The sequence below is a fragment of the Suncus etruscus genome, chromosome 8, assembly GCF_024139225.1.
Source record: "Suncus etruscus isolate mSunEtr1 chromosome 8, mSunEtr1.pri.cur, whole genome shotgun sequence".
NCBI classification, from domain to species: Eukaryota; Metazoa; Chordata; class Mammalia; order Eulipotyphla; family Soricidae; genus Suncus; species Suncus etruscus.
Genome location: NC_064855.1, coordinates 47,342,604 through 47,486,782, shown reverse-complemented (window position 1 = coordinate 47,486,782; position 144,179 = coordinate 47,342,604). Strand labels below are relative to the sequence as shown.

The window sequence follows — 144,179 nt, the reverse complement described above, 5'->3', positions numbered from 1 at the left end:
CACCTTACTCTGTACTATCTCTCTGGCCCTACTTCTCAATTTTATATGAAAGTTATTTGACTAAATTGTTATAGGAAGACAGGGTTTGGGTGCTTTATAATGCTATAAGACTACTTTTGGATGTCTCAAATTAATGGTTTTCTTTACACTATTTTCTTTCTTTGTTCATTTTCCCAATTCTGTGTACAGCCTCTTTATGACTAGAGGGTTTCAACAACAGGTATTTATCTCTCCGGAGTCTGAGAATTCAAGATAAAATGGCTGCCTTATATAATCCTGGCAAGTTTTCTTCTTGAAGGCAGATAGATGGTCACTTTCTCATTTCTTCAAATAGATTTTCTACTTTGTGTGTCAGACTGCGAAGAAGGATCATGATCTCTCTTTTTATTAGTTCTAAGGCCACTCATTATATCGCAAGGGCCACAGGCTTGTAATCTAAATTTTACTTACTCCCCAAAGCCCAATATTCATATCTATCATTTTGGAACTTAGAGCTTTAACACTTGAGTTTAGGAAGTAAATAAATATTCATTCTATCACCTGGGTTTTATATAGACTTATGTGACTATCAAGTCATTAAAATAATTATTTAAGGTGTTCTATGAATGAGTTCATTTCCAAAGTCTTTAGTCCTCAATAAAATCCCAAAGAGATCAATGGCTTCAAAGTTTTAAGCTATTTCCAAATACTGAGTACCTTGACAAAAGACATTCTGTCCCGTGTGAAATATGCAAATAAATGAAGTCATGTTTTCCTTTTCATAAGCTCTCAGGACAAAAGGGTCCTTTATATGTTTTAAATGGAAACAATGTAATCTTCTTTTCTACTGTGATTTTATTTGCTTTTGATGGGAGTTTGAGTTTGTGAAAGCATCTGAATGTATTTGCCCTGGAAATATAAGATTAGCTATATCTAATAGTCTCTATAGAGACTATGAGAATTGGTGAAGGAGGAAAGGGCCAGCAATAATAAAAGTATGTACTTAGGCAAATGAAAATAGTTTAGAGAAGTTAACTGTACATTTTCTGCCTATACTTTTGCCTCTAAAGAATATTGCTACTTAATGTTCAGAGTTATAGTATAGCTGGTAGGACACTTTCCTTGCAAACAGCCAACTTTGGTTTGCTCTTGGGACCCCTTTAGGGTTCTCCAGTCTTGCCAGAAGTGATCTAGGAAAAAGCTCTGAATGCAAACGGGGGTGGCTCAAAAACAAAACAATACAAAAGAATATTGTAACATTATCTTGAAATACGTAATGTGGCAATTATGTGACAAGTTATTTTTTATTTTTTAAAATAAATTTTGCCACCAGAGGATAAAATGAAATTAGAGGTGTTTCAACATTAACATAAATGCAATAACAATAATGTGGTCCCAAAACAGGCTTGGAATAAGGGCAAAATATTTCCTAATATGTCTAAGAGATGTGATTCAGATCTGCATAGTTATACAGATAGCTTAGTTAGCTATAAGGACAGATTCAGTTTACATTCCAGCTAGCTCATTGTTTTTTCATTTATAGAGTAAAAAAACAAGTGACTGTGAAATAACCATTTGATTTAATGTTATAAATGCAAATGCAGGAATTTAAGCTTTAGGTAAGTTCTAGAGATCTTGTGTTTGCACCCACAATCCTTCTCATGATTCAGAATTAGGATTTGTTAAATTAAAAGAATGACAGAATTTTTTAAATATAATTTCTATTGAGACAAATGTGAATTACAAGTCTTTCACAGTTGTATTTTAGGTGCATAGTGACAGTGAATTAGAGCCATTCCCACCACCAGTGTTGACCTCCCTCCGCCATAGTTCCCAACAGGCCTCCCATACCTCCACCCTTGGCCCACTGTACTGTTAATGTAACAGGTCCCTTTTGTGTACATCTTGTAGTTTGAGACTCTTAATTCTATTGTCATTGACTTTGGTTTGGATATTTAATATTAACCATTTTTCATTTCCACTCAATGCTCCTGAGACCACTTAGCCCCTCGGCCCCATCCACTTTTTTTTTTCTCAGCTTGTAGGAAGACATAGAAATATGAGGCTGACCAAGATGATTCATGTTCTACGGTTCTGTAAAAGAAAAAGAACCAAGGTGGGAGCCCCTATCTAGAAGCTATAATAAAAATAAAATTAAAAGAAGAAAATAAGAAAAAGAAAGAAGGAAATAATAATAAAAATACATTACAAATAAAAATATTAAAAGATATATAAAAACGGGGGGCAGATGTAGTAAGTTTCTTTTTTGTTTTGGAATAGGGGCAGTAAATATTGGGGAAATTGAAAGGAAATTCCCTTGCCTAAGAGATACAGGTGTCTCCACCATTGAAGCATATTGTCATGAGATTGACTCCAGACACCAGACATGTTAGTTGTCAAATCCCAATGTCTTTCTTCATGGTGCCAAGAAACATTCTGCTCAGTTGCTATGGTTAAAGTCAGTCCTCTGTAATAAGATATCTTGGTTTTTGCACAGATCCTAGGACAAAGTCTAGAATAGAGTCTTTCGTTATGGTCCCAGGAAAAGTTCTGCTCAGTAGTGGTTGTTCTAGCCAGTCTTCTGTAATTAGTTATCTTGGTTTTTGCAAAAATCCTAGGATGCAGTGTCTTCAATTTCATCTCACTGTTGGGTGATGAAGTAGGACAACCTGCCCTTAGATCAAGATTGTTGATGTTTCCTCATCGTCAGGGTGTTATATGAACCTACCCTGGCTCAAGTTGGTGCCACAGCAGTATTAGGGCCTCTCCAGGTGAGGGTGAAGGGAGTTTGATTCCTGGTGCTGGTGCAGGGAACTGTGGCAGTTCTAAAGTTGGAACTGGAATGATGGTACAGTGGGTAGAGTGCTTGCCTTTTATGTAGCAGACCAAGCTTCAATTCCTGTCATCCTATATGGTCCCTGAACCCTACCAAGAATGATCCCTGAGCTCAGAATCAGGAATAAAATATTTTTTATTTTTACTTTTATTTATTTTGTTTTTTGGGCAACACCCAGTGACTCTCAGGGGTTACTCCTGACTCTGTGCTCAGAAATCACTCCTGGCTTGGATAACCATATGGGATGCTGGGGGATCAAACAGTGGTCCTTCCTAGGTCAGCCACATGCAAGGCAAACACCCTACTGCTGCGCCACCACTCTGGCCCAATATTGTTTATTTTTTAAAGTTGTTCAAATTTCTTGAGCCTTAAAGACACAAAAAATATTTATTTATCATAAATTTTGTTGCTTTATTATTTTTTATCATTTTTCTGTTTTGGTTTACTCTATATAATATTAAATATTAAGTCAGGCTGTTTATCTAGAAAAAATTAATTAAGGGACTAGATCAATAGTATGTGGATAATTTAGGTTCAATCCTCTGTACACATACTCTGAGCACAACTAGGAGTAATCCTTGTTGTGAACCAAGAGAAAACTTTGAGCACAGCTGGGTTAAACTCCCCTCAAAATAAGAAAAAAATTGAGTATTATACAATTAGGGGAATAAAAAATAAAATGCATGAATAATATATCTGCTGTCTTCTATTTTAAGAAATATCAACATATAAGAAATGTAGAAGCAGGAGGAGGTTTGGCAGGCCCACGCCATGCTGGAGGCCTGCTTGGCCAGGCCTAGGGGGGGTGCGGGATTTGGGTAACCCCAGCACCCCTCTGCCGCCTTGCTCCAGATCTCCAGGGCTTCCCCGGGCCACACCCCTGGGCAAGCCGGTGAGTTGGGTCCCTTGGTGGAGCTTGAAGGACCCTAGGCCTTCCCCCACTATCCATGTGGCTCCTTAGGGAGGGTCTGGGTGGGGCTCTGAACTTCTGTTCTCCCAGCTTCTTGAAGGATCTCTCCTTCCTGGGAGCCGGGAGTCAAGCAGGAGGAGGTTTGGCAGGCCCAAGCCATGCCGGAGGCCTGCTTGGCCAGGCCTAGGGGGGGTGCGGGATTTGGGTAACCCCAGCACCCCTCTGCCGCCTTGCTCCAGATCTCCAGGGCTTCCCCGGGCCACACCCCTGGGCAAGCCGGTGAGTTGGGTCCCTTGGTGGAGCTTGAAGGACCGTAGGCCTTCCCCCACTATCCATGCGGCTCCTTAGGGAGGGTCTGGGTGGGGCTCTGAACTTCTGTTCTCCCAGCTTCTTGAAGGATCTCTCCTTCCTGGGAGCTGGGAGTCAAGCAGGAGGAGGTTTGGCAGGCCCACGCCATGCCGGAGGCCTGCTTGGCCAGGCCTAGGGGGGGTGCGGGATTTGGGTAACCCCAGCACCCCTCTGCCGCCTTGCTCCAGATCTCCAGGGCTTCCCTGGGCCACACCCCTGGGCAAGCCGGTGAGTTGGGTCCCTTGGTGGAGCTTGAAGGACCGTAGGCCTTCCCCCACTATCCATGCGGCTCCTTAGGGAGGGTCTGGGTGGGGCTCTGAACTTCTGTTCTCCCAGCTTCTTGAAGGATCTCTCCTTCCTGGGAGCCGGGAGTCAAGCAGGAGGAGGTTTGGCAGGCCCACGCCATGCCGGAGGCCTGCTTGGCCAGGCCTAGGTGGGGTGCGGGATTTGGATAACCCCAGCACCCCTCTGCCGCCTTGCTCCAGATCTCCAGGGCTTCCCCGGGCCACACCCCTGGGCAAGCCGGTGAGTTGGGTCCCTTGGTGGAGCTTGAAGGACCCTAGGCCTTCCCCCACTATCCATGCGGCTCCTTAGGGAGGGTCTGGGTGGGGCTCTGAACTTCTGTTCTCCCAGCTTCTTGAAGGATCTCTCCTTCCTGGGAGTCGGGAGTCTAGCAGGAGGAGGTTTGGCTGGCACTGGTAATCTCTGTCCAGTCTACATTTTCAGAATCGCACAAGAAACATTAATAGTACTCTCACAAGAAACATTAATAGTACTCACTATCATTGAATTATGTTTTTATGTATGCAGAATGTCCATTTTGTACTCTGCCCTTTTGCATACCCCTTCATAAGTTCATATTTCTCTTTAACTTCTTTAACTCCTATCATCATTACTCCTTTTTTACCCTTTCTAACTTAAGTACTCTTGAGTCCTAATTCACAGACCAAAGTGGTGCCCTAGAGTTAACACCCACACAACTATTTTAAAAGGCATAAAAAGGACACATATCTTTTCAACATTTTATGGGTGTTTTCTTTGACGGCTATAACTTTTGCTAAATACTTTCTTATACAGTGATGATCCCCCCCCATTTTTTTTATCTTCTCTTTGTGAACTGCTCAATATGGAATTTGGTGTGAAAGAATCCCTCAGTTTAAATCTTATGTTTGAACCAAGCCATGGGTCTTGTTGGAAATGTTCTTATGCCCCCATATATCTGATAGCACCACGTGGCTTTATATCTTGTTTGCGTAGGCACACTGACATGGGAAAATACTATACATACCAATAAGTTCTTATCTAATAGAAATGGGAACACACAAATCTTGTAGTACAATGAGACCTTACACCCTGAACATTGACATAAAGACCTGGCACAGGCCTCAGAAGAATGGGCATTCTCCATTTACCCCTTCATCTACAGAAGACATTTACAAAACATCCAAGGTTGTATATAACATCACCCGGAGGCATTCCTGTACCAGGGACGACCCTACAGCTGCTCTGACATCGATCTACTCAAAAGAGACATCCCTTAACACTGAGAAGACAACAAGAACAATGACCTGTTTACTGGACAGGGCTTGCTGTATTGCCCCTTTATGGTGAGGTTTGTCTATAACATCACCTGGAAGCAATCCTCTACCACGGAAGACCCTACCACTGCTCAGACATCGTCCTGCTCAAAAGAGACTTCCCTTAACACTGAGAAGACTTAACAACAAGAACAACCTGCTTATAGGACAGGGCTTCCTGCATTCCCCTTTCATGGTGAGGTGAAACGAGAAGGCACTCCTCATCACGACTTCAATGTAGGACATGCAGATTCCAGAATCTTTAATACAGAAACATGAGACCAACAACAGAGACTGTGTGATAAGTGTGTTGGCGCTACGGACAATGTCTTGGAGCGAACGATAACTTTCCTGAGGCCTAGAGCTGGTCTTATGCCAGGAAACTTCAGGGGTAGGATCTCTTTGTATTTAGGCCAAGGCTATTCCTTTCCATGCCTCTCATATTTTGGTGGGCCTATGCAAACAACAATTGCCACTCTAACACCGTTTTTACTGTGCTCCTTTGACTCTAATCCTTAAAACACACCCACTTAAAATTTGAGGTTAACTTAAGCTAATATGCATGTACATGGAAATGTAAAAAACACTATGCCTCTAATGTTTAAGGAGTTACGTAAGTTTGATGGCTTTAGATTGCCTTGTGTGCTGTTAAGAAATATTATAATGTGCTACAATCTGGGGACTTGAGGGAAAAAGTAATTGCACATGAATTCTGTTTTATTTATCTTAACTTTCTTTGGTGAAAATTCAAAGTTAAGATATCAGCAAGGGGACTTCTTCTGATAATTATGTTATGGGTGATTGTCCTTCCACTGTAACTTTACCTTATCCTCTTTCTTTGCATCTTTTGTTCTCATAATTCATAATAAAAAATTATAAAAAAAAAGAAATGTATAATTTTTGCTTAGTTTTTAACTAATATAGCCAATTGTTACATATTACTAAAATATTCTTAGCTAAGTAAATACTTGACTGAACCACAGAAACAATGTTTCTTAATTATTTAGTTCATTCTCTAACTTACTTAAATTGCAGTTTTAGTTTTGCACAATCAAATCATAGAGACAGGACTAAAAATATAGTTTTTATTTTGACAAGTATGTCTTTGAATTATCTAGAAAATGAGATGTGCTGCCTGTAGGATGAATAATGTCCCTAAAAATGCACCTAAAATACTTTCAAAAATGGATTTTAATCATATTTTAGGAAGAATGATAGTTTCTCTAATAGCTATAGAATATAGAATATAGCTATATTAGAAACAATATATTTAATTTAAAATTAATTTAACATAAAATCTATATGTATGCTATAATTTGGATTTAAGTAATTTGATTAATAAACAGATAAATAGAAAATTAAATTTCTCTGGTTCAGTTTTTATTTAAATATTAATTAAATATGCAATCTGTTTCTTTAATGGTACACTGGTGCACTGATATGATTACATTTTTTCTTGAAAATGTTTCACAATTGTAAGATAAATACATTGGAAAAAGATTGCTAAACTTTTACAAGATATTTACCTGGTAAAAATGGAATATTGAGCTCCCAGCCACCATCACGAAAGACCCGCACCCAATCAGGAAAGAAAGGTCTGTGAGAACAGACCCAACACCTCCCCTGCCTGCCCACTCCATCTTTGAGGACTCTAGCTTAGCAGGGGTGGGGCACAGGGACACCCCCCCCCCCGGTCATTCCATAAACTCAGTAAATGCAAAACAGCTCCTCCCCTCCCCTTCTGCCTCTGGACCTCCCAGCCACCATCACAAAAGCCCCGTACCCACACAGAATCGGGTGCAGATTATGATTGGAAACCAGACTTCCACTGCAGTGCTCACTCTCAGTATGTTTTGGTGCCTTAATTTTATTATGTATAAAATAACTCTTCAAATTCTTTGTCCACAGAGGTTCTTGGAAAAATAGACTGTACACTCTAATTCCACGATTAAGTTCTTTATCATAGACTCTAAATACAGTGCTCATTATGACAATGTCTGACAAAATACTCCAATTTATTTCCTTTTTATTAGGTCTGCTACTAAGATCCAAAGCTTATGACCATAGAGACCATTGAAATAGGCAAGGCAGGCACACCATAGACTTTTGTTACAGGCCCCACTCATTGAGTATGTTTTAGAAATTACTATTATTCGTATTTTTAGTTTAGTTTAGTTTAGTTTTTTTTTTTTTGGGGGGGAGGGTCATACCCGGCAGCGCTCAGGGGTTACTTCTGGCTCTATGCTCAGAAATCGCTCTTGGCAGGCTCGGGGGACCATATGGGATGCTGGGATTCGAGCCACCATCCTTCTGCATGTAAAGCAAACGCTTTACCTTCATGCTATCTCTCCGGCCCCTATTATCCGTTTTTTAATCTTTTTTTCTTTTTCAATTCAGGTTCTGTTACTATTTTATCATAATGCCCATACTGTCAGTTCCCTTTCAGGAAAGGAACCTCAATGCACAAGACACGGTGGATGATACTACATAGGGTAGACTCCTCTTATAGTGTTCACTACCATATTGCTCTAGGCATTAAAATTATGTTTATCTTAAAATGCTCCATGAACAATCTAACCTCAGTAGCTTCATTTAGCAAAGTTTACCTCTGCTACTGATGAAGTGCCTAGAAATTGGAAAGTGTTTCCCCTCCGATGTGCTGGTCACATTTCTTTATTTTTATTTTTAATTAAAAATTATTTTTATTTATTTATTTTGGGCCACACCTGGTGACGCTCAGGGGTTACTCCAGGCTATGCTCTCAGTAATCGCTCCTGGCTTGGAGGACCATATGGGACACAGGGGGATTCAAACTGTTATTCATCCTAGGCTAGCGCCAGCAAGGCAGACACCTTACTATTCAGCAACACCGCTCTAGCCCATTTATTTATTTATTTATTTATTTATTTATTTATTTATTTATTTATATTTAAGATCTCTGAGCCATCCCATAAGGGTCAGGCCTCTAATTCCAGCCTATGAATAGATCTCTAATGTCTGTCTATAAGTGAGTGTTAGTGTGTATACAGTGGACTCCTTTATGCTTCCCTAATCTGTATTGTAAATATTTATGCCTATATTTTATTTAATTAATCTTTTTTGTTTTTAGACCACAAGTGGCAGCGTTCGGGTTGATCATGACTGTGCTCTAGAAGTCACTCCTGGCAGGTTCGGGAGACCATATGGGACGCCATGGAATCAAACCTGTGTTCATCCTGATTCGGCAGCATGCAAGGCAAATGCCCTACAACCATGTTGTCATCCAGCGCCCAATGACTATGTTGCATATAGCCCCTGTAATCTATTATCCCCTCCACTTCACCACCTTACAAACTCCTTCTGTCCTCTCAACCCCTCAATCTTGATCCATTATATCTCCCTATTTAACCCTCTTTACCCTCAGTTCTTAACTCCTCAGGAAACGAGACCATTGCCCTGCCCCAGTAAACTGTGACAGCTTCCAAAGCAAAAGGACACTCTCAGTCCCCATCTTTCACACCACAAAGAAGCTGCAGCCACCACTCCTGTGGACTCATTCTATGTGGCCCTTTTTCTTCCACCTCCCCTCAATGTGGACTGTTGCTTTCCACCAGATTCAACTCCAGAGGGATCCCCATCTTGGAGACACTACCTGATCCCTTACTGCTGAAAACCACCGTTTCTTTTTTTTAATATAATTTTTGTTTTAATCATAATGGCTTACATATCATTAACAGTAATATTTTAGCTACATATTAACATAAAATCAGGGGGATTCCCATCACCGAATTGTCCTCCCTCCACCTCCGTTCCCGTCCTACTTCCCATATCCTTCTCCCTCACCCCCGGGGCTTTTAGATTAAGTGGTCCCCTCTGTGCCTAGCTTACTACTTAGTGGTCTTACACCTGTTTGGTCTTGGTACCTTTCTTATCCCTTCGCTAATTGGGAGGCGGGACTAGATAGTTCAAGTCATGCGGTTTTGTTTGAAAAAGAGAAAAGTAGGGGATGGGATGTCGCCGTCTCGATCTCGCGCGCGCGTTCTCGAGAGATTTGGACTTGTGGCACTTTGGGCCCTGGCTCCCTCCGGGAACTTCGAAGTGAAGAGCTGCCAAGCCTTGTTCCTCTCACCACCATCCCCTGCCATCCTGGAAGTCCCTGCCTTCCTTGGAATCGCTCTGTGTGGCGTCTTGGCCTTCGAAGCCGGAGACTAAGAGACCCCTTTTGAGGATCAATCTCCAAGACTGCATATAAGTCTCTAATTAGAGTCAATGTCTGTAGTTTGTGCTATGAAGGTGGTTGCAGACAAGTTCTCCAGAGAAGCTACATTATTTAGAATTGGTTGACTGTGCTGAGTCAACAATAGTAGTAAAGAGAGCATAAAAACCGGCTAACCTTTGCAAAAGCTGGCTCCCTGTGTGTGACACCAGGCGGGGAAAATCCGCGAAAGTACACCGGCCCAGTGGGGCTCAGCTGTGAAAGACTGTGAGTGTGACCTGTCTATGTCTGTCTACTGTCCTCTTGCGTGAAACTCTTGCGAGTGGGGCAAAAAGAGGCTCAGAGGAGCACGGCCGCTCCGCTTCGCTACGCGGCCGTGCACTCTTTCTAAGGAAAGAACTCCATTGCAACAAGAAGGAAAAATCACACTAAGAACGGCGCTATATCACAGAAGCAAACATTCCTCTCTGGACTGTCTTCTCTGTTGCATGCTCGGGCCTAAGATTTGACCCAGTGTGAGGCTTCATCCACGGAGGACTCCCCTCCCATAGAGGCAAGTCAGCCCATCCAGAAAGGGAGGAGCCAGAGGAGTGTGCTGCCTACATCATATAGACAATGAATACCACCACAACACGTAGAAAAACCCACAATACAAGTGTGACAATGGGGAAACAACGCAGGCCAGCATCAGACATAGAGAATGAAGATGACAATTCTGAGGACCAGATAATGACTGAACAACTAATCAACCTCTCAGATAAGGACTTTAGACTAGCAATATGGAAGGTGCTCAACAGACTCCAAGAAACCATGGATCGAGTTGAACAGAACACTAATAAGAACCAAGAAAATATGAAGGCAGAAATGACAAAACTCCAAACTGAAATAACATGTCAACTAACAGGACTGAAAAAGTCAGTAAACGAAGTGAATGACAAAATGGATAAGCTCTGGGACAGGGTATCAGAAGCTGAGAATAGACTTGGTGCTGTGGAAGATGAGATACATAACAATTCCATACAGCAGGAGAGATTGGACAAAAAACTTAAAGCAAATGAGCAGACAATGGAAAAATTAGTCAAAGAATGGGAACAGACGAAAATAGAAGTCTATGATAAGATCAACAGAAACAACTTAAGAATCATTGGAGTCCCAGAGACCCAGGAAGAAAATTTCCAGGAAGAATCAATGGTCAAGAACATCATTAAAGAGAAACTTCCAGAGCTAAAGAATATATGTGATCAAATCCTGCATGCCCGAAGAGTACCAACCAAAAGAGACCCCAGAAAAACCACCCCAAGACACATCCTAGTTACAATGACAAATCCCACAGATAGAGACAGAATTCTGAAAACAGCAAGATCAAAAGGGGAAATCATGTTCAAGCAAGCTTCCCTGAGATTTACAGCAGACCTGTCACCAGAAACGCTCAATGCCAGAAAGCAGTGGTGGGATATTGTGACAAGACTGAATGAAATGAATGCTTCACCCAGAATACTATACCCAGCAAAACTCACTTTCCGGTTTGATGGAAGAATACATGGTTTCACAGACAAAAAACAGCTCAGAAACTTCACAGACACAAAACCAGTCTTAAGAGAAAAACTGAAAGACCTAATCTAAGACAAGACTACCCAAAAGACACACCAAATTTTGAAATAAAGATGGCGTTAAATCCCAGGACAATTCTTTCTCTCAACGTCAATGGACTAAATGCACCAGTTAAGAGACACAGAGTGGCTAAATGGATCAAAAAACTCAATCCAACCTTCTGCTGCCTACAAGAAACGCACCTGAATAGTCAGAACAAACATAGACTCAAAATAAAAGGCTGGAGAAAAGTTATCCAAGCAAACAACACCCATAAAAAAGCTGGAGTGGCCATACTAATATCAGATAATGCAAACTTTATACTCAGGAAGGTTGTAAGGGACAAAGACGGACATTTTATATTAATCAAGGGGTACGTAGAGCAGGAAGAATTCACTCTCCTAAACATATATGCACCGAATGAGGGGCCAGCAAAATATTTAATACAACTGTTGACAAATCTGAAAAATAATATCAACAACAACACAATAATTGTGGGGGACCTTAACACGGCTTTGTCAACACTGGACAGGTCAACCAGACTGAAACCCAACAAGAATATACTAGACCTGAGGAGAGAAATGGAAGAAAGAGGCCTAGTGGATATATATAGGACACTCCATCCCCAGAAACCTGGATACACATTCTTCTCCAATGTACATGGGACATTCTCCAGGATAGACTACATGCTGGCACATAAAACATACCTCCATAAGATCAAGAGGATAGAAATTTTGCAGACTACCTTCGCTGACCACAAGGCTCTGAAATTATTTGTGAACTCCAAAGGGACTCAGAAGAAACACTTTAACACCTGGAAGTTAAACAGCCTCATGCTCAATAACCAGTGGGTCCGAGATGAAATCAAGGAGGAAATAAAAAGGTTCCTGGAAACAAATGACAATAAAGACACAAACTCTCAGAACTTATGGGACACAGCAAAAGCAGTACTGAGAGGAAAATTTATAGCTTTGCAAGCACACATCAGGAAGGAAGAAGGAGCTTACCTGAGTAGCTTAATGACACAGCTAATAGAACTAGAAAATGCTCAACAAAAGGACCCAAGAATAGGAAGACAGAAGGAAATAACAAAGCTGAGAGCAGAAATCAACGAAGTGGAAACTCAAAAAACAATCCGAAAGATCAACGAAAGCAGAAGTTGGTTCTTTGAAAAAATAAACAAGATTGATAGACCACTGGCAAACCTAACAAAGAAAGAGAGAGAGAGAAACTTGATAACTCGTATCAGGAATGAAAAAGGAGAGATCACTACTGATATGACAGAGATTCAAAGGGTAATCAGAAACTACTTTGAAAAACTCTACGCCACTAAAAATGAGAACCTGGAAGAAATGGATAAATTCTTGGACTCTTATAATCTTCCACGGTTGAAGGAAGAGGATGTAGCATATCTAAACACCCCCATCACCATTGATGAAATTAAAACAGTAATCAAATGTCTGCCGAAAAACAAAAGCCCAGGTCCAGATGGATTCACTAATGAATTCTATCAAACTTTCCAAGAGGAACTACTGCCAATCTTGGCAAGACTCTTTCATGAAATTGAACAAACAGAAACACTTCCAAATAGCTTTTATGAAGCCAACATCACCTTGATACCTAAACCAGACAGAGACGCTACCAAAAAAGAAAATTACAGACCAATATCACTGATGAATGCAGATGCAAAGATCCTCAACAAAATCCTGGCAAATAGGATTCAATGCCTCGTTAAGAAGATCATCCACTAGGATCAAGTAGGTTTCATCCCAGGAATGCAAGGCTGGTTTAACATCCGTAAATCTATCAACATAATACACAACATCAATAACAAGAAAAATAAAAACCACATGATCATATCAATAGATGCAGAGAAAGCATTTGATAAGGTCCAACACCCATTCTTGATCAAAACTCTCAGCAAGATGGGAATGGAGGGAACCTTTCTCAATATAGTGAAGGCCATCTACCACAAGCCAGTGGCAAATATTATCCTCAATGGAGAAAAACTGAAAGCCTTCCCTCTAAATTCTGGCACAAGACAAGGCTGTCCTCTCTCACCACTCCTATTCAACATAGCACTGGAAGTACTTGCTATAGCGATTAGGCAAGAAAAGGATATCAAGGGAATCCAGATAGGAAAGGAAGAAGTCAAGCTCTCACTGTTTGCAGATGACATGATACTCTACTTAGAAAACCCTAAAGACTCTATCAAAAAGCTTCTAGAAACAATAGACTCATATAGCAAGGTGGCAGGCTACAAAATTAACACACAAAAATCAATGGCCTTTCTATATACCAATAGTAATAAGGATGAAATGGACATTAAGAAAACAACCCCATTCACAATAGTACCACACAAACTCAAATATCTTGGAATCAACTTGACTAAATATGTGAAGGACCTATACAAAGAAAACTATAAAACTATGCTCCAAGAAATAAGAGAGGACACACGGAAATGGAAACACATACCCTGCTCATGGATTGGCAGGATTAACATCATCAAAATGTCAATACTCCCCAAGGCATTATACAGATTTAATGCCATCCCTCTAAAGATACCCATGACATTCTTCAAAGAAGTGGATCAGACACTTTTGAAATTCATTTGGAACAATAAACACCCTCGAATAGCTAAATCAATCATTGGGAAAAAGAATATGGGAGGAATTACTTTTCCCAACTTTAAACTGTACTACAAAGCAACAATTATCAAAACAGCATGGTATTGGAATAAGGATAGATCCTCAGATCAGTGGAATAGGCTTGAATACTCAGAAAATGTTCCCCAGAGATACAACCATCTAATTTTTGATAAAGGAGCAGGAAATCCTAAATGGAGCAGGGAAAGCCTCTTCAACAAGTGGTGTTGGCACAATTGGATAGCCACTTGCAAAAAATTAAACTTAGACCCCCAGCTAACATCATGTACAAAGGTAAAATCCAAATGGATTAAAGACCTCGATATCAGCCCCAAAACCATAAGATATATAGAACAGCACATAGGCAAAACACTACAGGACATTACAGGCATCTTCAAGGAGGAAACTGCACTCTCCAAGCAAGTGAAAGCAGAGATTAACAGATGGGAATATATTAAGCTGAGAAGCTTCTGCACCTCAAAGGAAATAGTGCCCAGGATACAAGAGCCACCCACTGAGTGGGAGAAACTATTCACCCAATACCCATCAGATAAGGGGCTAATCTCCAAAATATACAAGGCACTGACAGAACTTTACAAGGAAAAAACATCTAACCCCATCAAAAAATGGGGAGAAGAAATGAACAGACACTTTGACAAAGAAGAAATACGCATGGCCAAAAGACACATGAAAAAATGTTCCACATCACTAATCATCAGGGAGATGCAAATCAAAACAACGATGAGATACCACCTCACACCCCAGAGAATGGCACACATCACAAAGAATGAGAATAAACAGTGTTGGCGGGGATGTGGAGAGAAAGGAACTCTTATCCACTGCTGGTGGGAATGCTGTCTAGTTCAACCTTTATGGAAAGCGATATGGAGATTCCTCCAAAAACTGGAAATCGAGCTCCCATACGATCCAGCTATACCACTCCTAGGAATATATCCTAGGAACACAAAAATACAATACAAAAACCCCTTCCTTACACCTATATTCATTGCAGCTCTATTTACCATAGCAAGACTCTGGAAACAACCAAGATGCCCTTCAACAGACGAATGGCTAAAGAAACTGTGGTACATATACACAATGGAATATTATGCAGCTGTCAGGAGAGATGAAGTCATGAAATTTTCCTATACATGGATGTACATGGAATCTATTATGCTGAGTGAAATAAGTCAGAGAGAGAGAGAGAAAAACGCAGAATGGTCTCACTCATCTATGGGTTTTAAGAAAAATGAAAGACACCCTTGTAATAATAATTTTCAGACACAAAAGAGAAAAGAGCTGGAAGTTCCAGCTCACCTCAGGAAGCTCACCACAAAGAGTGATGAGTTTAGTTAGAGAAATAACTACATTTTGAACTGTCCTAATATTGAGAATGTATGAGGGAAATGTAGAGCCTGTTTAGGGTACAGGCGGGGGTTGGGGGGGGAGGAGGGAGATTTGGGACTCGGGTGATGGGAATGTTGCACTGGTGATGGGTGGTGTTCCTTTTATGACTGAAACCCAAACACAATCATGTATGTAATCAAGGTGTTTAAATAAAAAAAAAAACAATAGTAGTAAAGTCTATTTGTATTCTAAAATGACAAAATAGAAGTAAAATAGCCTCTATGGTTAAAATCTATTATCTAAAGAAAATAATTATCTAAGGAATATTTTCTAAAGAAAATAATAAGAGAGGAGAAAGCTGAGAGAAAAAGTATTAGGAAAGGGGTCAGCAAAATATGACTAGGGCTCAGTCTGGCATATTACTTTATAAAAGTTTTTTTTAAATTTAGTTACTGTGAAATGACAAAGATATTTATGATTGGGTATCACTTTTTTGTTTTTAACTTTTTTGGGCCACAGACGAGTAATCTTTTAAGTATTGTGTTTGACTTCTCATGTTAGAAGAAATGATAAATTGCAACAAAACTATAAATTTTTTTTAGATTTGAGGACAACAAAGCTTCAAATATCTATTATGCAATCCCAAACTTGCTAATCCTTTCTCTAAGTAAGTGAATTGTTTTTTCCTATCATGCAATAATAAATGTATATGAATTAAACAAATACTACATATTATTGAATAAATTAACCAGTATGAATGACAATAATTGGGAAGCTAGTACAGCAGGTTGGTAGGGAGTTCGCCTTGCATGTGGCTAACCCTTGACATTCATATGATTCACTAAACATCACCAGGAGTGATCCCTGAGTACAGAGCCAGGAGTAAACACAGAGCTTTGCCAACTCAGGAACCCAAAAAAACACAAACAATAAGAATGTCTACAATCTCTAATCTCTACATTTCTGCCTTAAAGCAAGCCTGAGGATTAGGGACATTCTGCAAGACTAACATAATTAAAATATATTATTTTTATTACTATTATTTTTACAAAAATATGTAGTATTTAGAGAGTCTGCAAACATGAATATTTGTGATACTTGGCCTGCTGGCCCAGGCAGTTCAAAACTAGAGTCTAAGGATATGGAGTTGCTCTAGCCTTGTGGTATTAGTTTACCAATGCCACCCTAAAAATACTTGGGAGCCTATAGAAGGACAATGTGGTGCCCTGGTTCAAACAGAGGACCCAGTGCAGAAAAATGTCTCTGACTATGTCCTCAGGTCCCAGAAGTGAAATTTATCTAGGGTTGCTAAATTAATTGAGGGACACATATAGAGACACTTAAGGCTTACTTCTGGCTCTGTGTTCAGGAATCATTCCTGGCAGTGTTCAGGAGACATATGTGCTGCTGGGGGATTCAAACTGAGGTTGACCTAATGCTAGGCAAGTGCCTTAATAACCCCTGTACTATATCTATGACTGCATAATTTATTTTGTACTATTGCATCAAATACTTGGTCATGGGATAAGACATTAAATGACCTATAATATAATTTCATAGCTATTTAAATGATCTGTAATAAATTCAATGTTTTTGTTGCTGTAAAAAAAAAAAAAAAGAAAAAGAGAAAAGTAATAACCTGGAGGGAAAAAAAGGATGGAAACGGGCGGAGTCCTTCTAGAGGCTTTCATCCTTGTTTGAGAGATGAAGGGGAAAAAGAAGGTGACACACCACAATAGTACATAAAGAACTGTCAAATAAAATATCCAGTGAGCATTCCACAAAAAAGGGGGGTATGCACCATATAAAGGCCATGGTATTGAGATAAAAAAATGTGGCAGAGCACATAAGAAAAGAAAAGAAGAAAATAAATAACTAAATATAAATGGAGACATCCACTTCAATAGCCAAATCACAACAATGAAATCAACAAAAATAGATAAGTAAATAATAATAATAAAAATTGTTTTGTGCTTTTTATTTCTCCTCCTGCAGGTGCACAGTAAATATTGGGAAACCACCATTTCTAAGACTCCATAAGACATGGTACAGGACAAAAATGTGCCCTGGATCTTATCCCCCCAGACTATCTCAAAAGACTTAATGGGGATATCAATATTTTTGTATGTCTATTTTCTTAATAATTATAATTCTTAGTGTGCTTATTTCCATTTGTAGAGGTAGCCTCCTCTGTCATCCTCCTCCTCCTCCTCCTCTTCTTCTTCTTCTTCTTCTTCTTCTTCTCTTCTTCTTCTTCTTCTTCTTCTTCTTCTCTTCTTCTTCTTCTTCTTCTTCTTCTTCTTCTTCTTCTTCTTCTTCTTCTTCTTCTTTTTCTTCCTCTTCTTCTTCCTCCTCCTCCTCTTTCTTCTTTTTCCTCCTCCTTCTCTTCCCCCTCCTCTTCCTCTTCTTTCTCCTCTTTCTCCTCGTCCTCCTTCTTCCTCCTCCTTCTCTTCCTCCTCCTCTTCCTCCTCCTCCTCCTTCTTCTTGCTTGTTTTGATTCTGTTTTGTAAGAAATTCTAGTAGAAAAGTCTTTCATGGGATAAGAGCAGGGGTCTGAAACTCAATTTACCTGGGGGCTGCAGGAGGCAAAGTCGGGGTGAGGCAGGTCTGCATAAGGGATTTTGCTTACCGAATATTCGCAATAAAAATCGCATTAGTAAGAAAATAAATATCAAAAAATCGCATTAAACATTTGCATACCCGGAATGGAACTTCTCAGGGTATGCGAATGTTTAATGCAATTTTTTCTTACTAATGCGATATTTATTGTGATTATTCAGTAAGTGAATAATAATGAATACTGTGATATTTGAAGGCTGGCTGCAGGCCACAAAATGTTGTATGGAGGGCCACAAACGGCCTGCAGGCCGTGAGTTTGAGACCCCTGAATAAGAGGTTATGTCAAACCAGGGCACAGAGATTGTGTAGCTTGTTATTTTTACCCCCAAATTCACCAATAATATAATATGTCATAGTTCCTTTGTGCAGAGGCACACTAAAATGGGGGAATATTAGGTATAGACACAAGTTTTTATCTAATAGGAATAAGAACCCATAAATTTTATAATAAAGATCGCCTTCCACCTTGAACAGTTGTCATGGAAACTCGACTTAGACCTCATGTGATTGTACATTGACTGTCCAACCAAGGCTCCAACCTTAGAACTGCCACAGTTCCCTGTACCAGCACCAGGAATCAAACTCCCTTCCACCTCGAGAGGTTCTAATTTTGCTATGGCACCAACTTGAGCCAGTAGATTTATATGACACCCTGATGATGAGGAAACATCAACTATCTTGATCTAAGGGCAGGTTGTCCTACTTCATCACCTAACGGTGAGATGAAATTTGAAGACACTCCAGCCTAGGATCTTTGCAAAAATCAAGATAAATAATTACAGAAGACTGGCTAGAACAACCGCTACTGAGCAGAACTTTTCCTGAGACCATAAGGAAAGACTCTATCCTAGACTTCATTTTAGGATCTGTGCAAAAACCAAGATCTCAGAGGACTGACTTTGACAACCGTAACTGAGCAGAATATTTTCTGGCACCAAGAAGAAAGACCTTGGTGTTGGACAACTAACATGTCTGGAGCCTGTGATCAGTCTCATGACAGTATGCTTCAAGGGTGGAGACACCTGTATCTCTTAGGCAAGGGAATTTCCTTTCTAATTTCCCCCAATATTTACTGTGCCTATGTAAAATCAAAACAAACATTTATTTATTGCAATGATAGTTATTAATTTGTGATTTTTTTGATTTGGGGGCAGTATCTGGCAGTTCTTAGTGTTTACTCCTAGTTCTGTACACAGGGGTCACTTTTGGAGAGCTCAGGACACCCATACAATGTGGTGATTAAGCCTGGAAGCTCTACTATGTCTCCTGTCTCCATATTATTAATTTTTTGTAACCTGATATCTAGAAATTAAAATGTACTCTAATCTTCCAAATACTCAAGTTGTCTTTTTTTCTAAGTCTGCCAAATTTGTATAGTATTAGAGATAATATGATTACAATAATGTTAATGTTTGTTATATACAAAGTTGTTGTACCAGCACCACCGTGAGTGATAAAAGATAACCCTTCCCAACTATTTTCATGTCACTAATGTCTTTAGGTCTATCTCCCTCTTTTTCACTTCACTCACTATTGGTTGGAAACCTCAGTTTAGTAGTCATAGATTCCAAGGGGCTGTTAACACTGAGTACTTACTACTTATTCCCTTATTGTATTTCCTCATCTAACATTTGCAAGAAATCATTTGGTATTTGTCTCTCCCTGACTTATTTTACTTGATATAGCCCTCACCAACTCACGTCAAGCTGCATCCAAAGGAACAACATTATTTCCCATATACTTATTATGTTTATCTATTGAACCAAATGTTGTTGAATATTTGGGTTGTTTCCAGATCTTGGTTATTAATAGCATCTAAATGAACATATATTTTCATATTAATTACTTGGAATATATGCCATAGGGTGGAATTTTAGGACCATATGATAGTTCTATTTTTAATTTTTGAGAATATTAGAACAATACTTACCCAGAAAAATTTAACCAGACCATACTTTCTCCAATAGTGAACAAAGGTTCCTTTTCCACCACATTTCTACCAACAACTTTGGTTTCCTTTCTACTTATGTGTGCTTTCCTTACTGGTGTGAGGTAAAATCTCATTGTCATTATTATTTGCATTTTACTAATAACTAGTAATAAATAACACTTTCTAAATGTTTATTGATTAGCCATCTGTATATCTTCTTCAGGTTCTGTTTACTCATTTTAATGTGTATGTGTATAGTGCAAATGTGGTGCATGTATGCGTATGTATTTTACTGTAGTGACAACTCAATGAACAAGTTGTTCAGGAATGAGTTTTTATTTTTATAACAAAACTGGAAAATTAATAAAATTGACTTAGAAGGAAACAGAAGAATAAGCTTCTAAACAAGGTCTTGGCAATGACTTAAAAAAATTTATGGAGTGATATCACAGTGGCAGGGCATTTACCTTGTACATGGCTGACCCAGGCAGACCAGGGTTTGATTGCTGGCATCCATGGTCCTCTGAGCCTGCCAGGAGTGATTTCCAAGCAAAGGAGTAAAAGCAACAATATTGAAAATAAAAAAGTAAGGATATAAAAAGCTCTATAGAAAAATATAGGGAAATTGAATACATCACCTTCATAATAGAAAAAATATCCGCAATAGGTTATCTGATTTAGAGTTTATATTTAGTTGGTCAATAGTTGCATTAAAAATGCCTATTACTCAGGAACAGAAAGACTGTATAGTGAAAGGATGCTGACTTGCTTGTGGCTGACTTAGATCCTAAGTCTCACACCCCATATGGTCCCAAAACCCTCCAGGACTAATCCCAGAGTGCAAAGCCAGGATTAAGCCCTGAGTGCCATGGGATGTGGCCCAAAACAAAAATAAATCTTAGAGTGCTTATTTCTCAATAATAGTTTAAGAAGAAACTTAAGACAGATCACCATAAAGACAAGAGATAACAAGAGTTTTCAAGATTGGAGAAATAAGCACCTCTGTGTACTATTAGTAGAAATATATATTTGTGCAATTCTTTAAAACAATTTGATAGCTCCCAAAAAATTAGAAATAAAACTTCCATATTATCTAGAAATATTCCTCTTCTTAGTATATTTTAAAGGAAATAAAAAGTACAATATTAAAGATATATTTGTTCTCCCAGCTTATTAGTCAGGGTGTATGGAGACAACCTAAGCTGTTAAGAATGAGTTGGATGCTTATATAATGTATTGTGTAATAAATAGATCTAGATGATGCATAAGGCATAAGTGGAATATCATTCAGAAATTAACAAAAGGTCTTTCAACTTGCACCAACATAATAGACTTGAAAGCATTATGTTAAATGAAATAATTGAGGCAAAGAGAATGAAATGTTGCTTCCTATCTCTTATCGAGATATTTGGGAAAATAAAAAAAGCACAAAATAAGGTAAGCCTAGAAATAGAGTAAAATGGCGGGCAACAGAGTGAAAGAAATAGAGATGTTGATGAAGGCTATGCATAGAAGAAATTATTCAGACTTAAACACTTATATATTAATTATTTTCATAACTTTCTACATTATATTAATGTGAAAATATTTATTAAAATAATTTTATGTGTTATATTTAAGTAGAAGACAGGTACAAAATTTATCTGGAACGTATGGAAGTTGTGGCTCAAAGTCTTCATGCTTTCATTTTCCACTTAATGAATGAACTACAGTCACTTTCAGTTATTTTAGAGAGTTATGATTTGTAGGGGAATATGAATATAATGATTTTACACTTGTCAATAAATAAGAACAACATAAAAGGGATTGCTTTAGTAGCTTTTGATATTTTAACCCTCTGATATGATACAGAGCTCTGAATTTATAGATGCTAACAAACAAGAGTGAGGGAGATGGGCTGTTAGTATTTGTTGAATTCAGTGGTACTTTCTTGCTGCCAGTTACTGCTTCTCTAGATGCCCTTCTTTAGTTGAACTATTTCCTCTCTGGATTTTCTTTGTTCACTTTCCACTTTTCTGCCTTTTATCTAAATGGAAGTTGTGTTTCATGAGGGAGACAGAGACCTCTCTCTCTCTCTCTCTCTGTTTTGTTGTTGTTTTTGTGTTTTTTGTTTGTTTGTTTTGTTTTGTTTTTGCCACATTCAGCTGCACTCACGCTCTGCTCTCTGGAACCACTTCTTTGGGTGCTCCAGGATCATATGAGATGCTTGGGATCAAACCCAGGTCTGCAGCATGCAAGACAAGGACTCTACCTGCTGTACTATCTCTCTTGAACATCATTGCTGATTGGCTTCCTAGGCAATCTTGGCAATAGTAGTCTGCTCATGTGTACTCAGTAAGTGCAGAAATAAATCTGTTCCATAAACTGAGGTCTTTACTTTTGTGGATTTTTTTATAAAGAAGTTAAAATGCTGAGTGCTTTTGGAGACATTACTTATCTTTTGGGTAATAGTTCTATAATTCATAATCATTCTCTCATGGAGATAACTACTCCTGTAATTTTCTTCATTTGGCATATTTATCTCTCAGAATTGCCAAATATGAGAAGATCATCATTGACAGACACAGAAATACTCTCTGTTCTAAAGCCAAAAAGACTGCTAGACAAGTGGGAGTTAAGAGAATCAAAAAAGCTTTTGGCAAGATGGTATCAATGTTCCCAGAACTTTGAAGGAAGGAAACAAGCAGATAGAGAAAGCTTCAACATCAAAAGATTAGAGCTGCTTGGAATCTGCTTAGTTTGGAATGAAGGTGTTGATAAACCACTTATCCCTATTTTCCCAGAATTCCAGTATCTGGGTTTCTTAGCTGACAAATCTGAAATCTCCACTATTAGAATTACTAATGATAAACATGGCTCCCATAACTGTTTGTCTTTAGGGGATTATTATTATTGTGCCTCTAGTCCATAATTTCTGGAAGTAGCCCAGCCTTGCCTAGTATATTTTTGGATAAGTAGTTGGCCCTTAAAATGTGAGGTCATGACAAGCCCATCAGAAGATATGGTATATGGGGCCTTGGATTAGTGGATGAAGATACTCAAGCAACTATCACAAGTGAAAGATGAGTTTGGAAGATCAAGCGATGGAAAAGAGAAAAGGTATTTTCAAGTAGGTCCTAAGGGAGTAAGAATTCAGATAAAAAAATAAAAATAAATAAAAAAAAGAAAAGAGGAATTTAGAGGTGAATGATGGAAGTTAAAGCTATAGTCAGGAAGTGGCCAATGATGAAAGTTCTTGTACACTTAGAGTGAGAACTCGAGACAGGAGAGATAGAACAGGGGTTAAGGAGATTGCCTTGCATATGGCCGATGCTGGCTCAATCCCACCACATCTGGTGCAACACCATCATCTGCCATCACTCCTGAGCACAGAGCCTAGAATAGCCTCTGAGCACTTCTGGATGTGAGACCAAAACAAAACAAATGAGCTGGAAAATTCTGCAAGATGCCCAAGGACTTAAAGTGGAAAGTGATAATGGCATTGACAAGTCCTGAAAATCAGAGATGGAACGATAGAGGGTGCACTGGAAAGGAGCAATAGAGACCCTTCAAAGACTGGGTTACATTTTATTAAAAATCCAGAATTGGAGGAAGGAGGGAGATGGCAGATCCCAGTGACTTTAAGAAGGGACATAGAAGAAAGGACTTAAAGACTGAATCAGTTTAATGGTGCAGGGCAGAAGGAGGCTCAACTATCACCCAAGTGTTGGAGTGTTTTGAAATATGCTTTTGAACACAAACATCGTATCCATTACCTTGCAGCATCTAGCAAAATCAGCGATTGCTGCACAAGGAATAGTCAATAAATAAAATGATACTTACTTCAGCCTCAGTTTAAGAGAGGACATGAAAAGGTAATTGAAACACTATAACAATACAAAAATAAATGTCAAATTAAATATCCAGTGAGCCCTACAGCAAGAAGCACCACACAATAGTCTCGGTTCTGAATTCAAATCATGCCGGAGTGCAAAAAGAAAGAGAAAAATAAGATAAAATAATATAAAATAAAAAAGGAGACATCAACTTCAATATCTATACCAAAATAAAGACATCAAAAAACAATCAATCAATCAATCAATCAATAAATATATATGTGGAAAAATAATTATTTTGTGCTTCCCCCCCTTTTTTTTCTTTTCCCCCCTGCATAGGCACAGTAATTATTGGGGATATTATAGAGGAAATTCCCTTGGCCTAGGAAATACAGGGTTTCTCCATCCCTGAAGTATACTGTCATGGGATTAACTATAGACTCCTTGCATGATCATTTACTCTCCCCTCGGTGATTTTGTGGTGTACGGAAGACTTCTGCTTCATCATGGATGGTAAAATCAGTCCTCTGTATCTAGAGATCTTGGTGACTGTGCAGCTCAAGGAATGGAGCTTATGATGAAGGCTTTCTTTGTGGTTCTAGCAGTTCTGCTTCTTCAGTGTCGTTTTAATTCATCTTCCGTAGTTGGTGTTCTTGGTCATTATGTTGCTCTTAGGATGGAGCCTGGGACAGAGTCTTTCATTATGTTTCTGGAAGATCTGTTCACTTGCGGTTGTCTCAGTCAGGCCTCTGGAATTGGAGATCTTGTTTGTTGAACAGATTGTAGACCAAAAGCTAGGTTAGAGCTTTTTGTTGTTGTTGTTGTTGTTGGTCCTGGGATGCATACTGTCTAGTCCTGGTTGTAACAACCAGTCATTTGTATATAGCAAACTTGGTTTTGCACAGATCAAAGAGTGAATGTCTTCTGATTTTGTCTTATTGTTGGCTGGTGAGGAAGGATAACTTGCTCTTAGATCTAGTTGTTCCCATTTCCTCACTGTCAGGTTATCAATTTAGAACTGGCATATGTTGGCATCAGAGCAGTATTATTAATGCCCTGGAGGGGACTTGGTTCCTGGAGCTGTTGTGGAGAACTCTGTCGTTTCTATGTCTGGAATCCAGGAGTCAAGGCTGGACGGTCAGTGCCTATTTCCCTGGAGTCTAGGTTGGTTCCCCATGACATACATTCAAGGTGGGAGATGTCCTTGTGTTGTAAAAAAGTATAAGTTCTTATCCCTAGTAGATAAGAGCTTGTTTTTACGGGTAAAATTTCCCCTATTTTTAATATGCCTTTGCAGGAAGAAGTGGTGCTACATTATATTGCTGGTGGATTTGGGGGTGAAGAGAGAAGTAAACAGACCCATGACAAAAACTAAAAATATATATGCTCAGACATATCTAAAGTAAAAAGAGTTTCTTAAAAGAAAAAAGGATTAAATAAAAGACATAATTAAAGGAATAAATTGGGGCTGGGAGGGATAGCATGGAGGCAAGGCGTCTGACGGTGGCTCACATCCCAGCATCCCACATGGTTCCCCATGCCCACCAGGGCAACTTCCGAGCACAGAGCCAGGGGCACCCTCCGAGCACTGCCAGCTGTGACCCAAAAGAAGCACAAAACAAATCAAATCAAAAAACAGAAAGTAGAACAAAACAAAACAAAAAGGAAAAAAATGAACAAGGGGGAAAAAAAGAAAAAAAAAACAAAGAAAAAGGGAGAAAGTGCTACAGGAGATTACATTTGGGGAGAAACAGTATAAGAGGTAGTGTTATATAGGTCTATACATATGATGATAGTATAGGCTTCCCCATTGTCTTTTGAGATTTCCTCATGAGTTGTGGGCTCCACGCAGGGAGGTCTTGGGTAGAGTTCTTGCAATGGGAGTCCTTTTGGAGCTAATCTGGTATTAAGCCAGAGTCCACAATAGGAAGAGGTGATTAGGAGGGCCACACTGTATGAGTCAGTCGAGGTATTGGTTGTATTTTCTTGCCAGGAATGAGGTGTGAGTTTGAGTGGGTGTCTCTTCACTTGGGAACTGGGTACTGCTTCGTTGGTGTAGGAGGTTGGTCTTGACGCCTAATGGGTTAGGAACTGAGGGTGAAGAGTTATAACATGGTGGGGATATCAGGGATTGGATTAAGGGGTAAAAGGATAGTCAGGTTTCTGAGGGGGGAGAAAGGATAGTACATGGGAGGGGTTATATAGGGTATAGGTATGAATTGTTTATGGTTTAGGTTTGTCTCTTAAGGAGGATTCTTATCTCTGTGTGCTCCTGCCCCCATATAAACATATATAGAAGTTAACTTAGGTATATATTAATGTAGAGAGGTGGGGAGGGCAAGAAATACGCTGAGTACAGAAAGATAGGTAAGTATAGTACTTGTAAGGAAAGGAAACTAATAGATCAACTTTTGGATGTGTATAGCTTTTGTGTCTTGAGTACTAACCATTGTGTTAGGGAGGTCTATCTATATAGGTGTTTACCCTTTGCAGTATTGTTCACAGCACCCTTTATATCAGCTTTCTTTTCTTTCCTATAGAGAAAGTAACCATGTGGTTTTTATTTGACCTGGATTGAATTGATGGTAATGAGGAGAAGAAGGTGGAAGAAGAAGGAGACAAGAAGGGAGAAAAGGAAAAACAAAACAGAACAAAACAAACCAATAATTAAACAACAACAACAAAAATATGAAGTAATGAGAAGAGAGGGTAAAAGAGCAAGGGCATGTTAGTTTGCTTGAACGTGTTGGATGCTTAGGCCCTGTAGTAAAAATCTGTAGGTCACGGTTGTGGCTGGTCATGCACTTCAGGTCCTAAAAGAAGGCATAATCTAGAGATAAAGGGTATGTTAAAGAGTTATATCTGGACATTTTCATGATGTAAGCTGAGTATGGTGCCTCGTGTGACTCAGCACTGGGGTACCACCATAGGATGTTCACTGTTTGTATCCAGGAACCCCTATGGGCAGAAAAACTGAGAGGTTAGTTTACATATGGTAAGGTTAAGGCATTCAATCATAATGTTTTGAACTGTTTCCATTGGAGTCAATAATTTCCCATCATAATATTTACCTGTATTCCTGTATAAGATCACTAGTAAATTATTATGGGCCTTTGTAGTAAAACGATAATTAGATACCTGTTCTCTCTATACTGCTGTTTCTGCTGTTGCTGGTTTCTTTATGATGTAATGTGTAGTCGGGCTTCGTATTGTTTCTCTTCCTTTTGTTTTGGGCTCTACTTTCCAGTACATGGTGATTATTACAGTGTTTGAGGTTTCTATCCTGTTACACCCTGTTATTTAATCGTGGGGTTTTGATTATATATCTGGTGCCTATTCTAGGTACTTCAGAATAGTGCTATCATTCTGTGCTAATCTTTCATCTTCTGGCTTCCTTCGTTTGACATAATATGTTCTAGGTCCATCTACGTTGCTGCAAAGTCTATGATCGTATCATTTCTGGCTGCCACGTAGTATTCCATTGTGTATAGATACCACATCTTAATGATCCACTCATCTGTTGTTGGACATCAAGGTTGGTTCCAAGACTTGGCTATTATACTGAGTGCTGCAATAAATAGTGGGGTGCACACATACTTTGGGATGAATCTCCTTCTGACTTGGGGGTAGATACCTAGGAGAGCAATTGCTGGCTCAAATGACCGCTCAATTCTGAGTTGCTTTAGCACTTTCCAGATTGTTCTTCATAGGTGTTGGACTAGGGAGCATTCCCACTAGCAGTGGATGATAGTGTCTTTTATACCACAACCCCGCCAACAGAGATTGTTCACATTTTTTTTTTGATGTGAGCCATCCTCACTGGTGTAAGGTGATAACATATTGTTGTCTTTATTTGGATTTCCCTAATGATGAGTGAAGGTGAGCATGTTATCATGAGTTTGTTGTCTATTCTTCGATCTTCCTCAGAGAAGTTTCTATTCATTTCATATCCCCATTTTTATGGTTTTATTTGGTTTTGGGGGGCTCAGCTTTCTGAGTCTTTGTATATTCTGAATATCAGCCCTTTATCTGACATGTTGAGTGCAAAGATTTTTCCCATTCAGTTAACTGTCTTCTTGTGTTAAGTAGGGTTTCTTTTGCCACACAGAATCTTTTTGGTTTGATGTAGTCCCATTTGTTTATGTTTGATGCTAGAGTTTGCCATTGGTGCTCCATCCTCAAAGACCTTTTTGATATATTGGTCTTCGAGTGTTCTGCCTATTTTATTCTTAATAAATTTTCAGAATTCTGTCTCTATCTGTGGGATTTGTCATTGTGACTAGGATGTGTCTTGGGGTGGTTTTTCTGGGGTCTCTTTTGGTTGGTACTCTTCGGGCATGCAGGATTTGATCACATATATTCTTTAGCTCTGGAAGTTTCTCTTTAATGATGTTCTTGACCGTTGATTCTTCCTGTAAATTTTCTTCCTGGGTCTCTGGGACTCCAATGATTCTTAAGTTGTTTCTGTTGATCTTATCATAGACTTCTATTTTCATCTGTTCCCATTCTTTGACTAATTTTTCCATTGTCTGCTCATTTGCTTTAAGTTTTTTGTCCAATCTCTCCTGCTGTATGGAATTGTTATGTATCTCATCTTCCGCAGCACCATGTCTATTCTCAGCTTCTGATACCCTGTCCCAGAGCTTATCCATTTTGTCATTCACTTTGTTTACTGACTTTTTCAGTCCTGTTAGTTGACATGTTATTTCAGTTTGGAGTTTTGTGATTTCTGTCTTCATATTTTCTTGGTTCTTATTAGTGTTCTGTTAAACTCGGTCCATGGTTTCTTGGAGTCCGTTGAGCATCTTCCATATTGCTAGTCTAAAGTCCTTATCTGAGAGGTTGATTAGTTGGTTGGTCATTATCTGGTCCTCAGAATTGTCATCTTCATTCTCTATGTCTGATGCTCGCTTGCGTTGTTTCCCCATTGTCACACTTGTATTGTGGGTTTTTCTACGTGTTGTGGTGGTATTCATTGTCTATATGATGCAGGCAGCACACTCCTCTGGCTCCTCCCTTTCTGGATGGGCTGACTTGCCTCTATGGGAGGGGAGTCCTCCGTGGATGAAGCCTCACACTGGGTCAAATCTTAGGCCCGAGCATGCAACAGAGAAGACAGTCCGGAGAGAAATGTTTGCTTCTGTGGTATAGCGCCGTTCTTAGTGTGATTTTTCCTTCTTGTTGCAATGGAGTTCTTTCCTTAGAAAGAGTGCACGGCGCCGTGCTCCGCTGGAGCCTCTTTTTGCCCCACTTGCAAGAGTTTCACGCAAGAGGACAGTAGACAGACATAGACAGGTCACACTCACAGTTTTTCAAGTTGGGCCCCACTGGGCCGGTGTACTTTCGCCAAATGATTAACTCTTAAATATAATGTTAAACATCTACTGATTCAAAAATCACATAGAATTAATAGAAATAAATAATAAATCAATATAAATAAATTTATTAAATAAATAATAATTTAATAAAAATAAAATTTCTTTTGGAATTCATATTAACTTACCACTATACACACATATACACTTTATAAACTTTATACAGTTATTACTTGTCAGTGTTCTCTAAAATCCAAAATATTGGCCAGTAACCCATTCTAGAAATGCAGGAATTTGATGGAGAGACTACCTTCTGCATTTCTCTTTGCTGATGACTTAATAACATTTTAGCATTTTTACTACATATGAAATTCTTATATTTTTATTAGTGTTCTAACTTCTTCATTGTAGTTCAATTCAACTATAGTTTTTGTATTTGAGCTTTAGAACCTTATTCTCAATCTCTGGATTGATGTGTCCTATTTTCTGATGAAATTTTCTCTTCTCGCAAATAAAAGTCAAAGGTTTCCTTCACTTTCTATTACCTCTGCTTTCTGCTGGGGCCTCATTCACCCTCAGTTTCCATAAGAAAAAGTTGTTGGGTAATATGTGGTTTTATTTTCACTGAAGGTGTCATGAAATGTGCCTTTTAAATAGGTTGTAAAGTTATGGGAAACTCTTACAATTAATCTTACTGTATTTCCAAAGGTTGGGTTGTACATTCGGACACTTTTTTTTAACATAATTTTTATTTTGATCATAGTGGCTTACATATTGTTGACAATAATATTTTAGGTACATATTTACATAAAATCAGGGGGGATTCCCATCACCGGTTTGTCCTCCCTACTCCTCTGTTTTTGTCCTACCACCTATATCCTCTTCCCTCACCCCCAGGGCTGCTAGAATATGTGGTCCCCTCTGTAACTATCCTATTACTTCGTAGTCTTGCACCTGTTTGGTCCTGATACCTCCCTTATTTCCCCCTCTAATTGGGAGGCAGGACTAGGTAGTTCAAGTTATGTGGTTTTGTTTGAAGAGGAGAAAAGTAATAAACTGGGGTAAAAGTCTAATACGCCGAAAATAAGCGGAATTCTTCTAGAGGCTCTCGTCATTGGTTTGAGAGATGAAGGAGAACAGACACTTCTTTCTTTAGAAAAATATTTTATTTAAAAACAGTGGTTACAAGCTTGTTCATAATTCAATTGGCTTCCCCTCCCACAGATACAAAGTTGCTTATGTTAAGTTTTAGTCATACAACGTATAACACCCTTCACAGGTGCACATTTCCTGCCACCAAATTCTCCATTTTCCCTCCTCTCTTCACTCCTGCCTGCCCCTGGGGCTGTAATATATTTCTTCTCTCTCTTTATCTCTCTCTCCCTTTCTTTTTTACTTCCCTTTTAGAAACTGTGGATTGCAATATTATTGCTGTGGGGGTTCAGGCCTATCAATTTATCTCCTTTCAGCACTCAATTCTTAACCAGAATGATCATTTCCAACTATCATTGTCATAGTGGTCCCTCCTCTGCCCTAATTGCACTCCCCTGCTATTTGTGGCAAGCTTCCTACCATAGACTGGAAGGCCTCAAGAGCTGCTGAGGACAGAATCAATCAGCTGAAAGATAAGCTGCATAACACCTCCATACAACAGAAGAAGATGGAAAAGAGCTTGGAAAAATCCTCAAAACGAGTGAAAAAAAAACTATAGACTTTGGTATAAATTCAACAGGAACACCATAAGAATAATTGGTATATCAGAGAGGCAAGAAGAAAACTACTTTGAAGAAGCAACTGTCAAAGACATCATTGCTGAGAAGTTCCCAGAACTGAAGAATGCATGTACCCACATCCCTGACACCAAAGAGTACCAGTTAAAAGAGACCCAAATTGGGGCCAGAGAGATAGCATGGAGGCAGGGAGTTTACCTTGCATGAAGGACAGTAGTCCAAATCCCCACATACCTTATGATCCCCCGTGCCTGCCAGGAGCGATTTCTGAGTGTAGAGCCAGGAAAAACCCCTGAGAACTGCCGGGTGTGACCACACCCCCCCAAAAAAAAAGATAAACCCAAATAGAAGCATCCCAAGGCACATCCTAGTGACAATGATGAAAGCCACAGATAAAGATAGAATACTGAAATAGCAAGATCAAAAGTAAATTACATACAAAGAACCATACTTAAGATTGACAGCAGATTTACCACAAGCAAACCTTCAGGTCCAAAGGCAGTGGTGGGATATAGTGAAAAAACTCAATGAAATGAATGTCTCTTTAAGAATACTTCACCCAGCTAAACTTTCATTCATATTTGAAGGAAAAATACACATCTTCACAGTTAAACAACAGCTCAGGAACTTTATAGACTCAAAACCAGTACATGATAGGAATCTTGCCACAAAGAGCAGGGATTGCGGTTAGGGTAGTGAATGGTCCACTATGACAATAATAGTTAGAACTTGTCAATCTGGACAAGAACTCTTTGCTGAAGAGGATAAAATGATATGCATGGTAGCTCTTCATTAACAATAGTGGAAACTACAGCATTAAAAAGGTAAGACAAGGCAGAGAGATAGAGATAAAGATAGATTGATATATAAATAGATATATGGATAAAGAGATGGATAGAGAGATATATAGTGAGAAGTAAAATGTGTGTCCAAGATGCAGGAAGGGTGTGGAGTAGAAGGGAAACTGGGGTTATCCCCAGGATATGTGCTCTGGTGAAGGATGGTGATGAGTGAATGGGTGTTGGAAAATTGTATGAATGAAACTTAGTCATGAACAATTTTGTAACCACAGTGCTTAAATAATTATCAAGGAAAGAAAAAAAATGCGTCACTAAGATGCTTCACCCCGCTAGAATCAAAGAAGAAATTAACAGGATTTGGAGGTAGGATGCTGTCAGTCAGAATGGAAAAAATGTACATGAGAGAGACAGAGAGTTTTAAAGAGAAAAGCCCCTCATGATGGGAATAACATAGATTTTACTATAGAAGTTACAGAATAAGCATGTAGTAGCAATAAAATGAATCCTAGAAACTATGAAGAACTCTAAACACTATGATGTGATGGTTTGTAAAATTGAGGTGTTCTTGGTCGTGGGATGACACTAAAACTTTGATAATGTGAGTTATAACAATTATAGAAAAGGAGAGGTGTCAAACTGAACCCTGAATTCCATAATATTGTAAACAATGATATGTCGATGAAAAGATAAGAAAAAACTCAAATCTTATTAAGAGTACTTACTGAACTATAGTCTTTATCATCCTGTGGCAGTTTCTACTTGTGGGTCTTGTGTGTGGTTTTATAATGCTGTAACAGTTACTGTGTCACCAAAATGGGGGCAGCTGTTGGCCTTGAGTCCTTTCTTTTATGGATTCTGAAGAATTATTTTGTCTTGATATTCTACTTTGTGGTAGGCTGGGATGACAAGTTCTAAGCTCCTAACATATGGAAATAGAAACCAAGGCCTTATTTATAACTTAAAACTCTTCTCTAATGAATGTTTAAATTTGACTATAGACCAGGCATGGCATACACATGACTCTCGAGCTGCATGTGGCTCCCGGCCAAAATGAATGCGGCTCTTTGCCTCTTCTCATTATTTTGTATACTGTGGCTCTTTGCCAAATTTGGATTTTGTTCTGCCGCTTCTGAGGAAGGACCTCTGAGGAGAGATCTCCGAGAAAGCGTGTAGTCCCGCCCTGGGTCCCATCCCTCGGAAACAACTGCATGGGCCAGCGACCGAGGGACCCATGTGTCACATGTTGGGTCACATCTTGCCGTTAGTTCTTAGTGTGGAGGACGCAGCACACCCTCACCATCACTGCAGGATTTTGACCCTCACTCAAAATGGCAAAATGCAATATGTGTTTCATAGATTATTGTTAAAATTAGACGCTTTTGTGTGAGTTTTTGTCTGTTTTGGCAGGTCACTGCATAGTGTGGCTCTCTGACTTTCACAGTTTAAAATTTTGGCTCTTGGTGTCAAACTTGTTCTCCACCCCTGCTATAGACAAACAAAGCAATCTTTATTTCTAGCATTAACCATGTGTTTTGACATTGTTTCCATGTTATTGCTCTTAAAAAAAATTTTTTTTTTTTTTGCTTTTGGGCCATACCCGATAATGCTCAGGAATTTCTCCTGGCTATGCGCTCAGAAATTGCTCCTGGCTTGGGAGACCTTATGGGACACTGGGGATCAAACCAGTGTCCATCCTGGATCAGCAAGGCAAAACTCCCTACCACTAAGCTATCCATGTTATTTCTTAATTTTTTCCTACTTATTCCATATAGTTTAGTTTTATATTTCTATAGTAGGTTTTATAAACAACCTGAAATTAATTTTGATGTATCACATGAAAAAATAATTTTAGGGTGCCGGAGCAGTAGTACAAGTGGCAGGGTTTCTGCCTTACACTTGCTAATCTAGGATGGACCACGGTTCAATCCCCTGGTGTCCCATACGATCCTCACAGCGAGGAGCGATTTCTGAGTACATAGCCAGGAGTAACCTCTGAGCATCACTGGGTCTGGCCCCAAAACAAAAAATATATATAATAATTTTAGGTCCAGAGATACAGTACAATAAGTAGGGTGCTTGCCTTGGGCTTTCATGTGGCAGTCGCAGGTTTGATTATCAGTACCACATATGTGTAGTTTCTGTGAGCCTACAGGGATAATCCCTGACCAAATACTGAGAACTGTCATTTGTGGGTACAAAACAAAAATAAAACATAATTTTATTCGACCTTTTTAATAGATAGGTTATCAATTGATTCAGAGCTGTGTATTAATTAGTTACCCTGTTCTCCCAAATTCTAATATAAAAAAATAAAACAAAAATTAAAACAATTTTCAGTAAAGTCTTTATTTATACCACCCTAGACTTGTTATTGATATTTTGGTATACCAGCTAATCCTTACCTATTACTCCATTGTCTTATTTGCTCACCAAGTCATCTTTCTAAAACTTTTCCATTTTTATTGATCTATTATTTTATAACATTATAGAATTTAAGAGGTAGAGTTTACACATCTATAAATATACACAAGTCACTTCATTCACCATCAAATTTCCAGTGACATACCATCAACAAAAAAAGCTTCGGGGCAGGTGGTGGGAGAGACAGTATAGCAGGTATGGTGTTTCCAAATTCAAGAAGCACCAGAGTTTATATTTCTCATGTCTACTGTTCCATGGTATCAATATGTACATTCACAAATAGTTCTCAGATGCTAAGATACAGGACCAGGCTTCATGCTTTTCATGAACAGAGGTAATACATTTGTGTTAAAAGTGGAACATACTGAGTTCAAAGTCTGTTGATTTATGTCCTGATATTTTCAAATGTTTTGGAGAGAAAAAATTATTATCAAAGACTGATAAAGAATATTTAAATATTACTAAATATAAGAGGAAAAGGATAGCCTGGACAATGGATAGAAATATGGCTTACAGAATGTGAATGGATAGATTCTTTTGTATAAGAAATATATTTGATTAAAATGAAGGAACTGATACTTTCTGTCAATACTAATTAGTAACAGAAAAATTATCACAACGTGTAAATTACTCTAACTCTGACATAAATTACAAAGTTCTTTTTCTGAGATGAAACTAGATAAAAAAGGTATCTCATTTAATATGCAGTGGTAATTACCTAATATCAATTGGTCTCTTAGATTATGTCTCATCAAAGAAATGAAGCATAACATGAACAGCAAAGAAATTGCATTATTATCTCATGCTTTAGTGAAGGGGAAAAAGAAAGGGATTTATACTCAACTGTCTAAGGTCATGCATGCAAGATGTCTGGATTTGATCTTTGTTCCTGCATGGTCCTGTGAATATTTCCAAGAGTAACTCCCTTAGCACAGAACCAGGAGTAGCCCTTTATATATTGCTAGTTGTGGTCCCTAACTACTGTCCCCCTGAAATAAAATCAGAAGAAATGTCTTGATAACTCAGGTAGGTGCTCTATCTTCTACCTATTGGCCAAGAAATGCTACTGTGTTTTTGTTGTCTGTATTAATATATGGGCAAATGCAAAATACAATTTTATCTGATTTATTTTCACATAGAAACTTTCGGTATAAAATCTACCTAGGACTTCATAAACTTTTCCCTTTAAAAAGTGAATCAAAACTTTTTCGCTTTAATGTTCAAAAACTTGGAAATTAAGTTGAGTAATCAAATTGGTTCTGAATCAAAACATATGTCCTAAACCCTCTTTATTTGGGGGGGTTGTTTTTCTTGGGGGCCACACCCGGCAGTGCTCAGGGGTTACTCTTAACTCTGTTCAGAAATCATGCCTGTCAGGCTCGGAGGAAACATATGGGATGCTGTGGATTGAACCTGGGTCGGTTGGATGCAAGACAAATGCCCTACTACTCTGCTATTGCTCTGGCCCCGAAAGCCCTCTTTAACACCTCTTGTCAGCATATTTTATGACGGCAGAACTTTCCAACAATAAAGATGTTATAAAAAAAGCAATAATTTAAAAACACATTGAAATGTAAATTTTGCCTATTAAGATGCTCAAATATATATTTCTTGCTTGTGGTGTTTGAAGATCTCAGCTGTTTTAAACTAAAACCAGAAAGATGAGTGGTGCTAAGCTTTCTCAGACTGTGTCTTTAGTCATGTGCTAGACATGAAGCCCTGTAAAAGCATCATGTCTACTATTCTCCCAGTTGCTGCAGGGTAGGATGACATCTCAGAAACTCTTTATTATCAATTTAATATGACAAACCTGGTTTCATTTGACATTGAAAAGGCAAGGGAAGGGGCTGGAGCCATAGCACAAAGGCTAAGTAAGATATTTGCCTTGAATACAGCCAACTCAGGTTCAATTCCTGGCATCCTATATGGTCCTTGAGCACTGGCCAGGAGTGATTCCTGAGTTCAAACCAGGAGTAACCCAGGAGCATGCCAGGAATGGCTCCCAAACAAAAATGTTAACAATAAGAAAGGCATGGAAAAGGATTCAAGGCAAGGAAAAAGATCTATTATTATGGCCATGCTGGGATTAGCTGTTGTAATTGCTTTTATTTTATTTAATGTAACCCAATTTAAAGAAGAGCAGTATTTAATTAACTAGAGATCTACCACATATCAGCTACACTAAGTGATACACTGGTACTTTTAGGGCATACAAAGGTGAGAACCTGTAGGTACAGTTCTTAGCATGGTTGACAAACAGTACAGCTGCCTCTAGAATGCAGTGCCAGAAGTCATCTCCCGTGATTTCCAGATAGAACGACTTGCTGGTGTTCAAGATGAAAAGCATTGCAGATGCCATCTTCCAGGTGTAGCCTTGAAACAATATAGGTAATCCAATGAAAGTTCAGTGATCCAAAACAATTACTAGGAAATTGATTTTACTATATTATTCCCAAGGGTTATTCTGTGCAAAACTCCAAGTTTAAGTGAGGAGTCATCTGACCACACAATGGATGCAGAAAATCTTTTCTTTTTAGTTTTGAAGATAGACTTCCTCCAATGTTTGCGCAGTAATGGTTTCAACTTGTCCTTGAAAAAGCTTGTTGTGAGTGTGTAAAGAATTGGATTCAAGGCACTATTTACAGGAAGGAAGAAAACAACTACCCAGGAAGTGATTGTACCTGGAAATGAAAAATAAGCAAAAAAAAAAATAGAGACTGGTACTTTAAAAACATAAAAAAATACATATAACATACTATACTTAATATTATTTTTGAGGGGAATACCTAACTCACAAAATTTTTACCTTATTGAAGCTCTTTTCTTATCTATTAAAGGCCTGGTGGGAACTTATTGACAATATTCTGAGGATAGGTTTAGAGTTGGCTCTGCACAAGTTTCTTCAGTGCTAATCCCTCATTTTCCATTCCCATCACACTTCGATATTCCTGTATGTTCACAATTTCAAAGAACTCTAGGTTCAGGTGAAGTGTAACAAGTATTATGTTCACACTCTCCTTTGTTATCCTCTTATCTTCACACCCTCAGCACCATTCCATCCATCCATCCATCCTTCCTTCCTTCCTTCCTTCCTTCCTTCCTTCCTTCCTTCCTTCCTTCCTTCCTTCCTTCCTTCCTTCCTTCCTTCCTTCCTTCCTTCCTTATTGCCTTTATGACTGTTTCTCATATTTCCTCTTTCATTAATATCTTTCCTGTTGCAAATTTTACCCTACTTTTTCTCCTTCCCACTTTTTCTTGCTTGTTATTTTAAAAAATCTGAAAGAAATATGGAAGAAATTACTATATTTAGTACATTTAGACATTAATTTCTATTACTATTAATGTTATTAATTTAAAGAATGTTGTATAATATAAATATTTCATGATTAAGCAAAATAAAGTACATTGCTTTCTGTCTCTTGCATCTTTAGAGGAATGAGGCTTTTCAATGCATAAGGTAAAGTTAACAGGTGAAGTTTGAGATTGAGGGCTGAAGTCGTTTTATCTTCTAAGATGGCCTCAGGCACTGTTAGTGATATACCACAATGTGACTGATTTCATATAAAGTGGCAACATGATGGACTTATTGTCCAGGGATATTTCCTAAGACATCATGAGAAGCAAGGCAAGACGCTTACTAAGAAGGAACTTAGTCAAGTAATATAAATATTTCTCTTCTAGATACATTGAGGTGTGTAAGACAAACCTCAAAGTACAGAATAGCTTGACATATACAAAAAAACTGATAGATGCTCTGATGTTGTCTTCACAAAGTTATTACCTCTATAGCAATTCCCTAGATTCTATGATTTGAGACACATCAGATTCTCTAAGATAATTATTTTTCTATTATAAGATCGCCTCAAAGACATTTTACTGATTCTTTTTGGTTTTGTTTTGTTTTGGGGTCACACCCGGCAGCACTCATGGGTTACTCTTAGCTCTATGCTCAGAAATTACTCTTGGTAGACTCAGGGGACCATATGGGGTACCGGGATTTGAACCACTGACCTTCTTCATGTAAGGCAAACGCCTTACCTCCATGCTATCTCTCCGGCCCCCATTTTACTGATTCTAATCAGAGTGTACTATGGGATGAATTATGGCATTTTACTCTTCAAATAAATATATTGAAGTCAAAGTTCTTACCTACACCTCAGGATATTTGGAGACAGGATCTTTAGAGATGTGACCAAGTTATATGGGTCATTAGGGTGAACCCCATTCAAACTAATTAGTTGCTTTATGATAAAAGGAAATTTTGACCTAAGGTCACAAAAATTGTGCAAACAAAGGGAAATCCATTCAAGAACACACAAACACAAAAAAGGCAACCAACTATAAGTCAAGGAGTAGCTGTCATTCTGGCTGATACCTTGACATTGACCTTCCAGCCTCTAGAATGGTGAGAGAAAAAGAAATGTTTGTTGTCCAAACTACCCAGTGCTATTTAAGGCAGCCCTATTAAACTCTTATAGAGAATACGCCTTTAGCAAATAAACAAAATCACAGGATATTAAAATTAGAAGAAATTAAAAAAACTGTCTAAGAATAATCTAGGTAAATTAAGGTGACCTTTTCGTGCCTCCTCAACTGGTTAGTGACAATGTCAGGACAGGAGCCCAAAATTCCTGCCTGCCCCCTGTGGTCTCACAAAATCAACTGCACAAGGTATCTTCTCCCAAACTGAAGAGAAACAAGAGCATAGATGGGAAATGACATTAAAAATGTGAAAATAAAAGTCTTCCAAGTTAATGACACAAAATCTCCCTCTTTCATTCTTCCTGTAACAGCCAAACATCTTTGATTAAGATCTATGTTAATATATTAATGTGAAAAATTGACAGATAAATTAAATATGATCACTATCCTCCTTTAATCCTAAGAATGTAATACAATGAATATATTGAAAAATAGCACTGATATTAAGTGGTTAAAATAGATCAATAGGGGCGATACAAACTATGTAATAGACATTTAGGCACCTGGGTTGTGTGTAAGGGATTTGGGGAAGAATTGAGAATGGTACCATGGAAAGGGAAGTATTTATGTTAAATCTTGTTAAATGAGAGAGGGTATATAATATTATGAATTTTACAGATTAAAAATAAAATTCTGGTGCAGGGAACAGCGTCAGCAAGAGCAAGACATCAAAAATTAAAAAAAAAACACCCTCTAATGCGCCTATATTTTAGAATATGTGAGACTGGGGTGAAAGTTAAGAATGTTTTAACATTACTTCCAGAACATGGACTTTATTCCATGATCAATGGAGGCCAAAGAATATTTATTATTTAGAATTTGAAATGTTAGGATATAAACATAAAGATATTTAGGAAGCTATAATAGGCTTGAGAGAACTAGTTATCTTGTATAGCTGACTTATCCCAAGGGATCTCGCACAAACTCTTTTAGCTTAGTTCTCACAACACAACAAAGACATCCCAGTAGTCAGCCCAGATCTGCCTCTGGTCTTTACTTCCATTTACTAGGTGACCCAAGAGTGTTTAAATCCATTGTGAGTTGTAGACAAGATATTAGATTTCAGGAGCAGTGTACTTGCAGTGTTTTTTCAATGATGCATTGAACAAGATTTTCCTGTCTTTGTGGACCTCAGATCAAAAGACATTTTGCAGTTGGATCACTCCTTCTTGTTGGATTTCAGTGTGTCCTTACCATGATCCTTAGTATCAGATGAATATGTCATGATCCTGACCCTGAATGAACTCCCCAGGTAGATTCACAATAGACAGAAAAAATGAGCTGAAGATTATCTTTCTTTCATTTAGTGAAAGTTGAACTGTTGTTCTGGCTTAACCTTTAGTTTGTCTATAATTTTTGGTCACAGAAAGGGCTTCAGGTAAAAGTAAAATTAATGTGATTTTATTTTTCTGAATAAAGTAGAAGTGTGGTAGTCAACCTGGTCTTTAGTTAAAAAAACCTTACACAACAGAATGCCTAGCATTTTATAGCTCCTGGTTTAGGATGGAAAAAGACAATGGTGATTATCTAAAGGTATAAATTTTAAAATAATGGGAAATTTTCCAAAAGACCATGTATAGATTTTTAGTTTCTAATGACTAAATTCAGAATTCTTATGAAATAAATAGGACATGTATGCTTTATTTTTTAAGTGTACTTTTGCTTAATAATCACTATATAACTCAGGTAGAAGCAAGACAAGACACAAAGACTTAATTTTTCTCTAGCTCTTATTTTTATCTTGTCTGGGTTGCAATTGTGCTCAGTTCTGTCTGAGAGAACTGATGATAAATACAGCAAAAACAATAGACCTTTGTATTTAAGTTGCACATTCTCATGGAACACTGTATTATATGTAAAACACTGTGTTATATTTCTGTTTTTATCTGGCACAGTGTGTACAAGGCACAACATACTTGTGAATAATAGAAGAGACTTACTTGGTATTTCCACCCGGAAGAGGGAAAGAATTTTAATTACAAATACAGGAATCCAGCAGAGGGCATCAGAGAACACTATAAAAAAGAAGCGATTTGCAACAGCCACTTCTCTTCCAATATGATTCTTTACTTCAGAAGTTTGCAAGGCAGTTTTTTGAATGGAACAGAACATAGTAATATAGGCAAACACAATGATGAGGAAAGCCAGCAAGTTCACACCTGTTGGGAAAAGCATATATCTTCAGATTTCAGGTGTGGATATCAATAGTAAATACTGCTTCACTAACATGCCTCTTGGCACTGTCCTTCCAAGCAACATTCTTTTTTTTTTTTTCTTCTTTTTTTTAAACTCAGTTGTAATTAGCCATGCCTACAGCTATTAGAATAAACTAAAGAAATTAGCTTTACCAGATAGAAATTCAGATGTCCCTAATTTTCCATGAGATAAATTTTACCTTCTTTTAAAATAAAAAGTTTTTAAGCTGGGGAAACCCATTTTCTTTTATGGCTCTCTGCAAAATTAAAACTTTAAGAGATCACTGAAATCATTAATGGATCAATAGTGCTGCAGATAGGGCATTTGCCTATTATGTGGCTGACATGTATTTGATCCCCAGCATTCCATATGGTCTCAAACTACACCAGAAATGATCTCTGAGGGCAGAGCCAGGAGTATCCCCTGAACACCACAGAGTGTAGCCTTCAAACTAAAAGAAATTTAAAAAATGACTGCATAACTCTATTTTATGAATATGTATTAGATAATCTTGAAATATTAAGAAAATATCTTCAAAAATTAATTTTTATGTTTTTAATTTTAAATGAATGTTTTACACAACCCCAATACTATATATATATATATATATATATGTATATATATATTTCTATATTGCAGTACTTTATTTTTTTATTTTTTTATTTTTTTTGGTTTTTGGGCCACACCCGGTAACGCTCAGGGGTTACTCCTGGCTATGTGCTCAGAAGTTGCTCCTGGCTTGGGGGACCATATGGGACACCGGGGCATCGAACCTCGGTCCGTCCAAGGCTAGCGCAGGCAAGGCAGGCACCTTACCTTTAGCGCCACCGCCCGGCCCCTATATTGCAGTACTTTAAATGATTGTAATTCAGAACACTTTAAACTCATATTAAAAAAAAAGAATTCATTTTAAAAATGTAACTATCTGATTCACATTTTTGGATCAAATATGCTTTATGTATTCTTACCTACTATCATTATCTTAGAAAGATACCAAATTCTTAATTGCTGTTAGAATGAAATCCCTGAAGTGATTTATTTGCGGGCTAGAGCAGTATCACAGTGGGTAGCGTGCTTGCCTTTTATTTGGTTAATCCTAATTCATTCCCTGGCATCTCAAGCCTACCAGTGATTCCCGAGTGTAGAGCCAGGAGTAATTCTCATGAACTATTGAGTATATATCCCCCCCCCAAAAAAAAAACCCTTTTTCCTCATAGCATAGTACACACATTAATTCAATGTTATTTAAGCACATGTTTATATGAACCTAGATGACATATAATACTGCCCAAAATGAAGATAAAATACTATCAATTCAAGATATTTAATTGTTCTTATCCATTTTTGTTGTTGTTGGGGGTTACACCTGGAAATGTTCAGGATTTACTCCTGGCTCTGCCCTCAGAATTCACTCCTGGTAGTGTTATGAAGACCATGGGGCACCAAGGAATTTAACCCTGGCCAGCTGCTTGCAAGCAAACACCTTACCTGTTGTACTATCTTTTAGGCCCCCTCATCTGAAACATTTTATATCTATGAAATATCATAAAGTTAAAACGTGAAAATTATATAAAGTTATTTAATTTTGTTCCTTTGGTCAGAACTTAAAAAAAAAAAAAAACCTATTTATATGGTGCCGGAGTGATAGCACAGCAGTAAGGCATTTGTCTTGCACATAGCTAAACCAGAACGGACCTTGCTTCAATCTCCGGTGTCCCATATGGTCCCTCAAGCCAGGAGCGATTTCTGAGCACAAAGCCAGGAGTAACCCATGAGTGTCACTGGGAGTGGCCCCAAAACAAAACAAAACAAAACAAAAAGACCTGTTCATAGGGCTGGAGAGATAGTACAATGGATGGGGTGCTTGCCTTGCTTGCTGTCAACCACACTTTGATCCTAGTGACATACATGGTCTCCTAAGTCCTGTTGGAAACTGTAATATTGTTGAAAACTTTTTCTAGTTCTATTAAATACAAAAAGAATTTTAAAATACTGCACTTGTAGATATAGTATACAGAAGAAAGGAGTTCTAGGATTTCTCTTAGGATGCATCTCTAAGAGAAATCCTAGAACTCCTTTCTTCTGTATACTATATCTACAAGTGCAGTATTTTAAAATCCTTTATATATATGATGTGTATAGATACCACAGCACTCAACCCCCTTTAAGCAAAAGCACACACTACTTCTGTCTACAGTTACTAGGAATCATAAGATCCAACCACACCCATCTCCTCTAAGCCAGTTTCCTAACTTTGTGCCAAGAAATTCATTATGTCCCCCCCCCCCCCAACACAACCTCTGACTTCACTTGGCTAAAGCTTCTTCATTTGTTCCTTGATTTGGATCCATTCTTATTGGGCAGCCTCCCTGTGTCTTCAACTCTAGAACATTCTGCACTCCTTCCCAGTATTTGTCAGCAGCATGTGACCTTAGAAAGTGTTAACATTGAGAGCACACGACTACCATCTGTGGGGTGATGACTGAACACCTATAAATCAGAATCTCTACCTGGTGGACCTAAATTGCAGGGAGGGCCAAGAGAGCCTCTTTGGTCTCTTATGTACAATCTAGACAAGATCTGTCCCACTTTGGCTAAGTGAGGGCACAGAGTCATCTGCCTTTGGCCATTAGAGAACTCTGAAATGTGTCTAGCTCATAGCCAATAACTTAGCTCACTTTTGTGGGGGGACTGGTGCTAAACTACTTAAAAACAATTGGCTCTGGGTCAGAGTTTCTTACAAAGCAGAGCAGCACCTAGTTGTTATCTATTGGAAGTCAATCTTTGACACAAAGATTTGTAAAGCAATTTTAAAAATAAAAAGAAGGGGGGAAAAAGACACCAAAATGTGTTTCTCAACTTCATCCTCCTTTACAGCTGCAGGTCTATCTGACACCTGATGTGCTGTATCTAAACAGTCATTGACCTATAGTAGTAGCTTTCAACCTATACAGGATGCTTAATAAATCCAAGAATCAACAAATGAACTATTGTAGGTGTGTGCTTAGCTAATGAATATAAGTAAATATGCATATTAAAGTATATTAGCACACATATATTTCTATATATGTATATTTCTATATATAGGTATATTTTTATACATATATTTGTGTGTATGATGGTGCAATTAAGTGTAACTATTCTAGAAACATTATAATAATTTAGGAGTGATATACCCATAATAAAAGTAGGTGGTGGTGGGTGTTATAAAATATGTAAATGAAGGTTTTTCTTTCTCCCAAAGGAAGAAAATCAAAACTAGAAAAGAGAAGATCAGGAACAATTGACAAGCCACTCCCATCCCCTTTTTTGGTGTTTGGGCAATGCCCAGCAAGGCACAAGGATTAATCCACTCTGAACCTAGGGAATCACAACATCAGGGGCTCAATCGATCAGTATGAGGTACTAGGGATCTAATCTGAGTTGGCTGTGTGCAAAGAATTGCCATATCTGCTGTAATGTCACTCTGGCCATCCCAGGATCACTTTTTTGAAAAGTGATTTATTTAAATTTGACCTTTACTAAGTAAGCAAAAATCTAAGGGCTATTGTGATAATTCAGAGTTGAAAGAATAAGTTTTTGTCCCAAAGTGATGGGAATAGGTAAATCTGGAAAAAATGGAAGACAAAAATTTTTGACAAAAATTATTTGATTTAAAAGCAAGGATGACAGAAATTTGTATCCTCCTTAAAGGAGTAGAGACAATGAGATTTGGGAATTGAAGTGATAATAATAATTTAGCTAAAGAGAGGACATGAGAACTGCCTTAAGTTTAAGCAAGAGACGCCTAATAGAGAGTTAAAAAGTGAGTAGGAATACTTTCTTAACTTATTCAGCCAAATTTTTATTAAAAAATTAGGACATAGACTCTTTCATTTTAAAAATGTAAGGGATTAAGTAAAGTAAAAATCAAAGTTTTATTATACATGTGACTTTAGAGCTGCATTTTCCCAAAGTTGATAAACCTTTCTATTCAGTTAATTTTATACTAGAGTTTCCAGAATTTAATTATTATTATTTAACTAAAATCTAGAATGTGGAAAAAATTTAAATAACTTGGCAGGTCACAAGAAAAGCCAGTAAACTAAATCATAGTCTGTGAATAAGAACATGAAAATGAGGGGTATTGTATATTATAGAAAACTTATTCAGAGGTCATGGTCTATTTATTACATTAAATTTCTGTAAAAATTTAATAACTTCTGCACATGCAGAGTAAGAACTTTTCTTTAAAAAGGACTGTATTACTCCATGGCACCCAAGCTTTGACATAGGATCTGTGCAAAACCCAAGATATCTAATTACAGAAGCCTGACTGCAACAACCATAATAGAGGAAAACTTTTCCTGGGTCTATGAAGAAAGACCTTGGGGTTAGACAATTAGAACGACCGAAGTCTATAATTGGTCTTATGTTAGGATGCTTCATGAGTAGGGACACCCTGTTTTTTAGGCCAATGTTTTTTTATTTCTAATTTCCCCATTTGCTGTGTCTATACAAAATAAAAACAAAAACTGCCACACCCCCTTTTCAAATTTTATTTTTATATTCTAGAAAAATTTTTTCATAAAATCTTGGGTCAAGAATGACTTGCTTTACCTCATATTTCTGCATTTTTCTATAAAATCGAGAAAAATAAAAACAATAGGGACCAGGAGCCAAGTGGTCTAAGGTGCATTGGTGGAGATAAAGAAGGAACAGAACCAAATACCCAATCCAAAGTCAACAACAATAGAGTCAAGAGACCCAAACTATAAAAAAATAACCATGTTTGTATTCATGATTCTTGAATAAAGATATTAATAAAAATAAACTTAAAATGGGCCTGGTACTCTGCCAGGCCAGGAACCTAAGGGTGGAGGTATGGAATGCACACTGGGAACTTTGGTGGTGGGAGGCCTTAATTCACTGTCACAGTATGTCTGAAGTCCAAAAATGAAGGACTTTGTAAATCACAATGGTTTCAATAAAATAAAAGAAACAGTCTTGATTTTCTTTTAAAAAAATCCCAAATTTGCCATTAGTAAAGTGAATGGGATATAACTAAAATTCAAACATGTTCAGGAAATAAAATATATATAATTTACCTAGGAAGATTCCAAGAGAGTACCCTTTGCTTCCAATATCTTCTGTTTGGTCATAATAAAGAGGGAAGCAGACTCCATTTTTTCCATAGAAGTTTCCAAAATAATCTTCATTCCAAAATGGAATCGTAGCTATCAAAAACCCCACAATCCAGATACCAATGAGGATAGCCAAAGTCTGCCGTTTTCCCGGACGAATGTTACTAAAGGGAAAGACAATGACCAGAAACTTCTCCAACGTCAAGTATGTTAGCAACAGGATAGAAACTTCTGAAGACAGCATGGCCAGGGACCCCATGATGCGGCATGGCAGGCTCTCCATCCACAGCAATGCATACTTCTGATACTGCCCGCGGTATTTCATATCGAAAACGCCAATGAAGAACAAATAAACACCCATTAGGCCATCAGCACCTATTGAAGTATAGGAAGTAAAAGTACATTGCATATTGGTAGTTATCAGCATCTCTATGAAATTTTTCTAATGAGATTGGGCATTTTCTTTTTCTGAGCAAAGTCACTTCTCTCAGTTTGACATTAAATTAATTTAGTCACCTACAAATACACAGAAACCAATGAGTTCCAAAAGGCACATTACTGTTATAGTGCTTTATCTTTGATGTTCAAACAATAGGTTGTAGGGGAAAGGGAGAATGTTCAGTCTCCATAACTATTCGGCTCCCTCCTTTCAGTATTATGGAACCCAGGCAGCATTATGGCATCTCTAGAACTCAGGATTGAACTATAGGAAGTGGTCCCTTGAGCACGCTTTGGGAGACCCATGACCACACACACACACACACACACACACACACACACACACACACACACACACACACACACACACACACACACACACACACACACTTTCCAACCTCTGTAATTCTAATGTAATCTGCAACAACAGTCAAAACAAATATAAACTTTAATTTAGAAAAAAGAAGCACTACATCTATCATTCAAGTCAAATGCTCTTTGTTGAAGTTCAATACTACTACTGCACAGTTCATAGAAGATACCCCAAATCTCTTTAGATAATAAATATACTTACAACAGAGAATTTTGATTGAGAGAGCGTGAGTAGTATTTTCAGATTTAATGAAAGATCTCATGCCAATGACAAAAAGATTTCCAAAGAAGGTTATAAATGCTATAACCCAAACAAATATTCTGAGTATACTGTTAGCCAAGAGGTCCTCAAATGAAGAGATGCCGTCAGTCAAGGGCATACATACTCGAACATGAGGAGCATAAGAGCAGTATCGAAAGTTTTTGAAATAACTAAAGTCAAAGGGAAAAAGAAAAGTCACTTTTACAGCAATGACTGAGAAACTATAGCAACCATCCTGTGAGGGCTGCAGCTCTGTTAGGTAAACAACTTCACTATGACTGTTTATTTTTGTTTAGTATTGATTGTGTAATTAAATGTTCATTATTTAATAATGTATTACTCGAAGCAATGTTCTTTAAAGATGTAGAATGAAAAGAAGGTAGAAATGTCACTGGAAATATGAAGTTCTCAGAAACTTATTATCTTATCTATTATATTTGATTTTGGATTATTCTCAGAGGTATCATAAAAAGTAGATTGTCATCACAAAATCAATTATTCACAAAATTGGGGTACTTTCCTCTGGAATATAAGGAACTTAAAGTAGCTCACTAAAACTCTATGTCTTATTCATAGTTTTAAGCATTTTTACTTGAACTAAATTCTTAGGATCAGTGGGGGTCTCTGAACTAACAAAAATTCATCTCAATAGTGTTAGGAGAGGGAAATGTTTTAAATACAAACTGCAAATCAATAAAAATATAAATTAATACAGACTGCTTGCGAGAGTCTGGCAAAATGATTTCTAGAGGAGTAAGAATAAAAGTTTGTTTGCACTCAATGTAGTTACAATTTAGGTATTTGGAACATTGAAGTAGGGTTGGGGGCTAATCTGGTTTATGGTCATTCCCTAAACTTGTGTATTTAGGATTTTCATTCTATAAAACTTATTTATGTATCATTTATCAACTTTTATATGAATATCTATGACCATTTCTGTGTAATCCTTTTCCATTTTAATATTTGGCATCTCTGCATTGTTTCTAGACAATTAAGTTTAATAAAATTTTATTTGGCTATGGTATCAAGGCTCTTTCTGATTGGACCCTTGACTGCCTGGATCCAACTTGCTTCCTTCATTGTTCATTCCACTTAGAGTTATCTCTCTCTACTCCTCCAGTGATGAGCCAGGCTTATTTCCTTCCCCATATAGTGTTTTTACGATTACTTCTGCCCAAAAGATTCTTCCTCCAGAGGTGTTGAGATGTTCCTTCTACTTATTCTTGGCTGCTGGTAAGCTATATTTCTTTGAGTTATAAGTAACCATCTACATACTCCTTCTGTTTCTTTTTAAATGGGCTTTATTTTTCTTCACTGAATTTTTCATTAATTTAGTTGTTTGTTTACTTTCTGGTTCCCACAGCCTTTTAGAAGCTCCATGAAGCCAATTCTGTTCTGTCTCTGTCTCTGTTTCTCTCTCTCTCTCTCTCTCTCTCTCTCTCTCGCTCTCTCTCTCTCTCTCTCTCGCTCTCTCTCTCTCTGTCTCTCTCTGTCTCTCTCTATGTCTCTCTCTTTCTCTCTCTTTCTTCCTGTTCCTGTGTTCTTGGTTGTGAAAGGTACTCAACACATAAGTACTAAACAAATTCTTCAATGGCAAACTTCTTAGTGGTAAATTTATTATTTTCTTTGTTTTGGGTATGTTAGGTAGGCATACATATAGGAGGCTGTTTTGGAATTAGAGTAGCTTATAATTTAGCTTTCTGATGGTATAGCTCCAATTAATGGAATTAATGTACAATGAATGTTTAATGTTTAATGTGTGTAATTCTTTTGTTCGTTTTTCTTTTTCTATAGAGTCCCTAACACATTTGATTTGAAATCTTGCTTCTTTCAGGATTCCATTATGCATAATATATTCAAAGATAGCCAGTGAAGATCTTGAGTATTTTAACTTCCCCTCACACTTGTTTCCATGACTATGATTGACAGGTGGAAGGGTAGAGTTTTTGAGATACAAATGTTACAATAAGCAATGAACAAAGGAGATGAAAGAAGAATAACTAGGTCACTTAGTAGGCAAGTAGCTAACACATTCTTTGTCCATTGTTAGGTCCTTGGCCTCAATCTGAGGTTCATATTTAAAGAAGTAGTTTCTCCATCAAGTTCCCAAAAGGTAGAATTTATCTATTCTAAGAAGATCTTATAGTCTGCCTGCAACAGGAAATAATAGCCTTATTAAAAAGTTATTTATGTACTCATGCAACAGAAAGAAAAATTACCCCAATCCACCCCTATGTGAATATGCATCAAATACTTGCACAAATATAAACAAAACTACCTCTCCAGAGAATCCCTCCAGCATTTAATTTATTTGCTAAACCCAACTTGTAAACTTACCTTGAATCCTCTCTATTGTTATAGGTAACAAGGGTTACATTAGAAAATCATGAACACATAGGTTAAACATTTGATTAAAAATTATGTAATAAAACATTAATACAACTTACACAGTGCACTTTATCCAAATATCTTATAGTGACTTATCAAAAACTACTATAAAAATTAGTTACCTCCATTTTTGTAGTGCACTTAGTAACAGTAACAACACCTGGAATTTATATAGCAACTTTCTCAAATCTTAGAGCAGCCGACTGCTCACTCATATGAAGTGAATTAATGATTCCAGGTCTTGAGTACCATTTAGCCAGTGACTTCATCTTGTGTAATATGTGGCATTCTGGTACCCTGATCAAGAGATTGGGCCTCAATTGGGTAAACATCGTGTTTCCAGAGAGAAGTGACATCATGTCGGCGCATCATAATATTGAACTCTATTTGACAGGGACCAAAGGTGACAAAATTAAAAAGTTCTCAACATAAAGACTTTTCTTTCATAAAAACACATTGTAGTGATACATAGACAGTTTACATGACAGCATCTGACAAATTTCACTCTGTTCTCTTCATTCTTTTATAGATATTCATACATACATGTAAGAAAGATTCCTCATGGGTAGAAACATCCTTGTGTTTATATTTGGAATTTCTATCCTTTCCAGGTCTCTAGAAAATATGTAGATGATGTTTAGTATTTTAGGGCTTAACTTCATAATCACTATATCTTTTGTAATATCCTATAGCATCCCTGAAAATCTTATGTTGCCAATTCAAAATGTCCTATAAAGTTTCATTTCCTATTTATGTCTATAAATTGGAAGTGATTTTGTTGCTTCATAAACAGAATTGCATCTAAAGATCTCTCTGGAACTCATTTTTTAAATTTACAAAAATTAAAAAATGCTTACCGTATATACTCGAGTATAAGCCAAGTGTTTCTGGTACAAAACTTGTGCCGAAAAACCCGAAGTTGTCTTATCCTTGGGTCATACAGGTTATTTGATTTGGTTTGTCTTCTGCTATCTACTGGAGGGGGCGGTGCTTCAGCTCAGTCCACAAGTCGTGGCTGAGCTGAAGAGGTAGGCAGCAGAACTGAACTGTATGCCACTAAACTATTTTACCCACAATATTAAATGGCACATTTAATTAAGTAAAAAGCCCATTTAAGACAGTAAAGTCATGTACATAAATGTTTATAAATCCTTATAATCAGGAGTATAAGGATTCAGGATTTTTAACCATTTATTTACAATGCTTTACTGTCTTACATGGTTTATTCACTTTATTAAAGTTGCCATTGAATACTACGGGTTAATGCGGTGGGTTAATGGTATACAGTATATCAAACTATCATGTATTGTAAATGTAATCATGTATTTTTTTATTTACTGATTCCTCAATTATTGTATTATTTTGGGTATATATATTTATTTTTGGAAATTTATCAGTGGCTGCTGCATTTTACTCGAGTTACTCTTTTCTCAGTTTTTAGGATAAAATTTGGGGGTTTGGCTTATACTCAGGTAGGCTTATACTCGAGTATATATGGCATTTGCGTGATTTTTGAAATTGACTCTGTAGTTTGATTTTATAAACCACATCATGTGGTTTTAGATGGTGTTACATGGGAGTGGTTATTGCCAATCTGAGATCAATAAAGTGAGTTTTTTGAGAATTCGAATTTAGATATAGTGGTTTATTTCTGGGAAATGTGTTGTTGTTGTTTTTTTTTTTTGTGAGAAAGATAAATGCCGGGTGGGTGGGGTGAGCTCCTCAGGAACTCTTGTTTTCTAAGACTATAGACAGGAAGCAAACTTGTTTTTGAAACAGGCAGACAGGCAGTCAGGTAGTGAAGGGATCTCCATGGCAATGAATTCTTGAGATGTAATAAAAGCAAGAGACAAGATTTGATAAGAATTTCATCAGATGCTATTGCAGACCAAAAGAAGGTTGGACCCCCTATCAAGAGAAGCACTGCAGGAACAAAGATCAGAAAAAAATAATCAAAGACCTTTCATGTGTGAAGAACTAGGCTTGATTCCTGACACTACAAGGAAAAAATTAGTTTAAACCAAAGCAGTACTGTGGATTAGCCAATAGTGGGAAATAAGTAAAAAATAAAAGTATAGGTACATTTTTAGAAAAAACTAATAAGGCACTACATAAAAGAAAGAAAAGTATACAGTAAGTAATTACTTGTTTGGCCATTCAGAAAAACATGGTATTTTGGCTTTCAAGACTCAGTATACTCACTATGTACTTACCATATATGGTAAGTAAAGGAAAGAATCATTTTATTCATACACTAAAATTTATTCCTATATTTAAAAGCAATTGTAATTTGGTGGTAGGATGTTCGAGTCACACTCAGCTGTGTTTAGTATTTAATCCTGACCCTGTCTTCAGGGATCATTCCTGGTGGTTCTTGGGAGATCAGATATGGTGTCAAAGGTTGACATGGACAGGCAAATGCCTGGCCTGCTATACTATTTCTCCAATCCATAATTTTTAATATATGTAATTTTTTGAGGAGTTGTATTTTTTCAATAGTAGATAACTTGTCAAAATCTTCTGGTGAGGGGAACTTAATCTTGCACAAATTTCTAATATAAACTTATTTAAGAAAATAAAATGTATTATAAAGACTTATCTTTGAATTAAATGAAGAAAGACTAGGATTGATATTAATTAATACAGCATATTCTTTTTTGTTTTGTTTTGTTTTAGCCACACCTGGTGCTCAGGAACTACACCTGATTCTGTGGTACAGGATCACTTCTGGCAGTTCTTGGAAAATCATGCAGTGCCATTGGTCAATCCTAGATCCCCTAAACGTACAGTATGAGTCAGCCTGTTGATCTACTTCTCCAGCCCTGTATCATATGTTCTTTGAACAAAACAAAAACAATAAGGCTTCAACAATAATGGCCATCCAGGAGAAAGAATTAAGGAAAATAACAGGTTGATTGTCGGCACTATTTGAAAGCAATTACATTTGAAAATAAAAACAAGAAAACTATAATTTTCTGAATCTTGCTATCTGTGGTTTAATTTGTTGGCTAACTGCAAAGTAAAAATCATAAACTGTACACTAATTTCAAAAGTTATGCCTAGCTATTGTAAGAAAGGGGAAAGAGAAAAGCAAGAAATTTTATGTAATTTGTTTTTTATAGGAACCAGTTTCTTTTTATAGAAAACATAATACCTATAAATACTTAGGATGCTTGACTTGTATGTGCTTGACTTGTGTTTAATCTCCTGCATGCTATATGGTTCCCCAATTACTGCTAGGAATCCCTACACATAGAGCTAGTTGTAGGCTTTGAGCATCCCTAGTTGTGACCCCCAAGGCAAAATAAATATAGTTGATGTTTTTTACAAACTATTTTGAAACAAACTAGTTAAAGTTCTATTCATAGCACAAATAGTAAGATAATATTTTTTCATATTAATCCAGTTTTCAGGAAGAAATGATATGCAATTTCAAATATAGAAATGGTCCTCACACCTATGACACAACTAATGAGTCTTTGCTGTCACTCAGTTATATTTAATGGTAATAATGTTTGCAATTATGTGAGGGTCCATGCTTAAGTGGAAAATTCTCATGTGTATCAAACACCCCGTAAAAACATATATTCTAAGTATACCAACTAAAATAGATACACTGTTATATAGCACTTACAGAGACTGAAGTTGTTTAAGACTTTCAAACTGATTCTTGTGGAGATATAAAAGAGGATTGGACGACAGATTCCTTTTGTACCATTAGAAGAAGGAAAGAATCATTAGAATGTTATTATTTTGGAGGCTCAAGATGTCTCCATTTAAATCTGAAGATGGTAAGGTGAGCTTACAGTTTCTGTAGAAGCTTCAGGTCTTTAAAACTGTGAGGTGGGAGCTCCGTTATCTTATTGCTAGATAGATCTCTGTTTGCAAAACAATAAAAAAAATCGAAACAGGTGCATTGGAAATAAATGACAGATGTATTATTCTTCAAAAATTGTCATCCTATTTTATGTAACAAAATATTGTTCATATTTGCCTACTTAATACCTTCTTACACAACCAGACCAGGTGAGCCCTTTAATGTATATGTTTTCCATGAATTTTAAACAAGTGATATTTTGTTCATGCAGTTCCTGTTGGTATTTCTTCACAGGTTCTTTCCAATGCATTTCCAACTTGTCCTCAGTATCAATTGATTAACTTATCCATATTTGTATTTGTTGTACACAGTTACCATTTTTTCCCCTTGTTCATATAGTCCATATAGTTGGCAACCTGTTCACATCGTTGACAATCCTCTAAGAAGCTTTCTGAGGTCTTGTAGTTAAGAGTTATAGCTATTTTATATTATAACTATGGAATTATTGGCCAGATAATACTGAATGGCATGTTTATAAATTTTAGTTAATTTTATCTGGAACTATCTTTTAAAAAATTGAGAATTTAGAACTAAATATAAGAACACTATTGAATCCAGAAATATTAAGAGTTTCTATAAAAATAGAACATATATTTGTTAAGACCAGAAGGAATAAAGATTCTTTTTTTTTTAGTCAAAAATATCTTTCTGAATCAGGTAGGTTGAAACATATGCAATTGCCTAAGACTCAAGAATAAAAATATCTTGTCTACTTTTATGCTTGGGAGATGCTGACTGGGAGATGGGTGTTGAAAATAATCCATATATTCTGAAGCTTACAATGAAAGAAAACTAGATTAGAAATAAAGAATGAAATAACCTTATCAATACAAAAAGAAAAGTTTGGCTACACTAACAGTCCAGGGTCAAAGGGGAGAGGTATGGAATGCATGCTGGGAACAGGGGTAGAGGGAGGACAACATGGGTGGTAGAAATGGCCCTAATTTACTGTCACTATGTACCTGAAATATAACTATAAAGACTTGTAATTCACATTGATCACAATAAAAACATTAAAAAAACAAAAGTTTTTGACCAATATTTAATGGCTTAACCAAAAATAATACTTGAACTCTATCTAATGACTTTCATGAATGTAGTTAAAGGAAAGCAATATTTCAGATGAGATTGTCAGAGAAACCAATGGAAGGTATTCAGTGACATCTGCATGAGTCAGCAATTGGACTTTATATAGAAGGGGAGGAAAGCAGAGAAAATCTGGAAAAGAGGCTAGAGATAAAATGGATCATGAACACATTCCTAGGTGGTACTTTCTAGAGTAAAATACAGGCATCAGAAATAAGGAAGCTGCTTATAGAAAGAGCATTCCTGGTGCCCACTTCAGAGCTATCACATCAGAAAGTCTGAAAGGAAACCTTCTAACATCCTGTCTAAAAGCAGTATCTACAGTGGTTCATCTGCACATTAACATTTGAGAAATGTATCAAAGACTGTGCTAACAGGTATTAAGAAACTGAAATATTAAGGGCAACTGTGGCATGATATATGTTGGGTAATGGAATAATCATTCTGTTATCAGCATGAAAATCAGATAATCTGGGGAGATTTGGCAGGATTTTTTTGGCCATGACCAGGTGAGAGCTGATAAGTGTCTAAAACATGTATGTTTTGAGAAAGTACTGTCCAATAGGGATTTGAAGTGAAAGTATCAACCTAGCATAAAAAGTAGATAAGATATTTTTTGTTTGGCTCTTAGGAAATTGCATATGTTTCAACTTACTTGGCTCAGAAAGATATTTTTGACTTAAAAAAAGTCTTTTTTTCCTGCTGATCTTAACAAATATATGTTCCATTTCTATAGAAACTTTCTTATTATTTCTGAATTCAATAGTGTTCTTATATTTAGTTCTAAATTCTCAAAGTTTTAAAAAGATAGTTCCAGATAAAATTAACTAAAATGTGTGAACATGCCATTCAGTATTATCTAGCCAATAATACCATAGTTGTGATATGAAATAGCTGTAACACTTAACTAAAAGACCTCAGAAAGCTTCCTAGAGGATTGGCAACTATGTGAACAATTTGTTAACTATATGAACTACATGAACAAAGAAAAATTTCATGAGGGTAGATTTTAAGAGGATCAAAGAAGACTCTGGAGTCACAGAAGGGAGTTGATATTACTCGAATGGAAGGCCCGGAGAAGTAGCCTGCAGTAAAATTCAGATAGCCAAGTATAGGGATCCTGAAAGTTGGAAAGGAAGCATAGTGTGCAAAGATCAGAGAAAGCACGAGAGCCCTGATCTTGTCTACCTAGAAAGCATCCTATAAGGTCACTGGATTAAGGGCCATAGTGACTTAATTACATACTTATTTCACTCCATGATGGATGGATGTCATGAAGATATAGTCAAATTACAAAATATTTTTGTATATTAGGACAATACAAATATAATTACCAAATTTATTCTAGCTAACTTACACTAAGTAGGTAGAATGGGTTATTCTCAAAAAATTCAGGATCTTAAATTCATGATTTTTTTTGGGGGGGGGAAACGTGTATGCATAACTGTATTAAATAAACTTTACTAATAACAAGACATTTTTTGGGGGGAAAAGTGTGTGCATAACTGTTTTAAATAAACTTTACTAAAAATAGTATTAATATATTTTTTACAGCCAGAGCAGTAGCACAGTGGGTAGGGTACGGCTTTTGCTTTGCACATGGCTGACCCAGGTTTGATCCCTAGTATCTCATTTGGTCCTTCAAGTCCACTAGGAGTGACTTCTGAGTGTAGAGCCAGGAGTAACCCCTGAGCACCAATTTTTTTTTCAAAATGTTGATTCTATACCACTGTTCCCTTAAATTTTACGTTAAAAATATGTCCTTCTTCTAACCTGCTTTTCCACTCCAATCCCAGAATTCAAACTATGTTCATTTCCTACGTCTGATCAGGAATGTATTGTGAGAAATGAGTCAGTTATTCTGAAGGAGTTGTCTAATGGTTTTGCCATTAAATTATCATATATTTTATTTTAATAAAGTACCTTGCACTTAATAGCACTTAATATATGTAGTTTGTTTATGATATATCTAATTTAATTATCTTAATTATTAATGAATTATTTGTCAATTTATTCTTATTTTTATATTTTTTTTAGATTTCAAAATACATATGAAGGTTGAAGAAAATGCAACATAATGTATAAATTTTCATTTAAGTTTACAGAATAGGAGGGGGAATGCTCTATCCTAATTGCTGCTACTTTTAATAAAAATGACTTAATTTTCACTTTCAGTAATATTTAAGGCTGTAGGAAATGCTGAGTGACTGGCAAAACAAATGCTTTTAAAATTTCCAGGTACAAAAATAAGGCAACAAACAGAAAAAGGCTGTCCTAAAATACACTCATTTAAATAGAAAAAGTTCATAAGTACTCTAAATATATTTTGATATAACTAGTCCACATTCTAGACATTTTTATTTGATTCATCTTTTCAAAAAGTGATAATTCTTCAAAGATAATCAACATTGTTAGTCCATTGTTTAATTTAATTAATTAACATTATTGAAGTCAGTTTTGTTTTGTTTTGTTTGTTTTTGCTCACACCTGGCGGTGCTCAGGGATTACTTCTGGCTCTACACTCAGAATTCTCTCTTGGCACGCTCAGGGGATCATATGGGATGTCGGGATTCGAACCACCGACCTTTTGCATGCAAGGCAAACACCCTACCTCCATGCCATCTCTCAGGCCCCTGAAGTCAGTTTTTCATTTAGCAAATGTTTCTTGAGAATTTGCTATATTCCAGTTATAGAGATAATAATCTTAAGTTTAGGAGCAATAAAACATTCATTTATGAGACCGGAGAGATAGCATGAGGTAAGGCATTTGCCTTGCATACAGAAGGATGGTGGTTCGAATCCCGGCATCCATATGGTCCCCTGAGCCTGCCAGGAGCGATTTCTGAGAGTAGAGCCAGGAGTAAACCCAGAGCACTGCCGGGTGTGACTAAAAAACAAAAAACAAAAAACAAGCAAACAAAAACAAAAATGCATTAATTTACTTTCAATATACAAACTTTTGAAAGCTCCTAAACAGAATAGGTAGAGAATTTAATTAGGCTAAAGCCACATTAAGCCATGCCTGATATTAATATTTTTTTACTTTAGGAAAATTTATCCAGCAGTCAACAGGATTTTGATTTTTATTAGTGGAAAGCAATTACGCTAGTCATTTAGCTGTATAATTTTGGAAGCAGCAACTCTGTTTTCCTAGTAGACAAAACTACTTACAGTTCTCCTAAAATTTTTAATGAAGAAAATGTCTTGTCTGGAACAAAATCAATTTGATTTCTAGGCAGAAACCTGTAACACATGGTAAGAGTCAGCATTATTGGTTGCGTCTACTGTAATAACCAGAGATTCCATAGATATGAGTATAATTTAACAATCCTTCTTTGAAGTTTCAAAGTGAAGTTTTCTCTGGTATGAAACACAAGACAGAAGGAGCTTTTGTTGAGTCTACACTTTTTTTTTTCTTTCCAGAAAGTTCCTCCGTAAGTAAATTGAGGTACTGAATGCAGCTTACAAATGCAGCTTACCTATACTTTGCTTGCAGTCTAATTATTATAGAAAGCTTTTTCTCCCAATATACACATATGTGACTGACAAATTTCGACCCTGTTAATAATTCTAAGAGACAGCTTTGAAGGAAACTTGTGAAAGTCACTTTCTTTAAGAATAGAAAGCCAGAAAAGAGCAGAGCTTGAACTAAACCCATAGTAGTCTTTGGGATCACAAACAAGTTTAAATTTAGTTGAAGGAATGTGGTTTTATTTTTCTCTTCTGTAGAAGATGAGTTCTCCAAGAAAAGTGTCAATACACACACACACACACACACACACACACACACACACACACCATTTCTATATCAAAACTTAATTGCCTCAGGAATTAAAATGCCTATGAGGTTTTTAAAAATGAGATAATGAATACGACAGTGATCACAAAGCTACATGGAGATACAAAATGTTGATGCATTTTGTTTAGTTTTCCTATATTCTCTCTCATACACTTAGACTTGGAACAGGCTGAAATCAATATTTTGCAACTCTGAAATAAATATATAAACTAAAAATAGCCTTATCTCATGAAAAAAGGTAGACTACTAAAAAAAGAACATATACCGATTTTTTGTTTTTAACCATCTAGTCAGTTTGCGAGCACTATGAAATGCTTACTTCATATGAAAAACTGCAATTAAAACAATAGCAAAATTCTTATTTTTATAATTTTCTCAAAATTTTTATATTTTAAGATTTCCAGCAAATTTATGTCAATCCTCTGCCAATTGTGTCAATATATCTGCTATTGCACACATAAATAACATAACTAGAAACCAGAAACACTAATCAGAATATTTGAATGCTTTAGTTATTTTTTCTTTTTTTAGAATATAATTATTTTTCTTTCGAAAAGGCATTAAGTAACACTGGCAGTAATTGTTGCATAATGACCACCTCCACATATATTATCTCATTTTCTTGCTGATCATGGGATTATGTGAGTTCTATTAAATAGATGCACAGAAATCAAGCTTGCCCTCAGAAATGAACAGCAGGAGACCAAAATGATGAGAAGCCTAATGCAAAATTCAGTTCTGCCATCAAAAATACATGAATCCATGTATGCTTTTTTTTTTCTGGAACAACATTTTCAAGCCAGGTCACAAATAAAAGTTTAAATTTTTGTGTGTGTTTTCTTTTGTCTTCCAAATCTATTGAATTGACCCTTATTTATTCAAATTTATGGTATACTTACAGTACTGTGAGTGAATTACACGACAGAAAGGTAGAATTTGTAAGGTGTTTTATGCTATTGCCTTCCAGATCCCTAAAAGACATGAGGAAAGAAATTTAAAAACTCTTTTACACAAAATCTACATTTTGGGGCATTTTTCTTGAAGAATAGTCTTGGACTTTGTTTTCCATTTATTCTAATTTATTCTTCATTTCAAATTTTATACTTTCCTCCTAATTATTGTAGGATTAATATTTTTGTTTGTTTGGGGGTGCATACCAGACTGGACTTATGGGTTATTCCTGGCTTTACACTAGGCTATTACTCCTGGTGGTGCTTGTGAGGGCATATGGAATACCAGGGATGGCTGCATACAAGGCAAATGACCCAGCAGCTGTTCTATCGCTTCACCTCCAGTTAATATTACTAAAACGATGCTTTACTCTCTTTCTAATTAATGTTAAAACATAATCAAATTGAAAGAAAGTACAGATCAGTAATTATTAAGTAACTGTGCTGGATATTGTACTATTAATTATTATAATAATGCCACCACAAATATAGTTATCATTTATTTGCCTATTATTGTGTCAGTTGCTGTTTCAAATGTGTACAAAAATGATCTTATCAGGGACCGGAGCGGTGGCACTAGAGGTAAGGCGTCTGCCTTGCAAGCACTAACCTAGGATGGACTGTGGTTCAATTCCCACGGAGTCCCATATAGTCCCCCCCAAGCCTGGAGCGATTTCTGAGAGCATAGCCAGGAGAAACCCCTGAGCCTCAATGGGCGTGCCCCCCAAATGATCTTATCAATTTTTACTTAAACTTTAAAAGGTTCTGAGGTTCCTGAAAATTCTTTTGGCTAAATAAGTGGTAGATTTCTCTTCTAAACCAGATATCTGAATCTGAAATCTAGACATTATTAATGGCATAGTTTGACAAGCTTCCTAAAGTCAGTTAAATCATTTATTTCCTCTTTTAAGTGAGTGAAAAGTCAGACTGAAGTTATCTTATATGTACTGAATAGCATTGTCAGGATTTATATCTGGATCTGTGTGTTCTTTCTACCAGGCCTCTGTGCTGCTGCTGAGTGTAGCTGGGACTGAACCTCAGTGACCCCTAAAAAGTATTAGGATGAGAATCTTAGACACTACCCACTCAGAAACTAGAACTAAAATTTTCTTGTTTGTTATGCATAGGGATGCTCTAAAATCATTGTTGAAGAGTACATTCTGGCAGGTAACAGTGACTTTTGAAGGAAGTTTTGGAGTTGGTCAAAAGAATAAAGGAGCAAGTCTTTTTAAATTAAAGAGATAGTGTGGACCCGGAGAGATAGCACAGCGGCGTTTGCCTTGCAAGCAGCCGATCCAGGACCAAAGGTGGTTGGTTCGAATCCCGGTTCCCATATGGTCCCCCATGCCTGCCAGGAGCTATTTCTGAGCAGATAGCCAGGAGTAACCCCTGAGCACCGCCGGGTGTGACCCAAAAACCAAAAAAAAAAAAAAAAAGTTAGTGCTTGCTCAAAGAACTCAGTGAAATATTTTGGTGCCTCTAGAATAGTGTTTCTAAAAATAGATGAGGTTAGTAGATATTGAGAAAGGTGTAGTAATTTTAGGTACAACTGGATGGGGAGGGGTAAGTAGTCCCAGGCACAGCTTGTACCTAAGACTGCTTACTTACCAAGCTGTGCCTAGGACTACTTACCCCTCTCCATCTATCTACTTGTTCTTGTTTTTAGCCATACCCAGTGGTGCTCAGGGCTTACTGCTAGTTCTGTGCTCAAGGATCATCACTCCTGCTGGTGCCCAAGGAACCATATGGAATATGAAAGAGGCAGTATGCAAAGCAAGTGCCCTACTGGCTCTACTATCTCTCTAGCCCCTGTGGAGAATTTATGTTTATTAAAAAGAAGGTAGAGGGCTGGCGTGATAGCACACAGCGGGAGGACGTTTGCCTTGCAGGCGGCCTATGTGGGATGGACTGAGGTTAGATCCCAAGCATCCCATATGGTCAGGAGCATTTTTGAGCGCAATGCCAGAAGTAGCCCCTGACCACCGATGCCAAAAACAAAACAAAACAAAACAACAACAATAACAACAACAAAAAGAAAAGAAAAGATAAAAGAAAAGAAAAGAAAAGAAAGAAGGTAGATTTCAGGGGTAGGGATGCTGAGTGACTTCTTTCTAAAATGGGGCTAGTAGACCAAATGAAATAAGAAACTTTTGAAGAAGGAAGGTACATGTGGCTAACGGTGAAAGATGAGAGTAGTGGAAGAAGGAACAATCAGGATCTCACATACTAAAGGGAGAAATTAGAATTTTATCTCTACATTCATGGGAATTCTCTAACAATGTTTACATTGGAAAGGATCACAGTCATAGTTTACTTTTGTAAAGATCATAGAATTTTTAAGTAATTTTAACTTCAGTTAAAATTAGTTTTCTTAAGGTGGGTTAGTGAAAGAGAAAGAAAGTGAGAGAAAGAGGGAGAGAGAGAGTGTGTGTGTATGTGTGTGTGTGAGAGAGAGTGTGTGTGAGTGTGTGTGTGTGTGTGTGTGTGTGAGAGAGAGAGAGAGAGAGAGAGAGAGAGAGAGAGAGAGAAGAGAGAAGAGAGAAGTAAAATGTTTGTCCAGAGGCAGGCAGGGGGGAAGAGGGGAGAAAAACAGGAGACACTGGTGGCAGGAAATGTGCACTGGTAAAGGCTAGTGTACATTTTATGACTGAAACTCAATCACAATTTTATGACTGAAACTCAATCAAAATTTTTTAACCATGGTGCTTAAATAAATGAATTATTATTTTTAAATGTTCTTCCTCATAAATTGAGGAGGGTAAGTGGAGGGTACCAGGACTAGTCATATGAACATTGAGTGGAAATAGAAAATGATCAGACTCAAATACCAAACTCAAAGTCAACGACAGCAGAATTGATACCCAATCTACAACAACACAGAGAGGACTAGTTACCCTAGTGTTCAGGGGACAAATGGGGGAGATATGGGATGCATGCTGGGAATAGGGGTGGAGGGAGGACAACACCGGTGGTGGGAATGGCCCTGATTCATTGTCACAATGTACCTTAAATATTACTGTGAAAGATTCATAATTCACTCTGGCCACAATAAAAATTATTTAAAAAATAAAGAACTTCATTCAAAAATTAAAAAAGGGTCTTAAATGCATACTCACATCCAATTGAGTTGAGGCATTTGGGCACACATCTGATTGGGAAGGGTTTCTAAGTAGTTATTAACCATAGACCTTTATAGAAAGAAGATATTAGAATGATATGCTATTTTGTGAACAGCATTTTTATTTCCATAATTTAGATACTTGTATGCTGAAATTGGCAAGATGAAGAATATAAATATAACTTCTTTTAAATATAGTGTTTATGCATGTCTGTATATGGTATGGATACAAACATATTTTGCAGAAATCATGAATACACGAGTATGATAATCTGGGAATAAATATAATAAAACTTAATTTTATGAGATAAAACAAAAGCATATATTGGGTAATAATTTTGACATTTAGGGTAATTTTCCTTATAAACTTCACATTTGCAATAACTTTTAATACCAAATACTTGAGTGTATTTTCAGGGAAACATTAATCCTTTAAAGTATTAATGAGCCACATTGAACTGAGTTAAATGCAAGAAATGATAGTAGATCTAGGGAAAGGAAACAGCTCATAAGAATATTTAAGCATGATTAATTCATGATATTGCAGTCCCTTTTGGCAAATGGAAAAATAATGATAGTATATCAACTATAAAGGAACATAATAATCTCCTGCTGATAAATCATTTCAGTATATTAGTAAACAGCCCAAATGTAATTATAAAAACAACTCTGTTGGTAAGACAAAGCTTTTGAAATTTTCAGTGACTCTTGCTGGGCAAATTTTCCTCTCTTAAAATGTAGTTGGAGCTGAACTGAGACAGATGAATAGACATGAAAATAATTAGCAGATAAAAATGAATACTATCTTTGGCCAGCTACAGTAAGTAAAAACATGCTTGAGGATAAAGGAAATTAAAAAAGATCAAAATAAATCAGCTGATAAAGATAAAATATATCCTAAGTCATGTATGACCAGGAAGTATCAACAATAAGTTTGAATTCTAGAATATAGGAAAATTTTTGGCTAATAAAAATTCTAGTTGGTTTATAAAGTAAGTAATACATATATTTTTTAATTAGTGAATTGTTAGTGGGTTAGTTGATTTTTCTTCTCTTGGCTTTTGTGTTTTACCTGGTCATGCTCAGGGCTTACTCTTTGCTCCAGGCTTAGGAATCACTCCTGGTGGTAGTAGTGATTAAGTGTTAGCCCTATTCAAGGCTTAAGGCTTAATTTAAAAAAAAAACAAAACAAAACTCTTTTTGTTATCTAGTGTGAGATGTCATTGCATTTTAGAGACAGTTGTACTGAAAGAGCATTTTTCAATATTTTGCATTTTATAGAAAGTTGTATTTAAAGTTGCCTTTGGTGACAGTTGCATTTAGCAATTCCTGAATACTTACAGGAAAAACAAAGACCTTAATCCAGTAAACAACTGTTGTGAAATTATGGTTATTGGGTTGTCATCTAGAATTCTGAGAAAAAAAACACACAAATATTTCAATGTTAGAGACATCTGAGAAATAGCACTGGAAAAAATTGAAGGCCAATGATAACCCACCACCCTTTCCCAAAGCTTAACACACATACATGCCACTTTCCTAATTAATGTCCTGTCTTTTTGGCTAGACTTCCAGGAAAAGCTTTCTCCACCCTGTGGTTGAAGCCTCTCTTTCCCACACCCCTATTCCAACTCTTGTCAATTTTATCCTGACTGTTTTATTTATTTAGTTTTTGGGATTTTGGGCCACACCTTGTGGCACGCAGAGGTTACTACTGGCAGGCTTGGGGGACCATGCATGCTGGAGATGGAACCCGATTGACCTCTTGTAAAGTAAGCACCCTACCGCTACAATCTATTGCTCTGGCCCCTGCCTTGATTGAGCTTTCTCTTTGTATCCATGTCTCACTATGTTGAAAACATAAACTATGCTTTCAACGTGTGGATTTCTGGCTCCAGCACAAGTGTTCCATACGTAGTGGTCAAATATAAGCTGCACAAATTATCTGACCTAACAATTGACTGAATAAAGTTTGAATAAAAGAATTACTAGAAATTCACAATGTGGTTTTTAATTCACCCCATGTTTAGGTGATATGTTCAGTAAGGTTTGTATAAATAACCTCTTGTGAAGCTTTGTGGTTAAAAAGTAAAACATATATAAATATGTATTCAAATGAGTATATATTTACCACATGTATGATATTTTTCTAGAAAAAATAAGCTCAAAAGAAATATGTTTGTTTCTATCTTGTTGCCTTTACAACCAAATATTATTTCTTCTTATTCTTAGAATTGGGTGAGAGAAGCAATAAGAGAAGAGAGCTACCATAACAACTTCTGCATGTCAGAGATTCTGTGTGTGCTTCTTTACATAAGTCATGTGATTTATTTTGCACAGAATTCCTCTTAAAAAGGACTGCAGTTAAGATACAAATGAGGAAAAGAAGTCCATGATGATTTTGAAAGTTTTCTGGATGAATCAGCATATGCTCTGGACAAAGTTGAATTCTTGACTTTTTCCAGTAGGCTAGAGAAAACTAAACAAAATGGGCATACTGACATGGAGAGTCTTCTACATTTCTTTTGTCCACTATTAAAATTAAACATTAAGGTACTGTGATTTTTTTCATTGCAGAGTTTCAGTAGAACAATGTTCCAACATCATCCTACTGCCACTGTCAACTCCTCTCCTCTCCACCAATGTTCTCAGCCCCCCCCCCCGCCCCCACCTCCTTGAAAGGGACATATTTATTTAATTATTTTGAATATTTAGGCCTCACCCAGCATTGATAATGATTTACTCCTAGCTCTAAACTCAGGAATTATGCCTGAAGGGGCTCTAGGGACTATATATGGTGTCACAGATTGAACCATGGTTGGCCACATGCAAAGCAAGCATTCTGTCCACTGTACTATCACTTTAGTCCAACAAGATCATTTTAAAATTTGGTCATTATATTGTTGGCTTCCTAGTTTAGACATATGCATATACTATATTTTTACACTACCAAAGTGCTCAAAGCTTCTGAGCCCCACCCTTCTTATCTCTTATCCATCTCTTCTACTCCCCACCTTGGTGTCTTCCCGTTCTCATTTATATGAACTAGGGTCAGGGGAAATCTGGTCTCTCCCCTTGATATCATGCACAGACCTCTGATAAGAGAATTCTTGGGGTACAGCTATTGATTGATCTTAATAACTGGTGAAAAATCACCATCATATTTTCAGACTTTTCTCTGAAAATCTAAAAAGTCTTTAACTTACTTTTTAGGTCAATAGTTTTCAACTGAGGCGACTTTCCTTCTTTTCTCCCAACCCTCCTCAGTGACATTTGGCAATGTCTGGAGATATCTTGGGTTATTACAAATCTGGTATCAACTATTGAGAATAGGGGTCACAGATTTATTCTAAGGATTCTAAAATTTGTAGGACATGTTGAATCCTCATCAAAAGTTATATGAATTAAAATTCCCATAGTACCGATAGAGAAAAATTTGTATCATTGAACATAGATGGGATGCTACTGGTCTCAAAAAGAAACCCAAAACATTTGGCACCAGAGTCTTTTCACACAAATACCTATTTTACATGCAATTGTTAGAGTGGTTGGGTAAAGTGCACCTATTATCTGTTATCCAGGAAAAATAAACAGGACACATAAATAACTAGAAGTTATGCACACTGATGAATATTGTTAAGACTAAGATTCATTGTGAGTGTGTGTTTGTTTGTGTCTGTATGTATGTGTGTGAAACTAGTTAGTGTACTTACAGCCAAATTAAATGATGCAACTCTTGGAATACACCAGGTCTGAGAGTTGTAATGCAGTTGTGGTTGAGATATCTGTTGATAGCATTGGTAAATTAATTAGCAAATTCAATACTCCACATTAATTGCATAAATATGAGATACTGGTGATGAGTGAAAAATACAAAAAGAATTTCTGAAAATAGTTTACTCATGAGCAGAAAAAAAAAAAATCAAGGCATATCCAGACTACAACATCAGAGTTGGAAACATCAGAACCAGAGCCTGGAATGTGGTATAAGAATGTTAATTTATATTAGAGTATATTCATGAAAAATATGGAATACTTGTACCTGTGACTTTGTTGAATACATTTTTAAGTAGACTAATATTTATTAAACTATACAAATTAGTTAGCAAGGGCTAGGAAAAAATGAAAGGAAAATACCAAAACTGTAACAGATAAAAGTAAAGAGAACTTTTTTTTCTGGTAATGCTAAAAATTTTTTTAAATATTTTTCAGTGTAATAACTAATCTAAGTACATTGTGGTGATCTATTTATCTACAACATAGACAAGTTTTTTTTAAAAATTACTATTCTGCTTTTGAAATCTTTACTTTGAAATTTTTACCAATAATATAATAATTATAAAGAAGTTACTCACAATATCTGCAGTTTATGTAATCCAAAAAATGCTTTCAAGGAAATGTGTCTGATACAATTATGCTGAAGAAATCTGATAGGAATAAGATAGAAAGTCATTTTATTATGGTTTACGTCTCTTTTTTAGGCTGAATATGAGTTCTAATTTCTTATGAAAAGACAGCTTGAGAAATAAGCTTTAAACTCTCATTTTTAAATTGAGAGAGAGAGAGTTTTGCCAGTGAGAGCTGATTGTAAACCTTAAGAATGCACTCTGATTGTATAAGATCTGGTGCAAAAACATCCTAATTTGTCCACTCAATTGTGTCATGTGTCTCATGTGTGATCTAGTTTTTTATTGTTTTTGTTTTTGTTTTTTAATGCAGACAGACCTGGCAATATGGCTGCCTTCCTGTACTGAAGTACAGGAGTTGTTCACCAGGTCAGCCTTCTATATCACACTTCTGAGTTTTCTTATTTGTTCAGCAAAGTTCTACTGTTTACTTCTCATTTCTTCATATTGTATTTACTTGAGGAGGGAGTGGCAGGTCTTATTGTTTTCGATTTTAGGTGTAGAATGACCAGTGTAAAGCAAATAAATGAGTTGTTCAAAGTCACAAATGACAACAGTAACTGAAAAAAGACTTTTAGCTTAGAGGTTCATGATTTACTTCAGAAGCAACTTAGCAGCAAAACACTAACTTAATAAAATCACTGCTGGGAATGTTAAAGTAGATAATTTCCATTTCCTGTATTCATTATCCAAAAGTGGGCTAGCCCTGAATTTATGACTTAAAGAGTTTTAGGGGCAGGACACAGCCTCATAATACTAGTAATAATGGTTAGTTTTTTGAATGGCTTCCAAATATCTTATTTTGACTTGACTTGGTTCTTAAAATATTATACAGTACTTTAATAGTCATTACGCTGAACTGCAAAATTATTGATAGAACATATGCTTATTTGACATCTACTGTACTCTGAATTTTATTATACCATAATTATTCCCTAAGTGAACTTCCCAATCTTTTGGCATAAATGTCTTCCAGATGCGCCAGACTATTGATACTCACAGTCAATTTCCAGTTATCAGAAAAAGTCACATTTTACCAAAATGCTGAACAAATACCTTTGTTTTGTATTGCTATGTGAAAGTTGGGTGCTATAGAGCACATCTATAACATAGAGAGACATAAAGCATCAATTTCAACTCTACAGATTAAATTTAAACTATAGAGAGCTCCTGCAATTCTAATATCTCTACCTCTGCACCATATTTGTGATAAAATGCCTTACATTACAGCAAAATTTCTACTTTTTAATAAAAACTCTACTATGAATAGATTGAACTTATATTCATCAATATCTTTATTTTTGTTTTTGGGCCACACCTGGCAGTGCTCAGGGGCTACTCCTGGTTTTGTGCTCAGAAATCACCCTGGCCATATGGGATGCTGGGGATCAAACCTGGGTTGGCTGTATACAAGGAAGCACCTTTCCTGTTGTGCTATTACTCTGGCCCCTATTAATCAATATCTTTTTTTTTTTTTTTTTTTTGGTTTTTGGGTCACACCTGACAGCGCTCAAGGGTTACTCCTGGCTCTATGCTCAGAAATCATTCTTTGCAGGCTCAGGGGACCATATGGGATGCCAGGATTCGAACCACCAACATTTTGTACGCAAGGCAAAACACATTACCTCCATGCTATCTCTCCGGCCCCATCAATATCTTTTTTAACCTTTTCAGAATACAAAATATGATGTTGAAAATTAATTTGACTATTTTGTTTTAAAAGTGTATTAAAATAAATAATATAATGCTATATAAAATAGGTATATAAAAGTTCTTCCCTCTTAAATATAAAATCTAATATCTAAATGGTACAATTTATTTTTTATTACATCATTACAAAAATTCTATGTACATCAAGGATTAGAGTGATAATACGGCAAGTCTGGTACTTGCCTTGCATGTGACCAACCTCGGTTTTATCCCTGAGACCCTATATGCTTCCTGAGCACCACCAAAAGTGAATCCTTAGTTCAGAGCCAGGAACAAGCCCTGAGTACCAATGGGTGTGCACCCCTACCTTCAAAAGTGTGTTATATATTTGCCTTCATGTTTTTACATCTTGAAGAGGATTGGTAGAGCTGTGACCTGTGAATTAGATTTAGGATTAGACTTGCTAATCTTTGAGTCCTGTGACTGTGCACAACTGTTTTTATTGGCATGAGTTAAGACACAACTCTATAAATAAAATAAGTCTCTAGACTTCAAATTAGTCAGCTTGCTAGAATTCCATAGAAAACTTGAGTCTCAAACTCATTTCAAACTTGAGCTGCTGAATTTTAACTTGTTCCTCTATTATCTGCTTCCTTGTTAGCAGAATAGTGGTATGGTAAGAAAAGAAATTTTGAAGCATGGCAATTTGACAAGAGGAGTTCTTTCTTACTCGGGTCTAAGATGTAAGTTCATTTAATAGACTACTCTAAATGGCTCTTCTAAGAATAACTTACTGGTTCATGAATTCCTGCTGTTTTAGCAGTCAAAATTTTTCAAGTAGAAACACCAGGAATTTATGTACCTGATACTAAATCAAATGAATGCTTTAATGACATGCATTTTATAGACTATTTTTAATTCAACATTCTGTATTCATGAGCCAAGCAGACTTCATGAATTACATTTTATTGCCAATGGTTGCACTAAACAAGAATCCAGTTTAAAAAGGAATTCCTAATTTATATACAGATTTTGTTATATTGTGGAAGAATTACTGTTAGTTTCCATGGTAGCAGTGATAAAGTGTTAGAGTGAATCTCATAAATTTTATTTTATTTTTCTGAAAGGTCTTTTTAAATTGCTTCTATATCCCAGCTATTAAAAATGCCTAGATATGACAAACTTAACATAATTAATGCAATTATTAATATTAAAAAAGGCATTCAGATTAAACATTGTTCTCCTTATCAAGTAAATTTTGCTTTGATTGTGTTTTTATGAATGTTTAAATGACCTCAACTCTTCTATCAGCATATGGTATCTCTAATCAGAGTGGCTTTATTAGTGGTTTTATTTGCAGGATGAAATTTAATGTACTTTTATAAATATCCTAATACAACCTCAAAATGCATGCCATCTTCCCTAGTTTAATATAACCTAAAGCACATACTTGTGCTTTCGTGCTTTACTACACCATTGCTTACATAGAATAAAACTCAGATCTTTTATATAACATTTAAAGATTTCATGGTCATAATTGAATGACTTTTTTTTCGGGCCACACCCGTTTGATGCTCAGGGGTTACTCCTGGCTAAGGCTCAGAAATTGCCCCTGGCTTGGGGGGACTATATGGGACGCCTGGGGATATGGGACGCCTGGGGATCGAACCGTGGTCCTTCCTTGGCTAGTGCTTGCAAGGCAGTCACCTTACCTCTAGCGCCACCTCACAGACCCCATTGAATGACTTCTGTAGCATGTGGCCTATCATTTCCTGCAGATGTGTAGACAGAGTGCCCTCTTCACGAACTTCCTTGTATCCTTTGAAAGCCTCTGCTTCTTTGGCTTTCCTGCTAAAAGCGTCCCCCATCTTTTCCTTAGTCTGTTCTTATGTGTTATTATTACATCAGTAAATCCTCTTTGATCCTCATTATATTCTTACCATACATGTTTTACATATGCTACAATGGGAAGTGCTATTTTTACTGTTGATGGTGGTGGTGCTTGATACTATGAGAAGACCTAAAGAGCAACCCACAAAGTACAATGAGTAGTTTCTTTAAAATTCAATAATGAATGTGAAGGATTCACAAAAATCAAAACATATCTATGAGAATGGACAAAATCAATATAGAAATTCAAACAGTAAAGAATAAACAATTATATTATATTTGGAAAAAGAATATATCTCAGAAAACCCTGAGTCTCCTGCATATAGTCTGTTTTATACTATTATAAACTAATAAAAAGAAATAAACATTTACTTCTTAGTCCCTACTCTGTTCCTATCTTATGAGTGTTAAAAGATGTTGGACTGATACACAACAAACAACAAAATATAAGACAATGGCATGCAAAGAATATGGTAGTCCAAATTACTTAAGGTACCTTAATTTTCCTAGAAGTTGAGAAACACCTAAAGTGAGAATGTTGAATCAAGATCAATTATTGAAGAAGTTGGAAAGAGAAGAGACAAACTGGCAAATTGAAAATAACAAATACAGTTTTGCTCTTCAAAAAAATGAAAGAAATAGATGCACAAACTATAGTTGAAAAATTCTGATGTTGGCTCTGCGTGAGATAAAAGACCAGTCTTATTATTCTGCTCTGTCAGCACCTCAACTATAAAATAAATATGGCATATCATGAAAATAGGGCAAATTTAGACACTTTTTTTGTTTTGTTTTTGGGCCACACTCGGCGGTGCTCAGGGGTTACTCCTGGCTATCTACTCAGAAATTGCTCCTGGCAGGCATGGGGGACCATATGGGACGCCGGGATTCGAACCAACCACCTTACATCCTGGATTGGCTGCTTGCAAGGCAAACACTGCTGTGCTATCTCTCCGACCCCGACAATTTAATTTTTATAGACAAATTGGACAAATACATATGACTAATGTCATCTATATATCTGTTCAACATTAGCAAATATTATGATATTTCTATAAAGATGTAGTAGAAAATCATCATTTGACAAATGAAATTGAAGGGTTCTATAAGATGGTTTGGCACTATCTTTAATATTTTCTTCCATCATTTGAGTAAAGAAGTTCATCTTATTTTCAGATAACTTAATGTTGCAGGAATAATATATTATATAATATAAAGATCTGTCTTTTTATTTCTTTTAGTAAGAAAGGCTAAATCCAGGATGAATTTGAGCAAGGAAAAAATTTTTTTTTTTTGGTTTTTCGGGCCACACCCGTTTGATGCTCAGGGGTTACTCCTGGCTAAGTGGTCAGAAATTGCCCCTGGCTTGGGGGGACCATACAGGATGCCTGGGGATCGAACCGTGGTCCTTCCTTGGCTAGCGCTTGCAAGGCAGACACCTTACCTCTAGCGCCACTTTGCCGGCCCCGAGCAAGGAACATTTTTATAACTCACAATAAGTTTTTAAATGCTAAGCACACAAGTAGAGGAGATACAATTTAGTCACTTAGCAGTTGTGCATCTAACTCAGCATTAGGAACTTAAAGGTGCCATTACTTAGGGTTAAGTTTGGAAAATAGACTCCAGAAGAGCTAATAGGGCATGCAGAAATCGGGAAGGAATGGTTGCTGAGACAATTTTATATGTGTTGCTTACTATTTTATCATTAGCACAGTTTCTCACTGGTATCAATACATCAATATATATTGAAAGAACATATGTGTTTTGCCAGTCATTGCTCTCCTGACATCTTTTACCAAGAGTTTTGGAGTTGTTTCTCTAGTTTTAGCCTTCTGATGCTTTTTTTTCTAGGATGTTTTGAGTTTTAGTGTGTTGCTCCATTGGATTATTATGTAGAATTGTGAAGAAAATGTACACAGGATTTGACTGCAGCCATGGGATATTTTTGGAATCACAGTCAGAGGTCACAGGTCAGAGTAACTGGCATGCTATAGAAGTTTGAAAAAGTTAATGGGCAGCAAGGAGATTTAACAAAAGTTGTTGAGTTTGAGTTCCTTTAGGATATTTGAGTGATATTTATAAATAACTTTAATTATTAAAAAACTTTGATTATCCATAAAGTTTTTATCCATAGTAACAATATTCCGAGGTTGGATTGGAACACATAAGTGAACTCTCAAAGAACCATAGTTAGAAATTTGACTTTGAAAGCAAGATCTTAACAGTGAAATGTCTAGGGATCAATAAGCTTTCTTTTCTAAGAGAGTGTTTCTTTGTTCTTAAAATAGGAAACATCAGCATCTCAAAAAAAAAAAAGATGAACAGAGTAAAGACATCTCACTAACTGGGAGAAAATATTTGCACACTATTTCTCTGACAAAGAGTTAATATTTAAGATCAGGGCCAGTGAGGTGGCGCTAGAGGTAAGGTGTCTGCCTTGCAAGCGCTAGCCAAGGAAGGACCACGGTTCGATCCCCCAGCGTCCCATATGGTCCTCCCAAGCCAGGGGCAATTTCTGAGCACTTAGCCAGGAGTAACCCCTGAGCATCAAACTGGGGTGGCCCAAAAAAAGCAAAAAAAAAAACAAAAAAAAAGATAAAGAAAGCACTCAGAACTTAGCAAGGAAAGACAACTGACCCCATAAAAATGGAGAAAAATCAATGCAAACTTCTTCAGAGACATGCAGATTCTTCAAAGGGACATCACTAATCATCAAGGAAATGGAAATCAAAACAACAATGAAATATCATTTCACATCAGTGAGACTGGCACATATCACAGAGAACATAACCTATGTTGTGGAAATGTGGGGAAATAAAGATCCTCATTTACTTTTAGTGGGAATGTCAAATGGTTTAATCTTTTTGAAAAATAATATGGACACCTCTCTAAAAACTAGAAATTGAATTTTATATCACCCAGAAATTCCTCTTGTCATCTATTCAAAGGACACAAAACTCTTTTTAGAAAAGACAATTGCATTCTTATGTTCATTATAGCTATTCATAATAGCTATAATCTGTAAATAGCCAAAGTGTCCAAAAACAAATGACTGTAAAAAGAAACTAAAGTACATATACACAATGGAATACCATTCAACTATAAGAAAAGATGAAACAATGCAACGTGCTGCTATATGGATGAATCTGGAGAATGTCTGACTGAGTGAGATAAGGCAGAAGGAGACAGTCATAATATGATCTCCTTCATATATGGGATATAAAGAAAAATAGTAAGGAAATAACATATGCCTAAAGGTAACGCAAATTGTAAACTGATTTTTAGTAGGTAGCTTTCCATGGTGTGGGGAGTGGGATATGAGTTGGGTGGGAGGACCTTGGGACAACAGTGAAGGAAAGTAGAAAATGTGGTGAAGAATATGTTACTGGAATGCTTTAAGTGCGTAACTCTATTACCAATATTATAAATCATGGCGTTTTAAAGTAACATAACTTTTTTTGGGGTCACACCTGGCAGTGCTCAGAGGTTACTCCTGGCTCTATGCTCAGAAGTCGCCCCAGGCAGGCACAGGGGACCATATGGGATGCCAAGATTCGAACCACCATTCTCCTGCATGAAAGGCAAACGCCTTACCTACATGCTATATCTCTGGCCCAAAAGTAACATAACTTTTTAAAAAAGAAATCTAATAATATATGGTTCATCCCTCATATATTGAGTAATAAGGTCCAATCCATAGAAGATTGTAAATGTTGAAAAGGGATATATAGGGGGCGGAGAGATAGCATGGAGGTAAGGCGTTTGCCTTTCATGCAGAAGGATGGTGGTTCGAATCCTGGCATCCCATATGGTCCCCAGAGCTTGCCAGGGGCGATTTCTGAGCATAGAGCCAGGCGTAATCCCTGAGCACTGCCTGGTGTGACCTAAAAATAAAAAATAAAAAAAGAAAGAAAAGTGATATGTTGCAATTCAACCCCTGAAGAAGTTGACTGGTGGAGGGGATGGAGGATGAGGTCTTTCCCCTCCAGCTCGGAGCACGCGTCTGCCACCCTGTTCAGCCGGCGGTTCTGAGGTGAAGCGGTGGGTAAACAGCTCGCAGACAGTCAGGCTTGTGGAAATATTAGCTTTATTCGGTGGACAAGACTGAAGTCCAAAGCCTCAGCATCAGTTCCGACCAAAAGCCCCTCGCCTTCCACAGACCCTTGTTTTTATCCACCCAGAATCAGGTACCACCCAATGGTGGGATCAGATACCACCGAATGGTGGAAGCAGAATCAGGTACCACCCTAGGGTGGGGGCAGAATGCCAGGTCACACCCTAGGGTAGGGCACAATCATCGATCAGGGTAGGGTCAGTAACATAATAATCCCATAAAATGTTTACATACACAACAGTGATATATGGGGACCAGAGAAATAATACAGTGGTGGGGGTGCTTGCCTTGCATGGGGTTAATATGGGTTCAATTCCCAGGATTCTATATGGTTATCTAATCACCACCAGGACTAATTCCTGAGGGTAGAGCTAAGAGTAACCCTTGAGCATTACCAGGCATAGTCCCCAAATAAAACAGTTTGTTTAGTCACTCATCTGTTTTCAGGAACTTGGGTTGTTTCCAGATTCTAGCTATTGTAAATAGTGCTGTGTTGAACATAGGCGGCATTTTGGTATCGTGTTTTTATGTTCTTGGAATATATTCCTATATATACACAATGGAATACTATGCAGCCATTAGAAAAAGTGAAGTTATGAAATTTGCTTTACATGGTGGCCATTGAGTGAAATTAACCAGAGGGAAATTAGCTAGAGGGAAAGGGATAGACACAGAATATTCTCACTCATTTGTGGGATATAAGAAAAAAATAAAAGACAGATAACAATATCCAGAGACAATATAGTTAGGGTCAGGAGGTGCAGCCCAGAGTAGGAAGCTCACCACAAGGAATGGTGTGTGCAGTTAGAGAAGGGTCTACTGGACAATGATAGCTGGAACTGATCTCTCTGGACCAGAACTCAGTACTGAAAAGAGAGAAAGTGACATGCAATGTATCCCTCCATTGACAATAGTGCAGACCGCAGTGTCAAAAGGGACAGAAAGAGAAAGTGATCAAGCAAATGAGGTAGATAGATAGATTAGAGATAGATAGATAGATAGATAGATAGATAGAGAGAGAGAGAGAGAGAGAGAGAGAGAGAGAGAGAGAGAGAGAGAGAGAGAGAGAGAGAGAGAGAGGCAAATTGCCCTTGAGAAAAGAGGAGGTGGGAGGTGGGGGGAACGGAAATGAAACACATAAGTGATGGGAAGGGAAGGGTACATTGTATGACTAAAACCCTAAAATGGACAATTTTGTACCATAGTGCTTAAATAATGCAGTTAATAAAAAATAAGCAAACAAAAATGATAAAAAAGATTATATACAAGAAATATCAAATACATGAAACAGTAGTTTGTAGCAGGGGAATTTCAGATTATAACATAGAACCAAAGTTTTCTTTTAAAATTAAATTTAATTTTATTGAAACTATTGTGATTTACAAAGTTCTTTAGTTGGGTTTCAGACATACATCGAATCAGGACCAATCCCATAACCAGTGTCAACCTCCCTTCACCATGTTCCCAGAGTATATCCTAACCACCACCCTTTTACTCTTCAGTCTGCCAGTATAACTGGCCCATTAAATTTTAGCCTGTTAGAGTTTGGGTCTCTTGATTCTATTGTTGTTATTGAGTTTGACTTGGATATTTAGTTCTGTCATTTTTTGTTTTGTTTTGTTTTGTTTATTATTTTAAACCTCCATCAATGTACCTCAAATTGCTTGGGTCCTGGCCCTTATCCTTTCATTTTTTTGTTTATCTTTCTTCACTCAGTTTTTTTCCCCTAATACTCCCTAAACTCTGGGGCCAAGGATTGAAACCAACACTTTCTAAAATAAATAAAACTTTTACATGAGGAATTTCCATATTATTTGGGAAATGATAAATATCTTCTTTTCTCAATCATAAAAAAATTGAATCTTGCATGAATAAATGACTATTTCTGTAGCCTTTTTTCTTTAGTTATTATGAGAGGAAAATAATAATATAGAACAAATTCCCAGACAGGACTGAGTGGCCTACTTATTTTATCTTCTAGTGATTCTTCTGCTTCCAAAGAAATTGGATTTCCCAAATCAGGAGATCAAATAATCAGGAGATCATAGTTTTTTATTCCTAGATCTGTGTTCAATTTTGTATATGGTAGAAAATAAACATATATGCTATAATAATTAATCATATCAAAGTTTCTTTTTAATGTCAAATTAATACTTCTGTTGGCATTAGCTATTAAAACTAAATCTAGTTACTCCACTAAGTAGGAATATGCATTGGTAATTCATTTAACTGTTGCAAACTATATACGAGTAATAATAAAAGAACTAATTAGAAATCCATAAAATGTTTGCCTTTCGGTAATAGGATTTAAATAACTGCTCTAAATCACAAATTGTTATTTTATGCTACTTTTCTTTCATTTTTCCTCCTTTGAGCTTTATTCAGACAATTCAAAGATAATATTGATTCACAGAAAGAATATTCTAAGAATTTTCAGTGGGATTAGAAGCAGTTTAGCTAGAATTTCCACTCTGAAAGTCAGAGTGTAGTGTAGAAATGACAATATATCTGCACATACCAAAACAGAGCAGAGATCTAAAGTGCATATTAATTTTAGAGGTTTCTTTGAATCTGGCATGATTATCTCTCTACCTTATCTACACAAAGATTCAACTTTGCCAGTGGGCTTTCTTCTGTGACTTTCTCTGTTCTTTAAATAAATATATACCTAGGCTCAAAAGCAGTGGAGAATTTGATGGCATTTAAGGCCAGATATATTTTTCCAGTATCAGCAAAAGATCATATTTTGAACACTGCATTTAAGCATAATTCACATTTCTAAAATCATTCTTTTGTATTGCTATTTTGAAGTTTATTTTGAAATTATTTATTAAAATAATGCTAAATAATAATAATACTAATAATGCTAAAATAAATGCTAAGTATGCTGTGAAAGGGCCTTATCTAATTCCCAGATAACTTACTATTTTTATTTTTTGGGGGGGCACACCAGCAGTGTTCAGAGGTTATTCCTAGATCTATGTTCAGAAATTTCTCCTGGCAGGCTCATGGGAGCATGTGGGATTCTGGGGATTGAACCCAGGTTGGCTATATGCAAGGCCAATGAGCTATTGCTCCAGCCTCTTACCCTGCCTCTCACCACCACTTTGACCCCTAACCTTAAAATTTTAAATCATGTTTAATAATCATCTTGACTAGTGTAAAAACTTGATATCTCTATTGTCACAGAAACTGGACTCAGAGAACTGATACAAACTAGTTATATTTACAGAAAAATGACAATTTTTTATGTCTTTAAATAGAAGATATGTTGTTGTACTAATATAGTATACTTTATTATCCAAGTTAATATTTTAAATATTATGAATAGTTTGAGAAGTTAATGTAATTATCATAAGGTTGCTTGTTAATTAGGAATCAAAGTAAAGGGAAACTCCATATTGATAGTAAAAACATGATGATAGTAAAAACAAGAAGATGATTCATTTAAGTTTTGGAGATGGGTAATTCATCTCTGGCTTCCAATAGAGGAATTGTATCTACTCAGCCCTGGAAGATGCTGGAAGTATATTGACGGGCTTAGACTATTATTTCTTATGCATGAGAAATTTTAATGTTTTCTTTCATCAAACTATTTAAATATTCCCCTCACTATTATTGATAATCTTATTCAGATCATGTCTTTGGTCTACCTACCTATTGAGGCCATCTGTTGTCCTCTAAATGTGTTTTAAATTAGTTATAATTCTTATCTATGCAAAATCTTGTTTATGCTGTCTTATCAATTTCTATTCTGTCTATATATTCTAAATGAAAATGCAGATCTAGTAGCCTCTAGATTTGCAATGCCATGCTTGAAATGATTATGAGTAAAAGCATGGAACTATGTATTTTCTTAATGAGGTGTCTAAACTTAACCCAATTTAACTCTATAAAATGGTTCACAATCAATTTAGTTAGATAAATTCTGAAACAGAAAAATAAAATCTTTTTCAGTGCTTGACTTTTAACCTTTCTTACATTGAGAAAAATAATATAGGTTATGAACTTGTAACTATTTAAAAATAGAAAGCTCTTAAACACAATACCTTAAAGATTTTTCTCATAAAAACACTATTAATAGCTACTTACAGCTGTTTAAGTTCTGAATAATTGAAGAAAACTTTATCTGGAAGACTGTGAATTTTGTTTTTCTTGAGAGACCTAAAATAACATGTAAAACAGATATAATGAATTTTATGGCCCACCAATCTCTTCCCTATAAAGTACATGCTTGAAAAGAAAATATTTTACAATGAATTATAAAAATATAGACATTTAAAAATAATGGTAGTAACTAAAAGCTTTCTCATATAAGAATAAAAGTCAATAAAATGAAATTAAAATATTTTGCAAATCTTGACAAATAGAGTAAGTTATTATAATATATTAGAATATTGATAGACATTGGAATATTGGAATGCATAGATTAATAATCTATAGATTAAAATATTTATATATTAGAATTAAAGAATCTATGGATAGTTTAACAAAACACAACAAAAAAATAAAGCAACAAAAATCCTAAGAAACTCATTTATATCCCAGTTTTGACAAGACTATACATTTTTAAGACTCAAATATTTATGAAAATATAGAAAAATTTTGACCATATGAAATAGATAGCTTCACAGATTATTTACATTTTTGTCATCTTGAACAAATTATTTTATTGAAAGTAAATCAGAATAACTGAGTACTTTTCCTTTTTCATTTTCATTTTTAAAGTTATAGTATGGCATATTTGTATTAAGACATAATTAGAAAGTAAATCAAAATTACATTTTCAGACCATAATTATTTGTGAGCTAAAAGGGTAATGTGGCTAATTTAACAAATCATGTTGGAAATATGTTTTATTGGGAATAAACATACAAAATTTCCTGACTGCTTTAAAGAAAACATATTATTTTTCTAATAGGTAGTATAAAACAAAATAGAGAGACTAGATAGATTGCATGGTTTTTATATATGACTTAGTAGGTAACTATCCTCATGATCTGAATTCTACTCACAGTAATGTCACATTACTGGAAATCTCTGGCACAGATTTTATGCCAGCATTTGTACATTCCAATTCAGTCTCTTTGCAGTCACAGTGCTGTGGGTACTGACTTAGAACTAGAAGATAAAAAGAATAATATTTTACTATGAAAATGATTTTTAAATTGACTTTATATATAATGATTATTAGACATACTAGTCTTTTCATTGAAAGTACACATTTATTTCATGTTAGATGGACTACTTCAAGCCCATAATAAAAATTATAAATTCTCTTTTAGTCAAATATACATTAATGTAGTGTTCTTCTCAGTTCTAAATTCTAATGGTCACTTTAGAAGTACTTAAAATTATTAGAAAGAAAGCAAAGAAATGTTTAAGTAGCATAAAATTATACAATGGAGTAAGATAAATTTTGCTACAATGAAAAACCATATAATTCAATAAATCTCTAATGGATATAAATTGAGTAAATTTAATTAAACTGAAACACACAAAGAGGTTACTTAGTAAATGCTTGTTGGTTAAAATTAAATTCCATTAGTTTACTTTTTTTCAAACTTCTTAGGGCTATGGAAAGAGGATGTAGGTCCTGCCATATCCATCATTAAGCATTAGTAAAATAATCAATTCAGATATCATCTTACTTTGGGTCCTTATTTTTCATTACTATGATGTGGAAGATAAAATTTATAGATAATGATTAAACAGAAAACTGAAGATCCATCTTTCTGAAGATTTATGAAGAGCCTTCATAATTTGTTGTGAGAGAACTTACATAACTTTTAAGGTAATGGTAAAAAGGAAAAATCTATAAAGAAACCACGCTAGGTTGGTTCAGTGTTCTGTGTGTGTGTGTGTGTGCGTGCGTGTGTGCATGTGTGTGTGTGTGTGAGTGATATTTATGAAGAATTTATTTTTGTCTCTGCTTCTCTGCATATTTTGTTTAGTGTTTTGGGCTGCCATAAACAGGTCTCCATACTCAGAAATTATTCCTGCTGGACTCATGCTATGGAATGCCGGGGAATTAAACTCAGGTGCTTCAGGTAAGGCAAACTCATTATCAGATGTACTCTCACTCCAACTTCCTCTCTGTATATTTTGATGGTTCTAAGAAATAAACATTATTTTTGTTGCATTATATATTTAAATATGAATATATGGCTCTCATAAACACTATATATCTTTTAGAGAAACTTTATCCCAATTTTATTTTTTCAAAATTTATTTCAGTTTTAGTAGATTTAATAAACTTTTATTGGTGACATACTCAGTCAAAAGATGCACTCAAGTGTATCAAGTTTTGGAAAATATTTGTGTTGTTCGTTAATAGGTTTCTAAAGCTAACATCAGAATGCTGTTTTCCAATGTTTATTGACCTTAAAAACAGTAGTTATATGGAAAATCTTATTTACCTTTAAAGGTGTTCAATATAGTCTAAACTGGATTTGTTACCTAAACCAGAAATGTGAGTATAACTCCTTTGTCTGCAGGCCAATTATCCCCCTTAGCTCTGTATATTCTTTTCCAGAAATACTTCTTGCTTCTCTACCTCAATCTTCCCAAATGCATTTTTCTGAGCTCAAATTCTCATTTTGACACACAATAAAAATTAGATTCTTTCTTCATTTCATTCTTCCACGTTAACCTTGGCAAAATTGGTGTTTGGGTGGATCATTTTTTTGTCATGAAGCAATATCATGTATTGCAGGATATTCAGCAGTGTCCCTGACCTCTTACAAACTGCAATAGCAATAGACCCACTTCAGATGTACCCAACAAAACTGCTCTAAAGGGGCCTGAGAAATAGCCTGGAGGTATGGCATCTGCCTTGCATGCAGAAGGAAGGATGGTGGTTTGAATCCCAGCATCCCATATGGTCCCCTGAGTCTGCCAGGAGCTATTTCTGAGCAAAGAGCCAAGAGTAACCCCTGAGCGTTGCCTGGTGTGACCCCAAAACAAAAAACAAACAAAACAACAAACAAAAAGCTGTCTTTAAATACACACTGTATCACTGGGACAAAATTAATCCTGATTGGAAGTTAGTGTACAATTCATTATAATAATTTTTATAGAAGAATAACTTCCATATAAACACTTTTATCAGATACTTTTTCTGTTCATTAAAAACTAACAAGTCACAACTTCATTGATTTCCATTGTACACAATGGAAGTGCAGGGTATAGCTCAGTGCTGGAGCATTTGCATATAGCAGAGATCTCCATAATGGCATGTATGGAAACTATTGTGGCTCAAAAAGAAAAATTTAATCTTTTAAATTTGTTCTTAGTCTCTAATTTGAATTTACACATGTACCTATTTATACAGTACTATATAATAAGTGAGAAATAGAAATGATCTGGTTTTATAAAGTATATAATCAGTTACTGTTATATGTGTGTGAGGGTACTGGGATTAAATATAGATCTCATACCTACAAACCATATGTTATCTGAGCCATATTCTCCAAAGTTAGTACCATAAAATGTAGATATTCTCAGAATCATTGTAAAAGATATTGTAAAATATACTCCACTTTTTCTTCATTTCTCATTACCTCATTTCTTTGTGGACCTTGCTTTCCTACTTTTCCTATCATTTCTTACTCCCAAAGACTTCAATGTTCAATTCAGTACATCTATATCTTTGACCACCTTTGGCATTTTTCCCCTCTAGTGGACTGTCCCTCGTGTTAACATCATTTTTTAAATGAATCTGTCTCTCTTATACAAGATAAGGTACTTATGGTTGGTGTCACATTTTAATTATCATTGTGGTCTCAATATCTAGCAGGAAGTTCCCACTACCTTTACTGAATAATTAAAAAAGGGGTAAAACATCTATTGTCACTTTTATTCAATGCCAATATAATATCACAAACATAGGTTAATTCATAAAATTAGAATGAATGAAGCATGTTATTTTCTTTTATCTTTTCAGACCAAGAATACATAATAAACCAGTGACCACTGAAATACATTGAACTGAAGAAGAAATTTCAAAAGAAATTCATCACACTACACATATAAATCCATGCACCACAAATCATGCTGCTCACAAAGCTGATACTGAGTCTTTGAACCAATACCACTTACAGCACTCCTGTGTCAATGCAACATTATTAGCATTTCCATGGACTGTGCCAAATATAGTCGCCCATCCACTAGTGTCTCCTGTGAAATGGTGATGAATATGTGTCAGTTAGTCTATAAATCAAATGACAAAACAAAAATGACAAAACAAAATGACAAAACAAAAATATTTTAATATGAAATCAATAAAAATTGTTTTAAGTAAAAGAATAACATTTATGATAAAGTGAAAAAAGTTAAGCAAACATCTAAAGTGCTTTTTCTTCTAAATGTATGAAAATAGATACATATTACATATATCTATCCCCAAATAATTACTTAATTTTTGTTAGTTTTTGTCATGCCAAAAATCAAATTCAAGGCTTTACACATGTAAGGCATGTGTTATATTTCATTGAGTCACATCCCATCCCCTGTGTCAGCTATTTTTGATTAAAGTTTTTTAAATGTTTGACAATAATTTTGAGGTCATAGCAAGGTGTATTTTGAATTTTATTTTGCTCCATGTATACTATTGCATAAATATATATATATATATATATATATACTTATGCATATATACAAATACATGTAACTGGTAGAGGTAATGAATCCTGTAAAAGTTTACATTGCCCTGTCTTTTGAATAAGCAAAACTAAGTAAATGTTATCTAGTCCTATTGAAATGAAGTGCCTCTCAATTTATCAGAGGCTATGTCTTTGTCATTTCCTTTCATGGCGGTGATAGTCCTCTTTTAAAGGAGAACTAGTTTTAAAGTATCATTACTTTAGTATATGCTATTAAAATTATGACACATGATATACTGAATTTCATACAAATAGATATTTAAGTAGTTGCCCACAAGTTCATTTGATTCCTACAAGCAGTAATTTGTTTTCTTATTAATATTCTCAATGGTTTTTGAAAGTGATTTAAATTGATGCCTTTAAATATATTATTTAATGCACATTTAAACAGCCTCATGTAGTCAATAAATCCACATGGTTTTCATGAATATGAAAGGTCAAGAAGTCAGATTTGTATCCAGAGAATTGTCCTGATCAATGAGCACTGAATGAATACTGATTATATGTTCTAGACTCTGGTAGAACTCTTAAAGGCAAGTACATTGAAAAGGCAGATAGTCCATAAAATATATATACAGGTTCAGCCAGTATGCAAATGCACAGATGGAGATAGTGCTTTTCTTAGGCTAGTGTTCGAGCTGGGAGGAATAAAGGGGATAAGTTTCCCAAGTAAGAAAGGAACACCTGAATTATAACCTAAAGTATAAGTAAGATGGATACAAATGATCCACCAGAGATGTAGCCAGAAGGCTCCATGAGAAGGATGGACACATCAGTATCCAGAGGAAGGAAAATAGATTATAGACACAGAAACCTTGATTCATGGACTCTGTTGTCTCATTTTGTTTGCTTTTAGGGCTGTAGAAAGCAGTAGCAATTCTGGGGGTAGAAAGCAAGAGATTTCAGATTTTGTAAAATTGGGCTCTAGTACCTGCTCTATAAATAATTAAACGTAATTAATAAAACATTCCAGTTCCACACGAAACGTTTCTTGAGGGAAAAATAAAAAGGTTAGATTAGATAATGTAAATTGTACTGATGCACAGGTCTAACATAGCTTCCAAGACCTTTATTGATCTGAATTCTGCTTATCTCATTATTTTCTATATCCATGTTTGCTCTGCTCTTTTCAGATCTACTGACTTGTCTGGCCCACAAACATGTTGTCTGGTGTCAAAAATCTTCAGGGTGCTATAAACTGTTGCTTTCTTTGTCTGGAATGCTGTTTCTCGAGCATATTTCATGTTCTTTCAACTTTTTATTTAATTTTTAATTAATTAATTATTTAATGCCATAATTTTAGAGAGATCTTTAAAGCAGCTCTCCCTCTATGACAGTTTTTGTATTGTATTATCCTGTTTTATGAATAAAATAAGTGCCTTTTTCTTATTCCTTGAAGTTATTGATCTTTTCTTTGTTTTGTTTTGTTTTTTGGCCACACCAAGTGATGCTGTGAGGTCTGTCCTGGGTCAGCTGCATAAAAAACAAAGACCCTACTACTGTGCTAGCCCTGACGTTATTTAACTTTTAAGTGAAAACGTATTATTTTTCCATAAAGGCAAGAAACTAGTCTTACTCAGCAGAAGTCTATTCAGTGAATTTAAAGCTCTATGCAGGCCCATTCATATAGCTGAACCAAATTACCAGGACATAAAGAAGAATTTAAAGGAAATCATTTAATATTAAAATATGAGTAGTTAAGTAGACTTTAGCATGTAACCCAGTCATATAAAATATATTTAAATAATGCATTTATTAAAATATTTTACGTAGTAAATTTGATTTATGGGATTGTATAATTTCAGGTATGCTTTACATTTTAGCATTTCTCTACAGTACATTATCTTCACCAGAAGAAACTTAATTTAGTTCTTCACCATAAAAAGCTACCTCTAAAAAAAATCTACCTCTAAAAGGGTTTTTTTTTGGGGGGGGGCACACCTTTGTGACAATCAGGGGTTACTCCTGGCTATGCACTCAGAAATCACTCCTGGCTTGGGGGGGCATATGGACACCGGGATTTGAACCACCTTCCATCCTGGATCAGCTGCATGCAAGGCAAACGCCCTACCACTGTGCTATCACTCCAGCCCTTATAAAAGTTTATTTTTGAATAGTATGGTATTTTTGACTACAGTAATGCATCTATGAAAATTCAGGCAGTATCACAAACAAATTGAGGAACAATTATTTGTGCAAAATGATTTCAGAGATAATATTAAATCTTTTCTAACTTATTAGACTTATTATTCACTCTTCTTATAGGAGTCTACAGCCACATGGTGATTAAAGAGTACTCACCACAGTTTTCCTCATCAGCTCTATTCCCACAATCATCCACACCATCACAGTGAAAAGCACGTGGTAAGCATTTGGTAAGGTTCCCACAGGGAAAGTATCCTTTCTGGCACAAAGATGTCATTGTACTGTTATCATTCAGAACAAAATCTATGTGAAAAGAGGACAATATTCTTAGTTAAAACAAAGTGTTACTATGGTCACACTCTTTATGTGATTCTATTTAATTATCACAACAACCAGAATATTTTTAATACAACATGTTAAACAATCACAATCATGCCTAACAAGAGCTAGAACTAAAACAAATCAGATTCATTTTGAATTTATCTTAGTAAGACAATTATAAAAATTCCAAGATAATCATTCTACTTTCATATAAAATATAACATTGGTTTCTGCAAATAAAAAGAAAAAACTATGTGCTTACAGAATTAAATACATGGATTTAACTACTTATTAATCTATTATAATAAGTATATAAAATAACATAATAAAAACCAAGATGAAGAAGTACAGCTTATGTACATTTTATATAAATTACATGTACACTGTGCATATTTGCATAATGAGGAATAAAACTAAGTAAGAATATCTAACAGTCATTTAGCTTTCTGTGTGCCAAATAGTTTGTGCAATGGTTAACTAGATTAATCCTTCAATTAACCTATGGTATGGGTGATATTATCTTTTATCTTTTAGAGTTAGAGAGATTAAATTAAATCAATCTACTAGAGAGCCTAGTGGAGGAACTGAATAATCTAACCCTGGAAGCATCACATTTCCTAGATATCATATCAAGAGACTATCAATTGAATCATAAATCTACATTTTATTACAAGACTCTTAAGTCCTCTATAAGGATGAAAGAAAAATAGTATTTTCTTTGTAAGGGGAATAATAAGTTAAAAGCAAGAGTAAAAAAACTGTTAGGTTGAAAGAGAAATTGTAGAAAGTTAATACAATTAATATTTATAAAATTATGAATATAATACATTCTCAAATTAGATTGAAAGGACTGTTTTTCAATAGCAGTAGTCCTGCTTCCACATTTTAGACCTTGTTCCTCCATCCTTCCATATTAGGTAAACTTCCCAGTTGACCACTTTGGCCACTTTGAAGCCAGACTGTTTATAACCTCCTTCCTAGCTGGGTCCTATTAAACGTTATCCCTGACTTCTTCCATATAAGGAGGCCTATTTCCACATCTTCAGAACAATCTAACTACAGACATTACAGTTCTTCATATTTAACTCATCACATTTTTCAGTGCTTACACTTATAAATCCTGTCACTGGGTAAAAATGGAGGAATAAAAGAAAACTTAGTTTAATCCCCCCAGAAATTCCTCTGTAAGATAACTACAAAATTTACCTCAGCATAACAGGAGTACACAGTAGGGAAGATGCAGCATAGAAGCCCACCAAACTTAAAGAATGAAAATAATAACACAGAAGACTCTACTAGTATCAACTAGCTATGTAAGTATAAAGAGCTAAAGTCATTTAGCTGAGGATGTTTAATGAACTCAATGAAGCAATGACATGGGTTATTGGCAAAGCACAAGAAAGTCTGAGAACAGATATGAGAAAATTAAATCAGGAATGACAAAAATAAAGAGTATGGTGGTGATAATAAAAATTCAATGGAAGGTCTGAGCAGCAGAATAACTGCAGTTAAGGAAAGATTGAGGAACTTCAAGGTGAGATTCAGGAACACTCTTGAAAATAACAGAAGAAAGAAAAAAGGCCAAAAGGAAAGAATCAGCCCACCAGAGAATTATGGGATAAGTTCAAGAGGAACAATACAAAAATCACCAGAGTGCCTGAATAATAGGCAAATTCAGTGAAGAATTTCTAATTAAATCATATATAATATTTTCCCAAAGTTGAGGGAAACTCGTGTACAATTTCTTAGTTTGCTAAGAAATTTTATATTTTTTCAATAATGTATTAACATTTAACTTATATAATTGTTCTGTCTGTTTATATTTATATTTATATTCATAGGGATTATTATTGTAATCTTTTTTATTTGATTTTTGGGCCATGCCTGGTGATGCTCAAGGGTCACTCAGAAATCACTCCTGGCAGGCTTGGGGGACCATATGGGATTGAACCTGGGTCAGCCACATGCAAGGCAAATGCCCTACCACTGTGCTATTGCTCCAGCCCCTGTAATCGTTTTTTAATGCCGATACTTAAGCATTATATAGTTTGTACTATTTTCTATTAACATATTTTCTATTAACATAACTCTATTAACATAAAGTCAATATTATCTTTTTAGAATTAAACACTTTTATACATTAATAGGCCTATTTAGATGAGAGAATCTTAAACTTTTTTCAGTAACATAATTGAGATGAGAGAAACTTAAAATTTTCTGAATTATCACTCTTACTAAATTGTATATTTATAGGACTTATTTTGTGTAAATTTAAAATGATCAACATGGAATTATTCATATTATTAATTGTTAACATTTATGTCTCTATGAAAATATAGTTTTTGAAAACAAATTTTATCAACATATCATTTATCTTTAATTTTGTGGAATTTCAAGATTTTGCTTTATTTAATATATGTGTGTAATATCATCATTCCACAATAAAATAAAATTTAAATCTCTCATATTTTGGATACAAAAATATAGATGACAACAAATGGAAAAAGTTACCAGAACTGGAGATTTTATCTTATAGCAAAGGGAAGATCTGGAGGGACCTCTGGGTCAAGGTGAGAAAAGTGGGTTCTTTGGCGATAGATGTGGTGTTGGAATAATGTATATAAAAAGCTCAATCATCAGTATTATAATTGTATCTCAAAAATATTTAAAAATTCAAAACTAATAAGAAAATTTTCAATTTTGAAAGAGTACTATTCAGAAAATAAAGGTGCACTTAGTAAATACCCTAGCAAAATTGAGGAATATATATAGAGATATGTGCATTTAATGAGTGCAAGATAAAAATTTACAGAAATAAATTTCAGAATAATGTAGCCCAGACATAACTTACTGAAGGGAGTGGGATTGTTGGTAAACTATTCTTAGCCGTACTTCAAAAGATTAGCATCAATGCCAGGAATATCCTTGATTTAGTGCTTCAATGGTTTATAATATATCAGAAGGGTAGTGATCCAATCTTTGTGAGATATCATTTCCTGTGTTGGAAGTTTTTTTTTAATGGTTTTGTTTAATTTACATAACTTAATGGGTTAGTATTATAATTTCCATGTAGACTATCAATGTAAGAGTAGTTCTATTATGTCCTTGTAAACATGGAACTCTTCAATTAAATTTAGTTTTTTAGTATGATGTTACATCACCTTATTTATTACCAGAATCTCATAAAATAAACAAAGCTAGTTAGCCCTTCGTTGTTGTTTATTGTTTTTTGTTGTTTGGCAGCTACATTTAGCAATGCTTATCGACCTTACGTGGTAGAGAAAATGGAACTGAAGTTGGTCATGTGTAAAGCAAATATCTAAACCGTTGTTCTTTCTCTTTGGTCTAAAACCTTCCTTGTTTAACAAGCAATGCCACTTGTTCAGGGTCAGAGTTTGAGTTCAGGCAAAAAGCTATATTTGAATTACCAGTGCATATGAAACTTTTAGTTATATCACTATAGAAGGTGAGTACAGTTTTGAATGACTTGAGGCTTACTTTTTTTTGCTCACCGTAACTCTGAAAATCTAGTAGAATGCATGAGTCTGGCACCCTCTTGGGGATGGAAGATGTAAGTCTATTCTCTACTTGACTTGTGTTGATAGATGTGTTGGTATTTTCTGAGGGAGGAAGGGAGCTTGGATGTTTTCCTCATACTAACTTTTTTGTTCTTGCAAAAGGTAAACATATTTTTTCTTGTTTCTGTAGTGGTAGATGAATGATTTTTTTTTCTCAGTAACTAGGCCTAAGACCTCTCAGGTCTGACTATTTTAGGAAGATTGCTGTGGAATTCTGGGTAGACATTCACACAGGAAAAAGAATGCTGAGTTATAGATTTTTAAATCTCTTTTTCTTGCAAAGATTTTAACAGATAAAAGTTTTATATAAATGACTAGTTCTCTTTTATTGGGAACCCTAATGAGTAATAGTCAATGCATTTTCGTGGTGTTTTTTTTTTTTTTTTTTTTGCGTAATGGCTTTGAAATGTTTTTAAGATAGCAGCTCATAGAAATAAGTTTTATACCATAATTCAGCACGAACACATACACTTCAAACACATTTGTTGAGACATTCTTATCTTTTGGTATGTGAGATGAGTTCACACTGTTATTCTATTACATTCTCTTGGAAAAGGATCACAAATCTATTAATGGGCTAATGGAATGTGAACCACTGTTTAAAAATATTTATTAATAATAAGGTATTTTGTAATCCATCAAACCTAGAGTAAATTACTCTCTTCCATTTAATTATTCTTGGCTTCAAGAAAGCTAATCCTTAAAACCTGATTATTTCTTCCTTCTAGATATATTTTGGGAATGAGACAAGCTAATACAAGTGAAGCATTGGAGGGGCCTGGCTTTTAGAAAATTCTTCAATAATGTTAGTATGTGAACAATTTCAATAGATAAAGAGACTTCTTAGAGACTGTTAAGCATTAAGCTTAAGTTGCTCCCAGCATCACTGGGGTGGTCTCCAGACTAAATATGTGTAGGAAGCCCTAGTGATTTCAGTTAGGAAATAAATGAAAATTTAAAATATTAAAATTGAAAAAGTTTAAACTATTTGCAGGTGACATGACAATATATATTTATATATAAAATTTTGAAGTCTTGATAGAAATATTGTGAGAAATATTTAGCCAGTGTAGTAAAGCAACATGCTGCAAAACTAACACAAAATTTGTTGCAGCCCTACATGCAAATAACAAACTAAAAAAAAATTTAAAAAAATCTAGAACCAATTTATAAATGTGTCCAAAAACATCACATATCTAAAAAAATCAGTATACCAAAGGAGGAAAGATTTACACATTGAAAAATAAAAGCTACTTTTAAAAAAATAAAAGAAAACACAAAGAAATGGAAAACTGTGGTTTCAAAATATTGACATTGTTAGTATGGCCATCTTTGCAAAGCATTATGCTGATTCAATGCAATCCCTATTAAAATACCAGCGGCAATTTTCAGGGACATAGAAAAAATACTACCAACATTTGTAGAGAACCTTAAAATTCCCCAAGAATAGTCATCACAATTCAAGAAAAAAAGAAAATGGGATGCATTAAATTTCTTGATCTTAAACTATACTATAAATTGAAGTAGTAAAAATTAACAATATTGGGGCCAGAGTGGTATTATAGTGGTAGGGCATTTGCCTTGCATGTGGCTGACCCAGGATGGACCCACGTTTGATCCCTGGCATCCCATATGGTCCCCCAAGCCAGGAGCAATTTCTGAGCACAGAGCCAGGAGTAACCCCTGAGTGCTGCAAGGTGTGACCCCCAAAACTAAAAGCGAAATGAAACAAAGCAACCTAAAAATATTGTAAACCACAGTGCCTAAGCTAAATTAAAATAAACTATTAAGTGGAGCAAGAAAAGCCTATTCAAATTATGCTGGTCAAAATTGTTAGTCACAGGCAATATTTATATATATTTATACATGCATATATATGACTATTTTGTGTATATGTTATTCTTCACTACTCACAAAACTTAATTCAAAATAGAATGAATACTTTGATGTTAGAATTTAATCCATAAAATGCATCAAGAGAAACAGGCAGAACTCTTCATGAAATTGATTTCAGAAATATTCACTGATTCAATTCCACTGGGAAAGGAAAACAAACAAATGGGTTTACATCAAATAGTAAAGTTCCTGCACCAAAAAGAAAAAAATAGTTGCACACTATGCAATTACAAAGGGCTAATATAAAAAACATGAAGCACTCAAAGAATCAAAAAGCAACCAAAAAACCAAAGAGACCCATTAAAATATGGGGAGAGGAGCTGAGAGGACACTCTCTTAAAAAGACATGCAATGGCTAGTGAGATAGTACAGAGGAAAGGACATTTTTTTTTTTTTTTTGCAAATGGCCTACCAGGTTCAACCCCTTGTACCAGATATAGTCACTCATACCTTCCCTGGAACGAGCCTTGAGTTCAAAGACAGGAGTAAGCTCTGAACACTACCAGGTATAGCCTTAAACCATAACAACAACAACAACAACAACAACAACAACAATAAAGATATGCAGAGACATGCAAAATAAAAATGATTTTAGTTCAGCCTTTGTCCAAAAAAAGGAGATTACAAAAAAAGTAAAAGAGCTACCTAACAAAATTTCTAAAGAACCACATAATGCACTACATGAAGAACTACCTAAAGAACTACCAGAATTTCTATTCCTTGGTATTTACCTCAAGAACATACCAAAACATTAATTTTTAAAATGTAAATTATATATTTAAAGAGCATGTTTTACATAACTGATATAAATGATGATAATATTTATTTCCAAGTTACTTTTAGTAAAATTATTAAAGTATAAAAAATAAAAAGAATAGAAAGAGTACAGCAATAAGGAAATTGGTGAAAGTCTTATGTCTTGCAATGAGGTCATGAAGTCATTGTCAGAAGGTTTAGTAAGTGCTTATTGCTAGTTGATCATTCTGTTACTCTTTTTTTTTTTTTTTTTGCTTCTGAACATCAGTTGATTTTAGATATACATTGGTGTCTAAATTGGCATCTAAATTGGTTTGTTCCTAAGTGGATGACAGCATTAAAATTTTAGGGTTGCTGCAGCTGTGTGGTCCAGGAATTCCAACCACTATTGGTGATTCTGTGGCTTTCGTGGGGCACGGTTTTATGCTGCTAATGCTTCAAAAAGTACAAAAAGATTAGGGGTGGTGGTGGTACCTGCATTCACTAGAAAAAAGTACTGCTGGTTTTACCCCAAGCAGCATAAATGGAGTTTTGATCAGATTGATGTCTTTGTAGAGGGCTATGAAGAAGGGCCATTGGTGAAGTGGCAATTTTGGGTGATGGGTACAACAGGTGTGGCTTCAGCAGATCAGAGACTTGGCTTACCCTGTCTTCTCAAAAAACATTAATTTGAAAATGTATTTGTATATTTATGTTGCTATAAAAATAGCTAAAGACTGCAGACAACCACAGGTCCAAGGACAAATATATAAACATAATACTAAATGTATTTGTGTATATACATATATAAATATTGCTATGATAACAGAAAAGATGAAACCTTTGAGATAGCTCAAAGAGTTGGAACACATGCTTTTTCACTGTAAAAGTAATTGATTGCTGTGTTTAAAATTCTTTGATTTTTAATGTGATGCTATGAAAGAAATCATGAAGACTATAAAAAAAGACTATAAGGCTTTCCATATTTCTTTGTTATTCTGTTGCAAAAGCCACATGTCATATGTCATATACGGTTTTTTTTATTTTTATTTTTAGTTTTTCTATTTTATTTTTATTTTTAATAACTTTGCTTTTTATCATGAAACAAAAGTATTATGATCAGTTATGTGAGCTATGTGATACATTTTCCTTAAATAAATTAAAATAAAAAAGTTAAATTAAAAAAAGAAAAAAGAATATGTTCTACACAAATTATTACAAGGGAAGATTCATATGATAGATACTTAAAATAAAACTACATATTATTAATAAAAACTACATATTCTTCCATTCTTCAGGTTCAGAGTTGACTTATCAATAGTTTCAAACTGGGATCATCAATAAGTGACTAAGTTTTTGAACACAATTTAATTTTGCTGTGTAACTTTAAGAATTTGACTTAAAGTAAAGATTACACAAAGGAGAAACCATTTAACTATAGTTTGGAATTAAATCAAACAAAATTTTACTACTTGGTAGTATTTGTAAAAATTTTCAGAAAATACATTGTGAAAAGGAAAGTATATAATGTCAAGAAATGCTTCATTCTACATAGAAATTTCTAAATTGAAAGGAACCTAAATTGGTAAAAGATTGTAGCTCATGTGATACTTTCTGTATAAAGAGTGTGTTTTCAAGTTAAATGTGAAAAGCACAATTTAGAATTTGATTGTTATTCATTTTTCCTTACATATTTACAAATACAGCACTCTGGACAACAATTTATATTGCTAGTGCTGTTGACTTCTGGTGGTGAACTGGGAACTACCAATGATACATTATATATAAATCCATTCCACCATTATTATAGAGAAATAACTTTTTTTTCATTGTTTATTTACATCGTTAGAAATCTTTGGCATTCCTTTTTTTTAATATAATTTTTTATTTTGATCATAGTAGTTTACATGTTGACAATAATATTTTAGTTAAATATTTACATAACATCAGGGGGGATTCCCATCACCAAATTGTCTTCCCTTCACCTCTGTTTTTGTCGTATCTCCCATATCCACTTCCTTCACCCCCAGGGCTGCTAGAATATGTGGTCCCCTATGTACCTATCCTACCACCTAGTAGTCTTGCATCTGATTGGTCTAGGTGTCTCCCTAATTTCCCCCTCTAACTGGGAGGTAGGCCTAGCTAGTTAAGTTTGCGTGGTTTGGTCTGAAGAAGAGAAAAGTAGTAAACTGGGGTAAAAGTCTAATACTCCAAAAGTGGGCAGAGTCCTTCTAGAGGTTCTCATCATCGATTTGGGGGGTGATGGAGAAAAAAGAAAATGAAACGTTCCATCAGTACAAAACAAAACAAAACAAAAAAAAAAGTGTCCATTATCCAGTGAGGACTCCAACAATAATGGTAAGCACCACACATGCACAAAACAAAAACAAACAAACAAACAAACAAAACAAAGCAAAACAACACAAACAAACACAAAAAAAAAGAAAAAAAAAAGAAAAAACCGCCATGGTCTTGATATAAGAAACATGACTTAGCCCATAAAGAAAGAAAAGAAAAGAGGAGAAAAAACTAGGAATATCTGGGGACAACAGCTTCAATAACCACACCTACACAGAGAAATCGATCAAAAAATAGTTATGTAAGTAAAAATAATAGTAATAATAATAAATGAAGGTACAAAATAATATATAATAAGTAAACAATGCTTTGTGCTTTTTTTTTTTCCTCCTGCCCTGGCACAGTAAATGTTGGGGTCATTCGAAAAGGAATTCACTTGGCCTAAGAGTTATGGGTTTCTCCGCCCTTGGAATATATTGTCATGGGATCAACTATAGACTCTGTTCAGGATCATTTACTCTCCCGGTGGTCTTTTGTCGTGTTTGGGAGACTTCCGTTCTGTTCTGGGTGGTACAAACAGATCTCTGTGTCTTGAGATCTCAGTATCTGCACAAGTTCAGGATTGGGATTTACGATGACGCCAGTCTTTGTGGTTCAGGAGTAGTTCTGTTCCCTCATTGTCATTTTAATCCATCTTCTGTGGTTGGTGGTCTTGGTCTTTGCACTGTACCTAGGATGGCACTTAGGATAGCATCTTTCTTTGTGCTTCCAGAAGCCAGATTCCTTTACGATTGTCTCTGCTAGACCTTTGGAAGTGGGGCTCATGGTTGTTGTGCAGGTCGTAGTTCAAACCCTAGACTAGGGCTTTTTTATTGGTCCCACGGTGTATACCATCTGGTTATGGTTCTAGCAGCCAGTCATCTGTAAATCGCGATCTTGGCTTTTTTTTTTTTTTTAAAACAGCTTCAAAACACTTTTGAAAGCTGAAGGGTATGTTGTAAATGATAAATAAGCAATGGAAATTTTCTTGCATCTTGTATTATCTTTGTGATCCAGAATAATGGTAAAACATTTAGTTAATGGTGACTTTGAAACAGAAATTTGAAAACATGCAAGGATTTTGAAGGCACTATATTATGTTTTTTAATGGGGTTATTATGGAAATAATCACGAATTCTTTGAGGGCTGAACCCAACTAAATTCCACTTTCACAGATGCTGTTGAACCTAGAATGAGGCAAGTGATCTATTGTCACAGATGAGATTACTTTTCCATAGAAAGAGATTGGGTTTTCTCTATTAAATGTGGTTGAGGATAGAAAAGGAGGAAACTAGCAAAATGCAAAATATTGATTGCATTTCTCAAAATTCCTCAATTCCACTCAGTGACATCTTCCTAAAGGCATCTCAAGGTTTAAATTTTATGTGGAAGAAAAATATTCTTATAAAATATTTCCCTATCTATATCCTTTAGAGTCTAGATCCTAAATTTCTATGGTTTTAAGACCCAATACTTACATTATGCATAATAATTTTAAATGAATAAATTATTGAGATATTTATGAATACAAAATTTAGGAATACAAAAATCAAAGGAAGAGTATATTTTATAATTTAAACCTCTCAAGGTTGCAGGTTTAAGTTTTTATTTTGATGACAAATATTGTTTGTATCATTCTATGTACTTGGTTTAATCTTTCTGTATCATTATTGTACAATTAAAAATAATTAAGAACACCTTCTTGGGACATACTGAATAAAAGGATCAATAATAATCTGTAGAAAGCATATTTTGTAATCTATTCTTTCTGGAATCTGAGGAAAGAGTTTTATTTATTGGAAAGTAGGGATTGTAAAATTTGAGGCCACCTACATGAAAGCTATATTAATAGCTTCTGCAATCATTTCCATGGGACCACACCAAACATCCAGCAGAAGAAAGAAAGGCTTGAATAGATTAACACACACAAACTCAGAATCATCTTTCTTCATTTTTATGGTCAATATTTAGGACATGTCAGTAAAGGAGATTTTAAAATGACTCTTTGATAATGTTGATTTTAACTGTATCACTGCCAAAGGAATTTTTTTTGCCTACTTAATTGTCTCTGAGTTATTGTCATGCAACAAGTAAGAATGATCCTGTAGGTTCCCATTTTAGAAATCTATGGAGCTGTTTCCTTTGTTGTTTTTTTCCGATGCTAGTCCTGTATGGAATGGAAGAACATTTTTATCCTTTCAGACTGATGTTCTAAGACTCCCGCTATAATGCCAGATGTGAATGCTCCTGGCTATCACTGGGAGCTCAGAGAATACTAATCCAAGTAACTCATTTTTCAAAGTATATCACTCCAAGTAGACATCAGTCCAAGTTAGGAGAGGGTGAAACCATTACTCAAAAAATAAAGTATATTTCACTTTGTAGTAGCGGCAGAAGTAACAATTTGCATCTAGAAAATGTTTGTGCCTACAAAAACTAGGTAGAAAAGGAAGTCTTTACTCATGTCAAACTGGAATTGAGAGCAATTACACCGTGAGGGCCACTGAAGATGAACCAGCTCATTCACTGACTCCAGACCCTGCTATTCCTTGGTAGAGTCATAATGAACTTCATAAAAAATCCAGCATTGTTGGATAAACAATTTATAGTTTATTGGAAAGTAACTAACAAAGTCTGCCCAAGAAAGCTACATGAGTTGAAAGAATTGCATTTTAGATTGTTTTTGATTTGATTATTCTCTTAAAATTAAAAACTTTCTGTTTGATAATGTGGTTTACAATAATTTCTATATTATTTTTTATACTTGCTATGCTGTCACCACATGCAACACAAGAGTTTTTAGTTTTATTTTAGCCATCATGATTTTCAATATTATTATGCTGTCCATTGTAGAGTTTCATGAATATAACATTCCAATACCATGACAACAGCCTAGTCAGAGAGCTTGTTTCCCTTCCTGTCTCAGGGTCTGCCCTCCTCTTTTTTACTTCCTTTTTCTTTTACTTATTTCTACGCAGCATTAATAATAACTAATTTGAAAATCTTTGGCTTAGTGATTTCTCACTCTCTTGATTTTCCTTTTCCTTCATAGTCTCTAAAGGTTCCTGTCTCTAATGACTCTCCCTTATCTCCTAATTTATTGGTTTATTTTTATTTGTCCTGAATGTCACTCATACAAATGAGGTAAAAGATTTAATTGATCCACAAAATCAAAGAGACTGTAGGCACCTGAGGAAACAAGTGCTGTCAGATTGAAACCCCATTTCCTTCTCTTCTTTTGCTGTCTGCTCATATGCTAGAAGTGACATGCCTCTGGACCCCTGAGACCAGCAGATCTGTGGGTAAGAAAAACCAACTCCTTCTATAGTTAGTTCCCTACCTCACACCTTAAAGGACAAAGAATTTCACCTACTACAGTGAACCCACTGATTCTGGAGTGGTATTAACTGTTGTAGGCACAGTGCTAAGAACTGTTCCTGGCTCCATCCTTCTAGCCCACAGATATTATAGAATCCTAAGTCCCAGATAGAAGAGGTGGAGCCAATGGCATCAAAAGTCACCCTGTAAAACTCCCAGATTTACAAAATCACTCTTCACAGAGAACACCAAAACGTCAAACTTAGTTGGGATAATTTAGGCAGGGAAGAGTGACCCTCATTGGAACTTATAAGAAAGCTCCTGGGGTGAGAGGGTCGAGGAGATGGGAGAGCTGGGGAGGGGTAAATTGAAGAAAGTCATCTCTGGAATGCAATAGAGCCAATGGAGTAACAGTGTAGAAATCCATTATCTTTAGTGTCTAAAGATAGTAAATAGCCTAAACTTGACCAGTACTCTTACTAGTATAAGTCAAATAAAGAATATTTAGTGACAGGCATAAAAAGTCATTAATGTTTTAGCTTGTCAAATAGGAACATTAAAAAATTCTAAACTACCATATATCAAGATAAATTTTAGAGAAAGAATATTTTGTTTTCAAAATTAGAGAGAATACATTTACATGATAAAAGGTAGCTCCTATGAAAAGAATATAGTCTTAAATAATGAAACTAAAATACTATTCATTAAGAGAAAAAAATAAAAAGATATAGAAATAAGAAAAAGATAAAGAGGAAGAAGAAAAGAAAGAGAAAAGGGTGAAGAAGAGGGGACAGAAAATCTTTGGTCTTGATACAGGTAAATGAATAGTTCAGTGTCAGGTAAGTGATAGTAGTTCAAAAAATAGTGAATAATGAAAACTGAATGGGGGTGAGAGTTGATGGAGCATGGGGACCCTGGTGGTGGGAATTGACACTAGTGGTAGGTTTGGTGTTGAAATATTATATACCTAAAATTCAACATAAATAATTTTAAATCATAACTCTTTAATTAAATGAAATTTATTTTTAAAAAGCCAGATATAAACAAGAAAGAATCTTTCTCCAAAATCGTAAGAGTTATCCTAACCTTTTATGTCATGGATTTACTAATTTATTCTTATTTTTAATCAAGAAGTTTTTATAGCTAAATTTGTTATTAATTACACCTTTTTGAGTTGTACTATGCCTTTAGAGTTCATCTTAGTTTCAGTATTCCCAGTGTAGGTTAAACTATTCCCTTACAAAATATTTAACTTGTCTTTATAATCCCCCTAATCAATTAATATATTTTTTTGGACCACAGCCGGCGATGTCTATGGTTTATTTTTGACTCTGCACTAACGGACAATTCATGGATGCAGATATAATCCAGATGGTAAGTGCCTTACCCGCTGTACTATTGCTCTGACACTTTAATTCCCAAAATTAAAAAAATAAGGCCTTTTCAAATAAAATTTAGATATTGAGGAATTAGTAACCTGATTAGAAACCTGATTACATTTTGAGGTGCTAAGTGCAATATTGGTGTGTCTGTAGACGAGGCCTATCAGACCATGAGGATGCAGCATGCCACACCCATACATAGAGCTATTAAAAGTGGGGGCTGAAGTTCTGGAATCTATTTTTCCTGATGTTATCGCACATAATTATAGAAATTCTTTTTTTTTATTTCTTAAAGAATTGTTATGACTAAGGCTGAGAAGTCATTTAGTATGCTAGGGACTAAAGTATCCTGGTCAGAAATAGGGTAATGGCTTAAATATAGTTTTTGCTAACTAGCCCTTAATCCCTGGAAATAGGTACAGTTAAAAGTAAGTGGGGAAAATCTACTTCTGGGAAACTTTATTATTTATTTTTAGAGAACGTTATAATCTGTGGGGTTAATATTCTCAATGAAATAATAGGAAGAATAATATAGTTAAAAGTAGAAATTTACGAAACCAGGACAGACATTTGAATACAGTTAAATTCTTAGAATGAAAAAAACAACAACACTGTGAGCTATTTGTTTTTTCTTCTTGGTTTTTGGGTCACATCCAGTGATGTTCAGGGGTCATTCTTAAAAAGAATCATTGTACTCCTTATAAACTTAATAGATTGAATAAAGAGCAAACAAAAGGTAAGTTACTTCCCTTGCATGCAGTGGCCTGGAGCTTCAGACCTGACACCACACATGTTCTTTGAGCACCACCAGGAATGATTCCTGAGCATAGAAGAGCCATGAAGAGCCAGGTCTGGCCTTCAAGACAATAAGTATATACATACGTACATACAGATATACATATTACACTGTGATCAGAGAAAGGAAGAATTGTTTAATCAAACGTATTCATTAAATATATAAATATTTGCTAAACAAAGAAAATACCTGCCACAGAAGAATTATGTGGCACAGGATAGCTGTCAATCTGAACAGAGTTATAGCTGTGACAGGTCTAAGGTACATTTACCAGAGCCCATCCAAGAGAAATGTTTTAAAATTTCTGTTTTCCTTTAATTTTGGAAATTAATGCAATGCATATACTATAAATCATAGTTTCTGTTTATAGAAATTTATTTACTATAAATAATTATACTGTCATTCATCGAAAACAAAATTTTATGCCAAGGTCTGGAACAATAGCACACTGGGTAGGGTGTTTGCCTTACCAGGGTTTAAGCCCTGGCATCCTATATGGTCCCTCAAGCCTGCAAGAAGTAATTTCTGAGCACAGAGTGAGTAGTAACTTCTGAGCATCACCTGGTGTGGTCCCCATAACCATAAACAAACAAAAAATCCCATAACCAAGCATTTTTCTACATCACAGCATAAAATATTTAATTTAAATGGAGATTTTTAAACCCCAAGAGTCAGTTCTGACAAGGTGTTGCAGATAAGGGTATATTTATCAATTTTAGAATTATTGACAGATCGCTATACACCCTGAAAAAAGAAAGAAAGAAAGAAAGAAAGAGAGAGAGAGAAAAAAGAAAGAAAGAAAGAAAGAAAGAAGGAAAGAAAGAAGGAAAGAAAGAAAGAAAGAAAGAAAGAAAGAAAAGAAAGAAAGAAAAGAAAAGAAAAAGAAAGCCAGATCTGACATTACACTAATTGCAAGACTTCTTTACTTCTGTTTGTGTCTATATTCTACCAATACTAGCAAAAAACACTGACTGCTAGGTCAGGAAACCCTGTGGCTGGAACTTTTATAATTAGGTGAGAATCTTTTTTTTGAGGGGGTGGGTGGGGGGAATTTGGGCACACTTGTTGACGCTTAGGGGTTGCTCCTGGCTATGCACTTAGAAATCGCTCCTGACTTGGGGGACCGTATGGGACACCGGGGGATCGAACCAAAGTCAATCCCAGTCAGCTAGCGCGGGCAAGGCAGACGCCTCACCGGCTTATGCCACCGCTCCGGCCACAATTGAGAATCTTTAACATTTTTTTTTTTAAAAAATCTGGTCATACGTATTTTTAAGAAGATTAACAAATGAGTAAACATGTTGCACAAAATATTTAATTAGTATACTTATAAATAACACACTGCAAATGGTTTTAACTTCTAGGTTTTGATATTTTCCCTCTTTCCTCACAGTGAACTACATTCAGTTGTCAAGCAGGAAAATTTCCTTTCCATTAGTGGTGCTACTCTAGCTTCACAGTACGACTTGTCTGCAACATAATTGATTTCAGAGCTATCAGCAGCATGGCAGTCATTGTGTGAAACTAAAATTTAGTTTGAAAACCTTTTTTTTCAACTCAGTGACCAAATTGAATTGACATTACTGGGAGAGGATAAAACCTAAAGTTGAGTTTTAAATGAGACCACTAGGGGGCAGTAAAATACTGTTCACTTCAAATACTACTCACTGCTCCAAACAACCGCAGGTGATTTTAATAAGTGGTAATTGACAGTTACTAAGTAGCACTCTATATGCTTTATGTTCTTAATTTCTCATAAATTCACATTTTTATTTGTAACTGTTTCCAGAAAAATCATTATTTTTTGCAGGGATGGGCAGTATTTGAGACTGAGTAAACAGATCATCCAGTGAATAAGCTAATAAAAAAGATAATAAGATAAATTATCGTTACTTGTAAACTATTATTTGTAACTTAACAAAGCCCCTAAATTTAATTATTGAACATTCATGGGTGATAATGTTCAAAAAAGAAAAAATAAACGTAATTTTCTAAATTCTTTTAGTTTAGATCTGGACTATCACAAATATTTATTTAAACTTGAAAACATAGTTTGTTATTACGTAATTCTTACTTATTTTTCTTAGTGTAGTACCGTTTTATTGCTGTATACATTAATAATTTTATTGTTAAAAAGAAAATTCACTAATTATGTAGAAATGCATGACTATAATTAGGAGTAAGTAATGGAAGCATTGATCTATTAATGATTAACATTAAAACATGCAGAACTTTAAATATGAAGGTTTTAATTAGCAATTGAAAGTAATAAAATGTAAGAAAATTTTTCAGAGAGTATTCATTAGTAAGTATGTATCAGGTGTTAGTTAGCATGTATCTGAAACATGGCATTTACTTAGAAATAAAAACTAAGAGAAATCTGTTTAAAGATCTTTTCCTTTTTCTTATAAGTTAAAAAAACCATTACATCTTGGCAAATTTAAAAATGTTTTAGTAGGAGATGTTTAAATCTCATCAGCCATTTAAATGTATCACCACAAGAAAATAATACTACAGTACAACTTGTTGGTTGTAGCACTTTAAAGAATTAAGAGTATAGATGACCTCTATGTGAAGTTTTAGATCTTAGAACTTCCCCTAAGATTCTCTAATATTAAAAACAATATACAACAGATTACAAATGCATAAAGGGCATGAACTACATCTTTATTTTATGCAAGATAAATTAATATACTGTTTCCTTAATAGTTCCTTAAACTTGAATGTAAAAGAGATTAAAACAAAATAAAAATCACGCTATGTATTTTAATACTTCAGAGTAATTTGAAAGTAAAAGTTTTTGTGTAATTGAAGTTAGTCAATTCAGCTAAAAAAAATTAACTGGCTGAAGTGCCAAATAATTGCTTACAGTTTTGCATTTTATTTTAAGCTTAAAATTTACTTTGATTTATCTAATAATATTGAATATTTAAAAAAAACTAAGTAAATTTCTCAGAAAATAATTTCAAATTCTAACTTTTATTCTTAAATTAATCAAAAAATTTTAGTAGAACTATATACTCCGATATATTTTAGTAACAATACATTTAGCTTGTTTGGGGTATTCTGAAAAGCACTTAGAAGTTTACAAGCTCACAACAGAAAGAGTGTATTTCTTTAAAAACAATATTAATTTTTTAACTTTGCAATAGAAGAACCACTACTTAAAAATGAGATTTTTGACTAAAATAAAATGATTTAAAGATTAAAAAAGAAAATATTTAAGTATAATTATCATATAAAATTTTATATACTTTTTTAGAAAGTCAGCACAAACTGATACTATTTTTTAGATTTGTCTGTGACTTTTAAGTTCCCATCTTAATTATAATATCAATGAAATATAGCAGCTAACAAATATACACATTTTATAAATATTTAAGCAGGTTGAAACTCCAGAAGATAAAATCCAATTTATTGATGTTATATATTTTTAAACAAGCAGTGACAATATTTTCCATTACAATTGGCATGTTAAACAGTATTTGTGAAGAATTCTTCAGCTATAATTTTAATAACATATCTAAGGAAAGTTTTCATAAAATAATTTGTTGCATATAGAAATTGCTAGGATGGGAGTATAAGCAATTGGTGATAATGACATTGACAGTGCAAAGTTGATGCAATGACTTAAAAACTATGCTGAGTCTATATTGAATAGTATAAAATAGATTAAATATAATATATATTATTAATTATTAATTGCACTCATTTCAGTGAGTAATCAGCAGCCTTACCTTTGACATTTATCAGAATGATGAAATGAAGTAGAAGGAGCATTGGAATCAATCTGAGAATGAAGAGATGTTTAACACCAGAAAATAATAATAGGTTTACAGCAATTGAGTCATTAGACCTATCTTTCTACTGCAGAAGGAGTTCTGATAAAACAACTTTGGTGCCTCCCATGTGTCTGAGCATGCTCAGAGCTAAGACTTCACTGGCACGAGAGGAGACAGTTTATTGTTAATATATCTTGTTTTTTGTTCTTTCTCTTTTTTCATTGTTTCATTTATATTCACAACAATATTTTGGTTGTTTACTAATTATGGCATATAGAGAGAGATACATGACTTTGGATTACCAAACAAAAACTGTTTTTGTTATTTAAAAGTTTCACATTCAAAGCATATCATGCTATTTGCTTTTACTTAAAACCAAACACATATAAAAATCCTTAAATATAAATGATATAGATTTACACTTAATAGATGATGACATTTCTTAAAATTATATGGTTTATAAAATAAGCAAATAATAAAAGCTGCTTTTTGACAAATACACTTATATTTCTATTTAAATATACATACAGAAAGATAATAATTAGAATATATGACCTTGCATTTAGTTTATTTTGTCTATAATCACATTTCAATTCTGTGTTACACAACTTTAGGAAAACATTAATAGAAGTCTTATATTCTGAAGGCAGTTTCTAAAACAGCACAGTTGATATAAGTTAAAATTTGGAAAGGGACTTTTGGTTGTAGGTTGTTTTGATTTTGAGGTAAACATAAAATTTTCACCTAAAGGACACTGTAATATTTTAATTTCATTATGCTAAACTGCACAGAAATGTCTATGCAGCCATATGAAACAGTCTGAGTCCAATCTGGCTCTAGGATTTTGTAATTGAGTGGTATATGTTATCATCTTATATGTTATCATGTCTTAATGACGTATTTTTAAAGACTCTCCTGGAATGATTTGTCATCACAAATTATATAGTTAAGACATGGTTTGTCTTGTTCTTTCTTTCATTCCAAACTGACAGAATAAGCCCTCACATAGAATGTGACATATAAAATAGTCTATTAATCAAGCAATGTAGTTGATTCATTTCTTTTAATCATTGAAATAAATTTTCTGAGGTTCTTTTCAGATACATTGAGAATATATCTCAATATATTGCATATAATTTTCCAAACCAACATAGAGAACAACAAAAAAGACGAAAATAAATGTTTCAAGATTTTAGTTACATTTTAAGCATCTTTTTGTTCTTAAATGGTCTTATTTCACTTTCAAAACCAAGGGTATGATGAAGAACACTTAGAAGTTTACAAGTTAACAATAGAAAAGATATATTTCTTTCTTTAAAACAAGATTAATTCAGCTTTGCAATAGAAGAACTATACTTAAAAATGAGCTTTTTGACTGAAATAAAATGACTTATAGAAAACAAACAAACCAAGGTTTAACAGTTACCAAACATTTTTATATTTTGTGCTCTGCCAAAATGATGGATTCTATTTTTTATGTAAAAAACTTTGAGTATTTTTAGTTCAATCAAATACATGGATTGACTATTATAAGTGTGTTATAAATTTAAATTCATATCCTGTGGAAATTAAACCTGTAAGAAGAAAAAAAATCAAATTTCAGAGAACTTAGTTTAGATTTTTTTGTAAATACATCTTATCAATACATTTTAGTTTCTAAATAATAAATACAGTATAAATGTTATGCAAAATAACTGAATAAATAATTAGGCATGTCAAAGTTTATTTTAAAAATATCACAAAAATCAGAACCAATTATAAAAATAAAAGTTGATAATGTATTTTGCTCATTATTGGTTTCTAAAAGCAAGAACATACTTGTGTTGTGATAAATTTAATTCAATGTTGTTTCACTTTTTTTATCTAGTGTCAATAAACAGCATTGAAACTGAAATAATTGTAAGATACACATGGATATAAGTGCTTAAATTAAGGGTGTTGATTTTACTCTTTTTTTAAGACAGCGTGTAGGAAAGCTAAAAAGTGTTTTATGCAGAGTTGAAAGGAGCATTGTAAAAATTGATTCATCTCTGAATTTTAACTTCAAATTTGCACAAGCAAATTTTGTCTAAATTCATAATTTCTTTACATCAATCTCCTGTGAGAAACACATATTCTTTTGGCAAAAATAGTATAAAAGCTCATAAAATATAATTATTTATTATATAGTGCAATTCAATATAATTCTGACTCATTCAAGGAATTATTGAGAAAAGGATATTTTAATCACTTAGTTCCTTGTCTGTATGGTCATAGTTGGGAATATTTTCTTCACCTATAACTTGTATTGATATCTAGAAGTTATGCCTATTAAGTTCTAATATCTAAAATATAATATATTTTAGTGTGTTTAGAAAATTCTGCTTTTAATACACTTTCAGAATTGTGCGCTTTTTTGAATATCATACAAATTTTTGTTTTCAATCAAATTAAACATGCTTATAAATGCTCCCTCTATATTTAATACCTATATTGTAAGTAGATCTCCCTTCCATAGGCTGCCTAGCTTTTTTAATATATAATTTTTATTTTGATCATAGTGGCGTACATATTGTTGACAATAATATTTTAGGTACATATTAACATAATATCAGGGAGATTCCCATCACCGAATTATCTTCCCTACACCTCCGTTCCCATCCTACCTCCCATATCCTCCTTCCTCACCCCTGGGGCTGCTAGAAAATGTGGTCCCCTCTGAGCCTAACTTACTACTTAGTGGTCCTACACCTGTTTTGGTCTTGGTACCTCCCTTGTTTCCTCCTCTAACTGGGAGGCAGTACTAGATAGTTCCAGTTATGTGGTTTTGTTTGAAGAAGAGAAAAGTAATAAACTGGGGTAAAAATCAAATACGTCAAAAATGGGCGGAGTCTTTCTAGAGGCTCTCATCATCGGTTTGAGAGACGAAAAGGAAAAAGAAGGTGAAATACCTCAATAGTACAAAAGGAAGTGTCAAATAAAATATCCAGTGAGCACTCCAACAATAAAGATAAGCACCACATAAAAGCCATGGTCTTGAGATAACAAACATGACATAGCACCTAAAGAAAAAGAAAAGAAGAAAATAAATAAATATAAATGGAGACAACAACTTGAGCAACCATACCAAAACAAAGAAATCAACAAAACCTAGATAGATATAAAAAAATTGTTTTGTGCTTTTTTTTTCTTTTCCCTCCTGCACAGGCACAGTAAATATTGGGATCATTCGAAAAGGAATTCCCTTGGCCCAAGAGATACAGGGTTTCTCCACCCTTGAAGTATATTGTCATGGGATTAACTGTAGACTCCGTTCAGGTTCATTTACTCTCCCCTTGGTGCTTTCGTGGTGTTTGGAAGACTTCTGCTTTGTCCTGGGTGATAAAGTCAGATCTCTGTATCTAGAGATCTTGGTATTTGCACAGGTCAAGGGGTGGAACTTATGATGAAGCTTTTATTTGTGGTTCTAGTTCTGTTCCCTCAGGTCATTTTAATCTGTCTTCTGTGTTTGGTGGTCTTGGTCTTTGCGCTGATCTTAGGATGGAGCCTATGATAGCGTCTTTCTTTGTGTTTCCAGAAGACCCATTCCATTGCAATTGTCTCAGATGGACCTTTGGAACTGGAGATCATGGTTGTTGTGCAGGTCATAGCTCAAAACCTAGAGTAGGGTTTTTTTATTGATCACAGGATACATAGAGTCCAGTCATGGTTCTATCAGCCAGTCATCTGTAAATCGCGCTCTTGGCTTTTGGACTGACCAAAGAGTGACAAGTCTTCTGATTTTGTCATCATCAGCTGGAGGGGTAGGATAATCTGCTCTTAGGTCAAGTTGTTCCCATTTTCCTCATTGTCAGGATATCGTATTAGAGCTGGCACTTGTTGGTGTTTGAGCAGTATTGAGGATGTCCCAGATAGGATTTGTTTCCTGTAGTTGTCGTGAAGAACTGTGTTGTTTCTATGTCTGGGATCCAAGGTTCAAGGCTGGACGAATGGTGTCTAATCACCTGGGGTCTAAGTTGGGTCCATGTGACATATTTTCAAGATGGGAGATGTCCCTGTATTTTAAACATGTATGAGTTCTTATCCCTAGTAGATAAGAGCTCGTTTTTATATGTAAGATTTCCCCTTTTTTTAGTGTGCCTTTGCAGGGGGAAATAGTGCTACATTATATTGCTGGTGCATTTGGGGGTGGAAAAAGAAGAAAACGGAAACAGGTCACACACCCAAAAAAGATAAAAATAGAAATAAAAATATATGTGCTTCTATCTATAAAAGATTTTAAAAAGATTTTAAAAAAATAAAATAACAAAGTAATTAAAGGAACAAAATGGTGCAAGAGACTATTTTACATTTGGGGAATAGCAGGTAAAGAGGTAGTGCAATACATGTCTTATACTTATGATGGAACTATAGGTTTCCTCATTGTCTTTTGAAATTTTCTTGTGGTGTGTGGGTTCCTGGGCACCTTTTCATCACACAACCTGACCTTCTTGAGATTGGCAAAAGCTTTGTGGCAGGGAGGTCTTGGGAAGTGTTCTTGCTTTGGGGACACTTTTAGAGCTAAATCTGGTTTCAAGTAACAGTCCACGTTAGGAAGAGTTGGTAAGGAGGGCCACGCAGCATGAGTCAGCAGGGGAGTTGGTTGCCTTTTCTTGCCGGGGTTGAGGTGTGGGTTTAACTTGGTGCCCCTTCGCTTGGGTGCTGGGTACTGGTTTGTTGGGGTAGGAGGTCAGTCTTGATGCCTAATAAATTAAGAACTGAGGGTGAAGAGTGTTAATAAAGTGGGAAATCTGGATGGGATTGAGGGGTGAAGGGATAGTCGGATTTCCAAAGGGAGGAAAGGGGAAAGTATATGTAAGGGGCAGGAAAGAAGAGAATAGAAAATACATTAAAAAGAAAAAGAGAAGAGGAGAGAAAGAAGAAAAAGAAAAGAAAAAATAAAGTAGTGAGAACAAAGGAGAAAAGGGCAAGGGAATGCTAGTTGCCTGAATATGTTCGATGAGTAGGGCCTGTAGAATAAGTCTGTAGGTCACAGTTGCTGCTTCAGTGTTCTGGCTGGTCTCGTGCTTCAAGTCCTGAAAGAAGGTATAACCTAGAGATAAAGTGTATGTTAAAGAGTTTTCTCGGGACATTCTCATAGTGCAAGCTGGGTATGGTATCTCGTGTGACTGAGCCCCGAGATGCCATCTTAGTTTGTCCACCCTTTGTATCCAAGGATGCCTGTGGACAGAAAAGATGAGAGGTTATTTTAAATATAGAAATAATAAGGCATTAAAACATATTGTTATGAGATGTTCCCGTTGGAGTCAGTGATTTCCCATGGTATTCTTTACCTGTAATCCTGTATAAGATTCCTAAGATCCCATACAGGTGTATGTTGACTGTTACAGTGTTTGGAGTTTCTACCCTGTTAAACCATGTTATTTGATTGTTGAGTATTAGTTGTATATAGGGTGTATTCAGTGGTCCTCAAACTATGGCCCGTGGGCCACATATTATATTTGTATCTGTTTTGTTTCTTTATTGCAAAATAAGATATATGCAGTGTGCATAAGAATTCATTCATAAGTTTTGTTTTTACTATAGTCAGACCCTCCAATGGTCTGAGGGACAATGAACTGGCTCCCTGTTTAAAAAGTTTGAGGACCCCAGGGGCTTCAGAATAGTGCTATCATTTTGTATTTATCTTTCATCTTCTGACTTACTTCGTGTAACATAATATGTTCTAGGTCCATCCATGTTGCTGCAAAGTCCACCATGATTGCATCATTTCTGACTGACATGTAGAATTCCATTGTGTATAGATACCAAATCTTATTGATCCACTCATCTGTTGTTGGACATCGAGGTTGGTTCCAAGACTTGGCTATTATACTGAGTGCTGTGATAAATACTGGGGTGCACACATACTTTGGGATGAATGTCCTGACTTGGGGGTAGATACCTAGGAGAGCAATTGCTGGGTCAAATGGCAGCTCAATTCTGAGTTCCTTGAGCACTCTCCAGACTGTTCTACATAGGGGATGGACTGGGGGCATTCCCACCAGCAGTGGATGAGAGTGCCTTTCATACCACATCCCCGCCAACAGAGGCTGTTCCCATTATTTTTTATGTGAGCCATTCTCACTGGTATAAGGTGGTACCTCATTGTTGTTTTGATTTGGATTTCTCTGATGATGAGTGAAGGTGAGCATGTTTTCATATATTTGTTGGCCATCTTTCGGTCTTCCTTCAAGAAGTGTCTATTCATTTCGTCTTCCCATTTTTTATGGCTTTATTTGGTTTTGGTGGGCTCAGCTTTCTGAGTGTTTTGTATATTCTGGATATCAGCCCTTTATCTGATATGTTGGGTGAAAATATTTTTCCCAGTTAACTGTCTTCTTGTGTTATGTAGGGTTTCTTTTGCCATGCAGAAGCTTCTTAGTTTGATGTAGTCCCATTTGTTTTTTTGACGCTAAAGTACTTGCCATTGGTGCTCCATCCTCGAAGACCTTTTTGATATATAGGTCTTCGAGTGTTCTACCTATTTTATTTTCTATGAATTTTATAGATTTGGGTTTAATTTTGAGGCCTTTGATCCATTTTGAGTTGATTTTTGTATAAGGAGTGAGGTATGGGTCAATTTTGAATTTCTTGCATGTCGTTTTCCAGTTGTACCAACACCATTTGTTGAAAAGACTTTCTTTGTTCCATTTCAAGTTCTTGGCTCTTTTGTCAAATATTAGTTGACTTATATCTGGGGTTTTATGCCTGGAAATTCTGTTCTAACCGACTGGTCTGAGGCTCTGTCCTTGTACCAGTACCATGCTGTTTTGATCATATGGCTTAATAGTATAGCTTCAGGTTAGGTAGTGAGATACCACCCAGCTTCTTGTTTTTTAGTATGTGTTTGGCTATCCTGTGTCTTTTGTGGTTCCAGATAAATTTTATGATTGATTGTTCTAATTCTTTAAATAATGGTGTCTGAATTTGGATTGGGATTGCATTGAATCTATATAGTAGTTTTGGTAGGATAGTTATTTTGACTATGTTGATTCTACCTACCTATGAGCATGTGATGTTCTTCCATTTCCTTAGATCCTCTTTAATTTCTTTCTGGAGTGTTTTTGAAGTTTCCCTGGTATAGTTCCTTCACTTCCCTTGTAAGGTTGATTCCTAGGTACTTACATTTTTTATACTGTTTTAAATGGAGTTGTATTTTTGATCTCTCTCTCTCTCTGCTGAACTTCAATATTTGTGTAGAGAAACGCTACTGTCTTTTGTGTATTGACTTTGTAGCCAGCCACTTTGCTGTATTGGTTAATTGTTTCTAGGAGTTTTACTGTAGACTCTTTAGGATTTTCGATGTATATCATCATATCATCTGCAAAAAGAGATAGTTTGAGTTCCTCTTTCCCAATTTGGATTCCTTTGCTTCTCGTCTCTTGTCAGATTGCTATTGGTAGGACTTCTAAGATTATATTGAATAAGAGTGGAGAGAGTGGACAGCCTTGCCTAGTTCCTGAGTTTAGTAGAAATGCTTCTAGTTTTTCTCCATTAAGGATAAAGTTGGCTGTGGTATTTTCATAGATAGCTGTAACTATTTTGAGGAAGGTTCCCTGTAACCCTATTTTGCTGAGTGTTTTCAATATGAAAGGGTGTTGGATTTTGTCAAATGCCTTCTCTGCATCGACTAATATGATCATGTGGTTTTTGTCTATCTTGTTGTTGATGTGATGTATGATGTTGATTGATTTGCATATGTTGAACCAACCTTGCATTCCTGGGATGAATCCCACTTGGTCATGATGTATGATTTTTTTTTATAAAGAGCTGGATTTGGTTTGCTAAAATTTTGTTTAGAATCTTTGCATCTATGTTCATTAGTGAGATTGGTCTGTAGTTTTTTTTCTTGGTGGTGTCTTTGCCATCTTTGGAAATGAGTGTGATATTAGCCTCATAAAAGGAGTTGGGGAGAATTCCTGTTTCTTCGATGGTTTGGAAGAACCTGTGGAAAAGTGGTAGTAAGTCTTCTAGGAATGTTTGATAAAATTCGCATGTAAATCCATCTGGGCCTGGGCTTTTGTTCTTAGGGAGTTTCTTAATTACATCTTCAATTTCGCCTGAAGTGATCGGTGTGTTTAGGCTTTCTAGGTCTTCCATATCCAGTCTTGGAAGATGGTATTTTTCCAGGAATCTGTCAATTTATGCTGGGTTCTCTAGCCTAACTGATTATAGTTGTTCATAATATGATCTCATGATATGTTGTATTTCTTGGGGTTCTCTTGTAATCTCTCCCCTTTCATTTGTGATCCTACTGATTCAGGTGTTTTCCCTTTTCCCTCTTTTTTTGGTGAGTTTTGTCAGTGGTTTGTCTATCTTGTTTATTTTTTTCAAAAAACCAACTCCTGGTCTCATTAATTTTTTGTATTGTTTTCTTAGTTTCTATGTTGTTTATTTCTGCTATGGTTTTTATTATTTCTTGCCTTCTGGTTGTGGTTGGATTTCTTTGCTGCTGTTGTTCCAATTCCTTGAGGTGATCCTTTAAACGGTTGGTTTTGTCATTTTCCTGTTTCTTGATATAGGAATGTATTGCTATGAGTTTCCCCCTAATTACTGCTTTTGCTGTGTTCCACAGATTTTGACAGGTTGTCTCTTCATTATTATTTGTCTCAAGGAATCGTTTTATTTCTTCCTTGAGTTGCTCTTTGATCCAGCTGTTATTGAGCAGCATGTTGTTTAATCTCCAGGTATCAGTTTTTTTCCATTGCTTCTTCTTGTAGTCAATTTTGACCTCTGTTGCACAGTGATCTGATAGGGTGCTTCTAATGATCCTTACATTTGTGATCTTATATAGGTTGATTTGTTCCTAGGACATGGTCTATTCTGTAGAAGGTTCCATGTGGGCTTGAGAAGAATGTGTATTCTGTTTTCTGGGGATAGAGGGTCCTATAAAAGTCTATTAGCCCTAGATCTTCTAATTTTTCATTTAGGGCTCTTATTTCTTTGCTGTTTTTCTGTTTGGTAGATCTGTCCAGTGGTGATAGTGCAGTATTGAGATCTCCTACAATTATCACATTTCCCTTCATGTGTTTCTCCAGGTTTGCAAGCAGTTGCTTCACATATTTTGCTGGCTCTACATTAGGTGCATAAATATTGACCAGGGTTAGTACTTCTTGGTCTAGTGTTTCTCTGATCAGTAAGCAGTGTCCCTCTTTGTCCCTGATCACTTTTTTGAGGTTGAATAAAATTTGGTCTGATATAAGAATGGCTGTCCCTGCTCTTTTTTGTTTTATATTAGCCTGAATTAGTAATTTCTATCCTTTTATTCTGAGCCTGTGCTTGTCCTGTAGTTGTAGGTGTGTTTCTTGCAGGCAGCAGAAGTCTGGTTTATGTTTTTTAATTCAGTTCTTTACTATGTGTCTCTTAATGGGAGAGTTTAGTCTGTTAACATTTAGGAAGATTATTGACAGAGAGGACTGTTGTGCAGTTGTGTTGTGTAGGGTGGTTGTTGTTACAATCGGGGGTTTGGATTGTTTAATTTTTCTCTGAGTAGGTCATTTAGGAGTGTTTTTTTTGCACAAATAATGCAAGCTCATTTTTGTTTGAGAATGTTTTTATTCTGCCCTCCCATATGAATGAGAGTTTTGCTGGATATTGGACCCTAGTTCGGAAGTTTCTTTCATTCAGGCGTTTACATATGTCATTCCACTGTCTTTTTGCTTGATTTATTTCAAATGGGAGATCTGGTTTGATTCTTATGTCCCTTCCTTTGTATTTGAGTTTTTTTTTTCTCCCTTATTGCTTTAATGAGACAATCTTTCTCTTTGATTTTTTGCCATTTGGATTACTATATGTCTTGGTGTTGGTTTTTTAGGGTCTATTTTATTAGGGACTTTCTTCACTTCCTGCATTTGCACTGAATCTTTTTTCCAGAGGGTGGCAATGTTTTCTGTTAATATTTCCCTGACTACTTTTTCTTCCCCTTTTCCTATTTCCTCCCCTTCTGGTATACCCACAATTCTTAGGTTATTATTATTTTGTCCTTGTTCATTAGATACTGGACTTTTCCTTCCAGTGCTTTGCCTTTTATTTCCTTGCTGGTTTCTTGGTCATTTTTGTTTGCAGTTTTCCTTCTAGTTCTTCAATGTGCTTCTTCAACTGTGTGATCCTACTCAATGGTTTGTCATGTCGTCTTTTAACTTCTTTATTTCCCTTTGTATGGAATCTCTCATATTCTTTGACAGTCTTCTTTAATTTGGCTGATTTGTTCCTCCATGGATTTCTTATATTTGGTGGCTAGCGTTTCCTTCATTTCCTTAATCAAGGCTTCCATTTTGTTCTTCATGGCTGCTTTTACGGCTCTTTCCAATGGATCTGTGCATTTTGGTGGACTTGAAAACTTGCTAGGGTTTCTCTCCATATCTCCAGATGTTAGGGTTCTCCTTAATTTACCCATATTTCTTTGCATTTATTGGTGTGGCTTGGAGTTCAGTGCCTTCTGAGTTCAGCCTGCTTTTGCCCCCTGTGGCATGGGATGGGTCCCCTTCCCTGAGCGTGGTTCTAGAAGGATCTGTTGGGTGGGTTCGCCGAGATTTGGCTCCTCCTATGTTCTCTAGTAGGGTCTGGTCTGTTTTTTCCTTTTGTTGGCAGCTACTGCAGTTCCGCTCCTGGCCACAATGTTGGAGGGCACTGTTGAGCCTATCTCCCTGTCCTCCCTCCTTTCCCTGTGAGTCAGGAGAGCTTCACCACCTCCGGGCCTCAGCTGATGGAAATTGTCGCAGCCAAACCCACCTGGTGTTCTCTCTTCACCCCTGGGGATCCCAGGTCCACTCTGGGGCTCTGGGCAGTCTGCTCTAGTATACCCCAAGGTCCAGGGAGTAGACCAAAGCTCACTCGATCTATAAGCTCTAGCCCTTCCCAGCGGAGCAGAGTGGGTCAGGTGCAGGGTTCTCTGAGGGCCCACGTAGGGAGGTGGTCATGCCTGTAGTCAGGTCAGGGGTCCCTGAATTCAGGAGCGGGATTGCTGTGGAACACGGGGGTCCGGCGCCCATGTGGGGAGGTGGCCGAGTGGCGGGCACACTCACTCGGCCTGCAGCCGGGTCAGGGGTCCCTGGCTTCAGGCCGCGGAACTTGGGTGGAGCGTTGGGGTCCGGCCACCACGTGGGGAGGTGGCCAAGTGGCAGGCACACTGACTCTGCCTGCATCCGGTTTGGGGGGTCCCTGTTTCAGGCACGGGACTTAGGGCTGCCTAGCTTTTATTCATAAAATCTGAGGCATTCTCTGTTTAGAATTACTTTCTTTTTGAGGGACAATGGCATCATGATTTTCAGTTTTCTTTACCAATAGATAAAAGTTTTCTTAAAAAAGATAAATTGTAGAATAATGCACACAAAAAGTGCAAGCTCATAACAGCACAATAGTAACCACAGTAATTATCTGAATCATTTTTCTTTCCATAAAGAAAGTTATAAGACTGTAGCATTTCAGCTATACCAACTAAGTATTGGTGATTATAATCATATAAGCCATTGACATAAGATTTTATCATTCACTCATTTTTCAGTAAGACTGAGAATTTGAATAACCCATTTCAGCAGTGTTAACAAATTAATCTGTATCACATAGGTGGAGCAATTTTTTCCTTTTTAAATATTATTTAAACAGTGTGATTTACCAAGTTGTTCATTATACAGTTCTTTTGGGCATTCAACATACAATACCAGTCCTAACAACCCTGTGATTTCTCCATTGTCCCCGGTTTCAAATTTACCCCAAAGCCTCTCCCCTTAGTAGGCACAAAATAATTTATTTTTTCTTACTTGTTACAACAAAATATTCAATGGAATTATAAAAACATGCTTCAGTATAGTAAATTTGTCAAAATTATTATATTCCAAAATGGGTTCATTAAGTCATTCAAATTCATATCCTGTTTGTTGTTTAGTTTGTTTTTAGCTGTTTGTTGTTAGTTGATCCTTCTGTGTTATTGTTTATGTTTATTGAACTTAGTTGTCTTCTGTGCTATTTTTCTATCAACTTTGGTGTGCTCCTAGTGGGCGGTCAGTTTTGTGGAATTTAGAGATGTTGAGTGGTCACATACATGTTCCAGGATTTGTAGAACTGAGCCTGTTAGTTTCAGGTGGAGCAAATTTAACCTAATCACATGATCTCTTTAGAATGGTGATAGTCAAGTTAAAAAATCTGTCTTGATTGAGGGTTTATTTTGAACAAAAAGTCTATGTTAAGTATTCTAACTCTGATGTTCTGTGTTGAAATAACTTAAGTTGTGCCTAATTTATTCAGGAATTTCAACTCTTGGTGAGCTCAACCATTAGGAATATCAATATAAACCTCAAGTATGAAATGCCACAAAATAATCTATTACTGGCAGTGCACAAGATACTTTGAAAGAAATTTTATTTTGGTTTAAAATAATACTTCCTGTGTAAAATAATCTTTGAATCATTTTTGGACTGATTCTTTGAAATGAGTAAAATTAAATATATATAAAAACATTAAACATTACAAAAATGATGAAATAGTTCGAGGAATGGTAAACAAATGTAACAGCAAGCTGTTCCTGTGAACAAATATAAATTTTATCTCTGCAACTTTTATACCAAGCCTTGGGTCAATGTAAAGGTCTGAGAAATCAATATTTGCATCCTCAAAAAAGTAAGTCAAATGCTGTTGAAGGGGAACCTGAATTCTCAATGTTAGTCGGGAAGTTTTTCCCAGACAATATTAAGTAAATATTGCACCATTGTCAAAGATAAATCAAGCATATGTAAAAGTGTCAGCAGAAATTAAAATGATAGATTTAATACCTTAAACATTAAAATGATCTATTATGAACTGTAAATTGTTTAAAGAACAGATGTGATTTCAAGAATGAATATGAAATAAAATATTAGAAAACAAGAAATTTTTTTTAGAAATGAGCAATATTACTTGTGGAACTTAAAAACACATTAGAGATGGTTAAAATAATGATTAGAAGACTACTGAGGAAAACAAGGTTGTAGGTTGAAATAAAGAAGTAAATAATTACTCAGTAGATAATACAGATAAAAAATAGAGAATAAAACAAGTAACAGTAGTTAAGATACGTGGTGGAAGCATAGTTTCATTATTTAGCAAATGTCCCCAAAAGAGAGAAATGAAGAGAAAATATTTGAGAAGTTAATGGCATAATTTTCAGTAAAATTTACATGTATAGAAAAAGTTATTTCTAGTAGTCTGTGCAAATATAATAAATACATAGTGAAATGTTTGATACTAAAATAATATTATATCAAGTATACAAAGAAGATATTGAAATAAACCAGACAGAAAAGATACAGCATTTACAAAGGGGAGTTAGAACATTAGTAGACTCCTTAAAATACGATGGACTTCAGAAAGGCTTAATTATCCTTAAAGTTTTTAGAGAAAATGATTAGCAATTAGCACTCATATATCAAAATACTCTGTAAAGGCGGCATAAATAAAGCCAAGAATATTAGTTATTAGCATGAAGTAAGAATTAAAACAAAATGTGCATAGTCATAGTTCAATGGTGTCTTGGGAGACTGGAAATTCTGTTTCCATTGTGGAGAGAATTTAGTGAAAGTTTGGTTCATATGGAGAGTCCTTCAAAAACTAGAAATTGAGCTCCCATATGATCCAGCTATACCACTCCTAGGGATATACCCTAGGAACACAACAAATACAATACAAAAACCCCTTCCTCACACCTATATTCATCGCAGCGCTATTTACAATAGCCAGACTCTGGAAACAACCAAGATGCCCTTCAACAGATAAATGGCTAAAGAAACTGTGGTATATATACACAATGGAATATTATGCAGCTGTCAGGAGAGATGAAGTCATGAAATTTTTCTATACATGGCTGTACATGGAATCTATCGTGCTGAGTGAAATAAGCCAGAGGGAGAGAGATAGAAGCAGAATAGTCTCACTCATCTATGGGTTTTAAGAAAAATAAAGGACATTTTTGCAATAATTTTCAGAGACAAAAGAAAGGATGGCTGGAAAGTCCAGTTCACTACATGAAGCTCACCAGAAAGAGTGATGAGTACAGTTAGAGCAGGGGTCTCAAATTCGTGGCCCGTGGGCCATTTGTGGCCCTCTGTACAACATTTTGTGGCTTGTGGCCGGCCTTCAAATATCGCAGTACTCGCGATTATTTGCTTACTTTTTTATTTATTTTATTTTTTTTGTGAAATCCCTTATACGGCCCTGCCCCACCCTGACTTTGCCTTTTGCGGCCCCCAGGTAAATTGAGTTTGAGACCCCTGAGTTAGAGAAATAACTATGCTGAGAACTATCATAACAATGTGAATGAATGGGGGAAGTAGGAAGCCTGTCTAGAGTACAGGCTGAGATGGGGTGGGGAGGAGGGAGATTTGGGACATTGGTGATGGGAATGTTGCACTGGTGAAGGAGGGTCTGAAACATGACTGAAACCCAATTACAATCATATTTGTAATCAAAGTGTTCAAATCAATATATTATTAAAAAAAAGAAAGTTTGGTTCATGGTCCACAAAGGACTAAAAGGAAAATTCTATCAACTCTTATCACAAAGGCATTAAACCAGTTCAGTTAAAGTGATGGGAGAAGGATGTTCTTGTTCCTGTTGAAAAAGAGAATTGACCCAGACCTATAGCAGCACATATACTCAAACAGCATATTAGATTTGTTAGAACATTAGATTATTTTTCCAGTAATTCTTCTCAGTACAAGGATTATGCCCTTTTACCCTTTTGTCACTTACTTGAAAAAACTCATAAATTGTGCATCTTACTGCCTTTTAATTTTTTGTCTTGGCTATAAAGACTAGTCTAGACCAATTGAATGTCACCAGATGTAGCAATATACAATCTTCCAGCTTTTAATGTACTTTTGGAGTGTGATTTGATCATTTGTATTCTTCTACTCTTTAGCCAGAAAGAAAATCACAGTCTTTTTTTTTCCTTTATTATTATTATTATTTTTTTTTGGTTTTGGGCCACACTGGGTGACGCTCAGGGGGTTACTCCTGGCTATGCACTCAGAAATTGCCCCTGGCTTGGGGGATGCCGGGATTGAACCACTGTCAGTCCTAGGCTAGCATGAGCAAGGCAGACTCCTTATACCCTGCACCACTGCTCTATCCCCAAGTCTAAGTCTTATGAAACCCAGAAGAATCACAGACTACCAGCCAGTACCCCTGAGCAAGGCAAATGCTTATTATGGTAGTAAGCAACTGAAACTGATTTAATGCCATTTTTTGGTTGCCAAGGAAAAACTTGATTTAAGTAAGGAAAGAGACTGGGATATACTTAATCCAGTCCTTAATATATGAAGGGTATGCTAGGATTGGACTTCAAAGGTGTTTTTGAAAAAAAAGGTATGATTCTTTTGACAAAGACAACAGGAAAAAAATCAAATGGGACTACATCAAATTAAAAAGATTTGCATGGCAAAAGAAATGGGCTAAAAATAAAAAATATGCTATGCTTGGGAGAAAATATTTGCATAACACAGAGTTAATATCCAAGATATACAAACATGCATAAAGAAAAATATCAATATATCCAATAACTGCATTATAAAATATTGAGAGAAATTAACATTTTCCTGAAGATAGGCATAAGAAAAAATACTCAACTCAGGGAAATTTAAATGAAGATTACAATGATTTATCACTGCATAACTGTAATAACAGCATATATGGCAAAAGGATAGTAATAACCTGTGTAGGTGAGGTTGTGATAGAAAAGAAACTCTTATGCATTGTTGGTAGAAATGATATCTAGTTTTACCCATTAAAAGAATAATGGATATTACTTAAAAATTAAGAGTAGAGCTACCAAATGACTTGATAATCCCAGTGATTATAATCTATCCACAGATATAAAATAATTCATTAAAGAACATGTATTCACACCTATGTTCATCGCAACATTTAGTACAATATCTAAATTATGTAAACTATGCAGGTGTACAATAATAAAAGAGTGAATAATAAATTTTATGGTACAAAAATCTTTTAGAAACAAAAGGTTTATACAGTAAAGTGGCAGACTACAAAATTAATATGTAAAAATCCTTGACTCTCTATATGAAAATAATGAAAGAGAAGAAAGATATTAAAAGTAATCCATTTACAATTGTGCCTCAGAAAATCAAGTACCTTGGAGTCAACTAAAGAGGTGAAAGCCCAATACAAAGAAAACTACAAAGCACTGCTTCAAGACATAAAAGAGGACACAAAGGAATGCAAACATAACCTCTCATGGATTGATAGGATTAACATAATTAAAAATGGCGATGCTTCCCAAAGCATTGTACATATTTAATGCAGTTCGTATAAAAAAATAAATGTCTATGAATAGCTGAAGCAATCCCTGGGAAAAAGATTATGGGAGGAATCACTCTCCCCGTATTTAAACTGCACTTTAAAGTAGCAGTTATTAAAACAGCATTTTCCTGGACTAAATATATACCTTCAGATCAATGGAATAGACTTGCATATTTTTGAATATATATTAGAGATTAGAGAGTGAGCAAGAGAGAGAGAAAGAGACAGAGAGTGAGAGAGAGAGAGAGAGAGAGAGAGAGAGAGAGAGAGAGAGAGAGAGAGAGAGAGAGAGAGAAGTAAAATGCTGAGGCAGCAGCAGGGAGAGGAAGAAAACTGGGGACATTGGTGGCATGAAATGTGCATGAGTAAAGGGTGGTGTACATTGTAAAATTGAAACTCAATCATGGACAACTTTGTAACCCAGTGTTTACATTAAAAAGGAAAGCTATGATATATGAATATTATATATACATATAGGTTATATGTATATATAGGAATATATAGAAATATTATACAACCACAATAATGATGAAATCATGAAATTCCCTGCATCATTAATGGAACTAGAAGATCTTATATAAGGTTAAACAAGTCAGAAGGACAAGGACAAATACCAGATGTTCTCAATATTTTGTAGTATAATGTATCAAGAATAATATAATTTGTAGAATAACATATCTAGGAAACAGTAGGTAGTAAATATGGGGAAAATACTGGCTTTAGATTAGAGAATCAAAAGTGCACGGAAAGAGAAATGGAGTAGAAGATCTGGAAGAAGCAAAGAGGCAAGGGTGAGGGCCTTGGGTCTCCTCTATGTTGCATAGTTGAAGCATGTTTAATTCAGCAGACAAAAAAATACCTTAAGTATGTGACCCAAACTACAATAATTAAATGTAACAATATGACTGTAAGGAGTCAGGTTATAAGATGGGAAGAAATCTGGGGTCAGTGATGGAGGGATGGGAACAATGAATTGTTATTTTATTTTATTTTTATTTTATTTTGTTTTTTTGGGCCGTTTGATGCTCAGGGGTTACTCCTGGCTAAGCGCTCAGAAATTGCCCCTGGCTTGGGAGGGGGAGTACGGGGGCAGGGGATAGAACCTCTGTCCTTCCTTGGCTAGCACTTGCAAGGCAGACACCTTACCTCTAGCGCCACCTCGCCAGCCCCTGAATTGTTAATTTTGAAAACACTTGGGTATTCTGTATATACTGAGGAAAGTTCCTCAATGTATTATATGAATTCTGGCTTAGATCTTTAGATCTTTTATACACTTTAAATTGACTTGTATAAAAAGCAAGTTATTGATCCAGTTATGTATTTTTGCACATAGATATCTAATTTTCCAGCACCATTTATTGAAGATGTTTTCTTTGTTCCACTTCATAAACCTAGCCTCGTCACCAATAATTAGCTGGCAACTTATCATTGCCAGGGTGTATCATTGTATGTTCAATACTAACTCATTGTTCTGTCTATTCTTATTCCACTACCATGATTGTTTTGATTACTATAGCTTTTTTGTATAACTTGTCAGGAAATGCAATAAGAGGAGGGGCTTTTCTAGGGGTAATCTGGCTGTTAACTAAGATGAGATAGACAGAAGAAATAATAGAAATTTCTCTCTAATGAGAAATGGTTCATGAAAAGAGGAAGTAAATAAAAAACAGAAAAGGATAAAAGAAAGTAAAGAAAAATAGGAAAGAATAGATAATTAAAAAAGGGAAAAACAGAACAATACTGGATTAATAGGAGAGAAATGAAGTTAATTGTGACCACATGAGTTTCAAATAACACTGATAAGTTCAGAATAAATTTGGTTTGGGGAAAGTGGGAGAGGCAATTCTGAGCTGAGGGAGAAAAATCATAGTTTCATTTAATTTAGTTAAATTTTACATACAGTAATGCACTGAACGGAAGTATTTCCACTTGTAAACTTAAAAAAGAACCAGATACCCCATTTGATAATTTTATCAAATAAATTTTAGTTGAAGTACTTTTTACTTTCTCCCTTGTTGTTATTATGATTAGGAACCACACATGCATATACACAAGCACATATGCATGCGCACTTGGTTGTGGTATTCACTGAGGATTTCACAGTTTGAGTGATGGTACTGCATTTTTGTTTACAGAGGGTCACATGCATGGCTATGTACTCATTGAATTTACTAGCATTGTTCTTCAAGGCCATATATTTTAGTTATAGTGCTCATATACCCTCTGGCTATTGTGCTCTGGAGATCACAGTCTGCTATAATGTCAGGAATTTCTAAAAAAGCAAAATGGCCTGGACTACACTTGGTACATGTGAATGGGACTTGGGAAAACTATGTTTGAGAGGCAGGACTTTTATGTCACTGAACCATGTAACAATGTAGAAGACCCATTAAATACTTTATTTTAAAAAAAGTGATTGAAATACTACAATAAAAATAAAGCCAATTAGTTATAAACAGGCAAATATTTATTAAAGGTTTCATTTAAAAGTCTTCAAAGTTTAAGGTATTTAAAATTCCAGGAACACATGCAACCATTATAGTGCTTCTCAATTATTTTCTGTCATACCCCACTAGGAAGAAGAAAAATTTTTTTGCGCCCTTGCGTGACTATAAATAGTATTTTTATTAAAAAAAACTTTAACCTTCAAAACAGAAATATATAAAATAATTTGAGCTGATTTTTTAATCAGAGGTGATGTCTGCATTAATGGCTACAATGAGCACGTTTTGCAATGCATAGCTTTTCGAAGCGAGGTTTGAAGCAGGACACAGCAACTCTCAGCTCCAATGTAACTACAGGTCTTTCACAGTTGTATTTAAGGTATACTGTGACAATGAATTAGGTGTATTCCCACCACCAGTGTTGACCTTCCTTCGCCAATGTTCCCAATATGCATATCATACCTCCATCCTTAGCCCGCTGGACTGCTAGTATAATAGTATAACTGCTATATACTAGTATGACTAGTATAACTGCTAGTATAATTTTTGTATAGCTTGTTGTAGTTTGGGTCTCTTGATTCCATTTTCATTGACTTTTGGTGAAAATGAGACAGAAGATAATTCATATTCTATGGTTCTGTTGGGAAAAAAAATCAGGGAGGAGTCCCTATCTAGAAGTTACAAATATAAATTTAAAAGAAAAACAAAACTAAAAAAAAGTTAAAAGGGACTGTTGTGGCAAGTTTTTTTTTTTTTTTTTTTTTTTTTTTTTATAGGCACAGTAAGTATTGAGGAAATTAGAGAGGAAATTCTGTTTTGGTTCCAGAAATTCTGCTCAATCATGGTTGTTGCAGTCAGTCTTCTGTAATTAGTGATATTGGGTATTGCACAGATCAAAGAACTGGTTTCATCTCACCATTAGGTGATGCGGAGGGGCAAACTGATTTTAGATCAAGTTGTTGCTGTTTCTTCATCATCAGAATGTCATATGATCATACCCTGGTGCAAGTTGGTGCCAGAGTTGTATTAGGGACTCCCCTGGGTGGGTGCTGTTGCAGGGAACTATGTCAGATCTAAGGTTCAGATCTGGGATATGGGGTTTGACAGTTGATGTCCGATCATGTGAGATTTAAGTCGAGTCCCCATGACAAATGTTCAGGGTGAAAGGTATCCTTGTATTATAAGCTTTATGGGTTCTTATCCCTAGTAGATAAGAGCTTGTTTTTATACATAAGATTTCTCCATTTTAGTGTGCCTATGCAAAAAGGAACAGTGCCATATTATACTGTTGGTGCATTAGGGGGTAAAAATGGCAGGCTATATACAATATCTGTGCCTGGTTTTGACCTGAGCTTTTATTCCAAGCAAGACTTTTCTTCTAGAATTTCGTACTAAGCAGAACCAGAAGCAAAAAAAAAAAAAATAGATAAATAAGTACAAATATGTAAAAAAAAAAGGGGGGGGGATAGAGGAGACTACCTGTACATTTGGAAACAGACATACTAAGAGGTATAACTACTAAGAAATTAAACATACATGGAAAATATAGATATCCCTTAAGTCTTTTGAGTGTTGGTAGGGAATGAGATCCATGGCACATTTTTATCTCACATTGTGGTCTTATTGAATCTGAGAAATGGTTTGCAGCAGTAAGGGATAAGGTAGTATCCTCAATCTGGGGGGTCTTTCTGGAGCTGAATCTGGTAGCATGCATCAGTCCATGTTAGAGAGAGAGAGAGAGAGAGAGAGAGAGAGAGAGAGAGAGAGAGAGAGAGAGAGAGAGAGAGAGAGAGAGAGAGATTAGGCAGTGTAGATTAGGCAAATGTAGAGGGGTCCACTGCATACAAATTTATGCCCACTTACAGACACTAGAGATTTTTTTTTTTTTGGTTTTTGGGCCACACCCGGCGGTGCTCAGGGGTTACTCCTGGCTGTCTGTTCAGAAATAGCTACTGGCAGGCACGGGGGACCATATGGGACACCGGGATTCGAACCAACCACCTTAGGTCCTGGATCGGCTTCTTGCAAGGCAAACACCACTGGACACTAGAGATTTATTCATAGGTTGTAGTTGGAGACCTGACCCTTACGGGCTGGCTTATGAAGTAATTGAATTAATAAAATAAATAGCTTGAAAAAGAAAAAGAAAAAGGAACCTTGAACAGAAGAATGGCTAAAAAATCTGTGGTGCATATGCACAATGGAATATTAATCAGCCATCAGAAGAGATGAAGTCATGAAATTTTCCTATACATGGATGTACATGGAATCTATTTTTCTGAGAGAAATAAGTCAGAGGGAGAGAGATAGACACAGAATAGTCTCACTTTTCTATGGGTTTTAAAAATTAATGACTTTTATTATTGTAATAATCCCCAGAGACCATAGAGATGATGGATGGAAGGACTGGCTCACATATGAAGCTCACCACAAAGACTAGTGGTGCAGTTAGGAAAATAATTACATTAACAACTATCATGACAATCTTAAAGAGTGAGAGAAATAGAATGCCTGTCTCAGATACAGGCAAGGATTGGGAAGGAGGGATTGGGGGCATTGGTGGTGGGAACGCTGCACTGGTGCAGGGAGGTGTTCTGTTTATGACTGAAACCCAACTACAATAATGCTTGTAATCGTGGTGCTTAAACAAAGATTTTATATATAAAAACATAGAAAAATCAATAAATAAATTGGGTCGGTACCTCAGAGGGGAAAGGTTTTCCAATTTCTTGGCACTTCATCGATGGCGGGGGTAAACTTTGCTAAATGGAGCTTTCAGGGTTAGATTGTGCATGGAACATTTTAGGATAAACATAACTTTCACTGCTAAGTACTACACAATATGGTAGTGAGCACTATAAAGGAGTCTACCCAATGCAGTATCAGTCACCATGTCTTGTACATCAAGGTTCCTTTCCTGTAAAGAAACTGACAGCCTAGGTATTATGATATAATAGTACCATTGTTTGAATTGAAAAAAAAAGAAAGGAGAGAAGGAAAAAAGAAAAAAAGGAAAAGGATAATAGTAATTTGCAAAAAATACTCATTGAGTGGTACCTATAACATAAGTCTATGGTGTGCAGTTGTCTATTTCAATGGTCTCAATGGTCATAAGCTTTAGGTCATAGTAAAGACATAATCAAAAGGAAATGGGTAAATTGAAGTATTTTATCAAGACATTTCATAATGAGCACTGTATATGTAGTCTAACATGATAGAGTACCGAAATGCAAAATTAGGGTGTCCAACCTACATCTCCAAGAACCTCTGTGGACAAAGAAGTTGAAGAGTTTATACCTAATAAATTAGAGCATTAAAACATACTGATAGTAAGCACTACAGTGGAGTCCCTGGCTTCCAATCATGTTTATTCTGTGGATAAAAACATTAGAACATTATTATAGGCATTTGTAGGGTGAGGTTGATTGTTTTATTTAACCTGTAGTTATCTTTCAATCTCCAATCTCGTCATGATGTTCATTTTGACAACTAGAAAAATAGATGGTGACTAAAACAATAGGTTTTGAAAACTGAATACCCAAAAGAAAGAAACCGAGTCATAGAAAATTAATTGCAAATTCTTATGAAGTAAATAAATGTGTTTAATAGAGAACAAAGAAGAAAGTTAGGTTTAAAGAGGGAGAAATTTCCCATTGTCATTTTCATACTAAGTAAAGTTAACAAAGAGAAAGGGGCGCCCAATACTTTAGGTATTTTAGGTTTACTGTGTGGGAAAGCTCAAAGTGTTAAAAAAGCTTCTTTTTAAAAATTATGCTAAAAATAATAATTTATTTTTGTTCACCTCATATGTAGCTGTTATTTTTGTTGGAGACAACAAGCAAATGTGCAGAAAGTCACACAACCAGATATCTTTTGGGGGAGGGTTGGGTCACACCAAAGGTACCTCTGACTCTATGCTCAGCTATCATGTCTGATGAATTTCAGGGGACATTATGTGGTTCCTGGAGTAGAAATCTGGGTTATCCAAATGCAAAGAAGGTACACTATCTCTCCAACCCACTAAGATACTTTAAAAAATAAGAATAATAAACCATGGCTCAGCCAGAACAAAAGTTCTCCCAGGTATGATGTGGCTGTTGATTTTCTTTTCATTTGCTTTTGACTTTTGGTTTTCAAGGTAGGCAAATAATTTTGTCCCTTTACTACTATATATATTTACATGAGCTTTGTGCTCAAGAAATATTTACTGAGGGACTTTACTAGTGTAGTTTTTCTACAATTTTCTTATTTTTATGTTGTTCAGTTTTTATATTAGATATTTTACTGTTGAAGTTTATAACAGAGAAATATATTATTGTTATTTATTATCATAAGTAATTTTAAGGTTTTGAAGTAATTTTTAAGAACTTTTCCAAAATTATAACATATAAACTATAGTAATATTAGAGCCTTTGGTAAATAGAGCATATATTACTGAAAAATTAAAAGTGTAAGTAACTATGTTTTATAAAATAGAGATATTAGATTAATTTAATTTTCTTGGTTAGATCATATGAATTAACAATTGACATTGTATTTATAACTACTTTACAAACTACCATTTCTAATAGACATGCATTTGACTCATTATTTTATTTATATTTATATTTAATATGCACAAAAGTAAATTATGTACAACATGCTAGAAAATTCTCTTTGCTTCCTTAGGAAACTAAAGATAGGGGCTAGAGCAATATTACAGTGGGTAGGGTGCTTTACCTTGCATGTGGCCAGCCCAAGTTCTTCCCTGTCATACCATATGGTACCTTGAGTGCTATCAGGAATAACCCATGAGTAAAGAGTCAGGAATAAGGGGACTGGAGAGATAGCATGGAGGTAGGGCATTTGTTATGCATGCAGAAGGATGGTGGTTTGAATCCCAGCATCCCATATGGTCCCCCGAGACTGCCAGGAGCAATTTCTGAGCTTAGAGCCAGGAGTAACCCCTGAGCACTGTTGGGTGTGACCCAAAAACCAAAAAAAAAAAAAAAAAAAGAGAGAGAGAAAATATAAAAAAAACTAAAGATAGTTTCATTTTTGTAGCAGTCTTTTTTTTTCATTATTGATACACACTACAGAAAACATTAACACAAAAGTTATACCTACCCAGATGTTTATGGTCATATTATTAAGAAAGTTAAAAACTGAAGTATTAAAGTGTCAATTGAAGTGGATAAATAAAGAAGATGGGGTATATTTATATAATGGAATACTATCTAGCTAGTAAAGGATGAAATATATATATAATGAAGTATATAGAGTGAAAACTAACTATCCAAAGTAACAGGTTAAAAGAAGACATAGATTAAATAATTATATGAGCTATATTAAAGGATATAAAATGGTGAAACAAAATAAAAAACAATCAAATAAACATATATAGTATATCCAAATTTATCTCAAGAAAAGAAAGTAGAAAAATAGAGACACATTGGTGATGGAAATAAATTTTATCTAGAAAAATGTAAGTAAACTTATTGATTTATAGTTTATTTTCATGCCAATTTGATTTGTTGGAGTTTTCTAAATGGAATTGATTTATGTTTATATAAATTTTATTTCTTACATTTAACTCTGGAAAATTGGAAAATATGTATATTTTAGGATTATGATAATAAAATAAAATTGGACCTGATGCAACTGGTGATAAGCTCTTTCTGGTCATTGAGATAGAAGAGTGTAAGGGAGGCTATGATTAGGACTGGTCTTGCAACATGAAAGTTCTAACAGGCTAAGGAGGGAGAAACCAATGGCTGTCAGAGCAATTTGGAAAAAAGTAAACTAATATCCATTTTTCATACCAAACACAAGAATAGATTCACATGGATTAGATATCCAAATGTATCAGGTCAGATCAGACTACCTTGGAAGGGACCATTATTTTCTTCTGGAGCTTGGAACAGAATCTAGGCCATTTTTCTGCTGGGAAGATGGGAGTTGTCTGTCCTGAATTCTTGAAACAGTCTAGTTCTTAAATATAATAAATTGAATCGAGTTGCTTGAACAAATCCTGCTACTTCTTCCCTGATGTTCCCTGCATTAATTAAAATTTTTGTTTTTGAAATTAAGTGAAAAAATATTTTTATTTATTTTTTTTTAATAATATAATTTTTATTTTGATCATAGTGGCTTACATATTGTTGACAATGATATTTTAGGTACATATTTACATAAAATCAGGGGGGATTCCCATCACCGAATTGTCCTCCCTACCCGTCCGTTTTTGTCTTCCCTCCCATTTCTTCTTCCCTCACCCCCAGGGCGGCTAGAATATGTGGTCCCCTCTGTATCTAACCTACTACTTAGTAGTCTTGCACCTGTTTGGTCTTGAGGCCTCCCTTATTTCCCCCTCTAACTGGAGGCAAAACTAGCTAATTCAAGTTACGTGGTTTTGCCTGAAAAAGAGAAAAGTAATAAATTGGGGTAAGAGTCTAATACCCCGAAATTGGGCGGAATCCTTCTATTGGCTCTCATCTTCGATTTGGGAGGTGAAGGAGAAAGAGAAGGTGAAACACTCCACCAGTACCAAAAGAAGTGTCAAATATCCAGTGAGGACTCCAGCTATATCAATAAGCACCACAAAAAAAAAACAAACAAAAAACAAAACAAACAAAAAACCAACAAAAACAAGCACACAAACAAAAAACACGCCATGGTCTTGAAATAAAAAACATGGCATAGCACATAACTAAAGAAAAGAGAGGAAGAGAAAAAATAAGTATAGCTGGGGATAACAATTTCAATAATCACACCCAAAGAGTTAAATCGACCAAAATAGATAGGTAAATAAAAATAATAATAATAAATGAAGGTAAAAAAATATATAAAAAGATAACCAAGGTTTTGTGCTTTTTTTTTGTTTGTTTGTTTTTTCCCTCCTGCCCTGGCACACTAAATATTGGGGTCATTCGAAAAGGAATTCACTTGGCCTAAGAAATATGGGGTTTCTCCGTCCTTGGAGTATACTGTCATGGGATCAACTCTAGACTTTGCTCAGGATCATTTACTCTCCCAGTGGCGTTTTTGTGGTGTTTGGTAGACTTCTGCTCTGTCCAGGGTGATACAATCAGAGCTCTGTGTTTAGAGGTCTCAGTATCTGCACAGATCCTGAGATGGGATTTATGATGAAGTCAGTCTTTGTGATTCTAGAGGTTCTGTTACCTCAGTGTCCTTTTAATCCATCTTCTGTGGTTGGTGATCTTGGTCTTTGCACTGAGCCTAGGATGGCACCTAGGTTAGCGTCTTTCTTTGTGTTTCCAGAAGCCCCATTCCGTTACAATTGTCTCTGCAGGACCTTTGAGACTGGGGATCATACTTATTGTGCAGGTCATAGTTCAAACCCTAAACTAAGGCTTTTTTATTGGTCCCAAGATGTGTACAGTCTGGTCGTGGTTCTATCAGCCAGTCATCTGTAAATCGCGATCTTGGCTTTTGGACCTACCAAAGGGTGCGAAGTCTTCTGGTTTTGTCTTGTCGTTAGCTGGTAAGGTAGGCTAATCTGCTCTAAGGTCAAGTTGTTCACATTTTCCTCGTTGTCAGGATATCCTGTTAGAGCTGGCCCTTGTTGTTGACCCCGCAGTATTAAGGCTGTCCAGGATGGAATTTGTTTCCTGCAGCTGTTGTGAAGAGCTGTGCCGTTTCTATGTCTGGGATCCAGATTTCAAGGCTGGATGAATGGTATCTAATCACCTGAAGTCTAAGTTGATTCCACATGACATATTTTCCAGGTAGGAGATATCCCTGTATTGTTAACAACTGTGAGTTCCTATCTCTAGTAGATAAGAGCTCTTTTTTTTATGTTAGATTTCCCCTTTATTTAGTGTGCCTTTGCAGGGAGAAATGGTGCTACATTATATTGTCGGTGTATTTGGGGGGTGGACAGAGGGGATAACAGAAACAGGTCACATACCCAAAAACGATAAAAAAAATGAAATAAAATAAAATAAAATAAAAATAAAAATAAAAAAGAAGAAAGAAAGGAAATAAAAATGTATATGTTCACAAATGTATATGTAGGACAGGCATTTGAAAAAATAAATTAAAAAATAAATAAATAAAAGAAAAATAAATAAAATGAGTTAGCGAAGCTTTTAAAGGAACAAAGTGGTGCAAAAGACTACCTTACATTTGGGGGAAAGCCGGTAAAGATGTGTATTACAGGTCTTATGCCTATGTTGGAAGTACAGTTTTTCCCATTGCCTTTTGGGTTTTTCTTGTGGTGTGTGGGTTCCCAGGCATCTTTCTATCACACCCCCTGGCCTTCTTCAGTTTGGTAAAAATTTGTGGTAGGGAGGTCTTGGAAGTGTTCTTGTATTGGGGATACTTTTGGACCTAGGCCCGGTTTCAAGAAACAGTCCACGTTAGGGGGAGTTGGTATGGAGGGCCGTGCAGCATGAGTCCGCAGGGGAGTTGGCTGTCTTTTCTTGCAGGAGACTCGGTGTGGGTTTGACTGGGTGTCCTCATGCCTGGGTGCTGAGTACTGGTTCGTTGGGTAGGAGGTCGATCTTGATGCCTAATATATTAAGGACTGAGGGTGAAGAGTTTTAATATGGTGGGAGATCTGGATGGGATTGAGGGGTGAAGGGATAGTTGGATTTCCGGAGGGGAGAAAGGGGAAGGTATATGAGAGGGGTATGAAGGGAGAGAAAAGAAAAAATACCTTAGAAAGAAAGGGAGAAGAGAAAGGGAAAATAAGTAAAGAGAAGAATAGAAAAGAGTAAAATGAAGAAAAAAAGAAAAAAAAATAAGAAAGTAGTGAGAAGAGAGGAGAGAATAGCAAGGGAATGCTGGTTTGGTTGATTGTGTTCGATGAATAGAGCCTGTAGTTTAAGTCTGTACGTTGCAGTTACTGCTTCAGTGGTCTGACTGGTCACGTGCTTCAATTCCTATAAGAAGGTATAACCTAGAGATAAAGTGTATGTTAAAGATTTTTCTCGTGGCCATCTCGTAGTGCAAGCAAGGTATGGTATCTTGTGTAGTATCCCGAGTTGCCATCTTAGTTTGTCCGCCCTTTGTATCCAAGGGCGCCTGAGGACAGAAAAGCCGAGAGGTTATTTAAAATATAGTAAGATAAAGGCATTAAAACATAGTGTTATGGTATGTTTCCATTGCAGTCAGTGATTTCCCGTGGTGTTCTATACTTGTGTTCCTGTATACGATCTCTAAGGGATTATTGTGGGCCTTTGTTGTAGAAGTCTGATTACATACCTGTTCTCTCTATGCTGCTGTCTCTGTTGTTGCTGTTTTCTTTGTGGTATAATGTGTAGTCAAGAGTTTGTGTTGTTCCTTTTTCATGTATTTTGGATACTGCTCCCAAGTATATGTTGACTATTACAGCGCTCGGAGTTTCTACCCTGTTAAACCCTGTTATTTGATTGTTAGGTATTAGTTGTGTTTAAAATATATGTTCTAGGTGCTTCAGAATAGTGCTACCATTCTGTGTTTATGTTTTGTCTTCTGACTTACTTTGTTTAACATAACATGATCTAGGTCCATCCATGTTGCTGCAAAGTCTGTGATTGTATCATTTCTGACTGCCATGTAATATTCCATTGTGTATACGTACCACATCTTAATGATTCATTCATCTGTTGTTGGACATCGAGGTTGGTTCCACGATTTGGCTATTTTTGATGTGAGCCATCCTCACTGGTGTAAGGTGGTATCTCATTGTTGTCTTGATTTGGATCTCCCTGATGATGAGTGAAGGTGAGCATGTTTTCATGTGTTTGTTGGCCATCCTTCTGTCTTCCTCAGAGAAGTGTCTATTCATTTCATCTCCCCATTTTTTATGGCTTTATTTGGTTTTAGGGGGCTCAGCTTTCTGAGTGCTTTGTATGTTATAGATATCAGCCCTTTATCTGATATGTCGAGTGAAAAGATTTTTTCCCATTCTGTTAACTGTCTTCTTGCATTAAGTAGGGTTTCTTTTGCCATGCAGAAGCTTTTTAGTTTGATGTAGTCCCATTTGTTTATATTTGCTGTTAATGTTCTTGCCATTGGTGCTCCATTCTCAAAGACCTTTTTGATATATAGGTCTTCGAGTGTTCTGCCTATTTTATTCTCAATAAACTTTATAGATTCAGGTCTGATTTCAAGATCTTTGATCCATTTTGAGTTAACTTTTGTATAAGGGGTGAGGTATGGGTCAATCTTCATTTTCGTACATGTGGTTTTCCAGTTGTACCAACACCATTTGTTGAATAGACTTCCTTTGTTCCATTTCAGGTTCTTGCCTCTTTTATCAAATATTAGTTGGCTGTATATCTTGGGGTTTATGTCTGGGAATTCTGTTCTGACCCACTGGTCTGAGGTCCTGTCTCTGTTCCAGTACCATGCTGTATTGATTACTATGGCTCTATAGTATAGTTTTAAGTTAGGTAAGGAGATGCCTCCCAGCTTTTTGTTTTTCAGTATGTGTTTGGCTATCCTGGGTCTTTTGTGGTTTCAGATGAATTTTGTGATTGATTGTTCTATTTCATTAAAGAATGGTGTCTGGATTTGGATAGGGATTGCATTAAATCTATATATTAGTTTGGGTAGGATAGTCATTTTGACTATGTAATTCTACCTATCCATGAGCATGGGATGTTCTTCCATTTCTTTAGATTGTCTTCAATTTCTTTCTGAAGCGTTTTGAAGTTTCCCTGGTATAGGTCTTTCACTTCCCTTGTAAGGTTGATTCCTAGGTACCTGATATTTTTTGATACTATTTTAAATGGTATTGTATTTTTAATCTCTCTCTCTCCTCGACTTCGTTGTTTGTATATAGAAACGCTACTGTTTTTTGTGTATTGACTTTGTATCCAGCCACTTTGCTGTGTTGGTTAATTGTTTCTAGGAGTTTTACTGTGGACTCTTTAGGATTTTTGATGTATATCATCATATCATCTGCAAATAGAGATAGTTTGTGTTCCTCTTTCCCAATTTGGATTCCTTTGATTCCCTTCTCTTGTCGGATTGCTATTGCTAGGACTTCTAAGGTTAAATTGAATAAGAGTGGAGAGAGTGGACAGCCTTGCCTAGTTCCTGACCTTAGTGGGAATGCTTCTAGTTTCTCGCCATTAAGTATAATGTTGGCTGTAGGCTTTTCATAGATAGCTGTAACTATCTTGAGGAAGGTTCCTTCTAACCCTATTTTGCTGAGTGTCTTTAACATGAAAGGGTGTTGGATTTTGTCAAACGCCTTCTCTGCATCGATTGATATGATCATGTGGTTTTTGTTTTTCTTGTTGTTGATGTGATGTATAATGTTGATTGATTTGCGTATGTTGAACCAACCTTGCATTCCTGGTATAAATCCCACTTGGTCATGATGTATGATCTTTTTGATGAAGTGCTGGATTCGGTTTGCTAAGATTTTGTTGAGTATCTTTGCATCTATGTTTATTAGTGAGATTGGTCTGTAGTTTTCTTTCTTGGTGGTGTCTTTGCCATCTTTGGGAATGAGTGTGATATTTGCCTCATAGAAGGAGTTAGGGAGGATTCCAGTTTTTTCTATGGTTTGGAAGAGCCTATGGAAAAGTGGTAGTAAATCTTCTCGGAATGTTTGGTAGAATTCACCTGTAAATCCATCTGGGCCTGGGCTTTTGTTCTTAGGGAGTTTTTTAATTACATCTTCAATTTCCTCTGAGGTGATTGGTCTGTTTAGGCTTTCTAGGTCTTCCTTGTCCAATCTCGGAAGAGGGTTTTTCTCCAAGAATCTGTCGATTTCTCCTGGGTTCTCTATCCTAGCTGAGTATAGTTGTTCATAATATGATCTTATGATATGTTGTATTTCTTGGGGTTCTGTTGTAATATCTCCCCTTTCATTTGTGATCCTACTGATTTGGGTGTTTTCCCTCTTTTTTTTTGGTGAGTTTTGCCAGTGGTTTGTCTGTCTTGTTTATTTTTTCGAAAAACCAAGTCCTGGTCTCATTGATTTTTTGTATTGTTTTCTTGGTTTCTATGTTGTTTATTTCTGCTCTGGTTTTTATTATTTCTTGCCTTCTGGTTGTGGTTGGATTTTTCTGTTGCTGTTGTTCCAATTCTTTGAGGTGATCTTTTAAACTGTTTGTTTTGTTATTTTCCTGTTTCTTGACATAGGCCTGTATTGCTATGAGTTTCCCCCTAATTACTGCTTTTGTTGTGTCCCACAAATTTTGACATGTTGTCTCTTCATTGTCATTTGTCTCAAGGAATCTTTTTATTTCTTCCTTGAGTTGTTCTTTGATCCAGCTGTTGTTGAGCAGCATGTTGTTTAATCTCCAGGTATTAGTTTTTTTCCATTGCTTCTTCTTGTCATCAATTCTGACCTCTGTTGCATAGTGATCTGAAAGGGTATTTCTTTTTTTTTTTTTTTTTGGTTTTTGGGTCACACCCGGCATTGCTCAGGGGTTACTCCTAGCTGTCTGCTCAGAAATAGCTCCTGGCAGGCACAGGGGACTATATGGGACACCGGGATTCGAACCAACCACCTTTGGTCCTGGATCGGCTGCTTGCAAGGCAAACGCCGCTGTGCTAGCCGCTGTGCTATCTCTCCGGGCCCTGAAAGGGTATTTCTAATGATCCTTACCTTTGTGGTCTTATATAGGTTGGCTTTGTATCCTAAGACATGTTCTATTCTGGAGAAGGTTCCATGTGGGCTTGAGAAGAATGTGTATTCTGCTTTTTGGCAATGGAGGGCTTTATATAAGTCTATTAGCCCCAAATCTTCTTCTTCTTTTTTTTTTTTTTGGTTTTTGGGCCACACCCGGTAATGCTCAGGGGTTACTCCTGGCTATGCGCTCAGAAGTCGCTCCTGGCTTGGGGGACCATATGGGACGCCGGGGAAATCGAACCGCGGTCCGTCCGAGGCTAGCGCAGGCAAGGCAGGCACCTTACCTTTAGCGCCACCGCCCGGCCCCCCAAATCTTCTAATTTTTCATTTAGAGCTCTTATTTCTTTGCTATTTTTCTGTTTGGTGGATCTGTCCAGTGGTGAAAGTGGAGTATTGAGGTCCCCTACTATTATCACATTTCCCTTCATGTGTTTCTCCAGATTTACGAGCAGTTGCCTCACATATTTTGCTGACTCTAGATTAGGTGCATAGATATTGACCAGGGTTAGTGTTTCTTGATCTAATGTTCCCCTGATCAGTAAGTAGTGACCCTCTTTATCTCTGATAACTTTCTTGAGGTTGCATGCAATTTGGTCTGATATAAGAATGGCTGTTCCTGCTCTTTTTTGTTTTCCATTGGCCTGAATAATTAGTTTCCATCCTTTTATTCTAATTTTATGCGTATCCTGTAGCTGTAGGTGTGTTTCTTGCAGACAGCAGAAGTCTGGTTTATTTTTCCTAATCCAGTTCTCTACTATGCATCTTTTAATTGGAGAGTTTAGGCCATTAACATTTAGGGAGATTATTGAGAGAGAGGACTATTGTGCAGTTCTGTTGTGTAGGGTGGCTTTTGTTACAATCGGGGGTTTGGATTGTGTAATTCATCTCTGAGTAGGTCGTTTAGAATCGGTTTTGTTTGCACAAATAGCTCCAGTTCGGTCTTGTTTGAAAATGTTTTTAGTCTGTCCTCCCATATGAATGATAGTTTATCTGGGTATTGGACTCTAGGTTGGAAGTTTCTTTCATTCAGTTGTTTAAATATGTCATTCCTCTGTCTTCTAGCTTGAATTATTTCGACTGGGAGATCTGGTTTGATTCTTATATCCCTACCTTTGTACTTGACGTTTTTTTTCTCTCTTATTGCCTTAAGAAGTTCCTCTTTCTCTTTGTTTTTTGCCATTTGGATTACTATATGTCTTGGTGTTGGTTTATTGGGGTCTATTTTATTAGGGACCCTCTTGATTTCCTGGATTTGCCCTGAAGTTTCATTCCAGAGGGTAGGAAAGTTCTCTGCTATTATCTCTCTGACTACTTGTTCTTCCCCTTTCCCTATTTCCTCCCCTTCTGGTATACCCACGATTCTTAGATTGTTTCTTTTTTCCTTGTTCATTAGGTACTGGACTTTTCCTTCCAGTGCTTTGCCTTTTATTTCTTTGTTGGTTTCTTGGTCATTTTTTGTTTGCAGTTTTCCTTCGAGTTCTTCAATGTGTTTCTCCAACTCTGTGTTTCTGCTAGTAAGGCTTGTTACTTTGTCTGTTAATTCCTTCACTTCTTTTTGTATGGACTCTCTCATGCTCTTTAACATTTCTTCTTTAATTTGGGTGATTCATTCCTCCATAGATATCTTATACTCGGTAGCTAAGGTTTCTCTCATTTCTTTTATTGATTCTTGCATTTCCTTCCTCATTGCTGCTTTTAGGTCGCCTTCCCACGAATCTGTGCGTTTTGGCGGACTTGGAAACTTGTTAGGATTTGTCTCCGTATCTTCAGAACTTAGGGTTCTCTTTGATTTACCCATATTTCTTTGTGTTTATTGGTGCGCTTTGGAGTGCTGTTCCTTCCAATTTCAGCCTGTTTTGATCCCCTGTGGTGTGGGAATGGGTCCCCTCCCTGAGGGTGGATCTAGAGGTACTGTTGGGTGGGCTTGCTGCTGTTTGGCTCCTCCTGTGCTCTTTCTGTGGCCTGACCTGACGGGGGATGGGGCGCGGCAGTTGTTTGCACAGTCGGCGTTGGTGGGCGGAGCTTCCCTACCTTCCCTGGAGCAAGGGGAACCCAGCAGGAACCGGGGGCAAGAGAAACCCAGTAGGAGCAGGGCGGCTGTTCGTGCGGTCAGTGTGGGTGGGCAGAGCTTCCCTACCTTCCCTGGGGCAAGGGGAACCCAGCAGGAACGGGCAGCCGTTCGCGCGGTCCTTCCCGGGCCAAGAGAAACCCAGCAAGGTCCTTCCTGGGGCAAGAGAAACCCAGCAGGAGCCGTGGAAAAATATTTTTATGAAAGGAAGAATTTGCTGTTTGTGAGGAGCTTGCTTACCTCATAAAAGAACTATGATGTAAGAGTTTGGTGGGTTCCCTTGGCCCATTGTGAAGGGAAGATGGAACTCTGTGAGATGCTTTGTGTTCTTCTTGACTCTGTCTTTTACCTGCGATTTCTGTCAACATGATCATAGGATTTATTATCATGGATGTGGATCCAAACAGCTTCTAGTGTTCTGGTGACTTGGTAACTTGTTCCAATTTTCAAAGATTTTTATATTATATACACATTTTTATCATTATCGTATCATTGAGTTTAGATATACAGAACTTATATTGCACAAAGTTGTTTAACCTGCCCTCCCTCCATATGCCAAAATGACTTCACACTGCCCTTAGGTCACTTCATGATTATTTTAAGAAATGTTGGCAGGAGTAAATCAGAGACTGCTAGCTGAGTTCTGTTTTTATTACAGAAGTCCTTAATTACAGAATTTTAGTAGAAACCTCTGTACAAAACTATTGGAACTTCAAACTCTCAATATGTAACATAACCTTGAAATAATTTTATTTTTAAGAATATTTGTAAAATAAATTTTCATTGAGTCAATTAGGTTCATAGACTTTTCATCATATCTTAAAAAATGGACTCCATGATATCAGGAAAAAAAACACATTTTAAACACTGTCATATTTTTTGTGGGGTAACCCCTGCTGGTGTTCATGGTTTACTCATGGATCAGATAGCACCCCTGGAAGGACTCTGGGGATCATATAGGGTGCTGTGGATGGAACCAAGGTTCTATACATGCAAAGTAATTGCTCTATAACTCTTCTAAAATAATTTTATAAAACATTTTTTCAGTTTAAGTAAAATAATTCAAAAAATCAAATTTGAACTAGAAAATATTTTTGAAATCTGCACTTAATTTTTCTTATTTTAGCTAAAATATCTAAACAGTAAATGAGCTGACTAAATATAATCACTAAATTAGTAATTGGGACTTAAAATTTTTCTACATAGAGCAGAATTTTATTTTATAGAATTTTGCTTTCTAATTAGAAGGAGGGAATATTAAGATGAAGGTTGTATAGTCAGGAGGTAGGGAATGAGAGAAACAGAGAGAAATAGAGACGAAGACACCGAGAATCTTATATGGGTCTGAAGAATTTGAAAGAACAAAACAGTGGGGCCGGAGAGATGGCATGAAAATAAGTCATTTGCCTTGCATGCAGAAGGATGGTGGTTCAAATCCTGGCATCTCAAATGGTCCCCCGTGCCTGCCTGGGGCGATTTCTGAGCTTAGAGCCAGGAGTAACCCCTGAGCACTGCCGGTGTGAACCCAAAACCCAAAACAAAACAAACAAAAAAAAAAGAGCAAAGCAGTAAAGCATCAATAGTCCAGAAAGTTTTGGTCATTAAGTGAAGTAAATAATACTCTCTGCTTAACAGAGAACCTTTTATAGCTGCAGTATATATGTTTTGCTAGCATATGTTGAACTAGTTCAGTAATTTAAAAACCATTATTTATTTTAGTAAATTTTGTGAAGTTTATAATAGATCAACTATACATTTGTTTGCTTTGAGTACTTTTGTTTTGGGGACACACCCAGCAGTCTTCAGGGGTTATGCCTGGCTTTGTGCTCAGAAATTACTTCTGGTACACTTGGGGAATTTATGGGATGCTGGGGATAGAACCTGGATCATGCAAGGCAAATGCCCTACCCACTGTATTATCATTACAGCACCTTCTTTGAGTACTTTTTTATTGTATATTATATACAAGTACTTATATATTTTTATAGAAGTAGCCTGACATGCCCCCAAAATAGTAAGTCTATATTATGCTCATGTTTTTTTACTACATGAAACTCTGGAATCAAGACAAAGTAAATAATGCAGAATATATGTAGGAAAAACATGTTGGATTACTTTAAATCTGGAAAGTCTCCAACCCATGGGCCAAATATGGCCTCCAACTCTAGTTCATTTAAATTTTGGCAAACATTTCCTACATGAATGTGGGTCTGGCAAGAGCTTCTGCAATCCTAGTGTGATTTTATTGCAGGGATTATTCCATATTGAAAATATCTGAAGATTTAATGATGCTCTGTAGTGAACTATGAACTTCAGATTTTAACTCAATAGAATGCTGAAGGGCAGCTGGTTCAGATGGCACAGCCATAGAGAACAGGAGTTAGCCCTGAATTCATCTAGCTTGAAACTACAGGACTTCACTCCTCCTTTCACCTTCCTTTTTCCTCCCTTCTTCCTTTGAGCATAGTCCAGGCACCAGAGACTCAATAAATATACACTGATAGGATAAAAGGGTGAGGTTTCTATGATCCATCTTTTTCTTTATGTGTTTCTCTTTGCCTCCCACGCTCTTTTTGCTTTCCTGCATTTCTTTATCTCTTGCTGTTTAATCATTTAAATTAACTCAATGTGAATCTCAAGCAGATTTAGGTTCAAATGGCTAAAATTCAGTTAAATAATTAAAATAATTATTTGCTCAGAGAAATTCTAAGATGCATGCATGTATATATTGTTGTGTGCTGCTTTTAAAATCCTCAGAGTTTATATTAAGACTTTATTGAACTCTCATTTTGTTGAAAAATTATTGTTAAAAATTGTTGTATTTCAGGGGTTGGAGTGGTGGCATAGTGGTAGGACATTTGCTTTGCACACTGCTGACCTAGGATAGACTGCGGTTTGATCCCCAGTGTCCCATGTGGTTCCCCAAGCCAGGAGCATTTCTGAACGTAGAGCCAGGAGTAACTCCTGAGCATTACTGTGTGTGGCGTCAAAACAAAAATGTTGTATTGCATATAATTAGTTGGTAAAATAATCAATAGTAACAAAAAATATAAGACTTTAAGATTGCAGCAAAGCTCTAGTTTTGCTTCTTTCTCCAATATTACTCTGTTGTGGAAGATCTACTTAAAATACTAAGGAAAGTTTCTTTATTTTTAACCTTAAAAAATGAAGGGTATAAAATGTTCTCCTGACTCAAAGAATTGCCAAATTACTTATACCAAGAAAGTTATGTTTTAATTAATTGATAATTGTTATGAGAAAGAGTTTTAACACTTTCATAAAGACATTTCTTTAAATTGAGATAGTATATATAGACTGGAGAATGAACATGAAATTTTCTGAAGTATCTTTAGAAAAGGGGTGAAAGAAATGATGGTATTGAACAAGAAGACTGACACATAACAAAAGAACAAGAACAACTAGTGCTGGTGTGAATGCAGGGAGATTGGAAGTCTTAATCACCCCTGGTGGGAATGCTGACTGGTCTAGCCTTTTAGAAAACAATATGGATATTTCTCAAAAAACTAGAAATTGAGTTTATGATCCAGCAATATTACTATTAGGAATATATCCTAGGAACTAAAAACACAATCCAGAAAAGTTCTCTGCATTCCTATATTCATCACAGCATTATTCACAATATTCAGTATCTAGAAAAACCAAGAGTCAGAGAACAGATTAATAAGTAAAGAAACAATGGTTCATCTACACAGTGGAGTATTATGCAGCTGTTAGAAAAATAAAGTTATGAAATTTGCTTATACATGGATGGATATAGAAAATATAATGTTGAATGAAATTATTCAGAGAAGAGGAATAGACACAGTATGATGTCACTCATTTGTGGAATATATTTTAAAAAATCAAGGGATTACTCTCCAGTGACAATAGAGACAATACCAGTTCATGATAGAAAATTTGGCACAAATTGTTGCAGTGTGCATTTAGGGCAGTAAAGGTACCACTATATCAATGATAACTGAAAATAATGACTATGGACAAGAACTGGATACTGAAGGAAGATAAGGGTATATGATGACACACCTTTAGCAACAAAATGACAACCTATAGTGTCTAAAAGGAAAGTAAAGGAGAAGAAAGAAAAAAATATCTGCCACAAGGAAGGCAAGGGGTATCTGGGAAGGAAAGTAGGGTCATCTGTGTTGAGAAATGTTCACTGGAAAAGTTGTACATTGTATGACTGAAACTCAATCATGACATCTTCAAAATTATAAAAAAGGACAACTGTATAATGAAAAACCTTGTAACCACCTGTATAACTAAAATAACTAAAAATAAATGAGGTGTCTTGATGTAAAAAGATGGTGCTGATGGCAGTGGGTTTTTATTATACTTAAGAGGGCCTTTTTATTTATAATATCTTTATTGAAGCATATTGATTACAAATATGATTGTGATTAGGTTTCAGTCATGTAAAGAACACTCCCCTTCACCAGTGCAACATCCCCACCACCAATGTCCCAAATCTCCCTCCATCCCACCCCACCCCATCTGTGCTCTAGGCTTTCCAGTTCCCTCATTCATTCACATGGTTATGGTAGTTCTCAGTGTAGTTATTTCTATAACTGCACTTCCCACTCTTTGTGGTGAGCTTCATGAAGTGAGCTGAAAGTTCCAGCCCTCCTCTCATTGTCTCAGGATTGTTTCAAAAATGCTTTTATTTTTCTTAAAACCCATAGATGAGTGAGAATATTCTGCATCTCTCTCTCTCTCCCTCTGACTTATTTCACTCAGCATGATAGATTCCATGTACATCCATGTATAGAAAAATTTCATGACTTCATCTCTCCTGATGGCTGCATAATATTCCATTGTGAATATGTATGACAGTTTCTTTAGTGATTCATCTGTTGAAGGGCATCTTGGTTGTTTCCAGAGCCTGGCTATTGTGAATAGTACTTCAATAAATATAGGTGTGATGAAGGGGTTTTTGTATTTTATTCTTGTGTTCCTAGGGTATATCCCTAGGAGGAAAATAGCTGGGTCGAATGGGAGCTCAATTTCCAGTACTTGGAGGAATTTCCATATCGCTTTTTATGGAGGTTGGACTAGACGGCATTCCCACCAGCAGTGGATAAGAGTTCCTTTCTCTCCACATCCCGCCAGCACTAATTGTTCTCGTTCTTTGTGATGTGTGCCAATCTATGTGGTGTGAGATGGTATCTCATTGTTGTTTTGATTTGCTTCTCCCTGATTAGTTATGAGGAGCATTTTTTCATGTGCCTTTTGGCCATTTGTATTTCTTTTTTATCAAAGTGTCTGTTCATTTCTTCTTCCCATTTTTGATGGGATTAGATGGTTTTTCTTGTAAAGTTCTGTCAGTGCCCTGTATATTTTGGAGATTAGCCCCTTATCTGATGGGTATTGGGTGAATAGTTTCTCCCACTCAGTGGGTGGCTCTTGTATCCTGGGCACTATTTCTTTTGAGGTGCAAAAGCTTCTCAGCTTAATGTATTCCCATCTGTTTATCTCACTTCCACTTGTTTGGAAAGTGCAGTTTCCTCCTTGAAGATGCCTTTAGTCTCAATGTCATGGAGTGTTTTACCAATGTGTTGTTCTATATACCTTATGGTATCAGGTCTAATATCAAGGTCTTTAATCCATTTGGGTTTTACCTTTGTAAATGGTGTTAACTGCGAGTCTATGTTCGCTTTTTTGCAAGTTGCTAACCAGTTCTGCCAGCACCACTTGTTGAAGAGGTTTTCCATGCTCCACTTAGGATTTCTTGCTCCTTTGTCAAATTAGGTGTTTTTATATCTAGGGAACGTTCTCTGAGAACTCAAGCCTATTCCACTTTTCTGAGGGTCTGTCTTTATTCCAATACCATGCTGTTTTGATAACTGTTGCTTTGTAGTACAGTTTAAAGTTGGGAAAAGTAATGCCTCCCATACTCCTTTTCCCTAGGAGTGTTTTAGCTATTCATGAGTGTTTATTGTTCCAGATGAACTTTATAAGTGTTTGATACACCTCTTTGAAGAATGTCATGGGTGTCTTTAGAGGGATCGCATTAAATCTGTATAATGCTTTGGGGAGTATTGCCATTTTAATGATGTTTATCTTGCCAATCAATGAACAGGGTATGTGTTTCCATTTCCATATGTCCTCTCTTATATCTTGGAGCAGGGCTTAATAGTTTTTTTTGTATAGGTCCTTTATGTCTTTGGTCAAGTTGACTCCAAGATATTTGAGTTTGTGTGGCACTAACATGAATGGGATTGCCTTCTTAACTATCATTATTGGTGTATAAAAAGGCCATTAATTTCTGTGTGTTAATTTTGTACCCTTCCACCTTGCTATATGCATCTATCATTTCTAGAAGCTCTTTGGTAGAGTCTGTAGGGTTTTCTAATAAAGTATCATGTCATCTGCAAACAGAGAGAGCTTGACTTTTTCCTTTTCTATCTGGATGCCCTTGATATCTTTTTCTTGCCTAATCTCTATAGCAAGTACTTCCAGTACTATGTTGAAGAAGAGTGGTGAGAGCGGACAGCCTTGTCTTGTACCAGAATTTAGAGAAAAGGCTTTTAGTTTTTCTCCATTGAGGATAATATTTGCCATTGGCTTGTGGTAGACAGCTTCAACTAGATTGAGAAATGTTCTTTTTGTTCCTATCTTGCTGAGAGTTTTGATCAAGAATGGGTGTTGAAGGCATCTTCGTTGTTTCCAGAGTCTTGCTATGGTAAATAGTGCTGCAATGAATATAGGTGTAAGGAAGGGGTTTTTGTATTGTATTTTTGTGTTCCTAGGGTATATTCCTAGGAGTAGTATAGCTGGATCCTATGGGAGCTCGATTTCCAGTTTTTGGAGGAATCTCCATATCGCTTTCCATAAAGGTTGAACTAGACGGCATTCCCACCAGCAGTGGATAAGAGTTCCTTTCTCTCCACATCCCCGCCAACACTGTTGATTCTCATTCTTTGTGATGTGTGTCATTCTCTGGGGTGTGAGGTGGTATCTCATCGTTGTTTTGATTTGCATCTCCCTGATGATTAGTGATGTGGAACATTTTTTCATGTGTCTTTTGGCCATGTGTATTTCTTCTTTGTCAAAGTGTCTGTTCATTTCTTCTCCCCATTTTTTGATGGGGTTAGATGTTTTTTTCTTGTAAAGTTCTGTCAGTGCCTTGTATATTTTGGAGATTAGCCCCTTATCTGATGGGTATTGGGTGAATAGTTTCTCCCACTCAGTGGGTGGCTCTTGTATCCTGGGCACTATTTCCTTTGAGGTGCAGAAGCTTCTCAGCTTAATATATTCCCATCTGTTAATCTCTGCTTTCACTTGCTTGGAGAGTGCAGTTTCCTCCTTGAAGATGCCTGTAATATCCTGCAGTGTTTTGCCTATGTGCTGTTCTATATATCTTATGGTTTTGGGGCTGATATCAAGGTCTTTAATCCATTTGGATTTTACCTTCGTACATGATGTTAGCTGGGGGTCTAAGTTCAATTTTTTGCAAGTGGCTATCCAATTGTGCCAACACCACTTGTTGAAGAGGCTTTCCCTGCTCCATTTAGGATTTCCTGCTCCTTTATCAAAAATTAGGTGGTTGTATGTCTGGGGAACATTTTCTGAGTATTCAAGCCTATTCCACTGATCTGAA

At 35.9% G+C, this 144,179-nt stretch overlaps 1 protein-coding gene across 1 annotated transcript; it reads right to left on the bottom strand.

Annotated features, from left to right (window-relative positions):
* Positions 1–36,119: 36,119 nt before the first annotated feature.
* RXFP2 (relaxin family peptide receptor 2) lies at positions 36,120–103,182 on the bottom strand. Its single transcript, XM_049778773.1, has 18 exons — positions 103,117–103,182; positions 85,173–85,319; positions 82,309–82,386; positions 79,224–79,329; positions 78,301–78,372; positions 66,504–66,575; positions 65,862–65,933; positions 63,490–63,561; positions 62,147–62,218; positions 58,980–59,051; positions 57,453–57,524; positions 53,125–53,196; positions 52,953–53,024; positions 49,862–49,933; positions 46,871–47,100; positions 45,823–46,233; positions 40,480–40,698; positions 36,120–36,738 (listed from the first exon to the last, which is right to left on the bottom strand). The coding sequence occupies exons 1-18, from the start codon at positions 103,157–103,159 to the stop codon at positions 36,482–36,484; spliced, it is 2,211 nt and encodes a 736-aa protein (XP_049634730.1). The 5' UTR covers positions 103,160–103,182; the 3' UTR covers positions 36,120–36,481.
* Between the last annotated feature and the right edge of the window lie 40,997 nt (positions 103,183–144,179).

Excerpts from the sequence above, each read along its gene's own strand:
- RXFP2 (XM_049778773.1), bottom strand. The coding sequence starts at position 103,159 with ATGCTCCTTCTACTTCATTTCATCATTCTGATAAATGTCAAAG. Across the intron at positions 66,576-78,300 it reads TATTCAGAACTTAAACAGCT|ATTTCTTCAGCATAATTGTA; the intron begins GTAAGTAGCTAT and ends TATTCCTATCAG. Across the intron at positions 63,562-65,861 it reads TTGCATCATTTAATTTGGCT|AATTCTAGATGACAACCCAA; the intron begins GTAAGTACACTA and ends TTTTTTTCTCAG.